Source organism: Coturnix japonica, unplaced genomic scaffold (genome assembly GCF_054131305.1).
Source record: "Coturnix japonica strain WE unplaced genomic scaffold, WE-NBRP24 Scf048, whole genome shotgun sequence".
Lineage (NCBI taxonomy): Eukaryota > Metazoa > Chordata > Aves > Galliformes > Phasianidae > Coturnix > Coturnix japonica.
Genome location: NW_028188951.1, coordinates 2,318,071 through 2,460,356, shown reverse-complemented (window position 1 = coordinate 2,460,356; position 142,286 = coordinate 2,318,071). Strand labels below are relative to the sequence as shown.

The window sequence follows — 142,286 nt, the reverse complement described above, 5'->3', positions numbered from 1 at the left end:
CAGCTCTTTGTTCTTCAGGCAGGATGGGCCTTTGGGTTCCTCATGCTGCACACCTTTATGTTGCCCCTCCCCAGATGGCACATCCCTACTTGAATAGCCCGGCATTAATGACGGGGTTCTGCTCTGGCGTTATTTACATCTTCATCAACTCGAAAACAAAAATCACCAACAGAATGTACAGAAAACTACGATTTCATATTTTACAACTCATGAAAACATAAATAATGGAAGTAGAAAAGACAAGGTTTGAACACAACAGACCACCCTACCGTACCGGTAACTTGCTTTACCTGCTGTGTAGCTGTGAGTTCTGTCTGCATTGCAGCAGTCCCACACACTGCTATTTCCATCTGCCTGTTACCTGGGTCAGAATAACAAGACAAAGCGTTTTACTCTCAGCCCTCCCCTGTTTATAACAGACCAAACCTTTTTCCCAATGGGTTTAAAACTCAGCAGTAAGCTTTGCTGTATTGGAGGCCTGTCAACTACCTCTATTTCAGTTAAGTTTACTGAACAAGGCTTGTTTTCCATTCATTAATTTCAGAAGAAAATGAAGCAGTCGTTCCCATCAGTCGGGCAGTCACAAAGCTGCACACCTTCCCACACATCAGCAGCGTTCTGAACAAGCAGGCAGTGTGGAACTTCTGAAATCAAATGCTTTCTACCTCATTATCTTTAAATGACCTGCTGCATGAGCACATACAGAAGTTATGAAGCCGTCATGCCAGCTATTCTGTCCAGAATAGGATCAAGCTACGCAAAGCCAAAACAGAACCAAAAAAGACAAGATGAAAGATCTGCAGCATCAGGATTTGAGCACGGGAAAAAGCAGTTATATTTTAAGTTTGCACTAAAGGGAGATTTATGAGCCATGTAAGTGATTAGCAAAGAGATTAATTTGATTTAGTGATGCCAAACTCATTAATTTATTAGACCTAGAATATTTTATGCTTTTTTTTTCGTTTGGATTGGTAGTAAGTTTGCTCCAGACAGAAATGAAGCTTAACGAATGGAAACAGCACTGATTATTAAACTGCATCTCTATAGCTGATCTAAAATCTGACCAAAGTAGCAAACAGACGCATCGTGCCCTTGATCCTGCATGAGATTTAATCTCAAAAACACCCAGGTCCAAGAGGCTGCCTCTCACTTCAGTACAAGTGGCATGTTTAGAATACCTGAATATCATTACATGACTAGGCAGGCAAAGAGTGATAAAGTTCAGCAAACTCAAATCACAGTGCTTTCAGAATACGTAGTCATTAGTAATCTTCAGCGAAGGCATCGCTTCATTCACGTTTTGATCTAAACGATGATATTCTACTGTTCTGGAGCACAGCCCATCCCTCCATCTTCGGCTCTGGACCAATAAGAAGATCTGAAAGAAAAAGAAGCCCATTTACATGGTGGTACAGAGAAGCATTTTGGTTTTGATAGCCAGCTTAACAACTGTATTCACACCACAGCACTACTCAGTTATCCTGGCAGCAATATTACTGCTGCTATAAAATACAGCATGGATAGTCAGACATTTTCACAGCATCCTTGCCATCAAGCCACCCGCTGACAAATTCAGTTGCAGTTTGACCAAACACAGCATTCAGCCCATAATTCCTTCAGGACAGATATCTGTGCAGCATCAGTAGCAGTGCATGCACTGTTTATAATCCTGTGCAGGACCAAGATCACCTTCACGCTGCTTTGCTCAGCTCTCATGTCTGGAACTCAGTCATACACACTACCAGTGTTCAACGTGAACTGATCATCAATGCTATCATTTCATTTTCCAATCTAAAAAGCTTGATTCAAATCATTTTCATTATAAAAATGACAGTAATGATCTGTACGTTAGCGGCACAACTAAGCTAAGTGGTCAAAGATTTCATTTTCCAAAAAGCTCAGCTCCTCCTCCAAAACACTTTGGAAGGCGATACAACTTTGTGTTAAATCCTGAAGTCATTTCTCTCAACCCTTCAAAGCACACTTACCTTCCTCTTATTGTGATAGGTGACATAAACAACAGCTACTAAGAAGGCAACTATAACCAGGTGAAAGAAGAAATGGCTGTCCTCTTCTTCTTCCAGCCCTGAGACAGACACATATTTTATCTTCTCATCCAGCGACTTGATCTCCTCATTGTAATTACTGATGGCGTCAGAGTCATCATCTTCTGGCATTTCCAGGAGGTCTGGGTTGTACCTGGAATTCGATGTCATTTCAAAAGTATCGTAATCATCTCCATCCGAATCCAGGATTTCTTTCTCTATGGGTGGTGAACTATTCAGTGCATCTTTCAAATCTGTCAGAAGATCTTCCTCCTCAATTTTAGTATCCTCAGAGGCATCAACATCCACCTGAGGTGCAGGACTAGCAGTCACCACACGAGAAACAGAAGGCATTGAATCCTCTTCAGCTGTGGATGGTTTTCCTATTGTCACAGAACTGATTTTAGCTGTTGTGGGGCTCATCTCATTTTTTGTTGGGGTCACACCCTGCCAGCTGTCTGTCAAATTCTGGGAGCTGCTTAGTGTTTCATTCTCGTTTCCAGAAGAAGTATTTTGAACCACTTCTGTTCTCGCAGCATCTGAGGAAGGGATGAGAAACAGTCAATATTAAGGACAAGGCACTAACTTCAACTATACACAGACATCACTGCAGGGACGGAGAAGAGACAGGAAGGATAGGTTTCATAATGCAAAGCTTATCAAATTTATACACAGAAATACACAATCCTGCTCTTTAGCAACTTCAAGAGAAGCCTTAAGTGAGACAAGAACAATAACCTGAAGTGCTCACTTACTGGATAAGGGTGCCACATTCAGTGTGCTTAATTCTCAGAGCTGAAAAGTCAGAGATGTGTCTTCACTCCCCTGGTAGGTTTGTACTGATCACTTGGTCACCATTTTCCCTACAACCTACAGCTGTTCATCACCAGGAAGATCTGCATCAGGAAGTAACACGCTGCAAACCTGACCTGTTTGCTCTTTTCTATTTATTTCCTTTTGGAATTAAAAAAAAAAAAGTGGCTACTTATAAACTCCCAGATTCAAATCAATGAGGCACCTGAAAAGCGAAGAACACGTTTAGAATTTCAGTAGGCCTCTCAATGGGAGAACCAAGCTTGCCTTGTATTTCTGGCACATCGAACTTTATTTAAATAGAACAAGGAACAAGACTTCCATTAAGTGCTCCCTGCCTCGCCGGGAAGTTACAGATTGTAGAAATGAAGCACTGAGCCAAATGCTTGTGTCAAGTTACTCTCCAATAAAATAGCATTCAGGGGATACTGAACCCTGTCATTCAGGTAACAGATATTTACAGAGGATCAGTTACAACACTTCTTGTTTGTATGGTACCTTTTTCTAGTATGAATTACCCTTTAATCAGCCATAGAACAGAGAAGACTCACTCATCCCACGTGAACCAGACATGATGGTTTCCCTATGCTTAAGCCCCAGATCAGCTGCTCTACCTTTAGAACATTTGGCAGTGCTGAAGAAATGTTTAGTCCAAACCAGAATATCACCATTAACTGTTCAGTTCTCATAGAGCACAAGCTTAAGGAACTCTTATCTACCCCCAGGAATCAAACCAGTTAATTGGACACATGGAGGTAAATGAGGAAAGGCAGCTGCAAGGAAAGTCTCACATTTACAGTTAGCTGGCTTTGAACAGGCAAATCAGTGTTATTAGTTTACTCAATTTAGAACTTCACAGAGACAAGAAAATATACTGGATGCAAATTATTTAGTTGTTGCTATTTGTCTCTCATTCAGAAAAGGAAGGAGAACAGAGACAAATACTCCACTCCAATTTCTGAACCAAGTAATTCTGATGCACATCTCCCTCTCTCTCCAAAAGCTGTTTCCTTCATTAGACTGGGAAATGAAGAGAACAGTTCACAAACATTTCTCATCTCAGTGCTCACTCAGAAGGAAGCAGACAAAGCTTCCTTGTACCTTTCCCATAGGAAGGGCATGTCAGCAACTGCCCAGTAACACCTCCACATCACCAGACTGTGATTCAGAGCCACACAGATACAGTCAGTTAATTCTTTGGAAGGTCGCTTGCATCAAATTAAAATACACAGGCTATTAAGAACCTGATCAGCAAAGCAAGGAACGCCACTTTATTTGCTGCATCTGTTCTGATCACAAACAAGTGAGAATAACTTCCTCTTATTCCTGAAAAACGCTGTCTCTTTAACTGGAGTGGCAGCCTTAGCACTGAAACCAGCACTGATTGATGATACCTACTCAAAACTATTTAGCACTGTAATGGGTGGTTGCATTGCTTGCAGTTACACAACACTGATGACATTAGGCACAGTGTCTGGCCTCCAGAGATGCCTTATCTTCAGAAATAGGTATTAATGTTTAACTGTGGCGACAGACAAACAAGCAAACACTGCTTGTAACAACATCTGACAGGGTTCAAACTCACTTCCAGAGAAATTGACTTTTCAGACAGCAAGGTGACTCCTGGCACTAAAAGCTCTTTGTTTCCTACAGTTTTCTGCTCCCCACCCATCGGGCAGGCAGAGCAGCTGTGGGGACACAGCAGCACTGGGGCAGGACAGGGACCACTTGCAGAGCAGTGCAATTCCATCCTTCAGATGCTCTCCTCACCACCCAAGCAGCAGCCCACCTAAAACAAACAGCAATTCACTGCCTCTGAAACACGTAAAGTTTTGTGGGTTCAACAGACCGAACTAAGCATCAACAGCAGAATAACATTATGAACGCTGCTCCAAAGGTCAAGGCATCAGCCCGAATCATGCAGGTGGGGCAGCGAAGGTTCCATCTCCACGGGTATTTGCTGCTGCCTGATGAAGGTTTCTGGATGCCAACCTGCTGTGAGCTCAGCACAGCCCAGCAGGGCACCGCAGTCACCTCCAAGCTGCAGGGCTGGCAGTGTCACACACAGGCCGTGCTTCTTTACTGCTGCTGTAAGGTGAATTACGGCGTCCTATGGCTGGGAACGTCTCCTGCCCTATTGAGCTCTTTGTATGTGCGGCCCGTTCAGCGTTAATAAATGGCAGGCAGTGCTTTCGGAGCGATGAGGAACAGCGTGGAGAGCAACAGAAGCGGACAGAGCACAGAGCAGAACGTATCACGACACAACGGAGAACACTGAGGAAAGCAAGAAGGGAAGGAGCGCGGGGCGGGCAGTTCGGACGGGACCGGACCGGCTTTTAGGCCGAAACACGATGATAAATAACCAAACCCACAAATGTGCGCCCTCAGTGCCCGCCCCCCCCCGCCGAGCTCACCGCGGGTCTGCACGCCGCGCTCCGCCATGGCCCAGCCGCACAGCAGGAGGACGCACAGCGCGCGACCCGCCGAGCAGCGCACACCGCCGGCGGCCGCCATCTTGCCGGGCGCCATCTTGCCGGGCACTCCCACAGACGTGGCGGCAGCACCGCCCCGGCGCTGGGAGGGCGATGCGCATGCGCAGAAATGAAGGCCTGCTCTCTGGTGTAACCACCGCGCATGCGCTGTGCGGCAAAATGGCGGCGCGCGGGAAGGCGGGAAAGCGGAGAGCCCTGACAGGAATAGGAGTGGCCTTCCCTCAGCTGCGGGATGGCTGCTTGACTTTAATGCCAAAAAGCAAAAGCTTGGAGCCCTGCAGGTCCAAAGAAACACAGCGATGGGCACAGATCATACACAAAGCCAAAGTAAAAAGTGATGTTTCAATGTTTTATTCAAGTTTGGGTTTGGTTGTTTCGTCTCCGGTTTGAGTAGTGTCAGGTACAGCACTTCGGGGTCTATTTCCACACAAAATGGAAGACTCTAAAAATGTACCCATTTAATTGCTAAAAAAAAATAAACAAACAAAATCAAGTGGTAATAAAACAAAAGTCCATTTTCAATTTAGTGACACAATTATGTGATTGCAGGTACAAACACTTCCCTGATTACAGCCCTGTCTTACAAGCCTTCCATTCAGTGCAAGGGAAAGGAACCACAGCACAGGACAAGGAGCATTGGCTGAGTCACATCAAATCCTTCTCGGCAACAGAGTCACACAAACAGACGACCTAAAGCGTTCTGGAGACAGCTGGAGGTGTAAAGGAACCAAACGAGACGAACCATTTGTGAAACACCCATCAGAACATAAAAATTATCCCTTTTTCCAGGCAAGTTTGCACATTCCACAGTGAAATGAGGCCTTCAGAGCATTTTGCATAAGGAATTAACAGTACAACAGTGGTCTGCAACTCTTGACATAACAGTTCTTGTATCACGCTAACATATCCCTTGTGCAGTCAATATGTTAGTATAGGTAATAATACCTTCCCTGTTTGCTATCATGCGGCAGCTGACGGATAAGATGGGCAATAACAACCCAAAACAGGAAAAAAAATAAAAGCCTGGAATCTGGATTTCTTAGAATGCTTTTTGTCTCCATTTCTGAAACATTTTAAAGCTTAGCTGTCTTTAACCAGGACTAGCAGGACTGATACTTAGCATTACTTGCATCCCAGACATACAACATTGAAAGGTACACTATATTCTGAAGGTAGCTATGCTGTATTCTCAAATTAACGATTGTAGAATCTCTCTTTATGCTTCAAATTCCAATCCTAGACCAAGTTTGTGACCACCTGCATTGACATTCTTGCCATCCAACAAAGCTGACAACGTCAGCTTGATACCTGCAGAGAGAAGCAAGAGAGAAGACAGTGATTAACACTTGGAATGAGCCTTATGTTCAGTAACTGCAGTGTCTGCATTGCTGCTGTAATGGACTGAGTGGCTGCATTCATGTCATTTGGCAGCTAGCCATGTAAACGTCTGGACTTTATCAGGCTGTCAGCAAGTATTAAATCTTTCTGAATTCTCAAAGTCAGGATAAAACAAACCAGGTAGATTTTACTTTTTGTCATACATGTCAGTTGAGTTCATTGCCTTTGGCCTACAGATGAATCTAATTTTAGACTCAGGTATGATGAAAATCTGGGACCTTGACTCTTATTCACCCTCTTTAAAACACTGGGATGAAAAGCCCTGAGCCACACCTGATGCAGTAATCAACCTGCATGGTATTGTGGCAGCAGATCTTTTAGACTACATTAAAACCAACTGGGCAGCTGTAAGACTGCCCTCTTCCTGAACCAGCAGGCCTTGGGAACATCACATTTTCATGCAAAGAAACTCAGTGACATGACTTGGTGTTAAGAGAAGAGAACCTAATGGACAGTGGTTGGTGGTCTAGCAATTCTGATCCCAACAGACATCCCAAACTAACAGAGCAGTCTGTGGTGAAGTTCACCACTGGGTTGCCACACAGAACAGCAGTGTTACGAAACCAACCACGTACTGTTGCAAAAAGCCTCTCTGATATTTCAAGACTGAAATACTATTTGTGTATTTCTGGATTTCTTCTGCACAGACTTACCTGGCTTTAAAATCTGAGTGTATCCCAGCCCGATCAGACTGGAGTTGTTCACTTTAGCCTGGATGGAGAAAAACAACACACGTAAATCATCTGTTATCTTCCTTCAGAACCCTACTCACTTGGAAATCATGTATTGCCTTTTAAATGCATAAATAACAGATCACACACACAAAAATAATCTACAGTTCACTGAAACTTAACTGCAGAATCAATATACCTATAGTCCACATCCACAGTCACTGAAACTGTGCTATAGTTGACCATGTTTGTAATTTTTGTCCAAAATATGGACTGGAAATTTCTCCAAGCAGTGCCCAATAAATACAATAAACCATTCTGTATCAGTTTTGAGGGAAATCCAATAACTGTGCTCCCGTGTGGCCAAAAGGGAGACCAGCAGAAGCATGTGCCAATGGAATAGGCAACAGAATTGGCACATAGCAGCGAACTGCCTCCAAAGGACTTTACTCATTGATGTAAAGTTGCTTCACGTTCCTATTACAAGAAACTGGTTATTCAAATGCTTATAAATGTATGGCACTCACAGAAAAAGACGCATCTGGGTCAATCTGATACTTGGCTGCTATTCCAAAGCGAGTGTTGCTGTTACCAGCTGTCCAAGCAAGATTCACAGCAGTTTCCAGTTTATCATTCACCTTCTGGTAAATGGAGCCTCCAAATTCTGTTCCATCATTCCTGGAAGGCACACAGCAGTGCAGGTTTGAACTGTATCCCAAAGCAATTGCCTTTTGCTTTTCTTTTTCTTCAGTTCGATCTCTATTTGCACAACATGCAACCACCCCACCCACCATACGTGGTGTAGGGAGCCTGCTTTGGCAGGGGGGTTGGACTCAATGATCTCTAGAGGTCCCTTCCAACCACTACAATTCTGTGATTCTGTGATTTTAAAAGGCCACTTTTACCTCTTAGGCACAGCGCTGGTTCACAACAGTTGCACAGTGACAGCCTATTTCAAAGCTGAAGCCATAGCAGCAGCTTTTTAAACTGTCAGAGCAATTCTTCCTGAAAAAGGCTACAATACTTTCTTCAGATAAGACTGAAGCTCACACATAACTTCATGTGCTTGGCTCTCAAGAAAAGGAGGAATTAAAAAGGACTGAGGAGAGCTGGTTACACAGGCAGATTTTGTGCAAGGTTCCCATACAGCTCTGTCTTGACCTGCAACATTAGTGAGGGGCGGTCTGAGCTAAGCTCCAAAAGAAAGGAAAACCATATTTAGAACTAGAGATTATCCAGCCCTGCCTCCCTTTAGTGATCATGTATTATTACATTAGGTTAAAGTTATTTTAAATAAGTAAATAAATCGAAGCTCCCTTTAATTCTAGTCATAATAATGACACTTTTCATACATAGATCAAAAACATGACCCCTCTATGGAAATGCAGATATTAAGGCACCATTAAGGAAAGCAACTTGCTCAGGCCCCTGGCTGCCCTGTGAAGCAGGCAGAACAGAAGGTGATGCTTCCAGCCCCACCTAGTTCATTCATCAGGCATGCCACAGCACCCTTTGATACACCAAACTGCCTAGATATAATGACCCTGCACGCCAGTCATGCAAATTCCAAATACAACAGTTTCCTGGATTTTATGTGCTTCAAAGTTGAAACATGCCATAAGCCCCCAGCTAAGCCATTAATAGCGATAATTAACATTGCTGTTCATATCACGCATTTACATTTTTGCCCATCAGTTGTTAGAGTACGAATACTAAACAAGCAAACAAGGCGCCCTCTTGAAGATCATCCATCATCCACTCATAGTAACAATGACCACATAACAGACCCTCAGGGACCCAAGGAACAGCAGCAGGGGCTCAGAGCCCGCTGTAATGCTCTGATGTTATTTCCTGCTGTCGCTTTAATCAGGAGTAATAGTAACGACTGCATTTTATAGCAAAAGCCAATCGTACAATGTTTGGAACTACTACAGCATGACAAAGTTGAAAGCCATTATGCCTGAAGGAATAGCTCGTAACTGCTGAGCAGAGGGGGACCCCTTGTATCGGTCCGATGGAAGTTTCCTGCCCACATTTCTGTGCTTTGGCAGTCCTTCAAACACTGCCTGGGCTATGAAGGTTCATTTGTTCTGTAAAGCAACTTCCTAAACCAGATCTCTGCGAAACAGCGTGAGACAGAACAGAAAGCCTTTGAAGCAGCAGCTCCGGGAAAGCAGAACGGTTGTTCAGCCCTGAAATGGGAACAGCCTGCAACAGCTCTGCTACATGCAAAAATGCAGTTAGCCAACGGAGTGGTAGAGGGTGTGGAGCAGAGATTGCTTCATCTTAATTAAAAACAAAGCAAAAAAAGCCTGTCTTACTGCAGACATGAACTGCTTTTTTTAAGAGGAACAGGAGGCACAAAAATCAAGTTTTCGAGGAATTTAATCCTGGTTTCTCTCTGCACAAACATTTGGAAAACACTAACGTTTGTGTATTGAGATCATTATGAGCTGCAGTACTAAGGCAAACTTTTCAGTCATATCCCTTCCAATCTTGAAGCTAAACCACTCCGTATCTGTCCCACTGGATCCCCTCTGTCTGTTACTGCCATCTGATTAAACTCCTCCTTCTACAGATCAAACCAGCACAGTTAATTCAATTGTTACGTGTGCAAAAGGGAAGCATTGCTTTGACTTCAACATTCACAGACAATATTTTTGAAACCCTCTTGTTTCCTGATTTCACAAAGAGGCTGCAGCAATCGCTGTGTGTCTGACGGATGGACTATGGATGCACCCACACACACGTGGAAAGCTAATGCAACTGTAAAACTCTGCTCGCCATCCCAAGTGAAGAAGCAACATCAGAGCCACCTCCCCCTCTATTCAAGTTTTGAAACTCTGCCCCATCACTGTTTTGGAAGCATCAAAATGCTCTTAAATTCATTTTAATGCCCACCACCCTCCAATACTTACACGTTAGTGTGAAGCTGGAACTCATCAGTCTTATAGCCGACAGCAAAATTGCTCTGGGTTACTCTCGACTTTGCTGTCTCAAAAGTCATTTGGTAACCTGCCAACCAGCCCTCGTAGCCAAGCACCAGGGCTCCACGTATCGAAGGACCGGCGATATCAAAATCCATGTCGCAGCCCAGGTTGATGTGTTCCCTTTTGTATCCTGTCTTAATCTTAGCACTCTTTTTCCTAAAGCAAAGAGAAAGAATCTCACATCCTTGAACTGGCACTCTCAGGTGGCAATTCAATCAAATCAGTTACTTTAACTCTGTGTAACAGATTTTGAAGACAAAGTATCCGTGTTTGCAGAGTCAAATGATACATCGCCTTCTTAAATTCCAGAGTTGTGAGACTTTCATTCACCTACAAAGAAGTGCACGCAATCACATGCAGTGCGGTGCTTTTCTAAGCCCTTCTGAGCTGCATCCTGCTGAGCAACAGCACAGTGTGCCAGATTTGAAGTGACAAAAGCCAATCCTCACCACAGTCTGATTTCTCAGTAGTTTAGGAGTGACAAGGGAATAACAGAAACCAACAGTTTACAGGTTTGCCAACGACCAAAGCAGTTCACCTTTCGTCCCAGACAAACAGCTTTTAGGCAATCCTGGTTACTGCGTAACTTCATTTACTCTGCCAGACAACAGCAAAACACTTTTTTGCCTCCAGCTTCCCAGGGGAAGGTCTGAGCTGCTAAGGAAGCAGGTGCTGCAGCCCCCTTTCCTCCCTATGATGCATTACAGCACTGCGTGCTTACAGCAGTAACAAAGGCTAATTGCAGAAACAAACTTTCTCAAGTCACTTCCTTCTTTTGCCCTTCCTGACCTCTTGGCCAGGATCATTTACCAAATCATTTACTGAAATCCTACCAGAAAAGTAAGGCTGATAGGAAATTTCTAATCAACTGCCCACTTCAGCCAGCAGAAAGAGTCCCCATGATCTGCAAAACATGCTGTATCAGACCTGCATAGAGATTGCTCTCTATTATTATTATTTCTAACTCAGGAATTTATGACGAGCAGGAGTCCCGGAAATGCCAGCATTAACCTGCCTGCAATTACTGCAGAAGCTGAGAAATGATTATTAACAAAAACTGGAGACTATTCTGCTTGACAAATGCAAAAATATGCGGTTAATTCAGAGTAAAGAATGGGCAGCAAGCAGTTGGCAGCGGGGAACGTGACATTTCAGGCAGGATGAAGCCTCCATTGGGACTAGAAGCACTGCAGCACGCTGCTCTGAGCAGCTCAGAGCGGAGCATTTTGGCTCAGTGGCAACACTGATTGCAAAAAGATAATCAAGAGGGGACAGAAAATAAACCAGCATACAGCCCTACAGCTGCTGCTTAATCCCTCTGGCCCACATAACCGTGACATCCAATCGCAGGGTGCAGCACCACGGCACTGTGCGGCCAGCAGGAACTCAAGATGACAAATTCAGCTTGGGAAAAGAGCCCAATTACTGTGCCGACCTATTAGAGCCACAGCCAACTGGCTTGTGGAGCTTGTTAAGCTTTGCATTACAGCTGATTTGTCTGGCATTTTTATTCAGGCAGGAACGAAGTGCTCATTTTCTGACATGGCCAGAAGTAAAGCAGAAACAAAACATTTCCTTCTGATTCTGGCCATAATTTCCAAGTTAGTGCATTTCAAAGTTCGGTTTAGAGAGCAATTGTTCATTTTAAGAGTGAAGTCAAACAGACACGATTTCATTGTGCATAGGCAGAGCATTAAATGTCTCGATGTCTTTGGACAACAGAAGGAGTAAGGAAGACAGTATTTTGGGAAACTAAAACAGAACCAGAAAAAGCTTTTTTGTGTGCATGTGTGTCTCTCTGAAGCTTACTGACATCTTACCCAGTGTTAGGTGAGAAGGAGGAGTCAAAAGTCAGCTTCAGGCCACGTGCAAGCTGAACAGAAAAGAAATTCACTGGTTGGATTTCTAGTCAGACACTGTCACAAGTGAATCTGGAAGCTGCATGTTTGAAGCCCAGAGTTACCTGGTCTTCAAGAGTGATCTCAGTTCCCAGCGTGTTGTCAGTGTTCCACTTCTCTGTGAACATCAGCCCATATTCCACCCATCGGTATTTGGTTTCCAAGCTCCCACTGACTTTGCTTGTTTCCGAGTTTGCTGAACCTGAGCTTGTAAATTCCTGAAGAGGAAAAAGAAAATGATATGTATCACTCTGTTGCTTGTACTCATGTGATGACTGATCTTCATAGAATTATTATTTGTTGTAATTTGGGACAATAAGATCTGCATCTTTCTCAAAGGTGCTCAGAAGAACACACAGCACATCCCTGCAGAGCCTGCTCCAAATCCTGCGCAGAGCTGCACCATAAAGGCATGGCAGCCTGCAGGGCTATAGTATAACTGAAAGCTGATATGGGGAGATCAAGGAAGACACACTTCTATTTTTAAAAAGGAATACAGGGCAGACATAGGAACACTGCCGTGTTTGGGATTTCAGTCCCTGCCCACACTTACCAGTCCATTCTCAGATTTTGTTTTCAAATCTAGTTTTATTAACCCAAAACCTAGAAGATGAAAGAAAACATGAATTATATATAGGTTAATTTGAAAAGCACGCCTGATTTACTCCTCAAAGCTCCTTTCTAAATCTGCTGCCAACTATTAAAACAAAATAAAACATAACAAAAAGCACAACACGGGTGCTGAATCCCAAGTTGTAAAGCAGCAGCTTACACAGCTCACACTGCCTTCAGACAGCACTGCCTGCAGTGATCCTGCTGCCCTGCCACAGCACCAGGAGCAGCCTAGGTAAGAATGCCTTCATTCATAGTGAGCAGCAGCTTTTTCCCTAGGAAATTACTGACATCAATAGTCCTATTCACGATGGATGGAAGCAGCCAAAATACAACACTCTGTTTGCTTTCAAAGCAGACAACAGACCTACGGGGAACACGAAGATCTTTGTGCCAGCAAGAATAAGTCACCTCCCTTTGCAGGCAGCCATGGCAATGTGAAGGTAGGATATGGGAACCCTTGGATTCTAATGGAAATTAGTGGAATATTTATCAGAGAAAAGTAACAAAATCGTAACAGTTTCAAGAATCAGAGAAAGGTGAAACTTAATTTGGCTTTATTTACCATATCCTTTGGTGAACACATCTCTGGCAGACTTGCCCAGATCAGCATAAGCAGGTGGAACAGCCATTTTCTGGGGGGGAAGGAAAAAAAGAGGGCACAGTTACTATGTTCAGAAAGCTGTTTATTTAATTTGATTAAGCAAAAAGCAATTAAACCAAATTCCTCAGTTTCAGATGGTTTTATTTTCTATCTAAACCCATCAATTAAGTACAGGCTGAAGAAAGCAGCTACAGCAAATGCTGAGGTTTGAGTTTGTCCTTTTGCTATGTGATAAACACGCATTTACCACTGAGGATGAGAAACACTAAACACTACAGAACAAATACATTAAAAAGAACCCCCAAAACCCACATAAGTTGCCCATGCCTTTCCAAAGGGTTACCAGCTGTGCCCTTATCACTAGAACCACATGAATGAATAACTTTTTAATCAACTTCTAGGAAACATTTCTCCCATTTCTTGCAACCGATCTATGCATTCTGATGCAAGGAATTAGAACCCCAAGGTCATCTGCTCAGCGAATGTAACCAGCACAGACATCCAGCAGCTGCAGCTCCCACCCGTCCCTAACTGACAGCAGCAAATGGCTAACATTGATGTTAGCAAACTCAACAAACGGGCATCCTTCACCTTCCATTTTCTTTGACTCCAGAATTGCTGTGAACAGATACAATTTCTCTTTAGCCATTGACCTGGAGGTGCTTTTCTAGGGAAAAAACAAACTTGTTGAGAAGAACGAGGACTGAATGGATGCTACACGTGATCCTGAGAGGAACAAACCATCCAAACCCATATTCATTTGTTCTAGGGATGCAAAGTGAAGTGATAAGATGTCCACCTCCTGCCTTTTTATGCAAGACTTCATTTTATAAATGTGAAGATGAACCACACATGTAGAGCTGGCTCTCACTGCAGCACAGCTCCAGCCAACCTAAGCAGCAAGCTCTTCCCTTCAGCCACAAGCAGAGCAGCCGGCTGTGAGCACCAGGGACGCAGCCTTGCCACAGCCTGCAGCCTCTTTGGGCAGGTACCACCCCACGAGCTGCAGATAGGCATTCCTTTGGGCAGCTGCTTGGCCCAACAAGCCGTTGCCTGTTGAAGCAGGATATTGCTATTGCATAAGCGAGGAATCCCTATCCTGGAGGGAACAAACTGGATCTGGTGGCTGAATCAAAGCCAACGATGTTCACAGAACGCACTGAAAGCAAAGTGCACGCTGCAGTGCAGCTTCAGCTGGGGACATTACCTGCGTGGAATCACAGAATCATTAAGGTTGGAAAGGACTTCCAAGGTGACTGAGTCCAACCCCACCCCACTGTGTCCCCCAGTGCCACATCCCCACAGCTCTGGAACACCACCAGGGTTGGGGACTCCCACCTCCCAACCCCCAGCCAGCTGTGCCACTGCATCACTGATCTTTGGATCACATCAGGCCTAAATGTCTCCATTTCTTACAGAATTGTGAATGCTGGGATTTAAAGTTTGCAAGCACTGCTCTCTACAGGACAAACCATCTCAACAGCGGATCAGGTGTGATTCTGGAAACACAAAACCATCCTTTAGAAATCCACCAATGAACAAACCAAGTACTTAAAAACATCTCTGAGGAGATCCTCTGCTCCTCAACTGAGGTCCCCAAGAGCACAGCACCACGAGCTGGAGATCACAGCCTGGGGCAGAGCTCAGTGGAATTAATAGGGCCCCCAGCACAGGATATGGAGGGATGGGTCACTAAGGCTGAGGAATGCATCTTCCCAGCCAGAGCAGCCCGGTCTCAGGAGAACCCTCTGATGGGTATTTCCATTTAGCATCATCAAAAATTCAGAATGCTACAATCTCTCCATTGGACAATCAGACCACACTGCTCCTCCAGCTGCACATTGGCATCTATCAGACATATTTTACCAGCAGCCCCTTTGAGTCACTCCATAAAAATCAAACTATTTCCTCGAAAATTGGAAGCCTTGTGAGTTTGGGTTGGGCTGAGCAGAGCGTTTGTATTTGCCAGGTGGACAGGCCAGGTCAGGCTGCAGCACAGACAGGGCTGCCACGGGACAGCAGGAGATGCTGAGATCTCCACTTAGGCAATTACTATAATTAAGGGACAATACTGGAAGCCAAATCCCTGTTGTAAGGCAAATCAGGTAAAACACACAGAACAAGGTGCTTGCAATTGCGAGTGTGGGAAAGGTGATGAAATATGCACGTGCTGGTTAACTCTGCTGTTGTCATCATCAGCAAGAAGAAAAATAATTATTTCTGTTTGCATGGGCTAATCAAAGCCTCTTGTTTAACAGATGGAAAACAAAACTGATTACATCCTGTGTGAGTGCAGGTTGGAAGACAAGCATGCTTAGCGGGGATTCAAACTCTTAAAGGATCAAGGCATGGCCGTGGCCAAGTGCCCTTGCTTTTCACCAGTAGGATCTCAGCACATTAACTCAGATTAGGGTAGGAGTGAAATGAAATCATTGCTCTCATCCTTCTCCAATTGTGCAAGCATCTCAGAGTGACCACATATACCAGCTCCAGCACAAAGCAGACCAGGGAGGTCACGTACTACATGTTTAAGTAGTAAAATATTTCCATGTTCTTGAATGGGTAACACTGCCATGCGAGTCGTGACTGAGGCACCCACAGCCCCAGCCAAGATTTCTCTGAACACAAGGCAGCCCAGCAGAAGGCACTGAAATATTTCCCAGTGTCACAGATGGCAGTTTCACTCTGCAGGGTGGGTCTGGGGATGAAAGCAAACTTGGCCCCAGCAGACAGCAAAAGCCATCAGGGAGTCCTTTGTAAATGTGAGTCTGTCTCTGTGATGGGTTACTCTCTTACTTGATGCTTCCCTACACAGACTGATCAACTACATGACACTTAAACGAGGGGAGGAGCTCTCAAAAAAAATTAAGAATATAACCAATGGATGATTAAGCTTCCAACAGGACAATGGGAGTCTATCAGATTTGAGGTTAAGAAAACAAAAAGGCTGGATTTAATGTTACTCTAGTCACATTTTTCCTAATAAACTTGAACCTGCGCAGCATTCCTTGACTGATACCCACAGGTCTAAATGCTTCTGCTCCCTGTGCCCGTGAGGATGAGCACTACAGCTCTGGTGCACAGCAGATGCCAAGGGACGCATCTCTATGATACATGGGCTGGGAGGAACCGCATCAGGCTGTGACACCAACCAATGCTGGTATCACCACGTGAGGATCTTCCGCCTCAAGACCAAAAAAAACCTGATACACTTCCTATTCAGCTCCTTTATGGAAAGAAAAACTATTCCTTGGTATGAAGTAGCTCTTAAGCACATTTCTGGGCTCGCAGATATGCAGCCATTTATTTCCCCTTGTGGTTTATCTGCAATAGCCCACAGCGCTCAATGTGTGGGCACAGCCCCCTGCCCTGCCAGGTGCTGCACTCACTGCTGTGCCCAGCACTGCCTGTGCAGTTTGGTTTTCCCCACTCACATCTCAAGGCCATTTGAGCCCTGGTGGCAGCGTGCTCAGAGTCCCAGTTCTGCAGAGACGTGAAAATAAATGAAGCCACAAATCACCAGGTAGTGCCATGGGGTCACACACCACGTCAGGCACAGATATGAGCTTTAGGAGATGCCTGAAGTTTGTAAATGCTCTGCATTATGGAACAGAGCACACGATAAGATTCTCTGCCCCAACGTGTGCTGTGCCATCACACATCCACAGAGCTGCATGGCTCAAGATTTACAGCCCTGCAGTCTGCAGTTTCATTCATGCAGGTAATAGTGAAAATGTGCAGCGTCCTTGTGATGATCTACAGCACCTGCAGGACCACAGCCTTCCCACTGCAGCTCTGCTTTCAAACTACATGCACCATAGAGCAGATTTCATCTTTAAGGATGGATTGATGCCATGGATCTGTAGCACAACAAACACTGGAGCAGAAGGGAAATAAACAGCTTAAAAGCAAACGTAAATACTGTGATTTAGCCTGAACTAATATTTACAGAATTAAAGAAAGAAAGAGTCTGCTCTTAATTGCACGGGTATAAATTATGAGCAGTGTTGTACCAAACCCCCTAATTAAGCGATCACACATAAATATCAATTTAACAGAGCTGGGGATGCCGCAGCCTGTTGTAGCTGCTGTTTGCATTAGAAGTGCAAGGAGGAAGAAGTGCACATGCCGTGCATTGAATTAAGAAATGACAGTAACTCTCGGCTCCTTCCAGCCGCCTGCAGACCAGGAAAGGAGCAGCGCTGCTGTCACTCCCAGCAGTTCAGGGCTCTCCGTGCACCCAAGGGGGCTCAGCTCAAACGTGCTCAGGGACACATCCCTTGTGCCCGGCCCCTCTGCAGCAATGCCTCACATCCACCAATAGGGGTGACTCATTGAAACAACACCTCCCCTCCCAGCACGTTTTGACACCTTGCTCCTCCAGCACCAAAGAAGAGCAATATGGGTTCTCTCTCCCTGCAGCACACATAGGTGAGGAGCTCCCTGACTGCATCCCATGGGGACATCACTCCTGCTGCCAGGGCAACCCCATTAATGCCCCACATCCCCATTGATGCCCCACATGTCATCACAGTCCCAAACAGGCTGGAATAAAGGGTGCAGGCTGTGGATATGTGTATGCCTTCCACAGAGCATTCTGGGTGTGGGGATTATAGTAGGTTGCCTTCATAAGGCCTTTTTGGAAGGAACTCTGAGCAGATCACACTGATTAAATTCCCTGAGGCAGACGAATCACAGAATCATTAAAGTTGAAAAGATCATCCAAGACCATTAAATCCAACCCCAGCCCCACTGCGCCCATTGATGTGTCCCCAGGTGCCACGTCCCCACATTCTGGAGCAGCTCTGCGGATGGCGACCCCCGCTCCCTGCGCAGCCCATGCCTGTCCATCACCGATGGAAATCGCTCCTGATATCCAACCCGAACCCTCGAGCATCCCCTGCACTGAGCAGAAACCTCCAAGTGCTCCTGACCCCCATCACAGCGCGGTGTCAGCATCGCCACGAACATTCCCCACAATATTCCGCGGCGTGCACGGCTCGGGCAGGATGAGTCAGCTCTGCTTCGCGTTCTGACGTTTTTCTCTCTTTTTCCTTTTTTTTAAACCAAACCCCCCATGTCGGACGGTCTCCATCACCCTCCAGCAGCTGTTGTACCCAGCGAGGCTGTGACGATGCACAATGGAGGCAGCTCCCACCGCAGCCGCCCAGAGCTCCCAGTGCAAACCCGACTCGTGCACGTTTCCAGACGGCCATTTCCCCCCACCGCGAGAACTGAACTTGAAGAATAAACGCAAGTGAAACCAACCAGCGAAGGGCCGCGGCTCGGCCGCTCTGAGCTTCCGAGGTGACCCGAGGCCACCGCGCTGCCCCCCCGCGTCCCCACGCAGCCGGAGCGGGGCAGTGCAGGTGCCGGGCGCGGCCGCCGACCTTCGCTCGGCGCAGGGGCAGCGCAGCGCCGGGAGCCCCGCGGCTCACACCGCCCCCAGCCGCGGCTCCCGACCCGGGGGGCTCCGTCACGCCCGGCCTCAGCTGTCACGGCCCCGGCGCCGCGCCGTGATTTCGTAACCGGGTGCCGAACATTACGTAAGAAAACAGTTATTCCCGATGTGACGCGGCTCGGAGGGCAAAAAGAACAACTGCCACGAGCCGCCGCCAGCTGCCACCCGGCGCCGGCCGCCCCCCCCCGCACCACGGTGACCCGGCGCTCCGGACCCCCCTGGCCCTACCTGGCCCCGCCGCGGCGGCAGCACCGCGCTGCGCTCCCGCTCCCGGCGCCGCCTCGGGCTCCTGCGGCCCCCCCGGTCCCCGTCCCTGTTCCGGCCCCGGCCCGGCGCCTCCCCGGGCTCTGCGGTGGCGGCTGCGTGACGGCGGGCGGGGACGGCAGGGAGGGGACAGACGGCGGGGGCGGGAAGGGGCGGGCTCTGCCGCCGCACCGGGTGCCGGGAGCCCTCCCCGGGACTCAGCGGCACCGAACGGCCCCGGTTAGATCAGGGCTCAGCACCCCTAAAGCACCTGCGTGGCGCGGCGCTCAGCCCCGGCTGGAAGCTGCGTTGGGTTGGAATTGCCGTTCCCGCAGGTGGCCGGGCGGGCTGTGAGTCAGCAGGCGGCGAATAGCGCGGGGCACGGCCCGGCCGCGGGGCGTGGAGATGCTCCGGTGAACGAGGGCGTTGGGCACCTTTAGAACTGCCTCTTGGAGACGTGAATCAGCCTCAGCTGCGGCTGTGTCCAACCCCACGTCCTCCCCGTGACACAGCGCAGCACAACACCGCTGTCGGAAAGCAGCAGGTGCCGGTGCCGGTGCCGGGCTGCGCACGGGCTGAGATAGGAACCGTCATCTCCGCCCTGCAGGGAGCTCCGAGCGTCCCCCGGAGATAAGCGGCACCAACCCGCCCGGAGAACTGCTGGTCCTGATACCGCCCCTATAGCCGCGGCGTGTGGGGAGGGGGGTTGGCAGGAAAGTCGTTGCAAAGAGTCCACATCCCACCCATGCCAAGTTTTTATATGATTACTTTTAATAACGATTCCTTGCCTGTCTTTTCTCCTTCGCATACCAGGAGCAGACAGCGAGTGGCAGAACTCTTGCTTGGCTCACCCCATTGCTTTCCCAGCAGCACTGCCCCAGAAGTTTGCACAGCTGTGGGTCACAGGGAGATCAGAGTCATCTGCTGGAAAACAAACCCGGAGCACTCAGCACTCAGAAGGGCACCAGCATAAACCAGGGCCCTTAACACAGCCCCAGAGCCGGGCCACGAGCCCAGAGGTGGCTCAGCTCAGCCCATGTCTTGGTCCTGCACTAGGGCTCGGGAGTCACTTCTGCAGTTCACTTCATCCCATTTTTGGGGGTGGATGAGCGTTTCCTATCAGATCAGAGCAGATCTAGTTTCCAGCTGATGGAAAGCTCCCATGTCTGCATTGGAGCAGAACCATAAAGGCCATAAGCAGGCTGTAAAAGAGCAGGTGTGGGAACATGAAGTGCTTGGCAAGGAGCACGTTTCTTGTCTGCAGTCAGGGAGCATAACGAAAAGAAAGAAGAGCACAAGAAGAAGAGCCGAGATCCTCTGCAGAGATACAGCCTATTCCCTCCATCTTTTCCTAACTAACTCACGGGGTTTTTATATCCCAGAGGACTCCTCAGTGAGGGCACGGGTAGGACCGGAGGTGTCTGCGTGATGCGGCAGCGGGTGAAGGAGCTGCAAAGCGGAGCCGCTCCGGGAAGGACCGTTTGCTCCGCTTTCCATAACGCGTATCTGCCATAAGATGGCAGCAGAGCCCTGGGATGGAGCTGGCAGCGGTGACAGCTGCTCTGCAGGGCTCTATTTTCCATACGCTCTATGAGCCGAAAATTGTGCTGGTGATAATCGGGGATTACACCGCGTGTCCCCAAGGGGAAAATCTCTGCTCGTGACGCCACTCGATAGGAAAGAGATTCCTTCAGCAGAATGAGAGCACGCAGATATTTTGGGCACCTCTAGACATCAGACCCCTCTCAAACTTTGCCTGCCTGCTGTTTGGATAATGCTATGTCTTAATTTCATTATCTGAGTGGAAATGGAATAACAGAGAACACAGAAAGATGGATTCATTCCACAAGTAATGAGACCCCAAATAATTCACACACAAGGTCCATCCAAACATTCCTCACCGCTGGAAACTTTGGCTCTTGAGCACCCAGAGAGGTTTGTGCTTGGTGGAAAAATCAAACCTGTTCCTCTCTTTGTTACATAAATCCATCAGCAGGGTTATTTCTCAGCTCAGTGCCGTATCACCAGCGCTGTGTGGCTGTGACCCTGCATTGGGTGCAGTTTCATGCTGTGGGAACAGGGAATAAATGTGAGTCAGGCACAAAGCCATGGGATCAGCACCTTCTGGTGGTGTTCAGCTCTGTGTCTGTTTGGAGCAGTGGTGGTGCTGCTCAGGGCATGGTATAGGCAGCCCTTCTGTGTGTTAAAGTGTGCTCCTTCCCATTCAGTTCTGTCACAACCCAGGGGCAGGAAGCAGTGCTTTCATTCATCATTTTTACGTGGTTTAACCTATGCAAAGTTGTGTGGTTTTTTCTTCTATTTCCAGTAAGAATGATCTGCCTAAAATGGAATTATGAGGGGAAAACACTGCCCAGATGCCCCGTGTTGTGAGTTTTACATCAACAGCTTTGGGCTGATTCAAATACAGCTCCATCCCTATCTCCAAAGGAAGTAAGAAAAGAAGAACACCAGAAAATTAAAGGGGACCACAATAACAGCAAACTCCCCCCGGCTTCTTTTGATCTCAGATAACAGCAGCAGGATGTCCTGACAGCCACGGTGATTTCTGAATCTACACAACCACCTTGTCTTGGAAGCAATGATTTGGTATGTAAGATAAGTGATAAAAACCTGCCAATGTTCCTTGTAGGCTATTTAAATTCAAAGAGCTGCTGTAAAAGGAAGCATTGGTATTAATTTGGCAGATAAGGCTTCCACTTGTGGTCACAGAGCTGCAAACCAATGTGATTAATACAAAGCAGTCTAGCACTTCAGGGTTCCTCTGTACAGTTAAGAACAAAATGCATGAGTGCAAACCTACATGTGGCTGAGCTTTGGGTCTGCATCCTCAGCCCTAAACACAGCTGCATTTCAGTAGCCAATAAAATAGGATGCATCCAACCTGCAGGTCTTTTCCTGTTCTTTGGACAGAAGTGAGTACATAACACAGGACATCCCATGTCTCTGGTGCTGCTCACAATACAATTCTGTTGTTGCCAGATAACTCTGGATACAGTCAGCTCTGGAGATGGTAGAAACTACTATTGGAGAGCAGAGCGAGTTCACCTCCTTAGTGCTAACAAATAACGTTCATTAAGAGGTTGCACATCCCAGAGTAGATAGATACACCCACACAGAAAGGTGTACACAGATGGTTCTTGCACTGTCATTTTACACACAGCTTTCCCATCCTTCACCTCCTTCCCAGGCAGTCTGACAGGGAAGCAATGCACCCACAGGGGACCTTGTGGGAAGGAGCTGGAACAGATGTGGTTGGGGGTGGCAGCGATGGGTTGGTGCTTAGACTTGATGACCTTTTCCAACCTTAATGATCTTATGGGGCCATCAAGCAGCTCTCAAGCTCATTCCACCACTCCCCAATCACGCTGCTCAGACAGCCCCAAATATTCAGGCTGGTCAGCTAACCCCATAGCTGGATGGCAAGAATAGCACAAACATAACATCAGAAACTTGAGAGGAAGGATGACATGGTCAGGAGGCAGCAAGAAAAAAAATACTTTCCTCAGCCCTTTGAGCAAGGCCTGGCATCAGATTAAAGTCACACTTTGAGCGCACTTGTAATTGCACTCCTGGGTGGAAACTGAGAACTGCATTAGCACAAGACAAGTGTGCAGCTGAAGGCAGGGGACTGCTCCATGGAAAAGTGTTTTGTTGTTTTTTCCTGGAAGATGGAGGAAGGTGACTGAGCTGGAAGAGCTGCACCACAGCTGCTCCCAGATCCCCAGAATGGAGCTCTGTGGTTGTTACAGTCCACACCTCCCAGCCCATGTGTTGGGGTATAGGAGATATATATATATATATATATATATATATATATATATATATATATATGGGGGAAAAAAGGAAAAAGAGGATTTATTCCTAAAGGAATATTTCCTACAGCTGGTGGCGAGCAGTGCTATGACCTTCCAGTCACATCTGCCACCCTGCTGAGCCTGGCAGGGCTGAGCAGGGGCTGACCGGAGCCAAGAATAATTAAAACTCTTTAGTTCTGTGTTTACATAAAAACAGAGGACTGATCCTCCTTGGGATTCAGTTTCCTGTTTGCATCCAGCCTGGCCTAAGTCCAGCAAGAAGGACAGTAATAACAGCTTGCTGTAAAGATGTGCATGTTCTTGTCTGGAAGAAATGCAACTCTTTGATCTACTCCACCTTGGACAAGGGAAAGGCAATTTTCCACCTAGCTCTGAGAAACAGCAGTTGTGGTGTGGAAATGCAGCTCCATTACTCTGAGAGGTTCAGTACAGTCCCAGCTCTTACTGGGGGTGTGTCTTTGAGGGGTTTGCCACTGCAGATCTATAATACAATGGCCTGGGAGGCTCCTGAAAGGCCTGAACCTGTCAGAACTGCAGCAGGAATGGGAACAGAAGCCCAGAGAGCAAACTCCAACTGCTGACAAACACACAGCACTGTGCAACAGGAATTCGTGCAATAAACACCAACAGAACAAGGCAGAGGTCAACCAGAACCACAGACTTGAGGCTCCCAGGACAGAGCACAGCAGCATGGCACTTCCCAGGGCAGTATGGATGTTTTGTGCATTCCCTGCCCTCAGAAATAGATTTAGAAGGATGTAACGTGGGGAAGAAACCTCTCGTGCCTGGTTTGCCCTGAGCCAGGACAAGAGCAGCTCACATGTGCCATCTAGTGATGCTGACGCTACATGGAGTGCGGTTTCTCTCAGCAGGATCAGAAATGCTCAGGGAAGTTTGTGGACAAAGGCAGACAGAGAGCAAACTTCAGCCCTCAGAGCACCCCGTCCCACAGTGCTTTATGGTACACAGCATGTGCTTAAATCTTACATGTCCATGGGTGCATATGTCTGGCTTAACTGGAAACTAAACAGTAAGGGAAGGACCAAGACTGAAATCAGAGAATAACACACATAACACACAGTGTTTAAAAGTACATCAAAGATGTGCTGGGACCATTATCCAAAGGCAGAGCATACATGCACACACACCAAAGCCCTGGGGCTGGCAGGACTTACCAGGCCATGAGAGCAGCCTCAGACATTTGGGGCTGGGTGTTAGAGGGATGTGAACCCGCTCTGTCAGTCACACACAGGCACTGGGCTCCAGCAGCCCCCAGAATTCATTCTATCTGTGTCACAGCAAATCTCAGTTCCAACAAGTCCAACGTGGGACAACCACACCTCACACAGGATTGTTACAGCTCACCACTCACAGTAAGAAATACTCTCCCAGAGCACAGAGAAGAGCAAATAGACAATTCCCCCCCCCAAAGCCCTTCTTTCCAGGCACCTTGCCCCTCTCTGCGTTACCAGTCCCATACCCCAAAAGTTTCACTTATCACCGCTGAGTCAATTTCCAGTTCTAGGAGACTGACTACCTTTTCCTATCAGAAGTGGGATGCTCCATGGAGATCTGCACAACCCAAGGGGGACAAACCCAGACCAAACTGCTCCTCCACTCTCCTCTAAGGGCAGCTGTAGACAGATGGTCATTCCCATCCAATTAAGCCCCAAAACCATCCATCTCTGTGCTATGTTCCAGCGGCCCAAAGGGTGTGGGTTGTCAGCAACACAACCCAACTTCTCTCCCAGCTGCAGTTTGCTGGGTCCTTCCCTGGGAGCTAGAAGATGCCTCCAGATTTTTCCCAAACTGTTTAATCTCCCGCTCTCTCACTAAGATGAATGGTTCGACTCACTTTCAACCCTCAAATGATTGCCCTTTTCCCTGAAACAGCTACAGATTTTATCTCTCATTTCCCTATCCACCTACTCTCACATTTAAGATTACCCCTGAAAGCCCTGAATTCTTCTTGCTTGCTTTTCATGGCCTGCAGCTTCTCTTTTAACATTAAGAGCACTGTTCCTGGCAAGACATTAAGGTGCTCCTCAGGTGCCAGCCTGAAAGCCATAACTGCGCCATTTGCATTCATGTTTTGATAGTCCCTCCATCCCTGCTGCTGGGGAGTCTCCCTCAGTGAGAAATCTGGTTGTGCCCATTCTCTTGGTCCCAATCTTTCCTCTTTCCATCAGAGATTGCTCCAGCTGAGAAAGGCACCCAGCACAGCAGCAGGGACAGCGTCTGGCTCAGCCTCTGGCTCTTATACTCCACATCACAGCTCACAGAGGGCACAGCCAGACCTTCACTGGAGCACACCATGGGATGACATGAGCACGACACCCAGAAATCATGATGACCAGCTGATATTGTTATGACAGCAGTCTTTCTTAGGTCTTATACTGCTTTAATTCAGTTTCAAGGCTTTGGGAAGAAGATTTGGGCCTGGAACTATGAAGTACAGGAAGATAAGCCACAAAAACATGCAGAGCTCTCAGCAGTTCTGGGCGGTGCCACACATCCTGACCACCAACAGCTTCCCATGCTCTGGACTAGAATTGTCACTTTGCTCTCAGGTTTCCTACATCCCTTGGGGAAGTCCATTCCCGTAGCTCTCCTTCAGCAAGGTCTCATCAAATGGAAACACAAATAAAGAAACTGATTTATTCTCATTTAAGGACCAACAAGTTCTGCACTGGCAGCTGCCCACATGTGCTTGGTATCCCTGTACCTGCTCTGAGCTTAACCACATAACCCAGAGATGACAAGTTAGAAATTCCCCAAAGGGCAAAGCCTACAACCTCAGCTCTCAAAGCCCTGGATGGCATTTACCAGTCTAGAGACCACTCCTTGTTTGAGCCTGCAATGTGCATGAGAATTAGGGAGAACAAAGACTGAATTTACTTCATTTTTTCCCCAATATTACTGTGCAAAAGGCATCTTCTGAGACTAGCCCTGGAGATGAGCACAGCAGCAGCCTTCCTGCAACATTCACAGGCTCTTGCAGATATCTGCAGCAGCAGTCCCACCATGACCATGTGTGGTACACATACGTTACAGCTGAACCCTAAACAGAAATGGGCTGCAAACTTTCCCAGGGCAGATCACACACAAAGCGTTAACATTCGGTTCCACTTTGAAGCCAGGTTTGACCTAGTTTAGTTCTTCTTCTCTCTCTCTGTTAGTTCCTTTGGCTCACTTGAGCTCTTCTGGAGGAGTTCAGAAATTGGGAGGTGTTGGTCCCATCCCATCTGCCCCTCCATCCAGCTCAAAGCATCAAGCTGCACCTCTGCCAGCCTTCCTCCCAGCCCTGACTCTTCACACCTCTGCCCACACTCAACCAGCACGCAGCAAGCTAAGCAAGAAGCTGAAGGGCTGGCAAGAGCCACCCAAAAATGCCCCAAAAGCTCCATAAGCCATGCACCCAGTAGAGTACTGCAGCAAAAGTGCAGAGCTGCTCTGCACAGCACTTCTCCGAGCCAAGTAGGTCACAAGAAGGTCAGCACAAGGTTTTCCCCTTCTCAAAAGCAGAATCATCTGCTTGTGGAATAGCTGCAATGGAAGACGTTGCAGCAAAATACCATATGGCAGCCTCATGCAAAAAATCTCATTTGCAAGCATTTTCGGAAAGAGTCATATTGAAGGAAAGAGGTTAAAAGCTTTCAGATTTATAGGAAAAAGGGTATTTTTGTTTTCTTCAAAACATTAAGGTCAGATTAAACAATGTGATTTGTTCTAATGATGGCTGATCAGTGTGCTCCTTCATACAAGTCCACAACGTCTGTACAGTTCCCTTACCCACACCAAGGCCCTCCAGCCCCAAGCACAGCTGCTGCACTGCTGAAGATTGCAGTTGTCCAAACAGTTTAACATTAACAGTTCTTTGCCCAGCTTCTCAGAAAACTGATGTGGGGGCAGATTTTGCCCAGCCTTCCAAACTTCCCTTGATCATATAGACTCACAAATAACCCCAGTGTCTCTGAAATCAAATCAGTCTGAAATCCTGCTCAATCATTGTACAAGAATGGCACCAAAAGCCATTACTCCAGCTCCTTGATGGCCTCAGCTATAATAAAAAGAACACAAAGCAATGCCACAAGAACAGCAGAGGTGCTCATAGCTACATCTGACACTGGCACAGAGACCTTGTGGTTCATTGAGCACATGCCCAGCACCTTCCTGAAGCACCTGACTGTCACCTCTACCCTTTTGCTTCTGTATATTCATATTCATTACTTGAAGGAGAACTCTGTTTTTCTGAGCCTAAGAGGAATACAGTCTGTGATGATAGAGAAGCTTCACAAATCATGCTTTCAGACCAGTACATCTCCAAACACACTTTAGTTGTGTTCCTTCCCCCTTCAAGCCAGCTCACTTGAAGGGTTGTTGGAGTCCTTTTATAATACAGCAGCCAGACTGGAGACCTTAAAAGAAACATCAATGCCACATGCTCTGCACAGGGCATTGGAGGCAATGAGCAACCAGGTACACTGAGTGCTGTCTCCTGTGGTCACCTACCACAGCCTGTGTTACCAGCTGGACAACAGGAAAATGCAGCATCACCATTTCAAAACCCATTCCCACGTGCACCTTGAGCAACCTTGTGCAATCTCTAAAAATCAAGAGTCTGTTGGTGTGAGCATTGTGGTCACCCCAGTGGTGTTTACTCCGTTACAAGTAAGTGCTTTGCATTAATGGTGTCTATGGCCTCAAAAGTCCACATGCATTTTAGAAGCATTTGGACTAATTAGCAAAATCCACATAAGAAAGCTCAAGTTCCTGCCACCCCTCCCATTTCATTAAGAAGATCAAGAGGTTAAAGAACAGCTTTTCAAAGGTGACCAGCACCCAACTGCCTCCTGGCCCTGAGCAGCAATGCGAGCTGCATGTCCTGGCTGTGCCAGAGCCAGGATCATCTCCCAGGAGCTCTGCTGCAGACAGAGGTTCTGCTCCTACAGACACAGGCCTGCACCTTTGGCAACAGCCCTGTTTGCTGGTACATGAAGGTGACATTAGAAAGGAGCAAGCCATGGCCACAGAGTCAAAGAAAATGAGATCTGATCTTTGAATACATAGTATACATATCCATATACATATGAATATACATATACAGTATAGGTGTCCTGCTTCACACCAGCATTCACCCATGCACTCATACCTATCCCATCAACTGACTACAAAGGAAAGTTAAGGCTTTGTCAGTAGCACAGTGACATCTCTGGATTCTGAAGAGAACATGTACAGCTCTGTATTCCAGCAGACAGAACCAGAAGCCTGGATTTAGCCAAGCAAAAACTCCATGAGCATTTTCATGTGAGTCTGGACATGCTAATTCCACACAAACACCAAGGATATGTTACGTTAGCATGGTAATCTCCTTCCCAGAATAGTTAACACTCAAGCTCTTGGAGATTGGAACAACACTGCCCTGTATTTCCTGAAGAAATACACAAAAGGGTCATCCTACTGTAACATTTTAATTCTTGATTTCAAGAGGGATGCATTTGGAAATACAAACTCCTACAGAACTTGTCTTAAAAGAATCTTCTTAAAAGAATGTGGTAACTTTGGGATCTGTGGTCCAGTGAGACAGAGGAGTTCTCCTGTGTCTGAGTCACCTCAACAGCTCCTGGGAGCTCCCACAGGCACTGGTATAGGACCAGCCTCCAATGGGCTCTTCCAGGAATCCCAACACTCACAGTGATTGTATCTGCCGTGGTCAGACTTTGAGCCTCATCTGTGTGCTCCTGAGAGCCTGTAAGCACAGCTGAACACCAGATAAAACATAAGAGGGGACATTAACATCATTTAGGTCTTTGCCATTGAAGATACTCTTTTGTGGGCATCCCTAAAACCTCGATTTAGCTAATCGTTAATAAGACCTACGTACATTCCCTGATACTTGTTCTTCGCTTGCTTTCTCACTGCCAATAATTATCGTGGCTTGCCTGTCTCCCAGTAAAACCTTCCTTACTTTCCTAATTAAAATTCCTTTGCGGCCATCATCTAAGAACTCATAATCCAAAAAACTCAAGCCATTGCACAAACCAGATCCAACTCATACCTAATATAAGCCCATTGCAATAGAGTCGACAGCTACACCCAAAACCAACGAACCAGAGCCTGGAAGGAGCACCTGAGCTGCTCAGCCTTCCTTTGTGCTACTGTGGGATTGCTCTCTACCAAATCTCCCCAAGATCCCGAGCAATGTAGTTTGCAAGAAACCAATGAATGCCCTTAAGACCTCATTGCCAAGGGCACAGCTAGATAGCTCAGCTGCATTTGCTTCTCCCTACATCTCCACATGCTGCACTAATGAACGTTGGCCTCCTGATGTTGGAGCCCTTCAGCACCACAAGCCGTGACCACCTTAAGCACTGCTCAGCCAAGCTTGCCTCATTTTGCTGGTTTAACCTTTCTTCTCCAACACCCCAAATAGTTTTTGCCCTTCTCACAATTCTTAATTAGCTGAAGAAAAACCCCAAACCCCAGTGATGCCCAAACCTGAACACAGCCACTGATGAGAAATATGTAAGATCATGTGGTGGTGGGTAATACCATGAAAATGCCCATTTGTCTGGATAACTGAGATTCATTCCAAAATCACGCCTAACAAGGAAACTCCAACACACCACCCTAATACCAATTATTAGCTTCAAAGGCAGCAGAACAGACTAATGCCGTAGACAGATAATATCATACATCCCTATATTAAAGCAAGCACAAATGATTTAATTTCACTTCACCTGGAAAGTTCTGGCTCTCCCATTTATTGCACTGGTCCTGGTGTGTCATGAGAATGGCATCAGCCGTGCTGACCCAGCCCTGCCCGTGTCCCAGCTGTCACCACTCCTGCCCACAGCCATGGGCCACGCTGGTGGCACCATGCCTTGGCCAACAAGAGCCACAGCATGCCCTGATACCGCCACTGGTTACACAGAGGTCAAAATAAGACTGAGGGAAGAGTTAATAATTCACTTTGGATATTAAACTTTTTTTCTTTTCCAAAGACACCCAGATTACAATGAGGTGTATATCAGGTCAGTATTGCTACAATGGGTATCAAAGAAACTGGAGGACACTTGAGCCATGCTCATGTATCTTCTGACCCAATCCAGTTTTAACAGGACACTTTATATTTCAGCATAGCTGAGCTTCAGCAGCTCACAGGAAGCTTTAACTTGCTTATTTCATGGAACAACGTGTTGCAACACACACTGAGGGCGCAGGGCATGGCAGTCAGGCTATGCTGACTAATGAATGGAGAGAATCCCATTGACCTGGGCAGTGTCCAAGCTGAAACTGGTGGTTGTGCAAGCTTGTGTGTTAGCCTGTCTTATTTCAAGAATTACCTTGTATCTGCTCTTGCCAGCATCTGAAGGCACGCTCTTCTCACAGCTGCTTCTCTGGTGTCGCTAGGTCTTCCCATTCTGTCAATAAAAGCCCAGTGAATGTCCCCAGCCCTGCTCCAGGCCACCATCCTACAGCGGGATGTACAAGACAATGAGGAATAGAAAAACCATGCTGCAGCACTACACCACATGGACTGATTGGAAACACAAGGAAGGGCTCAGTGCAGTTAAAAGAGACCATCTGAATAATGTGTATTTACCTTTAATTGCCAAGAATAAATTCCACAAATGTTTTTACGTGCCTCTTCCAAGGTTTCCTGTTGGAGCTCTTTACAAAGGGGCTGTAGGTCCTTCAGCACAACCTCATGCATCTGGCTTCATTCACTAAACAGTTTGTTTCCTCGTATGGTTAAAAGACAAAAACAGTTGATGTGCCTGCACAGAACAAGAGCGGTGCCAGCCACAGTCAGAGCTACCACAGCCTGAAGCTGGGTCCAGAGCTAACAAAATAACCCACGATATTTTCTCTGTTCTCAGAGGGGGAGAGAATTCATTGCTCTGTGCAGCAGTGGCCACTGCAGAGCCTCCAGCATGTCAGATCTGAGAGAAAAAAAATCATGGGCAGCTCCATAGGGTGCAGGCAGGAATACTGGCTCCATGAAGTCAGGCATCAGCCATTCAGCTCCCCACTGCCAGAACAGCAGGTGTAAGAAATCCTCATACCATAAGGATGTAATAGAGCTACAAAAACACAAGAAGGCTTTGTATGAAGTGCTGCAGAAACATGGAGACTTACTTGAATTTTTTTCCACTGTATCCTATAGCATTCTGTAGCAGAACTGAATAATCTCTGTACAAATGTTGGCTATAAAGCCAGCAGAAACCTCTGTCATTACATTCTACAGTTCTCTCCAGTGCATGCCTTGGACAAAAAATAAATAAATAAATAAATATAGTCTGCAGCTTTACTGAAGAGTAGGGGCTTGGTTGGCACGGAATTCCCATCTCCAGGCTTTGGGAGCTATGGGATGGAGGCTTTCCTTTCACATGGCAATACAGCAATACACAGCCCTCAGTTCCCCAAAGCAAAGCCACTGCTGAACTCATAGTACAACTGGGAATGAAGTAGAAGGAGCCCCAGAAACAAGGATTCACCACATGATCGTCTGTGAGAAATTACCAGCTCAGGTCTGATCAAAACCTTTCAGCTGCTTGACCCCATGCCCCAGCTGGAGGCAGGCCATGGCAGAACGCACCTCTCAGTGCATCTTTTAACAGCAAAACTCAACATATGAGCTCCATTACAAGGCTTTGTCTTCACAGATTCTTGTTTTCACATCATAAGTTTCTGCCAATTATTTTTAAAACAGAAAATGAGCACAATTAGGGGAATGAGAACAGAGGAACCCAAAAACTAACAAATACGAGTCCGGCCTGCGCTGTCAGAACTTGCATTAATGGGTTTGTGTCCATTAGCCCATGTACAAGTCCCAACCCAGCACCTCATGCTCCAGTGTTCAGAGATGTACCATGGCACTGTGCAACCATGTCAGCCGAAACCCAGCCAAAACCCCAAACTTCCTTTCTTAAAGGATGTAAAAACAGATCCTGCAGAACACCTGCATTAAAGATTTTAACACTTTGCTTTTCTCATGGGGATGGTGACATTTCAGATGTTGTTCCTCCCCTCCATAGACTGGGAAGAATCAGAAACCTGGGAGCAAGTATCAGAGTAGGTGTCCAATTAATCCTTTGGACAAAGTCAGCAGAAAAGGTAAGTGGATTTTCCCAGGACCATATTATGTGAGGCATGAAGGATTAATGCATGGAGACATCAAAGCCCGGTGTGTTGTACAGAGACATTAACTGAAGGTTTGCTATGTGTGCCATGAGGTGCACACCAGGTTCCTGTGGTTAGTGGAGACCTCATGACCTCTTGCACGAGTTGACCATGGCATCCTGGTCAAACACCAATACCTTAATTACATTTTGACTTCTGGTGTTGTCTGCTGGGTGAGCTCCCAGGGCAGGGTGCCTCACTGGTGGGCAGCTCCAGATGCCAAGGAGTTGCTGCTTGGGTATTTAAGGCAACCTCTGGGTACATATAAGAGCACATATACTGCAGATTCCTACTGCTTCGAGAGTGTGATTTCTCCTTCCATGTCACAATGCTCAATGGAACTATAAATAAACTGGCCTCCAATTGCTGACTCTTAGTCCAGCAGGAGCTCACAATTGGCGACACCCTGAATGTAGATGCACTGAATGCAGCCTTTTTCCCTTTCTAAATAAGGCCAATAAAGGGAAAATGAAAGGTCAGAAACAATCACAATTAGAAATAATAATAAGAGGACAGGTTCCATCTCCCTACCATGGGCACCTATCCCGTACACCATACACAGGATACAACAAAATTAATTGCAGCTGAGTTCTCATAGCTTAATTCAAACGTTGACTCAAAGTCATGTAACTCTTCCAGTAGTTTGTATCAAATTATCATGGAAGAAGCTACCAGGTGTCCTAAGGAACGTATCTGTTTACCATCTCACTATGATTCATTAGCTCCAAGCTCCAGCCAGGATTAATAATAACAATAATAATAATAAAAAGTTCACTTAATTGGTCTAAAAGCAGTTATTTTCATTTTCTGTGAGGGTTATGCTCTTGTTTTTTCAGATGTGGTTACCTTCATTTTTCTTAGAACAGTTCCTTGTTTGCTTTCCCTCCCCTGCTCACAGGACTTGAGAGGTACATGGATAGAGGAAGGTATCTTTAAAGTTAAAAATAGGAAACTGAAAAACCACACACAACTCTCAGTGAGACGTTATCTGGGGCTGCAAGTCCACATCAGCCCTTTGACCACACCATGTGGGGACTTTGCTCTCCCCAGCGAGGTGATCTCATGTTCCTCCTGCTGCTGCACAGAGAGACGTTGGCAGCAGGGGTAAGTTACAACACAAAGCCCACCTGCTTCTCCGTGTTTTAATTTTAATGCTTTAGAGGTCTCTCCTAAGCCAAACTACACACCCAGGGCTGGTACAGAGCAGGAGCTGGTGCTGCAGCCCATACTAACCATGCTCAAGAGCCAGTCTTGCCTTTTCCTCTCTCTGCTTCTAGGATCCTAACCTCACTTTGGCATTCCTTGAGGAAACAGGTGGTGTAGCATCTCACTCAGTGGGACATTCAGATCCATGCTGAAGGGGTGAGGCTGCACCTGGCAGCAGAGCTGACAGCCATATTCCATGTGATGTGGGGCCACCAGTGGGACTCACAATCAAAGAAAACTCAACCCAAAGCTGCACATAGGGAAGAAACACCTAGAAGTTACACTGTTATGCAAAGCAAGCGAGATCTAAAGTGCTGAAAAACAGATCTGAGAAACCCACAATACTAGGAAGAGCACTGTGAGCCTTGCCCTGCTCAGGGTCACTCCTCAGCCTTGGAGAAAGGAAATTGCTGCTGTAATTTAAGGTGCATTGACTGCATTTCTGCATGGAAACAGCTCCTGCAAAACTGAGCACATGGCAGTGCCACCCTCCAGATCTGTTCATACATCAGCCACCCCAGGAGGCCATCAGAAGCCCCTAGGGCTGCCATAGACATGGCAAGGGGATGGAAACCCAGCCCACAGCCACAGCATTTGTTCCCTTCAAGCTTTTGAGCAATATGAACGTACCCTGTGGGGTTACTGCCAGAGATCCTTAGGGTGGATCACTCATTGCATGGCCTGAAACAGTGTGAGAGCACAAAAGTCACCTATGAGAGGTCTCTGCAATCAAACACCTGAAAACAACACTTCAGACAGAACCCCACACAGTCTCAGGACCCCCCACCACAAACCCCTTACCAGAGGGGCCTTCCTCCTGCAGCTACATCCTAGCAGGGCCACAGGGAAACATGGATTGATAAGGCTGCACCCACCCATGCCAGCTTTTAACGTGCTAATTGGTAAAAGCTGGTACTAATACCTGGGAGAAATGAATGATGATGGGGGAGAGCTCAGTGAGGCTGCTGTACCTGTGAGCCAGGAGCAGAGTGCCACTAGATGGTGACAGTGCCCACAGAAATAGAGCTACCAGGGGAGAGTCCCATCTCCAGTACCAGGACACAGTGAGTTGGAAAGGATCTTCAGGCAATGAGTGGTCAGAGAGAGAGCGGGCCGAGCCATAGAATGGCTTTGGGTTGGGAAGGACCTCGAAGACCATCCAGTTTTATTCATCATCTAAATAATGCACGAGAGAAAAATGTAACTTCCTCAATCAAATAGTAGCAGAGGAGAAACTTTATCTCAGTGTTTAATCATCTTTGTCATCTCTAACCAAATGCCAGTGGATAAACAGAAGGGCTTGGTTTATCTGGTTGTCTCCTTATTGGTGTTCTCTTATCCAAACACAGCTACAGCAAGAGGAGACTGACCTGAAAGGAAAGGACAGGACCCAGATTCTTACAGAGTGCACATCTGTGTTATGATGTGCTGCCAGCCCTGTGCCTGCTCCCAGCTCCCTGCTGTGCAACACAGAGCACAACCAGAGCCATCACTGTAATCACCACGGTGCAGACAGCAAAAGCACCGCTTCCCTCCTGTCACACACTCAGCTCCTTCAGCCAGAAGAAATGTCCTCATGACTCCAAAATAAAAAATACGTAGAAGCAAAAGGATTTCTCCTCCTTCACAATGGATCTCAGGTGCTTCTTCAAACACTGCTGCCCAGATGTGGCCTTCTGCTTTTCCAGGCTCATAGAGCAGCTGGCACACAAATGCACACATGCTTATCACAGAATCATAGAATGGCCTGGGTTGAAAAGGCCCACAATGCTCATCAACTCCAACCCCCTGCTGTGTGCAGGGTCACCAACCAGCAGCCCAGGCTGCCCAGAGCCACATCCAGCCTGGCCTTGAATGCCTGCAGGGATGGGGCATCCACAGCCTCCTTGGGCAACCTGTTCCAGTGCATCACGACTCTGAGTTATGTCACTGCAAAGCAATGTATTCCCATTGCAAATCCCCTCTGCTTGAAGGTGGGACAACGATTACTCATTTCTAAGCAAAGCCTTGTCTCTTTGCTTGAAAATAACTCATTTCAGAATGGAGAAAAAAAAAAAAATCAGTGAATTTTTTCACAAAAAAAAAAAAAAAAGAAAAAGAAATTTCAAGTTTCGGTTTTACGGTAAGTGCGAAAATCCTCCGTTCTGACAGTTTTCACTTTTATTATATATTGCATTTATCTGCACACTCCCTCCTTCCCCAGGACAGCAGGACCCCATCAGCCTGCATGGCCACAGGGCCTCATGGGGGGGATCTCTGCTGTCATTTTCTGTATTGGTTCCCATTTGGTCTCAGCCAGTGCTGCCCTGCAGGGCTGTGGGGTGGGAGCTGGGGGCAGTGCAGTGGGTGTGGGTCACAGCCTCTGGATTCCTGGGCAGAGCTCTGTGAATTGCCCCCGATCTCACTACAGTTCTGAGAACATCTCCTCACTTGTGGCAGCACCTGAGCTGGTGGCGTTCCCTCTAGAAAAGCAGCTTAAAAAAACATGATGGGAAAACATGGTACCAATTTACACATGGGTAAACTGAGGCAGGATGGGCAGCACCACAAGACACAAGGTGATGGAGGGGTCTGTGCAGAGCTACGAGATCACTGGCTAGACAAGAGGGCTCAGATGCACACACGGGTGGCACAGTGCAGGGGGTGGCCCTGTGCTGAGCTCTGCGGGGAGGCACTGAGCACACACAGGTGGGCTGGAGCTGGGGCTGGGGTCAGGGTTGAGGTGCTGCAGCCCCAGCACCGCACTGCAGGGATTCACACGGTGCCATCACTGCGGGGCTCTGTGTGGAGGAGCGTGGGGTGGAATTCCCCTTTCCCAGCTAATCAGCTCCATTACTCGTGTTGCAGCGGACTCCAAAATTCCCTTTGTTAGCTGTGCAATAAACTTTGTCCCTGCACTGACTGCGTGCATCTCTATTTAGGAGAAAAGTGCTTTGCAGAGTGGCCCACGTCTGCCTGCAGTAACGGGAGCCTCGGTTATGGTAACCCTTGCTCCTGAGATGACAATTATTTTTCCAGACATATGAAAACCAAAATCATTTGAATGTTGCATCATATAAGCAACCTGGTTCTCAGGCATGGACTCATCGATTCCATCCCGAAACAGATGTGCAGAGGATGATGACGAAGCAAAAGCAAGGGACCACCAAACAAATGCTTTCTGCAAGCAGGGGACTGATCCAGGCTCCATTACAATTGCCCTCCCCATCCCAGCAGTGATTTCCACACCTCCCCAACTTTCTGGCATGCACATGGAAAGATGTGGCTATAAAACATGAGCAAAAATGTCAGGCTAATTAAAGGGCTTCTATCTGGTTAAAACCATATCTCTTTTGAAAAACAGACATTTCCTTGCCCATATGTCCTGAACAGCACCTGAAGTTACTGCAGCAAAAAGGAGTTGTACAAAGCAGATTTGCATGACACTGTTTATTGCCTCCTGTGCATTTTTGCATGTCTCCCAGCACAGTCTCGCTGCTCCTACCTTTCTCCACCAGCACTTTCTAATCAATGGTGTTTGCAGACACTCACCTGCCAGTGCCAGACAGCACTCCCTGCCACCCTACAAAGCACAGGGTTGGGTGCACAGTTCCTGGAGCACATGCCCAATATTGGGGCACAGGGATGAGGTGCCAGCTCCCAGCTTGCAAATGTCACCACCACTCCTCAAGCAAAGCAGCAAAACTATGAGCTGTGTGCTGCAGTACAGGCAGCGAGGAACCCACAGGTGGGGTGTATGGCTTTGAAGGAAGGAGACTTATGAAAGGGTGTAAGGGCGCTGTAGTCCCTGGGGTGCAATGTAAATCCTGGCTTTCCAGGCAAACTCCCTGCTCCAGAACTGGAGTGACTTTATTCAGGCATAAATGCTCTGCTTTAAATAGCATGGCAGTGCTTATCTTTCCATCTCAGCTATTAAGGAGCTCTTTGTGCTTCAGCAGACTGCCACTGGCCTGAGCGCTGCTGCTGTGGCACATGACTGCTGTGTTTGGTTTTAGCCAAAACAGGATTACTCGCAGCAGCTGGAGATGCTCATTTTCCTTCAGCAAAACCCTTGCAGACTGCAGCCGTCCTGACTGGGGCTGCACAGAAATGTGTGGGAGCAAAAGAAGAAGGCAGGACTGGTTTTGCCCCATCCTGGCATAAGAGGCTGAGGTTATAGCCTTGAAGATACTGCATGGAGAAGCTTTGCATCCTCCCTAAAGCACATCCCAATGTGTCTGGTCCAGCAAAGCTGTCGGTGATTTGCCACTTGTGCATCTCCCTTCTCCCCCAGCATATCCCCTTTTGTTACCCCAAGTCTGAAGGCTCTGCAGCTGCTTGTGCAGAGTCTGGAGAACACCTGGTTAACACAAGCAGCCACTCTGCCTTCTGTGCTGTAAAACACTGCAGGTAGCCAAACGAGAGGATATTGGCATACTGAGAAGTTCTCCACTTCAAACAGATCCCATCCATCCCAGGTTGACAGAGCCCAGAATATTGTCATCTGACACCAAGGCTGAAGTCAGGCTGTACCCCAGCAATTTAAATCTGCAAGGATGTCAGAAAAAATACAAAACATAGCCTAGAAGTGCATGGTTTGGAATGGAACTCCTGAGCTTTGCACACAGTGGTGGAGCTCAAAGCCTGGATATGCACCCATTGGACATCCCAGGGGCCAGCAAGCTCCCAGCTCACACAGGTGTGGTCTTACATTCCCCATCATTTTGCTCAAGCTGTTAAAAGCCCTCCATAAATCCAAAAGCATCTTTTCATCTCAACTGCTATGGATGCTGGAGCTCCTCGTTCACACGCTGATCTCCACCAAGGTGAACCCATTCACGTCCTATGAGTTATGGGATGGTCAGCTCTAATGTTTGTAACAGAATCCATGAAAAAGCAAAGCAGTAATTCTGCTGTCTCCCTGCTGTAGCAGTAATCTGCCATGCAATTGCTAGGAAGCTTTCACAGCTATGAAAACACATGCTACTCTGTGCAGGCTGAAAATAGCAATCCCTACAATTACCCGTTAAGGCTCAGTTTGCCCTAAAACACCACTTGACTGTAATTACTTATATTTACCTAATTGCAACTTATCACACCCTGAATAAGAGGGATTGGCAGCACTTTCATGAAGATGCCTCGGAACACAGCATTGCACCCACAGCCCTTTGGGAATCGAGCACCAGGAGTTAATCCCATATAAGCACGGCTGGTTCCCATGGCCAGGCTGCCTGCTGCCCTGCCACGTCACGTCACCCCACATCACATCACCCTGCAGTGAGGGACCCAACTGCAGCTGCAGGGCTCACATCGCTGCACTGGGTCAGTGCCAGCCCCTCAGACTGCAGTCCTTTAGTACAGTTCCATAGGATAACATGGGGCATCAGTGCTTGTGAATGCTTTGTGCAGAAGGAGGCAAGTAGCTGAGAACCTGGAAGTGCTTTACTACTCATTTCTGCTACAAACTGCTGATTTGAGCTGCAAGTACTGACTGATTCAGCAGGACCTTGCAGTATATACTTGGTTTTAGCTGTGTACCCCAGGGGATGTGTCTGGATGCTTTTCTGAATCAGGCTTATAAATCACCAGCTTATATCCGTACTTAGTTTTTCCTTGAGGTTTCATAGACTATTGAGAGTTAGAAAGGAAATTAGAAAGATTTCTTATGATGAATGCAAATAATTCCTTTCTTCTTGCCACCTGTCTGCAGGCTGAGATGCACTGAGGGGCTGAACCAGAGCACCATTACAGCAAGCAGCATCCCCAAGTTACACTAACAACACAACAGTACCATTTTCCAGGAGTCTTTGTAACACTGGGTTTTCATTGAAGTGCTTGGCTCTGAAAGAGCTACTGGAAAAACTGCAGGAGAATCAGCTGCTGGATTTTTATCTGGGCAGAAACCCTGCAGGAATAGAGGTGTGACATGGTCAGGGGGCACAGTGGGGGTGGGTCGGGGCTGGATTTGGGGATCATTCCCAACTTTCACATTTTTATGATTCTATGACAGAAATAAAGAGTAGATGAAGCCCAGTGCTGGGCTGGCCCGTGGGGTTCAGAGGCAGCTCTGTCCCAGTGCTGCTCATTGCATGGGTCTGTAGCATCATTTCAGCAAGTACCACTCACTGCATTAACACCAGTCATAATATTACGCAACTGTTTGTTGTTGTTATGAAAAAAAAATAGACAACAATAATATTTAGCTATATGGACATTTTGCTGTAACAAGGCATTGCCAGATGTTCTGCCCCTTGATTATGCATGCCACAAAAGCATGTTTTATAATCACATAAAACAAAGTGAGATGAAAGCCATGGAAACGTCTGTGTGTTCTTTCCCCAGTGCAGATGCTTTTGAGATGGCTTTTGCATCTGTCAGGCATAAATCAAATGGGAAAAATGATCCTCAGGAGCAGTGCATCTCTTGATTGAGTCGGTGGTTGTGTCACTGGCATTAGTTCACGTCAATGATTATTTTTGTTATATACTCCCTACACTCATGTGGAGGTTAAGTTCAATGTTAGTAAAACATTTCAGTGGAAACGGAGCGTGCCGAGAGTTTCAGATTGAACCGCATTTATTGATTAGAGTTAAGAGATAAATAATGGGCCCTGCTGAGGGGGAACTTATGTTAACTATCATCCCTAATTTCCATTCCCAACAGTGCCAAAATACACAAGTGGCTGTGGCCAAATCTCAGGCTGCTGGGGGTCACATCAGTTAATTAATAGCATTCCAAGATACTCAGATGAAACCTTCATTAGTAGATAAGAATATTTTCACGTGACCCTGCTGGGACCCAGGCAGCAGGATATCATACCAGTGACTAACACTGCAGCAATAAAAGGTGTTACTGCATAAGCACAAAACACTGCAATGCCGAAAGAAAGAGCACCCACTTTTTCTGACCTTTCCAAGCACATTGCGGCTGTGTGCCACCTATATCCTGTATGAATGAATCCCTTTCTTGTGTGATCGCTCAAAGCCAGTGTGTCCGTTTCTATAGAAGCACCCACAGGATCACCGAAAACCACATATTCAGCTCTTGTTAATGTCACCAATGACGTACCAGGGCAAGTACTTGTTTGTCCCGAAGAAATACAGGACTTCCACCACTCGGTGCGAGCGCTGCTGCAGAAAAGAAGTTGTTGACATGAGAGGAAAAACCAGGTTTCCTGTTTGAACTCTGACAGGTACTGGAAGATATGAGTAACATCAAATCTTGGTCTGCTCTAAAGGCAGTCTGTGGTCAGGGGGTTCTCACATTTGTTTGTGTGGAACAGCTTTGAATTGTTTGCAGATACTGCGCAGAAGAAACTCGGAGATGCTTATCGCCGCGCGGGGCCTGTTATGAGATGTGTGCGTTTGTGAACGGGTTAGGGGAGATCAAAACGGCTCCAGATGATATGCCTCACATGCTGTAAATGTGGTAGATGATCCCGAGATACCTCCGAAAATATCACATGTTGCAACGTTGTCGAGTACAGGCGGCAGCTGCCCCTGTTTCCATCTCACAGCACGGGGCAGGCGAGAGGAGTTTGGGGGATTTTTTCCAGATCATTCGTATTTGTGTGTGTGTGCCTGGAGGCTCAGATGAAAACTTTCCCTCCTTACGATTCTCACTAACGGAATGGCTCAAACAGATCAATCTGAAAGCAGTGAGGTGTGGGAGGTGACGGCTCTGAACACCAGGCTTTGTTCTTGCTGCCCTGTGCTGGTGGCCACAGCCCAGGGAGCTGCTTTCATCCCATTCTGCCCATGGTGTCCGTGCTCACTGCAGGAGTGGGAATGGATGGCCTTCACAGGACCCTTCCAACTCTAAGGATTCTATGATCCTATGATCCCGCACCAGCGGGGCAGCACCCATCCCCTCACCCTGCAAGGAGCAGATCCCAAACATTTGCACACACAAAACTAACCCTCGGTTTTCTTTAACACAAGCCATCTTTTCCAGAAATTCTGCTAAGACAAGACCTTACCCAAACTCTGCCAAATCGGAGTAATATCTGGAGATATAGCTGGGTTTGTAGATTCCTCTTACAACTTAGAGCTGTTGTGGCTCATTAACAAAACTCTCCTCCAAAGCACTGGCCCTTCAGTCATAGAATCACAGGATGGTTTGGGATGGAAGAAACCTTTAAGACCATCCAGTTCCATCCTTCTAGACCAGGTTGCTCACAGCCCCATGCAATTACCCTGTGCCATCACCTCTCTCACAGCTCAAACTGAAAAACCTGAAATGCTCTCCCTGAGACCAATTCTGCTCACGCAAGTGATGCCCAGACGTGGCACTCCAGAAGGGCATCACCACCATGACCTTTCCCATGGAAACACCACACCAAGGCACTGTCAGATCAGCTGGGCTGCATCCCACTCAGCACTCTACAAACTGGTTCCTGCTCACTTCTGTTCGCTCCCCAACATTTTGTCAAGATTTCTTGTTCTTTTTTTTCCAATAGTTTGAGTGCTCACAGAAAGCAAACAGTCCTTTTGAGCACAGCCGTGGAAACAAAGTGAAAAGTGAAACCATTCAATCAAGAAAAAGAGCAATTCCCACCAACAGGGCCAGCCGCTGCCACCCAGTAACTGGGCTTTCAGATCTGGGCTACTCACAAATTAACTCCGACTGCAAAAGACTATCTTGAGCCACTCCTCAGGCACCTGATGCTCAGCCCCTCGCAGAGCACCCAGCTGAAGAATAATGGGACAAGAACCATCCCTTGCAACACTGGGTGCTGGGTCTGTCCTCATTTCTGAAAGAGCTGGAAGCCTTTTAGGTAGAGTCACCATTTTCTGCATTCGTTTTTATAAACTTAGTGAAGATTTGTGGTACCCCACAAAGCCGATCAATTTTGCCAGCAGGATTGCAACAGCTCTGGTGCAGATGGCACTGAAACGCAACATTAACTAAATGTTCCCAACAGTCTGATCCTGAAACACCCCCAAAATCGCTGGGACTTGAGTGGGTGTTTTCTTACTGCCTGTGCTTAATGGTGCACCTGAACGGGGCTCTGACCACAAACAGAAGCAGGAGGGATCTTCCTTCCACTGCCACAGCATTTATTTGAGAATACCAAGATTCAGCCATTAACTTTTTCAGGTAGTAGTCCGTGCTAACACCATTAGAAACAGATATAAAATAGCGCTGACAAAATGAACCGTAAGAAAACCCGGTAGATTCATAACTAGAAATAGTGGGGAATTTGTTCAGCACAAGACACAGCAGTTTGGAAACGGGAACGCTACAGCACCATAAAGCCACCGGTGTGGAGGGTTTTCCTTTACCTGAATACTAATTTGTGGACAATTTTTGAATAACTTTCAAAGTGAAACTGTTTAAAACAACACATTACGGGCCTTTATTCCTTTGAGTCTACAAGCACCGATGCAAACTATTCCATTCCAAGTGCTCCCCACTGATTCACTCTCGTTTTAGCAAATAATAAGACCAGGTGTGTTTACACTCCTTGGCTATTAATATTCAAATCCTACATTTGGGAAAAGAATCAAATTTAACCAAGAGATAAGAAAGCCAGATTAAGTCAATTATTAAATATGATTTGTGCTCATTATGTTCATTAGGTATGATTTCACCCAGGAATTTTCCCCTTTTATTTAACTCTTCATGCTTAAGTGCTGGTACCAAATGTTTTGATGCTTATTTGAATAAAAAATTACAAGGAATATCTCCCTCTTAGACTTATTCAAATCTCCCTTTTCAACTTTCAGCTTGTTTTACACGTTGGATTTTGAGACGGTTAATAAGATACAATGCATGCTCTGAGCAAAACCTTCATTTCATACAGCCGGGCTGCAGGCAGCAAACACCCAGCACAGAACCCAAAATGCCACCAAACTGCTCCTAAATCCCAGTGGGTGCCACGCATCACTCGTGACCCCAACACTGCCCCATTACCCAACTTTATCTCATCAGAAAAGGGCAAGCAGAAGTCAAGAATTAAAACGTGGTGGTTTACAAGGAAAAAATAAAAATAATATTAAAAGCTTTTTCTTTTTTTAAACCAAGCAACAGATTTTCAAAGTGTGTAAATTCTCTCTTTTCTCTCTCTCTTTTTTTTATTCTATACTTTCAGAATACCTAACCACAAGCATTTGAGCAAACTAGAGAAAAGAAACTGTTGGTAATTTTCTGTAAGTTTCAAAAGGCAGCAGGATATATACGCCGCTTTATGTTTCTATGTATAGAGACCTACTGGCAAACGTACAGTGGAACAAAGATAGACATCTAGATAGATTCGTACCTGCCGTTCATGTGCCTATATGGACATAGATGCTTAATTAGATAAGTAAACAATGGAAACTTTTAAAATTGGTAGCATTGTACTAAACTCTGAATGTATCTCTTACCTCTTTAGCACAAAGGTTTGAATGCCCTCCATGGGTGCCAGCTGGATGCACACCCAGCTCCTCACCTGGGCACATGGGGTGATTTGGCCAGATCTGGAACACAACTAAATACCTAAATGTGAAATAGATATCTGTGACTGAATATTTCAATCAGCACATGGAACTTCTTAGCAGCAAAATGAGTTCTGAATCGTCAAACCAGGTGGTTGTAACACAGAAGAGCTTGAGCAGAGCTAAGGCAAGAAAGAAGGGAGATTCAGACTGGATGTAAGACAAGTGGCTTATGCTAAGAGTGGTGAGGCACTGACACAGGCTGTCCGGAGAGATCCAAGGTCAGGCTGGAGCACCTGAAGGAGCTGTGGGTGTCTCTGCTCATTACAAGGAGTGGGACCAGGTGGCACGGAAGGGTCCATTCCAACCCAAACCATTCTATGATCCTGTGGTTATATTTCATTTTCATTCCATTCAAGGCTATTGCAACTCAAACCCAACTTCAGGCTGCAGGACCTGAGATCCCATGAGATCCCTGCCCAGTTTCTCAGCACTGTTGAAAGAGCCATTGAGCTGTCTATGGAAATCAATCACTCCCAGCAAACCGAAAAGCAATTTGCTTATTTTTATTAAGCTTTCTTTTCCCCTTTGCTGGCAAAGCTTAAAGGAAGCAAAGATATAAAACAGAAATATTTAAGAGAACATTCATTAATTCATAATAACTACAACATTGTGTGTTTCAAATCCCTGTCTCTCTGGGAATCGTGTGTTGAATATTCATTCCGATAGTCACACGGTACCAAAGAGGATACATTTCTTTGCAACCAAACTTTAAAAATTAATGAAGGGAAATAAATCCAATGAAACCCAGATGATGACTCTGACTAACTCTGATTTTCTGAAAGAAATCTGATGACTTAAAGAGCTTTCTCCTTCTCTCATGGTCCATAGAGTTTGGTTTTAACTGTGATTGATGGCTCCTTGGTCTTTGTAACAGATGATGAAAAACACAACCTTGGGTCTTTGTAACAGATGATAAAAAGCACAAGTTGGGTAAGCTGACAAGTAAACCTGACTGTAAAAGAAGAATGGGAAGCAGACATCAACAGGCTGAAGGCTTTTCCCAGCCTTCTCAGTGCTTTTTGGAAACCTGAATGAGTCTCCAAGTGCAGGACCAAATCTGCCATACAGCCAGGCACACAAGTAACTGGATTAGGTCCTCGAATAATACGTGCCATTGCACTTTATCTTCAGCTAAATGAACATTCTGCATTTGCCAGAAGTTGACACTCAGATGTGAGTCCAGCTTAGGGTCCCCTATTTATGTGTCTCTTCAAAATTAATGTGAGCTATGAAGGCTGCACAGACTTTGTGGCAATCCCTTGCTTTATTTCCAGGCTGCAGGGATAATACTAAGCAAAAAGCAACAAAAGGGATTAATAACATTCCTTGCTCTCTCTAAGCAAAAGGTTACGTTTCATTTGCAGAAGGCACTTTTAGGTTGACTATTTTCTTATTCCTATCAAACTTCTTGGTAATTTTCACTTTCAAGGTCTGTACCCTGTCAATATTTTACTCTTGACCTCAGAGACTGCTCACAACACTACGATGAGTTTTTGGATTCCTATTGATGCCTTTTCAGGAGTCTCTCTAGCAATCACTTCCTTCCTAATTCTCACCATTGGTTTTTCCAGCCTGTTGCACAGCTGGCAAACACCAAAGCACCCTATGAAATCCAGCACTGGAAATCACCATGGAATTTTACATCCAAATTTCAACACTAACTCTTTGGCAGCTGGGAATCCACACTAAAAGCAATAATTCTGTTCTTGCGACACAACAGAAGCATACAAGTGGTTGTTGGTACTGCTATTTTTAGGCAGAACAAAACTTACACTTCCCCAGACTGAAACAGGCAGAGATGAAGGAGAATTTTCTGCAGAGAGTGAGTACCGACAGGCCTCTATGCGTGCAGGCTTTAAGTGCTTCTCGTTGGGACAATCCCAGTTGTTCTAAAATCCACATCACCATCACACATCAGGTGGTACAACTCCTCCTTCCCTCAGCTTTCAGGCTGTGATTCAGATCCTAGCCATGTTTTTTCCACCAGCTCTCTGCACTTACCTTGACCTTCTGCTCCCAGTCCTGGCCCTCACCTGGCCTTGACCACTGGACCAAGAACCCAAACCTAAATCACACCTTACACAGAAGCTGCCATTTACAGTGCAGGATTTCCCAGACAATATTGTGCAAATGCATATATGTATTATAAAAAAACAAAACAAAAAACCCTGCTCTGAATGCAAACTTTCCCAAACCCTTTGATGACGGCAATAGAAAGTGGGATTGCAAGTGCTGATGTGGTGCTGCTTACTTGCATTTCTCATTACTGTAACGAGCAGTCAGGCTACAGGCACTAGAAACCGAACAGCTGCTACGGTCTAATTCTCCTCTGATTGCTATGCTGCTAAAATGTTAAAGTACAGACAGATTCTGCCCTCAGACTTTCATATAAACACACATACATATACAGCCCCACAAAAGGTACTCAGTAGCATCGCTTCTAATAGCAATTAACAGGATGAGACATGAGGCATAAAATTGTCTGCTTGGGGAAAACACAGGGGAGCCGCAACAAACCACAGCACCTTTATTTCCATGGGTGCAAAATGCAGCTGTACAGAGGAGAACAGGAAAGAATCCACACGGCACTGAGTCCCAAAGGTACAGCCAGGACAAGTCCAGCTTGGCCAGCACACTGACAGGAGAAGGTTAATTCTCAGAACACAACCCTGAGCACACAGCAGCATGTACCACCTGGGGCATCAGAAAGCCTGAAGTTCACTTGGTTTAATTTGTCTACATTTGCTGTATTTTTGTTATATACTGCCGCTCTGTTCCACCTCCTCTCTCTCTCAGGTTCTATATTATCATTACTTAACCGGAAAGAGCTTTCTCTACACATTTCAAGTGGCCTTTGGAAGGGTGCCTTTCCATAGCCCTTGAAGTTACTACAGAAATACATTTTTCTCTCCTATCTCAACAATCTTTTTGCTTCAACAAGACGTTTATTTTTTCTCTCCTCGCTCTGCTTTTTTAGCAGCCCTCCGCATGGCCACGAGCTGCCAGTCAGAGACTTTCCATCAACCTGAATGAGCTTCAGCTCACGCTTCGGGTTCAAAAGTTTTCTGCCCCTTCTCATCTTCAGATCCCTTTACCACAATGCTTCCTACCCACACAGGAGCTCGTTTGTATGAACTGGAAATCTCATGAGACAGCGGCTCTCAGGCTATTTCCAGTTCCCAAAGAAGGCAGTGCTTGTGCCCTCAGAGGGCTGTAGTAACTCCCAACTCTGGCAAGAAATATAATTGTTCAGGCACAAAAGCATCCCATTTCATCAGGTTTAAGTAGAACAGCTGGAGCTGTTTGGCCACTTTTAGCTCTATACGTTTCATAAGGTTTGAGCAAATCTTCAGCATAGGTGCCAAAGCAGATACCCGTTCCCAGTAACACCCAGAGGGCAAGCACCTGCAACTCACTATCAAGTGGACACATCAAGAGCAGGTCTACAGGAAACTAAGATTCAATTTTGTTCAATGCTTTCCCTAAAATCAAGGATGATCAGACAGAAAGGACATCTTTAGTTTTGCAGATTATAAGATTGTGGAATTCCCTGCCAGTATATTGAAGGGCAAGACCAAAGTTCAACATGATCTTCACAACAGAAATAACAACAGATGTAGATCAACATGGGCAAGTGACAAGTAGTACAAAAAAAAGGAGTGAGCACCAGCAGACACCACCAGATGCACCTGGTGAAAAGATGGTAGTGAACAATGCTCAGGTGATGCAATGGAGGAAGACAGAGTTCAACCTTGGCAGGAGAGAATCAAAAAACCAAACTATATGGAAACTCTCAGGAGACAGGGATGCCCTGGAACAGGCTGCATGGAGGAGATGCGAGTTTCCATCATGGGAAGTCTATAAGAGCAGATTTCAAGGTTTCTCACTAGAACGACAGACGACGTTTTTCCTGCAGTGGTTCAGGGGATGGGCCAGCAGACCTGAGAAATCCTTCCCTTGCTCATTACATAGCTGGCTATGGTTAGGTTTTCTGGGAAGATCAAAGCCAACACTTAACCAAGTGCAATGCAACTGCAAAACTACGGATGTTGTTATGATACAGCTTTCTGGATTTTTAAACCCACAACAACAGTTAGTGGCCAACCTTGCCCGGAAGCTCCACTGAGATGATGCAATTCCACTCTGCTGACAGAAGCCTTTGGTGGGAATGGGGAAGAGTCCACTTTGCTTGTTTTTCACTCCCAGAGCTACAGATTCACCCAGGAATTTGCTTAGTTTGAGTGAGAAAGATGGAGCTCCAATGACACAAAGGGATTTCCATGGCACATTCGATCTCATGAGTTCTGCTTTATTATTTTCTAAGAAAACAAACAAACAAAAAGGATCTAAGACATCTGTCAGTGCCACGTCAGCCTACTTCCAATCCTGCCCCCATCTGATTGTCCTTTACCCCATCCCACCACCTCCAGAGCTGAGATTTGTTGAGAAGAACACTCAGGTTTTGTCCATGAAAGGAGACAGAAACCCTCCCTCCCACATGACATTCATTCCATGTCATTAGAGGGAAGATCACAGCTGAGATAAGCTGTTATACAAACAGTGAAGGAAATGAAGACAATAAGCAGCAAAAGGATGAGTAACAAATGCCAAACAGGCACAGGACAGCATTTAGGTGAAGCAAAGTTTCTGCCTTTCACATACATCCTTCCCTTATTCTGCTCAAAACAGGGCAAGGCAAAGGTACACAATCAGCAGAACTCCAGCCAGGAGCAAGGCATTGTAATCCCAAACCCTGGGTCACATCCTCACTTTCTGGCATTCATTTACCCAAAGGAGGATCTGCCCACACACCTCAGTCACCTTCTGCCTCATTGTTCTCAAAGGGCTGCTGTGTGCACGAGGTTCGTTCAAGTTTTGCTCCCTTAGCTCTCTTGATATTTACTTACACAATTATTTCATGCAGACTTATTGTTCAAGCCTTTTCTTTTGTTCTTGTAAAGATTAACTTCTTAGAAACGAGCTCGGTCGGCAGAGCATTTTGAAACGTAATTCTCTGGTGGTGGTGGTCTATTTTCAGCAGTGACATGCTTGGTGGTCATCGTGCTTTACTGCTAGCACTTAGTGGTTTGAAAAGTTGTTTTCTGTTCTTTGTATTAACATATTTCGTTTACTATAAAAAGACTCCTAAACATATATTTCTCCAGCCTTCCTTGCCCATTACAGAAAGAAACCCAAATGTTATATCAGAGACTAAGCCAAAGTCAAGTCTCAAAAAGCCCTTACCCAAAAACTTTGCTTGCAGACTCTCTAACCATTTATTTTCCGGATGAGCTTAAAAGCCCTTAAAACAACTCAGGCACAGCCACCACACCCCATCAAACACACACTGTGTTTCCTTATTGTTAACACAACAGCAAGAATCCCAGCACATATGAGACACGCACAGTGAAAGCAACAACCGTGGTCTGCGCTCAGCACACAACATTGATGGAAAATAAACAGTCATATAAAAAGCAAGCTGCATGACTTTGAGCTGTGTCTCAGCAACTGCTTCCACTGCAGAAGGGCCGTGCGAGCACAGCTTTCAGAAGAGGATATTTAAGTGATTAGGAAAAACTATCTGTCTTCAGCCATCAATGCTTTACTCTGGGCCAATATTTACCAGCAAACAGTCTGTGACGTGTCGTGCTCCTGTCCGTGGGGCAGAGCCAAGACAATGGGCTCAGCAGGGTCTGCGCACAAACACAGCTCTGTGGGCTGCATCCATGGGCAGCAGGGCACTGTGTGCAGCTCAGGCATCATCAAAAAATGGTACTGACAAATGGGAAGGTGTTCAGAGCAGAGCTAGCAAAATAATGAAGAGCTGGGGGGAACAGATGGCAGAGGGGAGATTAGGGAATTGCATATATAGGTCTTTGACCAAGGGAAATCGTTTGGGATATCTGACAGGTATAAGACCAGAGAAGAGGAAAGTGCTCAGGTTGGGATGGATAACAGGGAGCAATTAGAGGCAGCTGAATGAAAAGAAAGTCAGACTCAATACAGGGAAAGAAAATAAGGAAAGAAAATCAGAATAGAAGATAGTTTGGGGTAGAAGGGTCATATGCAGAAACTCCTTCATAGGAGAATTCAAAGACAAGCATGATAAAGTCCTAATAAATATTTGGCAAAGGACTCAACCTTTGTGAAGTGAGAACACTGAGTGACCCACTAATGCTTTGCCAGCTCCAGGATCTAGTGCTCTGTTTACACCTGACCACCTGCAGGATGCGATGCAGTAAAGTCAAACACATTCACTTTTAAGGCAGCGTTTCCTCAAGGTCTCTGTACGGCCAACTTCAGGCAGCTCCACGAGCTCCAGGACATCTGACCACTACTGCCACAGCAGCAGCAGCCCAGCACATGTAGCAGCACTACTACAAATAGCAGCCAGAGAGCAGAGGGAGCTGCCACGTGCTCTCTTCTCCCCAGAAGAGTGAAGCTCTGGAACAATACACATCACTGGGCTGTTCTCCTATGACACAAACAACACAGTGCCCTCATACTGACATTTACTTCAAGAAACACCAGGAGAGCTTCCAAAGCAACCACTAGACAATGAGAAAACATAAGGAGCTTCTGCAACAGCCAACTCTTCTTTCTGATCCCAGAGGCTTCCAGCTCAGAATCCTCTGTTCAAGCACAGAACTGCAAGACATCACGGGGTTAAAACCAAACCTTGCATCAAGATTAAATACATCTGTTATGAAAACTGGCTGTGTTTTGCATACATGATTCAATAACGAGTCTTAGTGGGATAATTGCTTTGCCCAGTTTATTAACCAGAATTTTCTTTACTTTTTTTTTTTTTTCCTCATTACTCTTTAGAATAATGTTTAAGGTAAACAACTCATAATTGTGTAAGAAATGCATTAAGTGGAATGCTCCATCCCAAACGTTCATTCCCGGATATTATGTACTATTACCAAAAGTCAGCGTAGGAAATGAATATATCAAAGAAGCTGAAGCACACAGTGCATGCATGCATGCAAAACATACAAAGCCCACTGAAACATTAGCTATTGAATATCAGGACGGAATATCAAGGGGCAAATGAGACTCGTACGAGGCCGGAAGGCGCTGAAGGTGTGGGCAGAGAGAAGCGGGCGGGATGCGCGGGGGTTGCGCCCGAAGCGCTGCGGGGAGAGGCCGCCTCCGGCCGCCAGAGGGCGCTGCAGCGCAGCCCTCACCGGAATCGTATTTAGATCTATGAAACGATGGATTTAGATCTACGAAATGATTTAGATCATTCGGAAATGAAACGCAGGTTGGAGGAGAGCAAAGCAGAGCGCTTTAGGACGATGCTTAAGACGAACTTCAGCGCTCTCGTGCCCAGGTGAGACATCGGATTGTTAGAATATGGATTTGAGAAACTAAGAAACCCTGATCAAAGAAGGAATACAACACAAAGATGGGCTGATGTAGACTTTAAATTCCAACATCCAAACTAGCAAAGCTCCACATTGCCATCCATTTACAAGTGACTGCATTAGTCCATAGCAGAGCCCCTCTATTTGGACCAGAGCATCTCAATCCAGCTCTGAACGAAGCCACGTGGCACCAGCAGTTATTGTTTTACCTGGGCTCAGCTCAGAATTGTTAGAGCACACTTAGATCAAGTGCTGGCTGTACTCCCCCTCACCTCTGAATTCTGCTGTAAAAGAGGACAGGGACAAACCGTCCTGAACCACATCCTCATGCTGGGAGCAAGGTGCCAACCTGCCCAAAGCCCAATCCATCACCACATCGCTGCAGAGCCCTGCCAGCCTCAGCCCTTCACACAGACAGAGCTTTGCCTACTCAGCATGCCCTGCCAGGGCAGCAGCATGAAATAACCACTTCAAGTCCCAGTATTGCAACAGTTCACATTCTTAAGCAACTGTCACCTGACACTAGAGACTCCTGGAGCTGAATGATGCCTTTCCCATCACACTGATGGCACAGAAGGTGTCCAGCAGGGCTTTTGAGAGGCCACATCCCAGCAGGGTTTTGTTAAGGATAATGAGCTGGGTGCCCACAAAGGATGAGGCAGATAACTGGGAATGCCACAGCTGAAGCTGAGAGTGACCACAGGTCAGCATTGCAAGCTGCCGACAGAAAACACATTGTTTTCTGCTATGTGGACAAACTGGTTGGACTCTTTACCACATATAATCATTATTACTTATGCTCGACAGACATCGGAGTTTTGTCTTTAAATGAATTTATGGGGGGGTTGGGGGGGGAATAAATCACAAAAGCTGAATAATCCCTTTAATTATATGCTTAAAAATCCTGAATGGAAGAAATTAGGAGACACAAAGGAATCAACGTAAACTAATTATTCCTTGTTTTGCAGTTAACTTATTTCTATGGTAACCATTATGGCCTTCGAAGAAATTAAATGATCTTTTAAATCGGTCCATCAGGAAAGCCACAAAAGTAAGATCTTTCAAACAAGTCTAGAGATGATGAAGGAGAACAGCAGTTTTCCCAGCTGTTGATCATTAGAGCTTTGAAACTGGATTTTCATTAAAACCACCGAGGAGATTCTCTCTGGTTGCTCGGCGGGAGGTTGGTGGCTGTGTGCATGGGTGCACACATGGAAGAAAGGAGGGATGACTTCTGTACAGTGTGCCAGCAAAGCAAGGTGAACAGAAGGCGAGCAGGTGCGGCTTTGTTGGGTTTCTGAGAAGAGTTGCACTTTCTGCTCACATACTTATTGAGTTTCCCAGTGCAAGTTCAGGTAGATCATGTAGTGTTCCAGCTCTGCCTCTCTATTACATGGGCAAAAAGAGATCTACCATTCTGGTAGGTCAACTACACATGCAAAGTGCTGCTGTACTCAGTAAATACCAAGTTTACACATTTTTCTCTTGAATTGTATGAAATTAATCAAAACCATGCACTTAAAACCTAAACCAGGCTGTCATCGGCTTTGCATTATTAAAGTTTAGCTCAAGGGGTGCATTGCCAGCAGAATAATTCAACCAGAATGGGCCGCAAAGCAAGCAGATTTGGGCTCAGTGGGAGGTTTGCCTCTCCAGGCTGTGCAGAGCTTGTTAGCCAAGCAGACAGTTCATGCAAACACGCCTCACTCCTCTTTTGTCTGCACCACCAAAACCAGCGTCTTCCCCTATCACATCTGTGGCCATGCTGGCAGCTACAGATAAAGAGATGAACCAAATAGCCTCATATGGAGGGATCATCGGTGTTCAGTTAGGAGGAAAGTCCCTGCCGCTGAAGGGTTTAAACCCTTTCATAGAATTTTTCTCCTCCCCATGGGCTCTGCATGGCACTTTTGCTGCCATTCTCCTGTGCCCACCCTCCTTTAGCATCATGAACAAAACAGGAACTTCACTGCGAAACACTGAATTGAATGCTGCACACACTTGCTTTGTCCCTGTGCAGGCAATGAGTTGTCAGAAGCAGCAGAAATACCCCACCAGCCAAGTGTCAGCAGGGACACAAAGGCACTGCAACCTGACATAGGGCTTCTCCATAACATAACATAACATCTTTAGCTTCACTCAGATACGTTTTGCCACAGCTTTGAAAGGACAAAGACATATCACAAACCCCAGACACTGTCCAGCAACAGATTCATTCCTGCCTTCAGTTAACATAAGGTGATAAATATTCTTAATAACAGCAAGAATCACTCTTGCCAAGACAATCCGTTGTCTTCAGAGAATAGGTTCCTATGTTCCTTAGGATCTCATTTTAGAAGCCTCAAGAAGGGACTATGTAAACTGTTAAGCCAGAAAGAAATGCAAACCCAATACAGATTATTTAAAGCACATGGTTGGTGAAGAGACTCCTCAAGTGAGTCGTGGGCTTTCAGATCTGCAGAACAAAGTGAAGCACAAGAGCCCCCTGAGCCTGGCTGGGCTGCTGCTAAGAGGAAAAGCTTTCCCAGGAACTTGACAAGAAGACAGCAAACTTGTGGGAATGGCCAACATGGGGATTCAAACCCTGTCAAGATATGGGAAAGGTAACAGGGATAAGCACGGAGCCATGTGGGGAACTCAGCTGATGGGGAAGCTTGCTCTCATTTGACACAAGGCACAGCTCCAGTTGCTTTTCTAGTCAGTTTTCTCCAAAAGGTAAAGCAGCTTTTTGCACACCAAAATATATTCCTAACATCAAGTCCATTCACATCATATTTTTCTTTCTCATTATTCCAGTAAAAAAAAAAAATATATATATATATATATCAAAAGCCATGCAGCATTTGCATCACACTTCTAACAGACAAAAGAGCAGAAACATCTTCAAGACTTTTTTAGCTCTTGATTCTACAGAGCACTCCAGCAGCTTAATTTACTGCACATGAGTAGTATGCAGTGCCAGTGGGACCACATAGATGACTAAAAGAATAAATGCAATTGTCTCCATAGATCAATGCCGTAATTTATTCCTCCCTGAGTATCAGATGGGTCCTTACTGCCTCTTTGATAAACTCACGCAGCGCAAAACCTTGTGATCCAAGCTATAAAGCCACATACACTACTGGAAATCTCTCAGATACATATAAACATTGCAAACTGATTGTTTTGTTTCTACTGCATTTCTCTTTCTGTTTGCTTGTTCCAGAAGTCTGTACATAACAGAGCTCCTAAGAGCAGCCCCTCACCTCTTCCAACAATTCCCTGACTAATTCCACATTAGAAAACATTGATCAGGGTCAGATCCCTTCAGCTGGGATACGTTTTCAAGACTCTGGAAATACAACTTAAGGCCCTTAAATGATACGAGAATTTTGCAGAGCAGCAACATGGCACCAAAATCAGCTGGAAGATGATGCTTCGAATACAGGTTCTTCTCAACTCTGAGGACCCTCAGACTCTAAAGATCAGCTTCCTTCAGAGGCAGGTTTAGTGGCCTCACTGCAGTGACACTACAGGAAAAATAAATGAGTATGTGTTGTTTGCTGAAGGCGAAGGCATGTTTTGCACACATGATGTCACTCTTGCAACTCAGGAGGAACTAATTGCTTGGCTTGTTGTAGTCTCATACTCGTTGGGCTCACTTGCAAATTATAGTCGTCTGGAGAGCTACAGCATGTCATCAGCACACAGCTATGTTGTCTGAAGCGTAATTAATATCTGCCTTTCTTTTCAAGTTCCTTATTTACCCTCTTTCCCCCATGACAAATATGTTAATGACCTCTCCAAAACCCACAGGTTGTCATTTTCAAAGAGCCCCTGTCTTTCTGCCTTGAGCTGAACACTTGAGACTAAATCACGGTGAGCTTGTTCCTGCCCCCATTAAAGCTGCTGAGGGTTTTTCAGTGACTTCAGCGTAAGCAAACTCTCACAGGCTCTAATGGGAGCAGGACCACAGACCTATTTTACTTTGCACCTTCAGCCAGAGGTTAAAAAACAAAAAACAAAACCAAAAAACAACACACCAAACAAACAACAGGGATTGTCCTACAAGTCTGCAGGATTTGGGGTTGAATCAGATGCCCAGGGCAATGCCTGGATCTCAGACCATCCAGCCCCATGGGTTGCCAAGCTTTGTTGGAGCACAGGGCCTGAAACGCTATCCCTTTTGCCTTTGGTTTTGGCCAGTTTTGAGGATGAGTTTTAAAACCTCATTTCAATTTTTGAGAAAAAAATATTACCTGCTTAACTGATTCTAAGTACTTTCCTGCAAAGGGTAAAATATTTCCCGGATCTGAATATAGCTGCATGTGAAAACAAGCATAGGCAGTGCATCTACAGCAATAACTGTACTGGTAGCCCAGATCATTACTGTGGAACATCTTCATACCAATTTATAAAGTACTGCTTGCACTCATACAAGGACTTGAACAATCCTCACTGCATGACTCTTACATACATGTATATATAGATCGGTATCTTTACAAATGAGTCAGATTTAAAAATAATAAATGTATTTACACTAAAAACAGAAATAGGATCTCCTATATTTAACTACCCACATCTGTATTCTACTTTTCCTTTTTTATTTAAAAAAAAAAATAAAAATCCCCTGATTAAATCATCTGCCAAACATCAGAGATCTCCATACAACAGAGAAATACTATTTCCACCACTACAGAGCTGTTAGCTTCATATGTGAATAAAGCATTTCCCTTGCCAAGACTGAAATGCATGGCAAGTCCCCACACCATGTTTATCAAGTTGTCACGTCTCTACCCCAGTGGTGAGCAAGGAATCCTTACCATACCACTAATGTGAAGGTACTTGCAGGTAAAAACATATCTTATATGTTATACCTTTCTTTTTTTGCACATGGTGTTGTAAACGAGGTTCAAGCTTATGTTTCTAAATTGTTCTCTTCTTCCACCTCCATGCAGTCTCCTTCTCCCTTAGCTTCTAAGCTTGCTTTCTACCTGGCCATATCCTGATCCCACAATTAGCTGATATGTGGCACACCTCTTGTTGATGTGATGATAGTCCCAGGAGGGTCTGCTCATACAAACCACTGCTTGTATCTGCTACTGTTGGCCTCAGAAGCATTGCAGACACACCAAGTACAATGTCTTGAGGATGAAAATTATTTTTGAGGGGCAGTGTTAAGATCTGTGTACCACTGCAGCCTCAGCTACACAAAGATAAACTTTGCCTTCATTGAGCACCTTTCCTCAGTCAGAAGCATCAGACCATCCTATAAGTTTTCCAAAGCGTGGGCAAGGCCAAGAGATACAGAGCAGGGGAAGGACCATAAAACATGACAGCTCTGCCACCTCAGCCAGAGTCAGATTGCAATAATTTAGGAAGCTTGTGGCCTGACAGAGATACAGAGAATTATCCATCCCAGCTTGATTTCTTTTTTTTCAAATGACTTGATTCCTGCTTCATCATGGTTTAAATGTGTTTCTTCAGTGTTCTTCTAAATGGTTCCTGCATTTTTCTTTTATTAAGGAAACCATTTGCATTTAAAAGCATTCATAGTTCTATGAAGTTTGCTAGACTTTGTAGCAAGTTAAGTGGATTTTAGAGCTCCTTTCTTTTCTAGCAACAGCAGAGCAAGGTTATGATTTGATTCCTGGGTTCTTGTCTTCTTTCTGCAGTATCATCACCGAGAAATGATGTTTGACACCTCTGTGCCTCAGCTTGCCTAGCTCATAAATGGGCCCAGGAACACCTCTGTCACGTGGTGTTAGAAGGTTGAGTTAATTGCTGCTTATAAATCACACTGCAAAGAGAAATATATATATATATGCAAAGTAGCGTTGATGACGTAATAGAATTGCATTGCTTTTAGATGTAATTAAATTGTTAGGAAATTCATATTTCTTTTATCACTTTGCTACCCATTAGCATCAAATATTACTTCCAGAATACCCAAAACCTAGGTACAATATCTGCGACTTGAGAAGTTGCTAACCAAGACACTCACCAGGGAAGATACTGGAACAGGAACATTTTTCTCTCTCCTTCTCCCATTGAAGTGGAGTGATTTTTGCATTCATTTTAAATGTTGTAGGACCTGAATATATTCCCCATTCCTAGTCTGCTTTGAAAAGCAACACTGCCACTTTGTAAGACAAATCCTACATTTAATAGCTCAGTTATAAACAAATGCTTCTCCTCCCTCCATTTAACTAGCACACTGGGCTGCTGAAGGATTTAAAACAAGGCACCTTCACTTTGTGAAGTGTTTTGAGATCTGCCAAGTACAAAGTAGCACTAAGATTACCATTTTCACTTTGATTTTTTTCCTCTATGAACCACTTGCTATCATCTACAGCTGCTTTGTGGACTAGGCGCAGATAAGGGGTTTAGGCATGAATACCATACATTTCAGGATATCAGACACACAAACGTAGCTTGCAGTAGCAGAAATAGGGTCAAGCTATGAAGTTTGGATTAGACAAGAAAGTTCCTATTTAAGACCGCAATGATTTTCAAAGCCTTACTCTTTTCTTTCTGCCCACTGGAAAGATGAAGGAACGCCACAAAGTTTTGGTACACGTCCAGAATTCAACAGTACACAGTGAAAAATCTCTTTACTTGGTTTTTATCTGAATTTCAGCTCTTAGGTGAAACTGAAGTGGTCATTCTCTGTGCTTCTATGCTGCACCAAGGAGGCATGAAGATACACAAGAGAGGGAAGAAAGCAAAAAGGACTCACCAATGGAGGTGCCTATGGTGGTGCATCTTTGTTTCCTACACATTTCTCCTGCTGTTCCAGTGAGCTGAATGCTCTCTTTGCTCCAAGCAGACAGCATGCACAGCCACCAGCAGACATCAGAACCCCTGCCGAGCAGTTCAGTTTAGATATGACTTCCAACCACACAACAGTGACAAAATCCCTGAGAGTTACTTGTTTGTGGAATCATCTCATTGCTCTCCATTCCCAGGACAGCTTACCTGTCCTACCACTAAAACAGGCAGGTGAAGATGTTAGCACTGGTTCTTTCAAGGCCTGGGTGTGCTTGGCAAGGGAAACCTGAGGTTTGCTATGAGGAGGTCTTTTACTTAAATCTTACATGTGGGAAAATAATGATTTTTGAAGTGACTAATGAGGTAGAAATATCTCACCTGCTTCACAGAATGAAGCTGCTGCCTCAGGGATTGCACTTTGGTGCTAAATTTCATCTCAGCAGAAAAAGCTAAGCGAGAGTTTCTTCACATTTTAGCTGCCTCCTGGCACCCTACGAACAAATAAAATGACAAAATTAGATTGTATTCATCTCATACTTGGAATTAAGACAAAATGTGGGTACCCTGGATGGCCTAAATTCTGAACTGGATTTGAAGTCATGGTTTTTCCAAGGGGCTGGACTCTGGGCATAGCCACCTCTGTGCTGAAGAATGTCAGCAGGGAGGCAGGTAACATAAATCATACATGACTACAGGATCTCTCACATAGGGGCAGAACACTGAAACTGTAATTGCTCTTGCAGTGAATAGCTGATGAATGAAAACAATTAGTCACTTCATTTAACCTGTTGTTAGCTCTACCAACACAAGTTTACAGAAGTCACCGGACTGCAGGCAGACAATAAAATGAAGGTATTTGATTAGAAAAAAAAGAAAAATAAATCACAAAATTAAAAAGAAAACAAAAAACTTCAAAACAAGCATGTGAAGACATCCCCTTCTCCTCAGGCAGGACGGAGGGCATGGCTGTCCTGTGCCCCCACCCAGCCCATAGGCGCAGATGGTGCTCAGCAGGCAGCGCGCTCCCAGCCAGGCAGCAGCTGGTCCACAACACACAGCATCACAGCACCAGAAACACCTTGTCTGTCTGTGTTTAGCCTGCTTGGCCTGGGAAGCCTGGAGAAACTGGGCTATCATCACCATAGAGCTGGTTTTGTCTCAATTTCCTCCCGCCTGCCGGCCATCTTGTCTTTGGGCCCAGCACTGTGGGCCCGGGGCTGGAAGGGAAGGACAGCCATTTTGTTGCCCTCAGCCCCACACACAGCACTGCAAGGCAGTGGCCACGCTCACCACAGAGCAAACACCACACGAAGTAGGAAAGGACTGCAGCTGTAGAATCATTAATGCTGGAAAGACTGATAAGATCATTGCATCCAACTGTCAGCCCATGCCTGTGACCACTCTAGACCACGTACAGATCAACCGCAACCAGTGTGACAGGAGGAAGAGTGTTTCATAACGGATATTCCCATTTTAATGGACAAGGTGATCCTAATGTCATCTCAAGATGGTCAGATCTGTGTAATCATCACCTACATTGCCCTGGATGCTCTAATGTCCTTCCCTTTCATCTCTATATTTAGACTTTGAAAGCCGCTGTGGTCACATTTCCCTGGACTGACTGACTCGTCTAGCAGATTACAAATGAGACTGATTAAAAACAGATTAATGCCAATAACATGAGAACAAAAGGGGAAAACTGAGACTAAAGTTTAGCCTCCCATCAGTTCACAAGTCAGAATTTCATTGCACTTCAGATGCTACCCCATGTGAACAAAGAACTAATGCACAGAACCCATACACACTCACATTGAGCACAGAAAATTTTGTTATTAAAAATAATAATAATAATCCAGTTTTGCTGTACTTTTTTTCCCAGTTATCAGTAGTGTAAGAAAAGCTTAGAAACAGACTGAGCATCATTTGGCAAGCAAATTCTGTCTAAGCTCTGCTTCCCCAGTATATGAAATGGAGGTTCTTGTGTACTTTCACAGTTTCTCATACAAAGAAGTCTTTGTTGGGTCCTGAACAAGACTAATTTACAGCTAAAAGCAACCAGTGACTCTTCACTTCAATTGGACCATCTCAGATACCACCAATACCTTCTTTAAGGATGGTTCAGATTATTTCATCCTCTATCTAAATAACATGCACTGCTCAAGGAAGTACACGTGCACAGCCAGGAGCATAAGCTGTGCACTACTTCCCCATGCCATAAGCTTAGTAGCAGAAAGAAGCCTTTTTAAGGTTCTTCAGTTTAAGAGAATCCTTCTTAATCTCCAGTCGACTTGGTTCTCCAGGAAGTTGTGCTGAATCTCCTCAGCAGTGTTTTAATTGGCACTGTGAGAGCATGCTGTCATCACTCCCCTTCATTTACTAGCTTATCTCTCCGAAGTCACAACACTTACTTCTCTAATTATTTTATTTGGCAGCCTGGAAATAAAGGCAATTGCATTGCTCATCATTAACTCATGAAGAAGGACAGAGGACCAAATAATTAGGAAAAGAGATAAAACAGACCAGTAGGTCCCAGTAATACTCAATGGGAATCTCTAGAGGAAACATGTGGTTGTCCATGAAATATTACTGGAACCTTTAAAAGCCATTTTCTTTCAGACCAATACTCCAGTACTACAAAAGGGGTATGGTAATGCTGGGCCTGCTATGTTCCCAAACGAGATGTTAAACAAATGTCTTTGCCACATGTGGTCATTAAAGATTTCATGTCAAGATGAAAGGTGTTAACCTTGGAAACCTGGCCAGACTCCAACAGGAGTAATTACATTCTGCCTCCCTCAGCAGTTCTCTGTGGAGTTTCAGCTGGACATTTCAGATCTGAAACCGTTAGGCAGCCTTGCTGTGAGTGGCTTAAGTATTTTGTGTAGTTACAGCAGCAACTCTAGTCTACATCAAGTACTCATACTATGGAGCGGCAAACCTTAGAGCAGCAACAAATCACATCATGGAAAAACTATTTCAGTCTCTGTGTATTGCTGCAGCCCTTTTACATGTGAGTAGTCCTAGGAATGCAGAGAAACCTAGTGTGCAGTTAACTGTTGTGGGATGATCTTCAAAAGGGGGAAATTAAAAAGAAAAGGGGGTGGTATTTTCACTCACACTGACAGCCTTGGAAGAAGCTCACTGATCCAGGCTGGAGCTGGTGTTACAGTGCAGATAAATGCTAAATTTGCATTCTCTAACTATTCCTCATAGAAGCAGTCCCACCTTTATCTCTTATGGGAATTTTGAAGTCTTTAACACCATTACCAAACATAAGCATTATACTCATAGCCTGGCCATTGGATACTACCTGCACATTGAGTGCTGTCGCACTGAGACCTGCTCTGCAAGAAGAGCACTTACAGCACCAGACAGTCTTCTAAAGGAGGCTTCCCTGCAGGCAGTATCTGCACTGCTGGGCAGATGCTCCCTGCAGTACACCCTGCAATCTTCATCCTTAGGCATACACCCTTACCCTGCACTGCCACTGTTAGAGGAGATCTGCATGCAAACCCTTCCCCCATGTGCTATGGTTTCCTTTGTGTGAAAGCCAGGACATGCATGGGGACAGGAGCCAAGCAGCATGCCCAGATGGGGCACAGCACAATGGGCAGTAATGACCCACAGCTGTGGTACTGCCACCTGCATCCATAGGTCAAGCAGCAAGCAGCACTCAGAGCATTGTGCACGTTCCCCGGCTACTGACAAGATCATTATTATGACCATCCTCACCTTCACCAAGTGCATCTTTCCCTTCCAAAAGGAAATCATACTTCATTTACTGCAGAAACAAATCCTGCAAGCCCCAGACAGAACAACATTGGTGCCATTCAAATCTTGATTCACAAGGTTGGTGACGTTCCAGTGACTTCAACTGCAAACTCAGACAGCATAGAAAGACACTGTACAGTCCATTGACTTCCATATCAATATGAGATGAGAAGTCCTTATTTATGTTTAAAAAGAAAAAAGTCACGAGCCCACCAGATCTCATACCATTTGCCATGATATCCTGAATGCACACAGTTCAGAAAACTTAATAACCCTACACAATAAGCAGAGCCACTGAAAGGCTCTTTTCAATAATACATTTCTGAAGCTGCAGAGAACACCACGGATCCTTTTCAGGAGTTTTCCCAGTGCTCAACGTGCAATTTATCAAATTCCCTTCAAGCATTCATCACACCCATGCAAATGATTTATGCTTCCCTACAGAAAAATTTGTGTTTGATCACAATGACAACTTACTGCTGCTACTCCATATCAAGCACATAATGGAGTTTCAGACCTCAGAGCAACGCTTAAATCACACTAAGGAAGCCTATTGAGATGAATATCCACTCCTGCAGCCTTTATGCCTCGTGAACTCAGCAAGATTTACTCGTCAGCAAGGTCTGCAGGACCAAGACCAGGCTTTTGAGAAATGAGTTGTTAATCCCAGAAAGGATTATCACATTGGAATATAGGCAAATGCTTATCTCAAGATTATTGTTACAAGAACGGCACTTTGATTATAAACTGCAGTTTTAACATTTAGGAGTCACCTGTCCTGCAAACACAGAGGCACTCATTTGTCTATGAAATCCCTGGGAAACCACAAACAGGTTTTAGGATCTGCTGATCTGTGTAAGTAGTCTGACAGAATGGTTTCAGCAAATAAAAGAAATGCAAAATACTGAAACATACCTAGAGGACACAGTCTTCTGTCTGAGCGAGATTGCAGGCTGAGACCCAGGGAGCAGCTTATTTGGGGTGGAACTGCTTGTCCCAGTCAATCCATGGAGAAAACCAACATCACACAAGCCATGCGTTTAGCAGGCAGCATTTGACAGCAAGGAACAAGCTGCAGCACAGAAGATCTCTGTGTATTTTAAGTCTTCATCCCAAACTTACTTTTCATACAACTCATCTGCAAGCTGTAATTTACTAAACCCATCTGTTGCTCCTACAGCTTACATTCTGGAAACGCTGCATTTCAAGGGTCTGCTTGTTAGAGAAGGTCAAAGAGGAAAGCAGGCCCTCTCGTTTTAAGGGACTTGAAAGAAAAGGAAAGGAAATTTATATTTAGAAATAGGAATGATTAACTGGGGGAAATATATTACAGTATTAAAAAAGTGACATGGAATAGTTCCTACTTCCAATGAGGCTGACTGCACTTCAAGAAAAATATTTATATACAAATATAATAAGCTGAGGAATGCTAACCTATACTGAGATGAAAGCATCTCTAACATAACTCACATTTAGACTATAAAATGAATAATCATATTTTTATGTGTTTTTTGTGTGTTTCTTTTTTTTTTTTTTTTTCCCTTGTCCTTCTAAAATCTCCACTTCTTCTCTGGTCACCAAAGTTCTACCCACTCCTGTTTGGTACCACAGTACCTCACATGGCTGCATTCCTCCCACTGCTCCAAAGTCTTCAGAAACAAATCATCTGCTGCTCCTGCACTGTCCCAGGGTCCACACGCAGCACAAGCAGACAACAAACAGATGCATGAGTCAGACCAGAACCCCCAGGACGCATCTGCAGTCCTACAAGCACACTCAACTTGCTCTAGCTGGGGGAAGCTCATATGCCACAAGGAATGCAATCACCACAAGTGGGAACAGTAAGCACTGAGCCTCCTGCCCAAATACTCTGCAGCTGATGCCATCATTGCACAGGTGTTAGCATCCATATTACAGGAGAGTCACAGCCTGCTGCAGTCATTCTTCAGGACTGTGGGGGGGGACCACAGTCATAGCATTGCATTTGCTCCATCCAAAACAGTTACAGTGGGAAGACAAGGTCAGTACAGCTGCATTTTGACCAAGATGAGGAGATCTATATGAGCACAAAAATTTCCCAGGACCTCTACCATCAATCTAAAAGCCTTCTGAGCTTGAGTATGCTAACATTGCTCCAGAACCCCAGCTCAGTCCTGACTAAGAAGATCCCATGTCACCTCCTGAGTCATCCTACCATCCCTTGCAGCATGGGTTTCCTTGGAGTCCCCTTTGTAAGCCCTGCTGAAGCCTGGCCCTGTTTTGCCTGTCAGATTTACCACGATGAGAGTCAGGAGCGTCATGATGTAATCAGCTGCATGGTGAGTTTGCTTTCTTAGGGGCTCTCCCTCCAACTGCAGCCCTACCAAAAGGCCTTTGTCTGAGGAGCAGAGCAAGGAGCACAAAAGCGTTTGCATTTACTTATGGAAGAGCTACTCCAGCAACTCCTCTCAACTCCCTGAAGTCAGCCTCAGTACAGTTATTTGGCCTGAGTTCATCGGAGCTAAATGGTCTGACTTGGTTCAAATGCATTGCACAAGCAAATGATAAAACTGGGGGTTGGGGGGAATGACTAGTGATGACACATGTACTTAACACTGCATGTCTCCTCTTTCCAGATTAGGAGGAGCTGGCAAGCTTCAGTCTGTACACATGCCAGCAGCGGATGTCGGCACATATACAACACTTTTCAGAACAACATACTGTTGAAACATGTAGTTCAACTCAAAGGCACCCCTTCTGTTCTGTGAGCCCAAAACAACTCTGAGGATTGTCTTGCTTAATATGGCAGGATTTGTAGCATGGCTTTTAATGCTGCTTTAATCTGGTTGCTTTACAGCCCCTTCAGAAGTGCAGAGATGGAGGTAGCAGCGGCCATGCTGTACTTGCACAAAACCCTCACATACATTTGGATGAGGGGAAGCGATGGAGCTGTTGGCAAGAGAGAAATGACAGGGATAAGTGGGATGGTTTACATGGTGCGGGGCTACAAGCCTGCCCTTAGCATCCACCTTTCCTTCAGTCTTCTTTCATTTTTCAGTTTGAAGTACAGAGATGTACAGGGTTGGCAGGCTTCCCTGGCTTTCTGACAGTGTGTCTCAGGAGTCATTAGCACTGATTTGAAATAAATGAAAATAAATAAATAAATAAATAAATAAATAAATAAAAATGTCCTCCAAGTTGTAAACGAAGTGATCAGCTTTCATTAACAGCACAATTCAGAGCTGTGAATGTGCTCAGTTCTTTCTTCCTCTCAATAATTTAGGTGAGAACATTCATAAATCCAGGATTTCCTATCTAGTCCCATGTTCTTTCCCCTGCTTCACTTTTGCCATGGGTCTGGAATGGTGCTGGGAGAAGTGGCCATAAGTGGTCTGTGTGCCCCAAATGACATGGGTGGCTCTTAGACCACTGGAACCATTTTCCTTTGGTTTCTGATCTGGCCAGCCTATCTCACCACCCTCATCCTGACAATTTCCTTTTAGTCTCACATCCTACCAGCTGGTTCCATTTCTTTCTCCCTTTCTTTCTGCATAACGCAGGCTCTGGAAAGGGGGTGATCAAACTGCAGAGGGCCAGGGTGGGATTCCTGCTGTGTGACTCAAATGGACGTTTGTGTGAGGCAGGAGACTGCCAAGGCCTCCAGCTCTGTTCTGCAGGAGTTTGATGTGCTAATGTGGGGAACACAGAAAGAGCTGCAGCCAAGGTTGCCGTAATCATCCTAAATCCTTTCCCCTTTTCCCAGCAGCACCAGTTGCTGCTGGTACCTCTTTCTCAGTGAAGCAGCCCACACTTTGGGTCTCGCTCCTCTCACTGCTCTCTTGAGCACTCAGAGACAGCACTTCTCTTTTCAGATGTCCCAGATCCTGACTACTCAAGCCAAACTAGCAGGCTGCTCTGCCACTCAGTTCATTGCTACAACCCAGCTTGTTGTTAGTGACAATCCATGGTTAGGCCCATCTAGCCCATGATTCTGGTTAGTGCCTTCAGAACAGCAGGGCTGTCTTCTATCAACAGGCCCACTGAGATAGAAGTGGGCTGAGGAATGTCTATACATGGAATTACTCTGCCCCTTCTTCAGTGGAAGGTGTACAAGGAGGGAAGGAATAGTTGATTGGAGGCTGCCTCTGGATGAGAGCCTCTGAATGAACATCAGCTGCAGCTGGGATGGCATCCCCAACCAGCGCCAGAGCCCAAAGGACAATATTTGGATTTCTCCTGTACTTTGTTCCACCCCGTGTACAAACAGGAATCCCAGGACAAAGGGTACCTCACGTGGCTTGTCACAAGCCAGCAATGTACAGCGTGGAGTGACTGCCATGGGTTTGGAAGGACTGTATTGGAATGTAAAGGACGATGTCAGAGGGAAGAAAAGGAAAGCAGCACTTTCCATTGGTGAAAATAAAGCTTTATAGCCCTGAAAATCAACGTGCTTTTCCCTATGGTTTACAGGAAAGCGGTTGTGGAAGCAGTGAGCATGATTCTGCAAATCCATCCTCATGGATCCTTTTAATTTAGACAGATGACTCATTGGAGCTGGGGCTGCTTGGATGGTTGTGTGACCACAGGATGCAGCCCTGGAAAAGTGTTTTTGTAAACAAATAAACATGCTCCTTCCTGTGTGAAACTCAAATCTTTCAGCATTGGGCAAGTGCCTGAGAACCAAGCAGTGAAAGTAATAAGGAATATTAAGCACGATGCCAGCTGGTTGATCCAGATCTAAAGCATGAGGTGAACAAAACAGAGTGAAAAGCAGGTGAGTCTTCAAAGTCCTTAAAGAATCTGAACTGTCACTTCTATCAGGAGCAAAAAAAAAGACTTTTTAAGTGAAAACTGACCAAAGAGACCATCTGACATCCTGACAGTATTGAAGCAGGACATTTTCTAACAGGGAAAAACAGAAACTGCACTAGTGAGATTTGACAATGTCCTGTGCCATGTTGTGCTTTGCATGCAGGGAGGTATCCAAAGATCACAGTCTCCAAGCTGGATTTCAGAGGCTGGCATTTTACTTCCAATAAAGCCTTTTACATGCAATAAAGCCTTTTTAGAAAGCTGACCCTCTTTCACTCAGAGTTCCTGGAGATGCAGGATGCTGCAGGGTCTCCGCTGTTGGCCTTCCAAGGGTGAAAAGGGGATCTGCAGTCCCAACAGCAGGAAATGCTTCCAGAAAAGCATGTGCACGCTGGAAACTGACCTAAATATCACGACATCAAGAGGTCAATGTTTTGTTGGTATTTTTAAAACAATCTTTTGGCAGCTGGCAGTGAAAGGTGATCAGATCAAGGCACGAAGTCAAACAAGTACTTAGGATAGTTCAGGATTAAGATGGGCAGAATAAAACAAGCAGGAAAATGTGTGAATGATTGCCTTTCTCCTTTTTCTATCACACACCTACAAGTGGAGGGGCTCCAGATTGGAGCCCTGCGGCACCCAGCACTGTGACAAGGGGTGGCAAAGTGAAAGGAAGGCAGCACGGCTTTGTGCTGTCTTTGCTGGGTTGAGATGTTTCAGTTGAAAACGATAAATCTATTTTACCCATTAGAGCTTGTCTAGACTAAGGAAATATTCCTGCTATGACTATGCCGAAGTAATTATACCAGTGTAAACCCCTTTGGGCAAAACAGAGCTTTTAGTGGCCTGATTTACGCTGGTCACTTGCCAGGATGAGTTCAGCTGGTAGCAGCCCGTCCTCCAGGAGCTCCCTGCTGGAGCACACACGGGAGCTTTTCCATCTCATCAGAAGATCCACTGTGCCAATCTATCAATCAGGCTGTCCTTATGGGGCACCCGTGCATGTGTTTCTCCGGAAGAATGGTAAATATTTAGAAGGTTCCTCAGTTAGTGCTGAACTGATTAATTAGCTATGAAAAACACGCTGATAAATCTGTTCTTGAATAAAGCATTGTTTGAAGCGTGTAGACATATACCAGGGAAATGTATCGGCTCTGCATGCAATGAGATAGGAAGGCAGGTGGGGATGTTCAGCCTGCCAGTGGTAGATGTGGTCCTTGCACTAAATAGGCAGGTAGGAGAGGATGAAGTGTCCAGAGAGAGTGATCCAAACTGCTCCCATTAAACAAATGAAAAACTGAGAAAGCAAATAAACTACATTAAATAAATTGGAGTGCTTGCATCTGAAACCCTTTTTAAGGAGCAGAGGGTGAAACCCCACTCTAAGAGGAGCCAGCAGCACTATCTATGCTGGCTTTGGAGGAGGCTTCACTCAACATAATGCACATGGTGAAGCCACACAATGCTGCTCTGTACGTTGGTAAGTGCAGGACAGGGAACAGACGGACTGACAGACGGATGGACTTGGCCATAGGTGAGTGCAGATCATGATCTTCTGTAGGTGTCACAAGTATCCGTAGGTGTCACAATTAAAATGTATCTAAAAAGTTGTTACACACCTCCAGTTCTGCACACTTACAGGGAAGACAGAAGCTCTACTAGCGAGAACAAATATACACCCTTACTTTAAATGTCTCCTTATTAAAAAAGCAAAGTGTGTGTGTCTGAGGCACGGAGGTGACATCAGAACAGTTCCTCAGTTCACAGATGGCTGCACCTTTCAGAAAAAAAAAAAATATTAAAATAGGAACCTTAGATTGATTTAATCACCCATACAAGCGAAAAAACGTAATGAAGATACTTAGTGCCAAATTGGTTTCTTGGGACCTTTTCCATGTAAATAATACAACTCAAACCTTGAAGTTCATTGCAGATAGGATCTGACAAGTGAGCCAGGCTTTCTGTTTTCCTTTGATCCAGCTCCAGAAATATTTTATCCAAGGTAAAGTTGGTTTTAAGTGTTTTCCATTTCAATTTTGGATATTCATCGTATAGGAAACTCGCTTAGAACACTTAAAACACCGTCTGGCTGCGCTGCCTCACCCAACCCGGAGGTTCCCTTGCATTTGCTCCCAGCACAGAAGGAGCTCCCGATGCAGCGCGGGACCACTGGCAGCTCACAGCGCTATGATAATGGGACAGTGGTGTGGACACTAAAGCTGTAGATTCCCAATGCCACATCAGCCTGACTCGGGTGTATCTCATCCCATTCCACTGCTTAATAGTGCTGTTGGAAACACTGTGGTGGGCAGCCCTTGATTCTGGATTGATGCCCCCAATTCCCTGCTCTGCCTGGGTGATGTCTGCGGCTTCTCATGGAAGAAAGCCCCATGCATTGGGCATATGCTGATTTTTAGTGTTTAGCTTTTATTTTCACTTTAGTTATACCCCCAGGAGGACGATTCCACGCTTCAGAAAACTGCATGCATTAAAAAATAAAAATAAAACTCATAAAAAGTTGTTCTAAGATTTCCATGGCTGTCTGTCTAAACAGGGATCCGGGCACCTTGCTGGAGGCATCCCGCCTGGAAAATGCAGCTCCTGTGAATAATGGCAAGTCCTCCGTATTCCCTTCCTTCCCCAAATTGGCACGTAGCATATTGAGGATGAACTGGGCCCCTTTTCTCTTTTCCCTCCAACGTGTGGTGTAAGGTTAATGAAAATAAGACGGATCTTTTATTTTGGGTCTTAAATGTAACATTATTAAACGTGCCCACCAGAAATGTAGGATAAAATATTTGCTCTGCTTGAAGATTATGTGATATTTGTATTCTGAGCTTCACCACAGTGGGTTTCTTTAAATAGAAGCTATACTTTACTCCTAAATTGCTTAAGGCAAAGGAAGCAGAGATGATGTTTTTATGAATGTTTAAATGCAAATGGAACCGAGAGTGAATGCTATGCTAGCTAACATCAAAGGCTCACCAAAGTCTCTGCATTAATGAGGCTCTTTGTTTCCTGGATCACAGATTACAACAGGTTTCCAACTCATTGCCAAGGCTTTATCTCCGTTTGGGAGGGCTGTAAATCTCAGACGAGTTTTGTTTTTTTTTTTTCTTTTTTTCACATGCAAAACAAGAGGATCATCTGAAAAGGGGGGAAAAAAATAGAAAAAAAATCATAATAATTAAAAAATCTGAAAGCAGCAAATATTTCATTCAAATCATTGCTGCTCCAAGTGGCTGCAGCGCGTTACATTGCTTTTAGTGATGTTTAAAGGATGGGAATCCACAGATGGAGTTTTCCTATGGGGTGGGAGAGCAGAGATTCACGCTGTGCCCCCCCCATCCCATCTCCTTCAGCCCCCGAAATAAGAGCAGTGCACAAGAGCAGCAATTAGCAGAAAGGCGGATTTTGCTTCATTTAAATACATTCAGCACTTCTCAAAGTGGCTCCGACTAGTTCTTCTCCTCCCCAAAAAGTAATGAGATTATATCCATAGTAATAATACCCTAATTAACAAGAAAAATAGGGACCGAGATTTTTAGCTTCCTATTCAAGGGCTGAATGCGACAATATGTAGTATATTGGGTCATAAAAAACAATTTACATGGCGTCATTACAGTCTGTAGAAAAGTCTCCAGGTCCCAGGGCTATCTTATGCAATCTTAATTAAGGAAAATAAATATCGGGCTGTTTTTTCAAGCTACCGGAGACATGCACAGGACCTGTCGTACCATCACAGGAGATGGGGAGTTTCCTTTTCCATGGGAACTGCTTCAGAAACAAATCTGACGCCGACACAGAAGTGTCTGCTACCTTCACGTTGGCTGCAAAGATGTTCATTTCGGGTTTCCCGACCCATTGGGGCCACTCAGGGATGAGCATTTTTTGCAGCCCAATGTTGCAACCGGGGCTGGGGGCTGCATGGGTAGTGCATGGCAGGGGGGGGGTGTGCACCCACATGTGCACCGCCTGCTTGGAAATGCCAATGCTGCGTGTGCACACGTGTGTGTGCCTTCAGATGTGTGCAAAGACTTCTGCCCTCCGATCTGCGCAGGAACATTTGTGTGCAGCTGTGAGTGCACAGTGCTGTGTGTGCTCGTGTGGGGCTGTGTGTGCTGCTGTGTGCGGCTGTGCCTTGGTTGGTGCTGGTGTGTGCAGTGGTGTGTGCGGCTGTGCAAGCGCTGGCGTGTGTCAGGAGTGTGCAGTGGGTGCTGATGGTCAGCCAGGAGTTGGATGCAGTGATCCCTGTGGGGCTCTTCTAACTCAGGAAATTCCATGAGTGTGTGTATTGGTGTGTGTGGGGTACACACATCTATAGTGCGAGCAGTGCAGGAGGAGTGTGCTGGTGCATGTGTGCATAGGAGAGTGCACACAGAGCTAGGTGTGTGTGCACAGGTGCATGTGCAGCTGCATGTGCAGAACTGTGAATGCGGATGTGTGTGCAGGAGTGTGTGCACACTAGCACCTCCGTACACACAGTTTGCTGTGCTGTACCATGCTACACCATGCCATACCACGCTGTGTTATATCATGCTGTGCCATAGCATGCTGTGCCAGAGCTGGGTACAAAGCTGTGTGTGCAGATGAGCGTGTGAGCAGGTAAGTGTATAGTCACAAGTGTGTGTGCATAAATATGTGAGCAGAGCTAAGCAGAAGTGCACAGACGTGCACACAGGTGTGTGTGCAAATGAACTCACATGGCTTCACTGTGCCCCTAGCCATGCCAGATGGTGCCATGCAATGCTGTGCTGTGCCGTGTCATGCCCATGCTACCCTGCAGTGCTGTGCTGTACCATGCAATGCCATGCCATGCTGTACCATACCATGCAATGCCATGCCATGCTGTACCATACCATGCAATGCAACATCAGGCTGTACCATGCAATGCCATGCTGTGTTGTACCATGCCATACAATGCAATGCCATGCTGTGTTGTACCATACCATGCCATACAATGCAATGCCATGCTGTGTTGTACCATGCCATACAATGCAATGCCATGCTCTACCATGTGATGCAATGCCATGCTTTGCCATGCAGTGTTATGCAGTGCTGTACTGCCATGCCATGCAATGCTGCACTGTGCTGTACCATGCCATGCCATGCAATGCTGTGCCATACCATGCAACACAATGCTGTACCATTCCAAGTAACACAATGCTGTGCTGTACCATGCAATGCCACACCGTGCTGTAACATGTCATGGAATGCCACAGTGTGCCATACCATGCAATGCAATGCCGTGCTGTACCATGCAATGCAATGCCGTGCTGTACCATGCAATGCAATGCCGTGCCGTACCATGCAATGCCACATCATGTTGTACAATGCAATGCCACACCATGCTGTAACATGCCACGCCATGCAATGCTGTGCCGTGATATGCCATATGACACCACGCTGTACCATGTCACGCAATGCAGTGCCGCAGCAGCTCCCCGCATTCCCCCCCATCTGCCCCTTTAAGGCGAACTCCCCGCTCCGGCCGCGCTCTCGGGGTGCTCGCTCCGCCGTGTGCGTGTGCGCGCCCGCCCCCGGCCCCTCCCCGGCGCTGCCAATCACCCGGCGGCCGCTTTGATGTCGGCAGCCCTTGGCCGCCCCGCCGCCGCTCTCGCACACAGGCACCGGGCGCTCCGTGCCTCTGGCTGCCGCCGGCGCCCGCTGCTCCCACAGAAACTTTGCGGGGCTCGGGCCGGGGGGCGGCACCGGGTGGGGGGGGGGCACAGAGAGCGGCATCCCGAGACAACTGCCCGGCTGCAGCACGCAGAGCCCCCCGCCAGCTGCCGGGGAGGGAGGAAGGGAGGAAAAGATTGAAGAAAGGACGTTTTTTATATTAGTATTTTGTTTTTTTGTTTTTTGTTTTTCTTTTTTTAGGGAGAGTCGGAAGGGAATTTAGGAGGAGGGGGGATTTCTTAGAGAAAAAAAAAAAAAGAAAAAAAAAAAGTTAGTTAGAATTTATAGAGGGGGGAAAAAAAGTTTAGAAAGGCAAATTTGGAGGGAGCGAAGTGTTATTTTTTTCCGAAGGCAAAATAATTGAGGGGGAGCAGGAGGATCGGCCGGCAGCAGGAGGGCTGCGGGGAGAACAATACTGAACAATACTGCGGGGAGTTGTGCGCGGCGCGGCACGGAGCGACATGCCGCAACTGGGCAGCGGCGGAGGGGACGACCTGGGGGCCACGGACGAGATGCTGGCCTTCAAAGACGAGGGCGAGCAGGAGGAGAAGATCCCCGAGAACGCCTTTACCGAGCGCGATCTGGCCGACCTCAAGTCCTCGCTGGTCAACGAGTCCGAGGGCAGCGGCAGCCCCGCAGCCGCCGCGGATCCCGAGGTGAGCCCGGCCGCCCCGCGCAGCCCCCGGACCGCGAGCCTTCTCCAGCTCCCAATTCTCACCCCGTCACCCCCCGCTCTGCCCTCCTCTCTCCTCTCCTCCCCTCCAGGCCGTCCGCCGCGTGCAGGATCCGCAGAGGGTGTATCAGGAGAAGCTCCCGGACCACATGGAAGATGGTTAGTGGCGCCGAGCTTCGGGGCTGTCCTCCTCTCCCTCCCTGTCCCCGACTCCCCGCCCCGGCACCGACCCCCTCCTGCCCCGGAGCCGGGGCTCCCCCTGGACCCTCACACCGTTACGATACGCCCCTCTGGGATCACAGAGCCAAAAGGTTCCCAAATACAACATTGCTTCTTCCGTCCCCCCGGCAGCAGAGCAGCCACCTGTCGTAAGGCAGATCGTAATGGGGAACTCTGATTTTAGCAGGTATGAAGCACCAGGACCCAGGGATGTATAAAGGATCCGCATATTCTGGCTACCCCTTCCTCATGCTCTCAGACCCCTACCTGCCAAACGGATCTATGTCACCTCTGGTGAGTGCATCCTCTCCTTACTGAGACCTTTGGTGGCCTCTCACTGCCCAGCTGTGTTGCAGGTACCATGTAGGCACCTACGTGTGCCTTTTTTTCTGACAAATGGTGTCTAAGAGGCCCAGTGCTGTTCCGTGTGAAGGGGGAGTGATGCTCGGCAGCAAGAGCTGCTTCTCCCCGAATCACTGGGGGAGCTTCTTCACAGCCCCCATTCTCTAGGTTGCCTTTATGCTGCCGACAGCCAGATCCTAAGTTCCAATATGGAAATGCCCCTTCCATTATCTGGGTCTGGAGTTGGTGTTGGTGTCCAGAGCTGTGTGTCGTGGCTCAGCTTCAGTTTGGTGTGTCTGCTGATGAGATGGCCAGCCTGGGGCCTGCTGCTGGTTGGGGCTGTGCTGTGGGTGATGACCCGGGATGAGGATCTTAATGCTGTGAAATGGCGATGGAGGTTTTGTGCAGCTGGACGGCTCTTCCAGTCTTCCCATAAAGTTTTTTCCCTCTCGTGTCAAATCACTTTTAGCATCTCTGTATCATTTAATGCTTACAGTGAGTTTTGCTATATGAATATCTGAACTAACCACTTCTGTACAAGAGCTGTCTTTGCCCATTGCCATTCACATCAGAACCTGAGAATTTCCCAGCAATGCAGCACATGGAGGCTGTGCTCGTGTCATTTCGGGGGTGCCAGCATTGCCGCGTTCGTTCCAGGTGTTATTCCATCTTTACAGTAGGCTGTTGTGAACAGAACATCATTCGGTGTCTTTTAATCTTTAAGCTATGAAGGAATAAGGCTTAAAAGAATGTAGAATGCCCTCCTCAATGTAAGCACTTGGTTTGCTGAGAGGGGTAGGGGTTTCAAACTGGTGTTATGAGAAATGGATGGATCGTGGCATAGGAAACAATGCTGGAGTTGAAGTGTGGTAAAATACGGCTCGTGGCAATCAGTGCCGTGTCCTCCCACCCCAACCTGCTGGTCAGGCAGGAGGAGATGGGTCCTTCCAGCAGCTGTACCCCTGCATTGCTGTGCTGACACAGGAGGGGCAGCTCCTGCTGAGGTCAGGGGCAGTTTGGGGGATCTCTACATCTCAGAGTCGCCTTCAGCTTGCAGCAAGACACGGCCTGGCTGCTCTCAGAACAAGCAGCTCTTCTGTTGTTTCCCACCTTGTGTCTCTTCTGGGAACCAGGTTTCCCCTTCACCCCTCTGAAACACTGAGCTGCTCTGCTGAGGAACTGGAATTGATGAGATGAAATTTGCGTCACTGAAATGCATTTAGTTTGTTCTCTGGTGTAGAATCAGTTCAAGTTTGAAGTTGCATTAATCGATTCATTGTAGCGGGATGTTTCTTTTAATCTTAAACCCTTACTAGACGGGCAACAAAGTGCAATAGCCTATTTATTAGCAATTAAGCTGAAAAGTAGATTGTGGTTTGTGAGTTGCTTTTCCCCTTGAGAGTGTAGAAAACAAACCCGGGAGGTTATTGTTGGAGCAACAGATGGATGTGAATAGGCTGCACAGAACTCATGGAGGAGAAAACTGAGCAGCAGAAAGGGAATGAATCCCTGAGAGGCACCGGAATCACCTACAGCCTTAGTGAGCCTTGGTTGGGTCTGCTGGGATCCTTGCTTAAAATCCAGTTCAGTGTTTTGTGCTAAAAATGTGTTACCAGAGATTATCGGGAGAAATCTTCCCCTTTCTCAGGGCTGGTCATTCCTTTGGATTTTGGTGTTGGCACAGTAATTCTTCCCGTATATATTTCCGAGCTGTTTTTTCTTGTGTTTATGTTGATGGTGTGCATCTTATCATCGCTGTACGGTGTATTGCTCTCATATGTATTGCTGCTGTGTGCATTGTGAGCTGTGATCCGGCGGCCGCTTCAGTAATTGAGGAGGTCAGATCTGCGACCAGAGATCTCAGATATTAACCCTCCACAGAAGTGTGTTTAATTAATGCTTGAGTGTGAGTTGGAGGGAAGGTTGTGTGAGTGGATGGGATTATTGATTGCAGTCATGCGTGCATTTGATGGTTGGTATTTTTGGTTTATGGGGCTTCCTGGAAACAGTTGTTTGCAGTTAGGATTAATTTCGGAGTCCTCAAAAACAAAACATGAAGAACGAGCACCCAGGTGTGTGCTTTTGCACGGTACCGAGGTTTTGCACTTAGCTACTTGACAAACACCATGTAGAAGGGCCCTGCCCAGCAAAGCCCCGTTATTGCTGCAGTGTTGGTGGTGCTGTGAGTGATGCTGGAGCCGGCCCAGAGCTGCCGGCATTGCTGTAGTGCTGCTGGCTTTTCTGCAGTTGTAGTTGCTTGGTAGCATCAGTTTGGTTTTGTTTTGCTCAAGGTGGCCCTGCCCTGGTGATGCTCACCCAGGCATCCTGCCGGGCTCCCTCCATCTCCACAACCCAAACTGTAACTTCTATCAAAACAAACCCACTGGTGTTATTTACACGTGCTGCTGTCGTTCCTGAGCGATGCGCTGAACGTGTCTGGGTACCTGACATCAGCAGCAGCACGGAGCCAGCTGATGTGCTGGGGCCCCCACCTAGCGCAGGATGTGGCCAGAGCCAGCCTGCAGCAGCATCCAGCTCGGCAGGCAGCGGGCTGCCAACATAGGCTGCTTTTTAGGGCAGCTCAGCCAGATGGGCACCATTCTGAGCATGCACAGGTATCCATCCATGGCTGCAGAGATGGCAAAGAGAGAAGGGAGGGAGGTGGGGACAGAGCAGCAAGAGCTTGCGTTCCCAGTGTTCTGGGAGCATAGATAGCCATTGGCTGCTCTGGGTCAGGAGCATCTCGGCACAGGCTGTGCACACATCTGAAATCTCGACGTTTTTCAAGGCACCAGGAGAACCATTTCTCGCTCGGCTCTCAGCTGTCACATGTGTGTGGCACGAGTCTGCTTTCGCTCTCCTGACACATGAAAAAGTTCAGCCTTTCCCAGAGCAGAATACATGGGATTTTCAGGCTAGAAATCTGCAAGAAACTTCCAAAGAATATGAACGCATTGAGGAACTGCTTTTCTAAATGAAATACAAAATCATAAAGCTATATCCTTTTTTAAATAGTACAAATGACTTTAAATCAAATTAAGGTACATCCTTAGTAAGAACACCAGCCTTTTAGGTGGTTACAAACATTAGAGGTCAGACATGGTCAAACATGTTAACTCTTTGATCAGATTAAAATATTTTTCTTGCTACAGTTGTATAATTGAGTTGAGACCCGAGGGGGTTTTCTGAGCATTGTTACATCTTGTACCATGTGGTAGTTAAATGTTAGAAGGAGCACTTGTAAGTTCCTTCTGTGCAGGGGTTTGTGAAGCAGAGGCTGCACAGCTCCATCCCATGCCCAGCGGTTGGGTTGTGCTCTGTGCACTGCCTTGGTTGTGGGGGGGTCTGTCCTCCCACCTTCACTGCATCCCTTTTGTGTTCAGGCACCATTGAGGTGTGGGCTGGCGGGATGTAAATGTTCTGTGTAGGAAGCTGAGGCGCTGGGCTACGTCCTATTCTTGTTGGAGAAACACAGGGCCAAGAGCCTCTATTTCTTTGGAAAATCATTTTCTTTGCTGTTAAGCTCTAACTTGACTCTCGTAGGAGCAAAAGGGTGGCGGTACCTTCTAAATCTCTGCACACTCACAGCCCCCACGTGAAACAGCAGGCCTAGGAAGTAACACAGATGTTCCTGAGGTCTGCCCAGCTCCTCTAGTTTGGTTCCCATTCAGTGGGTTTGAAATGTCCCCTTGGGCAGAGCAAGATCAAAGCGCAGCTACTGCTGGCCCGGGGCCACAGGTCCCAAATGTGTATCATGAGGTCAAAAAGCACAGAGCTGAAAGTCTCCCTCGGTGGTTAGAAGGAGTGGATTGGTCCCAGGGGCAAAGCTTTAATGCTGCCCTATGCTGGACGGGAGCTGAAGGAGCATGAGCTGAACTCTGGGACTGGCTGCTGCTGCAGCCCCTTCGCCAGGTCTGCTCCGTCCTTTGGAGGGAGGCTGTTGTCCTCTTAGCATTTCACGTAACAAGTCTGCAGCTCAGCTGCTTCCTTATAGAGATCTTTCCATCCCGGCTTGCACTGTCAGAGTAGTGGTTTAATGTTCTTTTTTCCTACATGATGTTCTAATTCTGTTGGAACCAGGGGCAAAGGTCCCCGACTGGGGTTTGTCCCTGTGAGGGGCTGATACATCCCTCTCCAGGTGTGGTGCCCAGTTGGCAGAGGCTGGCAGCTGCAGCTCTGTGCAGTACCAGCAGTGCCTGCTGCACTACAAGAGCAACACCAACGCCAGGCAGCTCCCTGGTAGCAGGGCTTGTGCTATGGGACCTCCCCATGGCAGTGCCCCATCCCCATGAATGGTTATATTCCTGGCAGGAAGCGTTAGGAGTGCAGCAGCTGATGATGGATGGGTCTTTTAGCAGACAGACGCATGAATAAATAAAAAAGCAAATCCACTTTTTCCAGCTCTTCTACCCAGCTTCAGACTGGATAATGGTGAAAATAATATTTGATGTTAAAGCGTGCTGTTGGATAGGTGGATGTACCGAGGTGCAGGGCTTCCGAGGTCATTTATTGCATGTCTGATTCAGTGTTGGTTCCCCCCAAGGAAAATTCTTGCGTTAATTTCTGAGTTCATATCACACCCTCAATTTTGAAGCAGAACTTCCCTTTGAAATAAATTAGAGAGCTCTGCTTAAGAAGCAGCGACATGATACAGCGCAGCGTGTGTGTGGTCTAATATAACCTTATTTTTAAAGTTGTTTGGAACGAAAAAGAGAGAGAGAAAAAATGTCACAGGGAAACAAAAGCGAGTTTTATGTAAATCCTTGCTTGTGAATAACTGTGCATGTGATTTAGACGGCCCAACACTATCTGCTCTCCCCCTGGCATTCCTTCACAGGAGCTGAGCTGGCTGCTGGTGGGGAGTTGCTCCAGCACTATGTACTCTGAGGGCACTGTTCCTGCGAGCTCCCAGCTGTTGCAGTTCACAAGATGTTCTTAGCTCAACTGGTTGAGAATGAGGAGAGAACAGCAAAAGGCAGCGTAAAGCCGAGCTCCCAAAGCTCATCCATGTTAATGATTAATGGTTTTGAAACTTTAACTGGGAAGAACAAAGTGGTTTGGGGGTTAGTGGCACACGGCGTGTCCGAGATGAAAGCAGAGCCTTTCAGCCTGCTATCCCGAGCTGTAATGGGGAGAACGGGGAGGGAAGTGGCAGCTCTGGGAGGCAGAGGATGTGTCACAGCATCTCACAGGCAGCTTTCTGCGATAAGTCTGCAGGCACCGCTCCGTTCCTGTGTTTGGGTGGAAACTCTGACAAATCCGTGCGTTTGGGTTTGCCTGCATTTGCTGTTCCAAGGTTCCCATCTGAGTAACCACACGGGCACTTCTGTGGCTGGGTGAGATGTAGCGAGGTCTGTAGGGATGATTCGGGCTGCTCTCACAGATCATCTGTGAAGGGTCAGATCCCAATCTCAGCTCATATCTCTTGTATCCGCGATGTGATCTGCAGGCTCAGCAGTTTACATGGTAGAGGTGGTGTGAGTTGCACACCTAAGATTGCAGCCTGCTCCGGACGGTGTTTGTGTGCGTGCCATGGCAGTCAGCAGCAGATCACAGTCGAACAGTGAGAAACATCAACAGTTCTGAGGGAACATCTTTGCTTTGACATTAATTTCACACCCGTACCGCCTTGTCTGCCCTTCGGCTGTGAGTGATACAGAGAGAGCGAATTTAGTGTTCATTTCGGATGGTTTGGCCTTTGACCCTCCTCGCTAATTCACCACAGGGAAGGTAAAGAGGGAGGACCTGGCTCAGCATGGCCCCTGTTGTGGGGAGGCTGTGCTGCACAGGGCAGGCCTGGGGAGCAGCAGTCCAGCACGTGCTGCTGTTCAGCTGCTAAAATCCCCACTCCATGTGTGTGTTGGGAATTCCTGATGCAAACCCTCAAGGACCATCTCCTGTCTGAGGAGGGATCACCTCGCTGCCCAGCATAGATCTCTCCCATCCCAGCCCTCCCATGCTTTGCATAATCCTGTAATGCACATCATGCATCTCCTTCCAGTTGCTGCTGCTTTTCCTCATTTTCCCATGCCTTTCCCACTCCAGCTCAGTGCTGCCTGTGCCGGCAGATAGCTAGCATCAGCATCTCTCCCAGCCTGATGCATCTGTGCTCTTACCTCATTCACCCACAGTGGGTGGAGGGCACAGAAATAGGAGAGCAGGCTCACGCCGCTTCCTGGACTCTCTGCAGAGCCGCTGCAGCAGGGAAAGCTCCTCAGCCTGACAAAATCCCATAGTGCTGCCAAGCTGGAAGCTGTCAGTACCCCCACATGGGCTCTTTTATGTGCTGTTCTTCCAAAGATCTCTTTAAAAATACACACTACATGATACTTGCTCATTAATCTCTGTGTCTGGAGGCAGGAGCAAAGGTTTGGTAGGACTAGGTGACTCAGAGGGTTGGTTACAGGAGACAGAGCTGCTTGTTTCCCAGTTCCCAGTTTTAATCCTGCTGATTCGGGGACAGCCTCACACCCATCCTGGCTGTCCTGCAACCTGGGTAAGGCTCTGGCCGGCCCCAGGGCAGCTCATGGTGTGGATGAGGAGACAGCCTTGGCCCAGCCTGGCCACACTGAGCCCTCTGTTCATGTAAGCCGTGGGCCTCGTCCTTGCCTTGGGGTTGCCACTTCAGCACATGCTTCTGGCTCAAACCCACCTGCTTGGCTTCTCAGAGGAAGTGATTGCAACACCACATGCCTCTTTGTCTTGATTACAGCAGGATCTTTTTCTTGGTCACCTTCAAATGATCTTGGAAAACAGCTCTCTCCTGCATGATGACATAACGCTGCTCCGTCCCCTGGCTCTTTTTGCTAATATTTGCTCTTGAATGATTATAAATCAAGACCCTCCCCAAAGTTGTGAAGGCCCATTCTGCCTCCGCCAAGTAACGTCAAGGCTGAGATAAGGAAAGTGAGGAAAACCATCTGACAGAGCAGTACCTGCCTGGAGCATCCCATGGCTCTGGGCAAAATGCACTGCCATGGTTCCTGCTCCATCCTGTCCCCTGTGCTGCGAACCACAGCTCAGCTGCAGCTAGAGAAATCTGCTGCATTGTATTTCGTGGGGTCCCAGATTAGTATTTAGTTAAACAAAACAATAAGCGCCATAATGCTATGGGAAGTTTTCAAAACCAAAGTAAAGCTGGATGCTGGAATGTAGGGCACTTTTTCCCTGTGGTTGTCAGAGCTTTACATTCGATTAAATGATAGCAAAAAAAAAAGAAGTCTCAACAGTGTCTCCTTTGTTCCACTGAGAGTTTGGAGCTGTAACATACAAAGTACATGTCTGTCTTAAAGAGCTACATAGTAATCTGGACTGACCTAGAAAGACTTTTCTTTTTAAAGTAATTCCACTTCTGTGCTATATGTTGAATTTGTTTTCTGCTGTCGTTTGCTCTGAGGAGCGATATCCTGGGCTTTAAACCGGGGTTCTCCTCTGCTGGGACTGACATGAGGGGAAAACGCCAAGGCCTGGGGTCATCAGGTGGGCCTGGGATGATGATGAGCCTGTCTCAGCACAGGGGGGAGTTATAAACACGCTTATGGAATAGTTGTTCAGGTGACAGTCTTCCCAGTAAAGAGCTTAGAAAGGATCAGGAATGTGGGATGGGTGAAGAGATGACTCAATAGGGAAAAATAGACCTTCTTTGCTAATAGACCCTTGTAAATCTTCCATGTGAAAGGTGCAGGTCCGAGCATGGCCAGGCTGGTGGTCTGCTTCCCTGGTACACATTGCTGTGCTGTGGGAGCTGGGACAAAGCAAGGAGTATTCTTCATCTGAAAGTTATGCTTTGTGTGACTTTGCCCTTCAAGAAGAAAAGCCCGTTCTAGCGTGGGAGGCGGCACGCAGCCCCTGACACCAGCATAACCCAGGCTGAGGGCTGCCCTTTGAGCTCTGACTTCCTGCTGTATCTCACACAGCGTGGCAGTGCAAGCTTTGAAATCCGACCGTGTGGGGTGATGGGGGCTGTGGGCATCCAGGTGACTCTCGTGGGAGCACTTTGTGCCACGCTCGTGTTTCCATCTGGTGTCAGACGGCCCATGCAGTCATGTAGGAGAAATGAAAATACACATATTCACCTTAAATCCAAAACAGGAGCAGTCGTACAAAATAAGAAACGAAAAGAGAAAAATGACCCTGAACCTTTCTGTTTAACTTTCTCTGATACAAAGCAATTTCTCCAGGACTGTGCACCATATGAAACACATTATAAATGCTCTTGTAAAATCCACATCGTTACACCACATGAAAGGCTGGCTCCTAAAAATAGCCGCTTGGAGAGGATGCAGGCTAGTAGCAATTTCGGTGATCGTGAAATAGTTGTGTTGACATCTCAATGCACGCACACCCACAGAAAGCTTTGACTTTTGAATATTCTTAGCAACATTTGTGCTTTGTGGAATTTTCCCCGTGCTGGTCCCATGAATAGCTCCTTACCCAGCAGTGTTCCTTTTTGATCGTATCCATAAGTTTCTAAACCTCACTATATTGAGAAAATTGCTCGATGATTTTTCCTTTGGCATGAAGGTCTTTCCTTGCTGTCAGTTTGGCAGCGGTTGATGCTGTCAGTTGGATTTTCCCAATCTTGTCAGTGGGATATTTTCTTTTTCCTCCAATAGACACACGTATCCTGATGTTCGGTAGGCTGTCAAAGCGTAAACCTGGAGCATCAGATGATAACACGAGGCACAGCACATCTGCCCGGCCTTTGCATCTGCTGTAGTATTCAAAAGAAAATAAATGAGATCTGCAGTAATTATGCAGTAATATATCCACAACAAAAATTTCTTCCTCATCCCAGCAATCAGAATTTGGCTTTGGTTTTGAAGAATGGAAAGGTACAGCCTGCTGCCTTTGGTGTGTTTGCAGCAAAGCCCTGGCTGGTGCACACTGCCATAGCTCTGGGATAGACAACAGAGCTTTGCCAGCTGATATCACTCAAAATCTTTTTGAAGAGCTCTTCAGATTTTATTTTATTGCTGCCGTGTTTTGGTTTTGGCCTGTTATTTGTTTGAAATCATTACTATAGGGGTAGCTTTCCGAAAACTGGTGGAGTCTTCAGTGCTGATCTCTGTTTGCATTCTTCTTTTGTAAGCAGGGATGGGGATGCCGGAGCCACGCGTCTGCAGACATCCAAGTGTTTGAAGGTTGGGGTTTGGGTCTGTCCAAGGTTTGAAGTGCGGAGCTCCTCTAAGGCTGACTGGAAACAGTTTGCTTCAGAATCAGTTTGCTTTTGCAATTGGAGTAAACTCTTTGGTGATCTTGAGTGAAATAACAGGGTGTTAAAGAAAATTACGTTGCTCCAAAAATAGCTGGCATGAAAATCATTAAGGCTGAAGCCTCGTATAAATCAGATGTAGCTGTGATTCTAATGGGGCAGAATAAAAACTCTTCAAGAAATGCAGCTCAAAGTGCTTCATTGTGAGGGCTGCAGTCCTACTACGGTTTGGTTTAATGTAGAGTGCAACTCTTGTTCCCTGTCTGGCCCTGGAGTCCTTTTCCAATGGCAGCCTTCCCTTGAGGTTTTTAATCCATCTGTTGAATTCTTGCAGGCTGTTAGTTGTAACTTGAAAGGTTCAAATGCTGTACAAAATGTGTTTGCTGTTGCTTAGCTCCCTGAAACAGATGGATGTGGGAACACCTCTATGAGACAATGATTTTAGTTCTTCCAGACATCACGGAATAAATGCATTCGATTCTAAATACAATCAGCATCTTTCCAACTAAATACTAAAAAATGTTGACCCACACATTGGCATAAATGCTCGGAATAATGCAACAGATACATTTGGAAAGAGCCCCCAGAAGTTTTGAACACTTCTACCTTAAAGTTAACGTCATGCCTGGGTCCTAAGTGTGTTTTCTGTAACTGATTGGATGGCTGAAACCAGGGTTACATCTGACAGGTTTCCTGGCATTCTGATGGAGTCCGGGCTTTTCCTGCTGGGAGCAGAATGCAGTTAAAACAATAGATGTGCACTGCTAGGATGGAGCTCTGAGGTTCTTAGCAGCGTTGTACAGAAACATTGTGAAGATTTTATTTCTTCACTCCAATGTGCAGCAAGTTACCTGCTATCATCAGTGCCAGACGTTTGGTGATTGGCATTAACAGAAAATGGTATATGACTACATACAGATACTTAAGCTCTGCAAAAATAATGCTTTTTCAGACTGTAATCTGTTACTGCTACTGATACGGTATGTGGATCTGGTTGGAAATGCATGCCGAGGGATGAGGCAAGCTGCAGTGCTGGAAGAGTGAGGCTGTGAGAGATGAGCACTCACTTCCAAAAGTGTATTTCTTTGTAAATGTGTGTCTCTCCCACTGCTGCTGCCGTGGGTGGGAGCTGCTCCTCTGCCTGTGCCCCGCAATTTGTTTGATACGGAGCCCAGCGATCCTGTTACCAGAGAGCACCAGGTGCCACGTCAATAGCCGACTAAACAGACATTAGTAACGCCAGTTGTTTGTGTGTTAACACAGGATGTGCTCAAAATCAGGTAAGAAGCGAGGCATGCTACCAAGTTTTACAGCGGAGGAACAGGATAGTCTTGTACCTGCGTGTAGGGATGCAATGGAGGAAGCAGAGTTTTATCCCAGCTTCTGCTCTGGGTCCCCCAGCAGCTCGACTGTCTGGGACACAGTTTCCCTCAGGAGTGTTTTGAAGCGTTCTCATTTCATGTGCAAGTGAGCTGTGCAGAGCACTGCAGGCAGAGCCACATCCATACAGGATAATTGTCCCCAAATCCTGCGCAGGCAGCTGCAATGGGAGGTGTATGAAAAGTGATCAGAGAAAGACTGGCTAGAAGAAAGTGAGCCGTGCTGCTTGTGAGCCCATTAGCTTTCAGGTATTAAACACACTGTGATTTCGTGATCTATTAGCAAGCCGCAGGTGGCCCTGGAAGCACAGCTCCTTCAAGGCGATCGGCGAATTCTCACGCTTTCAAAACACATCATTTTTTCAGCCTAAATGGTATTTTCATGGATGACGTTTGTTGGGTGGGAGCAGGGGTTGGGCCGTCCAGTGTGTTGTCCCAAACACACACACTGCACAGATCCCTGCTGTGAAACCCAGGACAAAATGTCATTCCTATTTACCTGCTCGTAACGCACTGATGAGTACAGCCTCCAGGATTGCACCACATACTTTTTGGACACATGTACCAAAGCCCTGGATGCATAATTCACATTCCTTGTCATGAGGAATGAGTCTATTTATCTTGGAACCCTTTTGACTTCAACCGTAATCTCTAGGAAATCATTTGTTAGCAGTTGTTAGCTGCCAGTTTGTCAGTGAATGGCTGGAGGCGAAGTCAGAAGCGAATGAAATCTTTTGCAGGCAGATGCCACATGTGGCACGGGGAGGTTTGTAACCAAAAGCATTAGAGGAGGCCGGCGGATGATTTCAGCCCAGCTTGTAGGAACAGGGGATGGAGAACATAGGCACGACTGTGCAGCCAGCTGCTGGGTGCACGGTGAGCAGGAGAGCTTGCAGCTCCTATGCTGGGCTGCTCCTTCCCGAGGCCAAAGGCTGCCAGGTGCTGTGCTGTGGGGTGATGGGGGGCGGGCAGCCGAGCTCCTGCCCGTCTCTCCAATGTTATTGCTTCTAAATAAAAGTCTAGCAGCGAGTTTCAGTCAGGTAATGAGGGTTATCTGATTTCTCTTTAATCCGAGGAGCATCACGGGGTGTTGCAGATGGAATGATAACCTCAAATTGCTGTTTATCTTGAGCTCGGTGCTGCGTGGAGGGAAGTGGCACAAATGGGTGAAAATTCACAGGAAAAGGAGCTGAGAATGCTCTCCTCAGCCTGCGCCAGATCCCTCCTTCTTGCAGGAGGAGTGAGCGAGAAATAACTGCCCCGAGTAGAAACTCTCCCATGAAGCCGCAAAATCCAGCTGAAATAAATACCACTTCCCTGCAGCATTATCTCCCACTCTGTGCTGTCTGCCCACAGAGGATGGTAGGGTGTATGAACTGGCAGGGGATTAATGGCTGCGTGGTTCATAAAAAACGTTGCTGCCAGAAGGACGTGGGACCCAGACAGAAGCAAAGAGGGGCTGGTTCTCTCTGCAGATGCCCCCAAGTGCTATTTGTCTGAGAGCAGATTTTCCCACAGATCTCTGGCCTTCATATTATTTGAAGAACCCCCTCTGCAGCTGCAATCCTTCCCTCCCCCGAGGGAAAAACAGGGTGGTAACTTTGTGAACTGAATGGTGTGGAGGTTTAGGAGTGCTGCCATGGGAGGGGAAGATTTGGCTCATTAGCGTGGAACATTATGTTGCCAGGAACAGAGTTTTGGGGCAGAACTAATAACATGGAAGCAGATGCAGTCAGCTTTTATTAAACTGGTTTGTAGATGACTTTAAATAGGCAGCAGTTGTACATGGGTCTCTCCTTGGGCAAGGAGGAGCAGCAGACCCCAGCAGCAGCTTCTGGAATCTAGATTCTGGTTCACAGGTGCAGAGCAGCCAACCCAATCTTTGCACATCAGGAAAGAAATTATCTCAAATGTACTTAAAAACAGCATCAACAACAGAAGTTTGTGGTTCTGTTGCATTTTTAAAGTTCTTAAAGTCCACGTATCTCACTTGGAACGAGGAAAAGCTGTAGAGCCATCAAGATTATGGTCTGAAGGAACCAACGATATCTCTTCTTCTCTTTTATCATCGTTTATTGTCTCTGTCACAGACTACTGAATTTCACCTGCCCACCCCAATGGCTGGATTTACCATCAGCTGTTTGGCAGTGCGTTGCAGGTAGGGATGGATAAATCCATCTCCAAGCCCAGTTTTGGAGAGCTTCTCCCTTGAATCACCCTTTCTGTAGCACTAATTACATCCAGAACACTTATCTGCATCGGAGATGATCAGTTGCCATTTCCTGACACATGGCATTCCATGACCACCAGTAATGATGGGCTAAGCTCACTCTGTAATTGCTTTACACAAGTACACAGGCTGCAGCCATAATCAGCCAAACACAAATTGCCCTTCTCCACTGGCTCCCAGTGCCGAGCCATTGATACCTCCAGGATGTCTCCACAAAGATGGTCCATCCCTCTGCCATCTATGAATATTGCTCTGCATCCTTGCGATGTACTTCTGTTCTGCAGTCTGGACTTCCATGAGCCTATCAGTCAGGAGCAGCCAGCCCCTTCAATGCAGCGAGCCTGCAAATCTCTTCTGATGTGTCCACTGAGTTCCTGATATCCCCTCAGATCATTCGCTGCCACCTCCTTCCACACTGGCTCGAGCCATCATTTCATAGAGCAGAGAGCACCTCCAGAAATTGTGGAGTCAACCGTAGAATCATTAAGGTTGGAAAAGACCGCTGAGGTCAGCTATTCCAACCATCAGATCCTTTCTTTGTGCATGTGAAAGCATCCATCCGTTTGCTCCTTGCATCCTCGTCATCCCAGTCTGGCTGAAATAGGCTCGAAGAATCCCATTTGAATGCTGCACTCCATCCTACCTTTGTTGTGCAATGCTTTTTTCTCAGGCAGTTTCTAATCTACAGATTTTCTGGGATCTGTGCATAGCATGAAGGGAAGTCTCCTCATCACCTCAGGTTCTGTCTTTCAGTATCAAGTGTTTAAGACATAATTCTAGGCGTCCGGGGCTTGCTTTCTCTTTGTGTCTCCTTTGCTGTTGCTTTCATTTACTAACATGTTGAACTTCAAAGTCTATTCTTTCTCCTTCCTAATTTTTATGGAAAAAAATGGTCTGAACCCCATTTGCATTTCCTCCCTCAGGATACTGGCAATCCTTAATCCTATATATTAAAGAATCTCAGTTTTCCCAGCAGCCTTTTATTCCGGGACTACTCTGCCACACTTCTCTCCTTGAAATTCTCTCCTGTGGTTCCAAATTGCTCGTCATGGTGCCCCTGACCACTGTCACGTTCTGTTCTTAGCTAATTGCATGGATGTTTGATCACTTTTGCGTCCTTTTCCTCCCCTTCCCAGCCTGTCCTTTTGCAGCTGGTTGGTGTGGGTTCTGCTCTTGCAGCATCACATGCACACTTGCACTCAGTTGCAGTGTCTGTTGCAGGGCTGGGGGCACTGAGACCCGCTGCTCACCAAGGACTGATGAGGATCGCTATTTCTAGAGCCAAGAAACAGCAGGATGACATCGGGGTGGTGAATAACCAGGTGTAAATGTATTACACGTGGTGCTCACTTCACACTTACAGGCTCCATTCTCTAGTTGCAGACCAGGCGAAGGCTCTTGGCAGTACCAGGAGCCAAATGGCAGCGGGGGCTCCAGGCTTCCCCATCTCTTGTCCTTCTTGCTGCTTCCATGAGCATGCACCAGGACAGCTCTGATGGCAGTGGGAGCTGTGGGAAGCAAAGCTCAGTGCCGGCCGGGCCGGCCGGATCCAGGGGCTGAGATCACGCAAAGCCAGGCTTCTCTCCTATAAGTCATTCTCAGCTATGTGCGCGGGTAATTAGCATGTGCATAAACACTTTGTAATCTTGTGATCATGGCTTGCAGATTAGCTCTTTTGCCAGCTTTGCGATTTCTTTGCCAGTTTTAGTTTTAATTGCAAATCCATTACTGCCAGCTCCCTTGCATATTGTAGCAATAGGCAAATTAAAACACTTGGACACAGTTGGGCGGGTTTCAGTTAAGAAATTAATTGTTACTGCCAACCAGGGCTTTTTAATGTGAGGGTGGCATTCGAGCTTGTTTTTGAGGGCATAATCTCCAAGACTTTCTTTTTTCCCTTTTCCTCCCCCCCACCCAGACTGCGTGGCCCTGTCGAGCAGCTCTGCAGATGGCACGAAGCAAATGCTCGCCTCTTTGATCTCCTAGTCAAGAAAGTTGGAAGTCGTTCTGAATTTATGAGAATCCTGTCTGAAATAAATCTGTCTGCGCGCAGGGCCACGCCGAGCTGCAGGCAGGGCTCACCTGCACCGCGCAGGATGCGTCCCGCAGGAGCGGGCTGATGGCGTAACGATAAAGAGAAAACATTATGTGTGTTGTTGAACATGAAGAAGTCTAGACAATCTACAATTTACCAGTCAGGGTAATTGGCTAAAGGCTTAATCCGCCCTGATAATCCAGTAATGGCACTGCTGGCAGGACACTGATGGAAATGTCGCTCCGCAGCGCTGGCTGCTGCTGCCTCCTGCGATCGCAGCCGTTCCTGGTTCCCGTTGGGCTGATGGGGTGTTTGCAGTTTTTCAAACTTTTCCTTTTTGGCTTTCTCCAGAACTTCTCCTGCTCCCTTGGTGCCGTTTTGTGCCGTTTGTTGTTGAGCAAGCACCCCTTGCTCCCAGCTCTTGCTCCTGACGGACAGCTCTTCACATGGCTCTTTCCAGCCTGCACCCTAAGTGCAAACAGCCCCTGGGTTGGGGTGTGCTGTGTGTCACCTCCAGACCTGGGGCACTCACTGGGGTTCAGCAACAACTGAAGGGAAGGATGGATGGGCGAAACCCCCTCCTGGATGGTTGTCCAGCCATTGGAGCTCCCACCCCCATGTGTTGCCTTCATGGCCTGTTGCTGTATTAGAGCATAGCTCAGTTCTGAAGGCAGACTATAAGAATGTCACCTATCCTATTGCTGTTATATTTTTCCCTTTCACCCATTCCCTCCATTTGCCTTAAAAAACTGTGATGTACTCAGCTCCTTCTGTATCCTTCCCAGAGATGTAGGTGTGCAGTGCAGTATCTGCACAGCACTAAGCCTACACGAACACTGCCAGGTGCTGGGCTGGGAGAATGCCCATCATTTATAAAGCAATCATACTTGCTCACTGGACAGCCACTTGCTTGCACCTGATTGCTGCCCTTTCTCTGTGCTCCATGCCCATGCGGTGCCCTGAGTGCTGGCTGTAAACCCCACTGCCTTCAGTGCCTTTGCAGATGTGTAATGGGTTGGAACTCAGCAAACAGCTCCTGCGATGGCAGTGGAGGGGCAGCTCAGGGCTGGCACTGCTGCTTGGGGCGGGCTCCAGCTGCCAGCAGGGGCTTTAAAAACCATAGATAATAACATATAGGAACTCCCTTTGGTCACTGTCTGCCTGAAATCAAACCGACACCATTTTTAGAGCAGCTTTTTTTTATTTATTTTTTTAACATTGTTTCTTCTGTTTTTTTCTTTTTTCTTTTTTTTTTTTTTTTTTCTGCTCAGAAAACAATGGAAGAAGTACAGTTCCGCTGCAAACAAAACCTGAACATGCTCTTAGCTCACATGCAGAATATCAAAGGGTGCTTATTCAGTACACATTACCACCCTTCCGCTTTACAGCAAACACCTCTTCACAGCTAAGAGGCTTTGGGCAGGCTGTGCATTCTGCAGGACGTCCCCCTGCAGTTCCCCGCAGCTCGGGCTGACAAATCCCACTTTAATTGTTGGTGATCTCTATCAGAACAGACACCGGGGTTGAGTTCAGGGGGAACAAACACGAACCTACAGTAAGATCAAAGCGGCGGCGAGGTGCGCATGTGCTAATAATAATAGCTTATGAAAGCTCATATTTTCCTTCAACAACATCCTGTCATTTGTGTATTGGCTTTGAAAAGGGGTAATATATATATATATATATATATAAAAATTCAGTGTAATTTACTTCAGCAAAAAAAATAATGAGATGAAGCTGATAGTCGCTGTGCGGTTTGCTGCGAGGGTTGCGCGTGAACCGCGTCCCCGTGTGCATGTGTGAGCCGGGTGTGCAGGGCTGAGCGCCCAGTGCTGCCGTTATCTGATGCCTGCATGCAGACTGTGACAGGGTGATGCTGAATGGAGGGTGAGGTAAACAGTCGCCAGGCTGGTAACCGCATCCACACCTGGTGCACCTCGATGAATGTCTGTAAACAGTTTGCATGGAGGGAGGTTACCACGAGGCCGGGGATGTCTAACGGCTGCTGTGAGCGGGGTGGGCTCGGGAGGGTGGGGAGGGTTTGGGGGGGATTCAGAGCGGCATCTCGCTGGGGTGGAGGAGCCAGCAGGGCTGCGGCCAGGAGATGTGGGGAAGCAGGGATGCAGGGGCGCACACGGTGTGGTCAGTGTGACTGGGGCATTTTGGGGCTGCTCAGCCACACGCTGGGTCCGGCAGCTGTGATTTCCCCTTGGCAGGACATGACCTACTTGGGGAGCGCTGCTCAGCCCACAGAGCCAGGCATGGCGCTGACCGTTTCCTCTGCCCTCTTCACATGTTCTCTATTACCTTTAAGCCTGGGGCAGGGGGTTGAAGCCCCCAGCATCCGAGCAGAGTAACCGTGATGCTGAAAACCTGCAGAGGAGGGCTGTGCCCAAGGAATGCTGTGTGCTGGGTAGGGCACAGTGACTGTTTTGAGCTGCACGCTGTGGTTGTTGACATTCAGCTGTGCCTGTAGTTCTGTGTGCAAGCAGGAAAGGGTTTGGGGTTTTTGTGATGCAGAGGAGGGCTGACTGTAAAAGGTGACAGTGGCTGAAGATGGGCTGGGTGAGGAAGGAGAGGGCTGTTAAGAAAGAACACCAGGGGGAAGAGGACAAACAGGAGTGGATGCGTGGTCCCAAACTTTCTGGTCTCTCTGCAGAGGTGCTGCCCATTCACTGGGCACGGTGTGACTGCAGCCACACACCAACGCTGACATGAGCAGCTGCAGTGCCAGGGAGATGCTTTGCAAGGCTGTGCAACTGAGCTCGAGTCTATCCAAACTCTGCAGCGCTGAGTAGCAGCAAACAGGGACTCGTTAAGAAAGTGGAGCAAATAATGACGATCCGTCTGTTTAATGCAGCTGAAAGGCATACTTCAAAGATAGTGTTATCCTAAAAAAGCCCGAGTATGGAGGGGAGAATACTTGATCGCTACTTCCAAGTTTTGAGGGTAGTTGTAAGTAGGTCAGCAAACGGTAATATTTAAATTAACTCCTCTTCCTGGCAACTAGATGGGAATGTAGGTCTGGAAATGTGGAGATGTAGATTTCTTCCCAGCACTGCCACTCTGACAAGTCACTTCATCTCCTTGTGCCTAAGGGAAGAATACACCTTTGGGCTCTGCCCAGTAATCATCATCCAAATGCTTCCCCACCTATCTAAAGGGGTTTAGAATATGTGATTGAAAAGTGCAAAGTATTATTAACGTTGAATTAATGTCTGCCATTACAATATGTAATGGAGTATTTCTGCACACACCCCATTTCCTCCTGCTTGAATGTTTTGTCAGACGAGTCCAAGTGTTTACCAGCTTTATAGACGCCCTAAAAGGGAGCATGAGCTGTGGCTGTGGTAGTGAGTGGGGCTGTGGGGCTGGAATGGACAACTGGGAGCCAGCATAGGGAGCCAGCATAGGGGAGCGTTTTGGGAGCCAGCAGTAGAGCAGGGTCGGGTCGGGGGTGGGGGGCTGCCCCATGGCCAGCTTCCTTTTCTCATGCAAAGCCCACTGTGATGTGCTCACTGCACTGTGCTGAAGGTGCATGAGGGCTGGGCAGACTATGAGTTCTCCATCCTTCTCCCACTGCCGCATCCCCACACACACCCCCAACAGCAACTGGCACCTTTACCTCCCCAAGTGCATTGGCCTCTTCATGCACACTGCAGCTCTCCTGGCACTCTGCTGCCTTTAAGGACCCAAGCCCAGAGCTCTCCAGGCAGCACATCTCCATCCCAGCCCTTTGCTCTCCTACTCAGACCAAGCTCTCCCCAGCCCTCACCCTCTGCAGCTTGGCCCAGCAGAGCCGGTCAGTCCCGCACTGTGCTGCCTTCTCATTGCTGCATGCTGCCTTCTGAACTACCTGGGCACACCATGTAGGTTACTGTCTAGACTGCCTCGCTCTAACAAAGTGTATTCACTAACATCATGCACTATTAGAGCTCACTCAAAGTAACAAACAAAGTACATTTCTTTCTTTGCTCCTTAATTGTTTGTTCATTAGCTTGCTTGCTGATTCATAAAATATGAAAACCTCCAATAGGGTATCTAGTCACTAGTGCAAATTAGCTAGTTTCTAATGTACATAAATAAATTATAAGCCCACATTTACAGTTTGTCTTTAATAGAAGCACTGCATAGAAGTGCTTTATCTTATCAGTAACAAATTGCGTCTGCTGCTATGCACATGAAATCACAAGTAAAGGCAAAAGCTGGGAGTGCTGAATCCTACACCCTCAAAGCATGTTAGTGGCACAAATGATTTCTTTTCTGCTGGGTAATCTGTTTTCTTTAGCTTTAAAACAGGAGTATAGTTTATAGTACATTCATAGGAGGGGTGGGATTTGAACATCAGGGCATGGTCTGTGTTCTGACAGCAGCTTTTGGTACAAGCTGTGGCTTACACCACACAATCTGCCTACAGAAGGCACTTTGGCACTGAGCGGCCGAAGTCCCATGGCAAGAGGCTGGTGTTCCACACAGAACAACCTACAGGTTAGATATTAAAAACTCAGATCTTGTCAGATTTGTTCGGCCAATAACGATTTCTGGTGGAGATCGACTGCTCAGATGTCTTTTGTTCCCCAGTTGATGGTTACAGCCTTTTCCACAGGCATCGTTCCCAAAGCCTTCACTGTGTGTAAGGCTCAGACCTGAGAGTGCTCACGTAGGGAAATGATTTCCCATGTGTGGATGGCTTTGTTGAGATCAGCCTGACAATCTGTGCATAACATTATTTGGATGCATTTGTAAGTGTTGGGCTTATGCATACAAGATCAAGGACTTAGTAAATGTTTTTTGTCTTGATACATAAAAGCTTTGTTGGTTGGATATTGAGGTCTCTGCTGCCTAAGCCCTGTTCGGTTTCAATGGCAACTACTGATATGCCTGTCTTGAGCACACCTAGGTATGTAAAAATATAGGACAAACTGAAGGATATTCCCACAGGTCAGCTCGCTGTGGGCTGCAACATTTAACATGGTATCTGGACTCAAAACATGTATTTAGTACAGGATGAAGTGTACACTTCTTTATCAGCCCCTTTCAGTGCAATTGATTCAACAGAGATTAGGATAATGCGGGGTGCGTATCTTCGGTTATTTTACCTCATTGCTATACCATGACTTTAACTGACTTTACCTCAAAGCCAGCCAAACTTCCTTTTCTCTGCTAAATTTGCTCACGAAGGCTGCTCCTGCTGCCATGGCCAGCACCTCCTCCTCATATAGATGCAGCAAAACCTGAACCATGAGGGATAACTGCCGTGGTGCATCTGAGCTGGCACCAGGCATGGCCCACGGGGGGCATTTCACCAGCAGGCAGGGAAGCAAAGCTAAATCCACATCCTGAAGCCATTTTAGGACCTCCACGGTATCCAAGGGGGTAATTTTACTTGGATGTTTTGAATTTGAAAATCTGAGTGCATGATTCATGTGGTCTGGGAGCTGGCAGTGCTCGAGTCGTGCTCTCCAGCTTCCCCAGGAGCCTGCAATCTGCTCGGGCTCTAAATGCAGACCAATTATGCCACCGAGATGGGGGAAAGCTACTTTAGAAAGTCGGAGGCTTTGGCCTCCCAGCGTGACTCTGCCCACGTTTCCAATAGTTGGGTTTTCTCTTGTTTGACCAGTCGCTGGTTTCTGTCTTTTTTTGGAATTCTGCTTCAATGAAGATAGAGTTACCTCTAATCTATTAACCCACAAGTCCAAAATCTTTTGTCAAAGAAAGCAAACCCCAGAATTGGTAACATCTCATGTCCTACCATCAGAGCTGACCAACCAGTACATGGTGCTGCTCAGGGCTGGGCAAAGGCTCCAAAGGGCGTCATTCAGAAATTCACTTTCATCTAATTCTGCTTGGATTTCTTTGTTTAATTGTTCAAATCATCTACTGTGCTCGAGTCCTTAGATTTTTTGGTTTCCCTGTGGGTAATGCCATCCATCTCTTTGCATGTGACCAAATGAGGTGAAAGAAAATGAATTATGCTTATTTCTGTGCTTTAGGTGCTTGTTTAAGTGTACTGTCCTATGCAAAACAAGGAGTATGGTTCTTTAATGTTTTCTTTAGATCCCAACTCTAATCCAGGTTCCCCAGCTCCACCTGAGCTATGCATGAACATGATTTTCCTCTCTGTACAGATCTTCTGCATTGGTAAATGTAGAGGTTATTACAGAAGGTATGGGAAGCTCTAGATGAACAGTGTTAGTCTAGGTTGCAGAATAGTTCCTTTTCCCACCCATTCAGTTCTCTCTCTCCCCCTCAGTACAACCATTGCTGTGGTGCTGAGACTTTCTGTTGGTGGTTTTTGTGACCCTTGGCAATTGATTTCAGGGGCCATTGCACAGCTCCTCGATGAACACAACTTCTGTTCGCAGCAGGTCCTGTCTGCTCCAGGACCACAACTGGGAGGCAACATATTTTACTGCAGATACCAAAAGTTTTAAAGTCCTCAAGCAAGCTTGCATTTAAAAGGAAGAGTTGCCAAATTCAATGTACGTAATTGACATATAATTTGAAATAATAGCTTCGCAGGAGTGACTGTGTAGATCTGACCTATATATTCCTTAGAATTGTGAGTGTGTGGAGGAAGGAGAGAGCTTGACCCAGCTTGACATTCACATCTCAGAGGAAGGTTGCATGACTAACCATTAAAAAAAAAGCAGCCATTTAATTTCAATCTTAGAATTGCATCATGAAATCTCAAGCTGAGAACCAGGGAACCCAGTATGGGCTTTTTTGTGTATGTGCCATTTACTTATGCTCATCTGCCTGAATGAAGAAAAAGAAGTAGATTACTTTATTTTGGAAAGCAGCAGTAAATGCTCTCCTGAAGCCTAAGAGGGCTTCACTTACACCTTCAGTTCACGTTGTTGCCAGGTGGTGGTGATCCTGCTCATTCAAAATACTTCTACAGAAAATTATCCCAGTCCCACAAACCACTCCATATTATCCCACTGATATTCCGCAGGCAGGGAGACTTCTAAGGTTTTAGAGACTGGAACGAAGGCAAGTGCCTTTCTTGTCCTCCGGTCTTCCTAAAAGTCTGGTGATGCAGGATTTCCCCAGCCTTCAGTGGGAGATACAGGTGAGGGGGCAGTTTGAGTCTCTGCTTCTTGCCTCTTCCTGGATTAGAGAGCTGTTCCCCCATAGCATCACCTGGGGCTGAGCTCCATCCTCCCCAGCTCCTCCACTTTCCCATTCCTGCTGCCACTGCAGCAGGTCGGTGACTCAATGACTTGTGGATGGAGGATGCAGCTTGTAGGGGTGCTTTCAAAACTGGGAATGAAGCCAGTGTCACCAGCAGCCCCAGCACTACATCAGCACTTGAGGTCAGTGCTGAAGGGCAGCACTGCTCTGTGGTCCCACTGTGTCCGTGGCATTGCCCTGTTTCCTACAGCTGCCCAGGTGCCCCTTCATCAGCTTTATGGGAAGGGTGGTTTTATGTCAGCTGTTTTAGTCTCTGTCTCCTTGTGGAGCTTCATGAGTTCCACATGCAGCTGTAGGGTTCACCAGTGTAATTGTATGACACAATGAGCTATTTGGGGTGACTCACCTGGCACTGTGCTCTGCCCCGTGCTGTGTTTGGTTAAGACATAACACGTTCCACGAGCACCAGATCAGGAGGGAGGAGAACAGGAGCAAAATGCTGCTACCGTGATGTGTTTTGTAAAACTGATTGCTGTGCATGCTGAGCTGCTAGAGATCAGTCCTTGTTCTCCTGCTCCCATCAGCAAGCAGTACCCAGAGCTCTGGGTTTTCCCTGGCAAAGTATGTGGGTGCAAGCAGATGGAAGTGCAGCAGGGCAAGCTGTGCTGGGGCCAGCTGTGGTTCTGGAGCTCCCAGCAGCTGTTGGGTCACCCAACCCACGGCCAGAGCTCAGAGCATTTTGCTTTGCAGCCTAACAAACCGTTTTGGCAACAACGTGAACAGATACATACGTGAGGTTTCTTGCCATGCTCCTGTTCCAAGCCTGCGCTCCTGGCGCTGCGTGTGAGTAACGCCTGACTCGCGGGGATGATGCTCATTACTCATGGGGAGGTGTTTGCATCCCATCCCTGAGCACCAGGTGCTGCCGATGCTGGGAGATGGAATTCTGATTATTTGACCCTGTTTTTCACGTTGTTTGTCATGATAAACCAAGACTGCTGTATCGCATAGAGCAAATCAGCCATAAAGTCAAGTCCTCCACCTTCTGCCTTCACTGCTCTTTGTAAAAAGGAGGTAACAAGTGACGTGTGATAGCCACAGACTCTCTTTTACATGAGAATTACATTACCTACAAAGAATGTAGGCAAGCCAGCTTCAGTGGTGCAACTTGCTGAAGAAAAGATGGATAGCCAGCACTAATAGGAGGATCTGGGTATTCACAAATGGATTAATCTTCTTTTCTCTCAGTCAAATGTTTCTCTTTAAAGCACCTGCTAAGAAAGGAGTGAGATAATGAGGTGTCTGGATAGTAGGAAGCATTTTTAGAGCTCTGCTTTTGCTTTCTGTTCTTCAGTTCTTGTGCAGAGCGAAAGAAAGGCTCCCATGGCATGGGGACACAAGAGTGGTGTAGAATGAGGATCCAGGCCCTGAAATACCCACCCTGAAAGGCCTCGTGCTGCAGGCTGGCTGGAAAACAAGGATAAACGAAGCGGAGAGTCTGTACTTAGGGACAGAGCAGAAGAAATGAACGTGTGGTCCCAGAGGGCAACCATTCCCAGTTCTGTATGCAGGATGGTGCCACATCTTGGGGAGGAAGGGAAGGATGGGCCACCGCTGCTGCTCCAAGTGCAGCCCAGAGCAGCCCCAGACAGACCAGAAAGACAGCGTGGCATGGAAATCAAAACACGGCTCCTGTTTGGCTAATGGTGCACAGGATGCAGTGGGGCCAGCGTGAGGTTTTGTGCTTGTGGTCAAGAATTTAACTTTCCTTTTTCTGAACGCGCTCTAACGTAAGACACTTTGGGGGTGAGGGTTTCAAATGAAACAGGATTCTGTGTATGCAGAAGTTGCTTGTTTGCAAATACAGTGATGTGAATTTAAACCCCTTGTGGTTTACCATGGAAAATACAGAGTTGGTGTTTTTCACCCCAACTATGCTACACACACACTGCAGGCAGAGGACCGCACAGCCCGTGCAGGGGAGAATGTGAAACTAAAATTAACTTCCCCTGTGTGTGCATGGACAGATGCAGATAAACGCACACCCAAGAGCTCCGTCAGGGTGATTTCCTTATGCCATTTCTGTCTGTGAAGCCGCTGTGTTGGTGGGGAGAAGGCTGTGGCCCCCAAGTTGTGCCTGGGATGCACCCTGTGGGCACATGGTGCTGAGCCCCAGCTGGGGAGCTGGGTTTGTAGGGCAAGAGTCAATGGGATGGGAGCAATGCTCTGGGGAGGTTACCTTGTCCTTCGCAAAGGGTGCTTGGATGTGTCTATTACTGTGCATTAATGGGATGGGTGCGAGAATTGCCTTAAACATACAGAACTGCTTTTACTTTTGATTCCTCCCTCAGTGTTGAGGATTACAGTCTGTAACACAACATGTGTGGGTTTCACAGGTCAGTCAGTCTGCCCTGAAGGAAATGGATTTCACATGCAGTTTCTCATTCTCATGTACTCTGCATTCTTCATCGGTGCTGAGACCCTCAGTGATCCGAATGCAGAGCATCAGCTGCTCTTGGAGAACCAGGACACGATTGTTTCCACCAGGCAGCAATTTTGGGACGATTTTCCTTGAATGTACAATTTAGTAGAAATGGGAAATTGGTTTTTGAGTTAGGATAAGGCACGTGTTTGGTTTAAGGTATGTGTGGTAGAGACCTTAAGGCAGAATGAGCATGGCTATGTCTGGGGTCAGCTGGGGACTCCTGGGACTCTCAGTGACCCCAGTTTTCAAAGGAGTCATGGGTTCACTCAACACAAGCTTTCAGTTTTGGTGCAGTTTGCCCTCTGGGACAGCACCATTTACCATCACCTGTCTCAGGAGAAAATGAGCTCGGAGAGCTCCATGTCCTCTCCCCGTTTTTTTGCTTATGAGCCTCTGCTGAACCTTCCCGTGACACAGATTCATCCTGAGTTTACCTGGATTACAACCCCAACACCTACTCCAGTCCCAAAACCACCCCTCTCTTGTTGTCATATATTAACCTTAACCAAAGCTCTCATCCAAACCATAAAAGCCTGAGCTGTGTTCAAGCTGCCTGCAACAAGATCTGGAGTCCCTGGGGTGCTGGGTTTGGGATGAGCTGTGGCTGGGGCTCCTGGAGGGGCACACAGCCAGAATTAGGGCTGGAGCAAGTTGTGAGATGGCAAACAGAGGTGGCCAAGAGCAAGGAATGCATTCAGCAGGGCCTGAAGGATATGTGCTGTTATATTTGATATATGGAAAAATATTGGTTGGGTGTGGGGTTCTCCAAATATAGGGTTTAATTCAAGCTGGTGTTTCACCACGAGGCGGGACAGAAGGCAAAGTGCTGTGGTCACTGGGGAAGCTTTCCCAAGCAGTGGGTCCTGCCCTCATTGCCTGGGCTGCCGTCATGGGCATAAAGCAACAACTGGTACCGGAGCTGCGTGGTCTGACAAAAGTCTTCCTTGGAAAAAACAGGCTTCAGGGAAGCGTATCTGATGTCATCACCATGAGATGACTGAGCTAGAACAGTTTCCTTAATTAACCCTCTGTAAATGAGGTGCTTTGATGGGTTGCAGCTCAGCAGTGGAGCAGGGATCTATTTCGGAGGAAATTCTTCTGGATTCCAGCAGAGGTAAAAATGTTTTGAGCGAGGAGGTACAGTATCCAATAATAGCTCTAAAGATCACAGGTAACTCTTTGATCTCTTCTGTATCATGACTCCGCATTGCTTTTGAAAGATAGCTGAGTCTTTGGAGCAGAAGGCAGCTTTTTCCTCCCCTGCTTTCAGTGCAGGCAGCCGGCAGGTGTTGGGAGCACAGGAGGTGACCTCTCCTTCTTTGCAGCTTGGTGACAAACACTGCAGAAATCTGGCTATGACAGCTACTCCTGTTTTACATATAAAAAGGAGCTTTGGGATTTATGTAATCAGCAGTTCAAAACCTATCAGAAGAACACGAGCAGCTCCAGGCTGTTTGCATGCAGCCGAACACAAAGTGACGTAAGGCACAGCCCACCCACACCTCCGTGTCCCCATGTCACGGCCCCTCAGCAAAGCTCCACAGGGAAGCACTGCTCTGCCTTTCCAGAGCCATGCATGCAGGGCAGCAGCCATCCCTACACATCTGGATGGCAGAGCATCCTCCCAGCCCAGTGTCACATAACATCCTCCCATCCCTGCAGTGCCCACAGAGCCCTGTCCCATTGCACAGAGCAGCACTCATATCTTCTCCCATCCATCCCCATTCAGGCTCCCAAAGGTGCTCCTTCTTTTCATTGTGTTTCATGAAGCACCGTGTACACCTACTTTCAGCTATAAATAAAAAATAATCATGTGCATTTAACACTGATTAAAATTCTTTTTAAATTTATATGCAAACGAGGAGCAGCCACAGGCTGCTGGCAGGGTGCCCATAGGGCCCTTTGTTCTGGAGAGATTGTACAGCACAGATGAGCAGATAAATTCATCTTCAGTGCCATCGTCTTGTCTTCGCTCTACATCTTCTTTATAACTACTGGAAGGTGTAGGTTGAGAAACGCTGGTTTGATTAGCTGGGCTTGTGGTTGGTCCCTTTTCATGCCAAAATCATTTAAGTGTTCCAGACATGGCATACACCCATGGAATCTACAAATATATCTCTCCCCAGTGCGTCATAATTCCTAGGGTAGTAAGTGATGAATCATCAGGATCTAATGTGAAGATAAGCTAATTAGCATTAATCAGAGCTCCTGCCCGAGGTGGGAAAATGCTAGGTGAGCAGTCTGTTGGCTGCCATTTGTGTTGTTTAATTCTTTTATTTCTATTTCTTTCCATTTTACAAATAGGCCCCTTCAGAGCTCCTGAGCTCACTGACATGTTCCTTTAGTGCCCTGCAAAATGTGGAACCCCACTGGTGGCCCCAAGCCCCCCGCCCGATCCCACCCATCATCCCACTCCTTGCCATGGGCTGGAAGTCCACAGGCTGCTCCTGGTCACCTTGGGACTCAGGCTGCCTCTGTGTTGAATTTACAAATGCTGTAGTATTGTTTTCCTTCTAGTGCCATCCCTCCTGGCACAGCTCCCATGCAGCAGAGTGCACGCACCCCTGGGTGCTGCCTGGTGCTGGGTGCCATAACCCGGTTGTGCTGCAGGATCACATGGAAAACAGCGTGAGCAAGCACCGCCCTGCATGGCCAGGCTGAAGGATTGTTTATGACAGATTCCTTTACGTCTGCATCGTGCATCTGCAGTGTACCTCCAGAGTCTGAGAGGAATTGGCTTTGCTTGCCCAGCTCCTGCTGTCTGTGCCCTGCACATGTTGGGTTTGGGAGCAGGAATTCTATGCTGAGCTCAGGCTTGGCCATTAGCATAAAGCTAATTAGCTGCCAGTGAGACCTGAGTCCTAAAAGGAAATGCTGTGAAGATGTTTTGGCAGCTGGCAGCCACCAACAGGCTCAGTGTGTTTCGGGAGGTGAAGCCCAATGCAGGGACAGCAGCATGGCTGCAGGGCTCCTTGTGCCATAGGGATGCACCACAGCTGTGCCCACAGTGAGAAAAAGGCAAAGTGTGTTCTGCTCTGTGAGATGGGGGTCCAGCACAGCCCTGGCTGGTCACTGTGTGCGTGCAGCCGTTGGCCATCGCCCTTTGCCACCCATGCACAGAGTGGAGGTTCTTATTCCCTGCTACTGGAGTTGGCTTTCCCTGTCCTGAATCTGCTGCCATCCCATAATTACACAGCCTCTTCCATTGCGGTGAAACCCGCCCCTTCCTTTTGGAACATGGGCTGTCTGCAGGCAGCACCAGCTCTGCTCAGCTCCTCCCGAGCACATCGCTCCTGTTCACATCAGCTCTGTTCCACGGCTCAGCACCGGGCTGAAAGCAAACCCCAACCACAGCTTATCGGGCTTACAGCAGGGGGCAAGCACCAGAGAAGGTTTGCAGCCACTGACAGATGTCATTGCATTTAGCCCTGGGACGCTGTGTGACAGCACTGCAGGGATCCAGAGAGCACCCATGGGAAAGGAGAGCAGCACATCAGTCCTGTGGGTCTGATGGCTGGGCAGCTCTGCCATCACTGGGAGCTGGTTACAGTAGATAGAGTAGATAAGTAGATAGCAGGGATTAAATCCCAGACTACAATTTGTTTTCGGCTGAATAATTATGATTCATTAATGCCAAACACAAATTATAGTAATTCAGAATATTAATACTTTATTTTTATATATAGAAAAGGTGGGTTGTGTCCAATAGATCTGACCCCTACGTCCAGGCTGCCCTCCTTGGTTTTGCTCTACATCCCTAGCCTGGCAATGGCAGCAGTGCATATTTTGGTACAGATATTGCTTTAATGCCTAAAATTTATGTATAGTGGCTGTATATTTAGAAATAGTTGGGTTTTTTAATACAAAACATGTAACGTTGGCCTTCATTCTATACAAAATGCCCTGCTTTGAGCTGTATTTACAGTGTGCTTTGTGAGCATCACAGCAGCAGTGAGCCTGCTCAGATGCAGGAGATAACAGGGCTCCACCCCGGCAGGCACCTTCCAGTTAAACACTGTCATGTTAAATCCTTGGGCTGAACTCAGCCCAGTGCAAATGTGGGAAGGTTGCACGGAGGCATTGAGATGGATGTAGAGATAAGACAGCACCAAGCACTGCTCTCATGGGACGCCCCAGGTGATGTGCTGCAGTGGGACGTGTCCTGCACCCCAACAGCTGTGCCAACATCTGTAAGGGTCCAGCATCAAATGGGCTCCTGCCATGAGTGAGAGCCTGAAGCACTGCAGCATGTGGCAGACGTGGTGGTCATGCTGGTGTTGTCTGCTGGCTCAGGAGCTGTGCTCTGCTCCATCTAGAGGCTGCGCTTCTGCTCCACACCTCGCTGTGAATCTAGAGCACCAAATTAAAAGTGCTGTGAGTTTATGTGCATTTATGCACAGGATGCTGCAGATCAAATACCTGCAGACTGCCAGGCTGCCAGCATAGGGTGTTCTCCCTATTTCCCCTATAAACCTGAAGGAATGTGTGCCAGTGCTGGAGAAAGTCATTGAATTGTAGAATGGATTGGGTTGGAAGGGTCCGTAATGATCACAGAACCAGATTCACAGCGTGGTTGGGCTGGAAGGTGCCCATGGCTGCAGGCACCTCTGGGGCTGGGGCAGAACAGCTCAGAGCAGCAGTGCCAGCCCCTCACCATGTCCTCCTAATATCCAATTTAAATCCTGCCTCTGCACTCAGAAGCACGTGTCCCTCAGAGAAACAGAGCAGTGGAAAGTCTCTGGTTGACTCTGACAAGGATTGCTGTAGAGAAGTGTCCTGTATGCTTCAATATCTTGTTGCTGTTGTGCTGAAGCCCTGCATTCAGTGCTCCCAGCTGCTGGCTTCCCCGGGGCTTTGTGTCACCCAGCACTGCGGCTGAGGTCTGCTCTGTGCTGGGATGCTCACAGGTTCAGTGTTAGGGGAAGAGTGTGCTTTACAAACTGCTTCCTCTGTGTAGCAGCTCAGTGAGAACCAAAAAGAAAAGTGTGAAAACATGTAATCCTCTGTAATCCGTATGGTTTTTACTCATTGTGTTCTCAGCAGCTCAGATGATGGCTGTGAGATAGACGGCTTTATTTCTGAATTGCAGACTTTACATGGAAAAATGTCAATCCCGAAACAATTGGAACAGTGCTTTAATTGGATACAGCATTGGTTGTGAGGAGATACTATTGCAGGGCTGGGTTGGATGGGGCAGGGTCCTTTGAGAGGACACTGCTGTGCAGGTCCCTGTCCTGGGAGCAGCAGCAGTTTTTCATTTCCAGCCTGGGACACACACAGACATCCTGCCAGGACCTGGCTCGCTCCTGCACTCCTATATTGCACTCTGGCTGTGCGGAGGCAGCGTGCACAGAGGTGTGGCGGCTGTGTTTTGTAGTGTAATTGATGCTCTGCGTAACCTCGGTTTCATCATTCAGCAAATGCTGCTGTCAATTATCGTAATGAGGCAGAGGACGTTGCGAGGGAGTGAAACACGAGGGCTGTGCTGCAGAACAGCTGCGGTTGGGCAGCTGTGTGAGTCAGGGGCTGGCTGGGAAGGGTCTGTGCCAGGAGCTCGTGCCTCTTGGCAGCAGCAGGCACAGAACAGGACCCAAACCATCGTGCCTGGGCAAAACTGCATCCCACCGAGAGCTGTGGTTTCCATAAGTTGCATTTTTTTATGAAAATGGATAACGTTGCATAAAATTCCTGCTCCCAAAGCAGGCAGATCCCATAGTGAGATCTGCAGCGTTAATCTGTGTCCTCATGTCTCATGGGTCTGCACCCATCGCTTTTCGGAAGCAGCCAGAGCCCAAACTCAAAGCAAAACCAAGTTGAAAGAGCAAAGTTTCATCCATTATTTTTCTCATCAAAACCATGTGAAATTGTGACTTTCTCATTTTATCTGCGTGAAGCCTTTGATCACTGCTGCCTCGTGAGCATCTGATCACTGGCTGGGAGCTCAACCCAGTGCTGGGCACACTCTCTGTGGTCTCTGGTTTCCAAGTGACGGTGGTATCTGTCCCAGTGTTATCCCAGGCTGTCATTCACATCAAGCTGTGGCCAAACACTTCCTGGGGGTGTTGGGAGAAGCAGGCTGAGTTGCTCCCCTACCTGCAGCAGCATTCCTTTGTGTTTTATTATGTAGCACAGCACGAGGAAGAGCTGTGGTTTGCTGTGTTTCATTGCTGGTTTGAGTGGCAGCTCCCTTTGATGGCATCACCTTGTGCTGTATGTAGCCACAGCACCAGAAATAGAGCACGAGACCTCCAGCAGGGTCTGAAGTCCAAAGTCTGCTTTCCACCCTGGAGTCCCAAAGATGGAAATAATCACATGAGCATCCACTCACGTTGTAAAATCTGATGCAATGGTCTGCGCATCTCAATACCTGAAAAACAGGCTGTGACAAAAGCCGAGAGCTGAGCTGGGCTGCACGCGGCTCCGTTCCACCCGTGGCAATCTGTGCCATCGCACAGCACAGAACAGCATTGAGGCGTGGGGCGGAGGTGTCCTCGTGTGTCCCTGCTCCGTATTGCAGGGCTGTGCTGAAACTGAGCCCGTGGGGCCACGTGCCCCTTCATCCCACCACCTTGGCCAGGCAGCCTGGGGGATGAGCTGCTCCCTGGGCTCCGTTTTGTTGGAGGTAACAGTTAAGGAACTTCCAGAAGTCAAGTGGCAAGACGAGATTAATTAGGAGTCCTGTCTAATCCTAATTACAGTGATATTTGCTTCCCACGATAGGAGGCATTCATTACCATATGGATAAGTTTGTTTCTTCTCTCTGTCTGCTTCCCTCCCCACAGCAAAAAAAGGTTAAATAATATTTAATACATCTTTACAGTAATTAAAAAAAAAAATCACTTCTTTTTAATCTCATATAAACATGAGATGGGCAGAGAAGAAACCCATTCAATTCCCTATTAATTCTCCCCGCTGCCTAATCATATGCAAATCCACCAAGCCCAGGTTTTAGTGCGGCTGTGCACATGAAGAGATCAGAGAAGGGCCCAGACGGGGCAGTGGGCTGTGCTGTGGGTCGGGGGCTCTCCAGAACCCGGCTGGAAGATAAATGCCACATTGGAATTAAAGTGTTTATTTTGCCCTGCGCTGTAACACTTGCTGGCTGTCAGAGGGAGAAGGGGCATTAAGCGTTATGGAACTAATTCCTCCTGTCAAGAACAGGGGGATTTCTCCCAGCCAGACATGCAGCATCATCCCGGATTAGTGGCTGTAGCATTCTTTGTCAACATGTCACCCTCAAGAGCGAGCAGTGAGCAGCACTGCTATTGCTATATGGCTGTGGGCATCCCTGGGAGCTCCCTTTGGCTCCAGGGAGGATTATTTCCCTCTGCTTCATGGAGAAGAAGGGAAATAAGCGTTAGTGCAGATCTGCAGACCTGGCCTGGGGCAGCCGCCCTATGTGGGGTCCTTCATCCCATCCAAGGAGTTCTTGTCCCCCTCCAAAAAATCCACTTGGGTTCAGCAGCAGCAATGTGAGCATGAGGACAGCAGCCGCTCCTAAGCCTGCCCATCCTGCATTTACCATCCCTATAAGTATCAAAGGATTTCACCGTAGCAGTGATACGTGTAGCAGAGAGAGATGATAACTTTTACAAATGATCATCCTCGCTTACACCATGTTATCTGCTAATGAGCCATTGTACACACGTGGGCACAGCCATGTCAGTCCCACAGTGTCTGCCCTGTGAGTGCGTGGCTGTGGCAGCCACATGCAGTGGGAGCCATCAGTGTGTGTAAGCATTGCCATGGGTGCTGCTGCAGCTGATGTTCCCTGCAGCACAGCTGCTGAGTTGGGGACTCGCTGTCAGACAGCACGAGGGACTTTGGAGTTGCTGTGATCAGTGACTGCCCCAGCACCAGGCTTTGAGAATGGAAGGGAACTGGAAGAAAATGTAGTTCAGCCCAGCATAGCATGGCATGGTGTGGTACAGCTCAACATAGCGTGATATCATGTATTACATATGGCATCACACAGCACAGAGAATCATAGAATGGCCGGGGTTGAAAAGGCCCACGATAATCACCCAGTTCCAACCTCCTGCTATGTGCAGGGTCGCCAACCAGCAGCCCAGGCTGCCCATTTAACATATGGCATTGCATAACATAGCACAGCATAACATATAACATAGCATAGTGTTATATATAAACACATAGTATAGCATAACAAAGCCTAACATGTATTAATATAGCATAACGGCATGACATATAGCATAGCATAACATGGAACAACAACATACAACATGACATAGGCTCTAACATAGCATATAGCATAACATAACACATAGCATAACATAACGTATAGCATAACATAACATATAGCATAACATAACGTATAGCATAACATAACATATAGCATAACATAACGTATAGCATAACATAACATATAGCATAACATAACATATAGCATAACATAACATAACATATAGCATAACACAATACAGCAGTGCATAACACAGTAGCAACACACCATTGCCCAGCAGCACAGCACCCAGCACAAGGACGCAGGGTGTGGGTGCTGCGGTGACACCGGCACGGCCACTCTCAGTGCAGAGGGGCAGGTTTCACCCCTCTGATCTTGGGGGAATTGAAACGTCTTCAGTCACATCCGAGTTTTGTGTGTGAGTTTCTGTGTGTTTTCTGTTCTTAATTCCCCTCTTTCAAGTAAATGTTTTTGTTTTCACCTTTAAGGGGAAAGGAAGCACAAAGCCATGTAGCTGCAGCCCTGCGGGAGAGCCCAGGGGATGGCAGCGGGCAGCTGCTGCATGGCTGGCACTTTGGGGCCATGGGGTTCCTGTGGTCCGGCCCCACCTTGGGCACTGCTGTAGGACATGGATGCATTTGGGTCCAGGTTTTGCCAATGGTTTGTCACGGACACTTGTGCTGCGCTCTCCTCCCTCACCCCCCCTTGGACATTTTCCTGATTAATTCTGGGTATTGGTGCGACTGCTCGCCTTCAAGAAGCTAAAGGAGGTCAGATGGTATCAGCACGGGGGTCACGGCCGTGCCTTCACCTCTGCAGCCATGGTGGGTTACTGATAACACTGGCCCTGCAGCACCCGGCCCCATTCGCAGAACTGCATTGCGGAGAGCAGCGGAATGGAGCCCCGTGGGGACATGTCCCAGGGCTGGAGGGGGGTGGGGAGCCAATGGCAGGGACAGACCCAGGGTTTGGTGCTGGGCTGCAGCCAGCTGTGCTGCCCCTGCAGTCGTCCCATGCAGCTGAATGCTGGGGGCTGTCAGGGCAGCCAGCAGGGGTAGGGAGCAGGGATGGCATCCTCAGGCTGTGATGCCACACATTCATTTTTTGGAGGATTTCTGTGGTTTGGGGCATAATCACCTCCACGTTTGCCCTCTGTCACCCCAAGAGCACTTTTAATTTTATTTTTCCATGCCTTTATTTTTTTCATGAAGAACCACCTACATCTTTCTCTTAGAAGATAAATACTTGAGAAGTGAAACGGCTCTTCCTGTGCCCGTAAACGGTGTAAAGCTCAGCCATTTCCCCACAGAGCTGAACTTAAAAACAATAACCCTTGCTACTTACAGCCAGCAGCAGCAGTGGGACCCTGTGCTGAGCATCTGCAGCTCCTCTGGGGATCGTGAGGCTCTCATGCCAACAGAGCACCAGGCCAGGTCCCAGATCTGCAACCAGCAAGTCATCGGGGCTTCAGAAATTGTTGAAGTTATTTCCCTGTCCTTCTCCACAGAGCTCCTTTGTTGCTATCTGCATGCAGAAGTAATGGCTCTGAAGGAATCCAATGTGTACTTCCCTCCGTAGGCAACACAGGATGAGGAATAACTGCATGCATCAGTATAGGCTGAGGCTGCTGGAGGAGGACCTGGATGTCCTGGTGGCCAGTGACTGACCAGCAGTTCACCAGTCGTTGACCAGTATTTGACCTACAGTTGACCAGTGATCGACCAACAATTGACCATGAGCCAACAGTGTGCCCTTGTGGCCAAGAAGGCCAATGGTGCCCTGGGATGTGTGGCACACAGTGTGGCCAGCAGGAGAGGGAGGGTCTCCTTCCCTCTGCTCTGCCCTGAGTGAGGGGCTCCCCAGCTGCAGGCAGATGGGGAACTGCTGGAGAGAGCCCAGAGACTCTCAAGTGGGGGCTGGACTGGGGGATCTGCAGAGCTCCCTTCCTGCCCCTGTGGTTCTGTGACTGTGATGCTGTGTGCGCCATGAGATGGGGACGGGGTTGGGGCAGTCCCCACGGGTGCCCGTCCCCATGGGGCGACGTGGCCCTGCTGACACCAAAGCTGCCGGGGTGAGGACAGTGCTGACGTGGGTGGCTTTAACTTTCCCTTCTTCCTTTCTGCAGCGGCAGTGGTGAGGCAATGTGACTGCAGCAAAAGTGAGAAAGGAGAAAATAAAAACAGCGCTGCGAGGAGAAATGAGCAGATGCTGCTGGCCCCAGCGCTTGCAGAACAGGGTCTTGTTGCCTCTGTCTCTGTGGCACAGTGACTAATTCTGCAGAGAAAAGGAATTAATTCCTCATTGAATCAGCAGCAGCAAACTCCGTAGGTTTTGTTTTGCATAGCTGACACTAGACTCATCTCTCTCTCTGAGAAGTGACGTTGAAGCCAACACTCAGGGCTGACTCCTGGCTGCAGCCCGCAGCGCTGCTCCCCTCATTGCTTTGCTGAGAGCTGTTCCTTGGTGCTGGGGATGCCCAGACCCCAATGCACCCCAAGCACCAGTCCCTGGCCAGGCCCCAGAATGTGCAGCTTTGTCATTTCTCTCTTTATTGGGGCCAGCTGTGTGGGACTGTTTGAAGGTGCTGTGAGTGATCTGGCCCCGCTGTGGCTCCGCTCCACTCCGGTGCTGCAAACCACAGCGCTCCGGGTGCTGCACTGCAGGGTCGGGTCCTGCACAGCCCTGGGTGCTGCCAGCCAGGTGAACTGGGTGCCCCTGTGGGGGGTCATGGGGCTGCCCCCTCCCATAGCTCCCAAAGCGTATGGGGTCCCCAATATGGACAGGGTCCCCTGTGCACATGGGGTTACCTGTGTGCATAGGGCACCTTGTGTATATGCGGTCCCTGTGTGCGTGCTGTACCCAGTGTTCACGGGATCCTCTCCATGCATTGGATCACTTAAGAGCACATCTTCCCCAGTGCACATGGGGCCCACAGTGTCTCCCTTGTGTTTCAGGTCCCCTTTGTGTAAGGACCCCCCATGCCTGTGAGGGGTCATTCCTAGGAAGGATGCTTTGTGCCTGTGTGCAACAGAGCTGATCAAGATGGGCCTTGTGAGATGAGCTCCTGTGTTTGGTTTGTGTGGTCGGCTCTTCTTTAACACGCTCACTCCAAGAGCTGTCTGCTCTTTTCTCTCTTTCTGTTTTAACAAACAAATGGTGGGAAGGGGCAGCCCTGTGCAATGCGGGGCCAGACTGAGACCTGGCTGCTCAGTGGGCAACCACCAAAGTCCATCCATAGCTCTTCATTCCTCAGGTACCACATGGTGGGGGGTCAGCATAGTTGTGCTGCTTTGGTTTAGTGCTGATTTGTTTTCTACACAAAACTTAATACAAAATCTTGCCCGGGGCCAGCCCTGAGGCAGCACTGGCTGGATGCTGGGATGCTTAGAGCTGTAGCAAGGTGTGCTTTGCCCAGCATCACCAAAAATTCACTTCTTCTTAAAAAAAAAACATTTTCTTCTCCTAAATTAACCCAAGCAGAAAACCATGTGTATTTTTTCTAACATTTTCACAGCTAAAACCTATATTTTTTGTATTATAGTCCATGAAAATTCTTAGTATTGGCCATTTCACACTAATTCTGGGTTTTAATCATAGGACCATGGAATCATATCTTGGTTTGGGTTGGAAGAGCCCTCTAAAGGCCACCTGGTCCCTCTTCCTGCAATGAGCAATGAGCACCCACAGCTCAGAGCCCCCCAGTGTGACCTGGGCTGTCTGCAGGGATGGGGACCTGTTCCTCGCTGCCCTTAGTGTAACAAACACCTTCCTTATATCCAATCCAAATCTCCCTCCCCTAGTCTGAAACCATTTCCCATTTGATCTCTGCTGCATTTTTCTGGCATCGGCTCCAAACTTTGAACTCTTGCAAGGCAGCAAAGTGCTCGTTCCTGTGCGCTGTGCTGAAATATCTCCATCTGAAACAATGAGTCAAAATACCTGCTGCCGTGAGGTGCTTTCTGAGAACTTCTGGTTACAACGAATCACCATTTGTCCAACAAAAAAGCCACATTTTATTAAAAAATAAAAAAAAAAAGATGAATCCTGAATAGTTCTGCTCAGCCAGAAATGAGTCCCTCCATTCACATCGAGCCTCCATCACTTCCAGATTTCAGCATGTAAGCAGTGAGGTCTCCTCATTTTGCCTTGCCAGCAATTAGTCCCTCAACAATTAGCATGGCTGCATTGTCTCCTTGCTCATCAGATGCTGAAGCCACTTTTCTGCTGCAGAGTGGGAGCTGCCTCCTCATGGCCCTTCCTCTTTTGCACTCAGTGAGTCCCACCTGGGCAATGGGCAGCAGCTCCATGCCTGCACAGTGCTGGGTATGTGGGGAGCTGGGACACCTCAGGGGCCTGCTGGTACCTTGGGTACCTGGTGGTACCACAGTGACCTGGTGGCAGCGCAGGACCAAGTGGCTTGTGCTGGGAGGGGGCACAGTCACTGCTGTATCCCAGCACATGCAGTCAACATGCACCTGGTTCACATCACTCTTAAATACCTCCAACCCATTGCAGGGTTCCTCCCTGGAGCCAGCAGGGCTGCACGCTGCTCTGTCTGAGCAAAATCGTGACCCAGTGAAAGGCAGCGGTGAATCAACCCAGGGGTCTGAGATGAGCTGTCAGAAAGCAGCAGTGGTGCTCTGGAGATGCCCCAGTAGGACAGGAGCTGAGCTGAGCAGCTGCCAGCCCTGCTCTCTAGATAGGTTAGTGCATGAGTGTGTGCATGATACGTGCATGGATTTGCACACAAGTGTGTGCATATGTGTATGTATAGGTGTGAGCATGGATTTGTGCACTGATAAGTGCATAGATGTGTGCACAGGTGTGTGTGCATGTGTGTGAACACTGCTCACAGCTATGCAGCCCTTCAGGCTGGGTCCGTGCTCTGCCATGCAGTGGTACCACATTGTGCAGCAGGGGCTGCTGCCCCCCCAGCCCTGTCCTGCTAACAGGAGCAGCTGCAAAGGCCTGAGCACAGTTTTCAGAGTGAATGTGCAGGATGTGAAAGTCCAGCTTCAGACCAAAGCAGCACATGGGACTGTGTGTGTGTGTGTGTGTGTGGGCAGCAGAAAACTGGAGCAATGCGTTGGGTGACATGCAGTTAGCATTCATCCGGGGATAAATGATACTGGAGATGAATTAGAAAATAACAATTCTAGATTTTGGCAGCCTTGTGTTATTTGGGCTGATCTGCAATCGCCATCAGCTGTTGCTTCTGCTTAATCTGGGGCTTCTCTTGCAGGATGTGCCCATTAAGCAGAGAAGGGCGGTGGCTGTGCTGGGGTTGCTGCAGTCCTCCTTCCAGCAGCACAGCCCTGAGCCCCCTCTTTCCTCCCTTCTCTTTGCAGTCCAACAAAGTTCCTGTCGTGCAGCCGTCCCATGGAGTGCACCCACTCACGCCGCTCATCCCCTACAGCAACGACCACTTCAGCCATGGCTCCCACTCGCCCCATCTGCCCGCTGACATCAGCCAGAAGCAAGGTAACCCATATTGCTCTTATCATACCATATCTTCAGTGGAGATCACAGCACTGCGCACCGCTTGGGGTACGGCTTGTGGGGCTCCAACCAGGGCTGACATCACAGCAGGACGGCCACAGTGGCCGCACGAGCCGAAAGCTGGAGCGGAGCCCGCAGGGCGATGTGAGAGAGTCAACCAGAAAATGGAAAGTTGTCTTTCCTTTGACTCATACCCAAACTGCTGTCAGGTTGTCATTTAGAGAAAATGAATGCTTGAAACAGGAAATATTTTGACTAAATAGGATCGGTGTCTGAGCGCTGGGTGGACCTGTGTGTGCGTGTCCGGCACGCGCCAACCCCCCAAAGTACAGCATGGATAGGTCAAACCTGAGCCTTGCACAGGGGAGCTCACCCCTGACCACCTCTCCCTGTGGGCTGCAGGCTGAGAGTGAAATCAAACCTTCCTGTCAGTGCAGCAGAATCCCTGCACATCTGTTAGAGTCACTCAGATGTTTGCAGAGAGCTGCTCTGGGTTTCAGGTGGCAGCGAGCACATTCACAGTGCTGGGTCAGTGTATCCAGGAGGGATGTGGGACTCATCAGAGCCCACAGAGCTGCTGGGTCCGACACCCGAGCATCATAAACTCAGCAGGGAAGCATGAAGAGTTACCAGATCTATTAGCAGTTTGCTCAGCAAATCGCCAATTTCAGCAGCTGGAAGGGAAGCGTGCAGATTTCCAGGTTAGCGGAGGCAGAGATCCCTCAGGTGCGAGAGGTGCAGAGGTTTGGGCTTCGTTCCTCTCTGGGCTGTGTCTTAACCAAGTGTAGATGTGGGTAAATTCTCACACTAAGTCACATTTTCCCTTTGGTTCAGTTATGTATCAAGTTCAGTTAGCACCTACTGAGATATCTGGAATCCAGTGATGTCATTCCCAAATACTTGTTTATCATTAATCCTGCAAATATCCCAGATCTCTGGGTCTGTGCTCTGCTGCAGCTCCTCACCCATGCAGTAAATGCAGGCGGTGCCCAGGCAGCTGTTGGGCAGCCCCAGCACAGGGTTTCAGCTGCTCCAGGCTGGAGAGCTGAGACATGGAGCTGGCCCTAGAGCAGGGCAGAGAGCACCAAGACTGCAGAAGAATTTACCTGTGAACTATCCCTGCTTCTCCTGGGCTGGGTGAGCAAGTGCTGATGCTGCTGGAGCATTCCCCAGTGGAGAATCCCTAATGGAGCATCCCCCCCTGGTTGCTTTCAGGCTCCCAGTGCTGACAGATGGGCCAGGACTGTAGGGACAGCATTGCATTTCCATGTGCATCCCCCACTGCTCAGCAGTGCCCACAGAGGAGAAGATGGGGCTGGGAGGGTTCATTTCAGTGCTGGCTCCATCTCACCTCCTCCTCCCTTCTCCCAGCAGTGCATCGGCCTTCCCAGACCTCCGATATCCCCGGCTTCTACCCGCTCCCCCCAGCTGGGGTCGGCCAGATCACGCCCTCCATGGGATGGTGAGTGCAGGGATGCGCGGGGTCAGCTCTGAGACCCCCCTGTATCCCCTCCATGTACTGAGCGATGGGGAGGGGGCTTCACTCCATGTGGGATGGGGGGCTGCGGTGTCGCAGAACAGCTGTGAGGTTGTGCTGTGGCTCTGCCTGCAACTGGGATGGTGCTGCCTCTGCCTGCATGAGGAGGTGGGCAGAGAGCGGGCAGCCTCTATGCAGCTGGTGATGGAGGGTGCCATGGAGACACCAGGCTGGATGTTAGGAACAGTTTCTTCTTTGGTGATACGGTGGGGTAGGGTCGGACTTTGGGATCTGAGGGATCTTTTCCAACCTGAATGATCCTGTGATTCTGGAGACGTCCAGGTGTGAAAGCACGTTACCAAACATGAAAACACAAAGTGAAATATTAATTTTTTATTTTTCTTTTTGGTTGGTTTATGAATTTCATATTCCAGTTATTTAACCACAAGGAAACAGAGGCTGAGGCTTCTGATACAGAGTTCGGCTTCAAAGAGATGGCATTTTGCTTTCTGTGCTAAACGTGCTCCTCTTGGGCGATGACTTAATGCCTCGTATGATGTGATTCATCCTCAGGAGGAACAGGCACTGCTGTGAGTGTGCTGCATGTGGCCGGGGCGAGGCAGGAGCCCATGTCCCTGTGCAGGGCTGGGTGCTGAGGACATGGCAGCTGCAACAGGAGCCGCTCACTGGCAGCACACGTTGTGCTGGTGGCAGCTGATAGGGACAGGGAGCAGCATCAAAGTGTGCTGTCTGGAAGGGCTTTTCCCCTTGCTCTTGCCTGCCCCAAATTCATGAAAAGAGCCCCAAAGCACTCAGAGCCAGGGCTGAGATGGGGATAGCAGGGAAGTGCACACGGCCAGTGGCTTCTGCCATGCCCTTTGCCCCCAGTGGGGACAAGAGCCTGGTGACAGCCACTGCACCCCATACATCGCATTTTCCAAGCACTGCTCCCACCACTGGGGCATCCTGTGCTGTGGGTTCAGCTCTGCAGAGCAGAAACCCTGCAAAGCCCCGTACAGTGCATCAGGGCCATGATTACAACACACCCCATGATACCAGGAGGCTTCGGGTTCTTTGGGCTGGAAGGAGCTGGTGCCATTCGTAGGGCAGTGCTGCATGTCACAGCAGAGCAGCACCGGTGTGGCTGCATTAAGGGTTCAGTGCTTTGGGGTTTGGCCATCCCGTCTCACCCTCCCCAGGTGTCTGGGTTTCCACTTGTGGTTTTGGGCTGGGAGCATCTCCTGGCAGCCCGACAGAGCACAGTGAGGTGTGTTGGAGCTATCTCCATATGAAAACGTGGGGGCTTTCCCTTGCTGAGAGCAACCAGGAACTTCCTTCAGGTTTATTTGACTATCTTCAAAACAATTCCCAGCTCCAGCTCTGGTGCGTGCCCGGTTCCCACTAGAAACAACTTTAAAAGAAGCACAGCACCCGGCTTTGGGCTTGTTTGCAAACAGAGGCGAACTTCAGGGGGCAGTGCAGGGTGGCGGAGCTGCGTCCCCCCAGGGCCAGGCAGGGAGGTGCTGAGCAGCCTTCAGCTCTTTGGCCAAACAATCCTTCCTTATTTTTTAAGCAGTTTATTCTGTGCAATAGCAGTATCTCTAATCTCTTCTGCCCACCTTTGTATTCAGCACTGCAACAGGACACAAGATAGTTTCTCAAAGTGGGGGTGGAGGGGAGTCAGGTGTGGATCCAACCCCTACAGGGAGCTCTCTGAGCAGACCCCAAACCCCACAGTGCCCAGAGCAGCACAGAGCAGGGGCACCGAGCCCCCTCTTGGACCCCACTGCTCCAGGCCCCGCTAGGAAAGGGGATCTTTAGGAAACAGCCACGCAGCTGTGGATACTTGATAGACTCTTTCTTCCCGATCCCAGGCAGAGCCAGTCTGTCTATCCGCTCCCGTCATGTGGATTTAGACAGCCGTATTCGTCAGCGCTTTCTGCTGGGGCTTCTTTCTCCAGGTGAGTATGTGGGGCCGGGAGCGGCTCTGCGCCCGCAGCTTGCAGTGTGTGCGGGAGCAGCTTGCAGCCCAGCCAGTCAGGGCAGTGCCCGGATGGCCCCGGGAGCAGCGAGCGGCCAGGGAGGATGCTCAGCGACTGGGTTGTCATCAGCACAGGTCAAAAAAGCAAAGCCAGAGAGCCTGCCTTCAGCTCAGCACTGAAAACAGGGGTGAAACCCATCGCTCCTCATCTCTGACCATGGTGTTGTATGCACCGCCGAGTTTTGCTTTGCAAAGAGCAGCGCATTTTCCTTGGTTTCAGCCTTAAAAGCAGGACAAGCAGTGGGCAGCTGCTGGCGTCACATCTAAACAAGTCTGAGGTCTGCAGCTGATACACAGCAGCCCATGCCTGCCCCATGCTGCCCTGTGCCCGCTCCAGCCCCATGCAGGATTGGGGGCTGCTTTGTGCTCCTGCAGCATCGCCAGCCCCAAGCAGTGAGCTCAATCCTGCACCATCTGCATCTCTGCTGCTCTGTTCTCCGTAGTTTGTCTGCTTTGTGGTTACAGGTCCCCCAGCCCCACTGATGTCCCAGGGAGCAGAATGCATCCCATAGCTGGGAGCCTCAGAGCCTGGTACCTCAGGGTGTGCTGATGGGCAGGGCAGTGGCGTGTCCCTGCTCCGGCTGCTCCCACACCAGCTTTGCTTCTGCTTCATGTTGTCCTGAAGTCAGCAAAGGGTTCCCACAGGAAAACTATGCAAGCCCTCTATCCACACAAACCTCTATCTGTGCAGCAGGGCAGGATGGTGCTGCCAGCCCACCTCGCTCTTGGGGCATCACTTTTTTTAGCCCCGATGGCGCAGGGCAGGGATGTGCTGTCGGTTCCCTTTGGGGCCCTGCAGCCCCCAGGTGTGGCACAGGGGTTCCCGCTCACATGGGGCTGGGTTTTCCAGCGCTGCTGCAGACAGGCAGTACACCTGGCCAGATAAGGATCAGACTGTGCTGGTGGATTAAATTAAACAGCTTTTCTTTCTGTGCCAGCATATCTAACGAGCAGTTCACCTCCCATGGGCAATTCTGCCCTCTTGAGCTGCAGTCAGAGCGTGGCAGGCCTGGCAGAGCCGGCGGCTCTGGCTTTACCCTCAGCAGCTCGAGGGAGCTAATGAGGCCTGAAAGGCAGCGAGACCTCTGATGATCTCATCCTGTGTTGGTGGAGAGCATTGCTCAGGCAAGGTGCACCTCCTAGAGTTGCAGTTAGTTCATGTTCAGACTTATGCTTTTTTCTGTGGGGTGGTCCTAATCTCTCAAATCCAAATGTTGGGTTGAGTTTGTTGTTTCTTCCTACAGCACTAATAAGATATTGCAGCAACAGAGATCTGAGTGTCTGAAACACAGGTTGAAAGCACTGGGGAGCGGCACGGCAGCATTGCTGGGAACAGCAAAGTGATGCCAAAGCCCCACTCCCATCCTGTGCAGCCCCCCTGGGTCCGTTCTGCCCTTGTTCTGCTTTCTGTGCCCTCTGCTTGCCGTCTGCTTCTGCTGCTCCGGAGAGCCACCAAGGGACGGCCCCCAGCGCCCCGCTGCCCCATTGAGTGCTGCTCACCCCATCTCCATTGCAGGTTCACTCACCCGCTGATGCTGGGCTCCGGCATGCACACCACTGGCATCCCACACCCCGCCATCGTGCCCCACTCAGGCAAGCAGGAGATGGAGCACTATGACCGCAACATGTGAGTTCTGGTCAGGGCTCCTATCTGTGCCATTGCTCTGGTGTCACATTGGGTGATGCCCACAGATCATCCAGTGACACTGAGTGGCTCTGGCACTGACTGCTCCTTTTGTCCTTGCCAAGGAAACCTCAGCCAGAACCAAAGAGAGAGAAGGAAGCCAAGAAGCCCACTATCAAGAAGCCCCTGAATGCTTTCATGTTGTATATGAAAGAGATGAGGGCGAAGGTCATTGCTGAATGCACGCTGAAGGAGAGCGCGGCCATCAACCAGATCCTGGGAAGGAGGGTAAGGGCAGGTGGGGGTCCCCAGGGTTTTGGGACTGGGGACATGAGGGGAGCAGGGGAGAATTTCTCCCATCACTCTAATGGAGATTGGAATTTTGGGGGTGTTGGAGGCATTGCACGTCCTCAGGCTGTGAGCAGCCGGTAGAGAGCCCCAAAAGTGGGAGGGAAATCTTGTATCCCAACAGCAATGTTGTGGCTGCAAGGTGCCCTACAAGACCTGTAGCAGCTCCAGTACAGCATCCCCATCCCTTGTACCTGCTCTGGGATGCTCTCTCTCCCCTCACACCCTGCAGTGCATTGCCCCCATGGCGGGGCAGGCTCAGTGCTGTGTTGTCCCCACAGTGGCACGCGCTGTCCCGGGAGGAGCAGGCCAAGTACTACGAGCTGGCACGCAAGGAACGGCAGCTCCACATGCAGCTCTACCCCGGCTGGTCCGCACGGGACAACTACGTGAGTGATGCTGCCTAAAAATGACCCATGGAGGGAGGGGGAAAAACGGGTGCCAGTTATCCCTGGTAATCCTGTTTCGGTGGGGATGGTTTGTATAGAAATATGTGTATAGAAATATTGTGTTATTGGTTTGAACATCCCTTTGGCTGCTCCACGTGGCTCATCTGTGGTACGAATGTTGTAACTCTGCAGCTGCCACTGTTGTTTAGTGACCAAGGAAACAGAACCAGAAAAAAAGAGAACTTTTAAGTGATTTGAATGATGTTTGGAAAGCTCCGTCTGTTGACAGGAGCATAATAATTGTGGAAAATAAGATTTAAAAATGCAAAATAGGAAAAGAGAAGCTGCTTTGCATGAGATGAGTGCTGAGCTCAGCCTGGCAGGGGCTCGGTCCAACTCTGGGACCTCTCATAGGGCTGCATCCATAGGGCAGCAATACTGTGCCCCAGCCCTGGGCTCCCTGTGCTGCCCTGCAGGGTGATGGTCACAGAGCCACCACCTGCCCTGCTGGGACATTGATCCCACAGGGCCACCACAGCTGAGCAAACCAAGCACACCGTGTTCAAAGTATTCAAATGCAGCTGTAGTAAGTGCAGACAGCAGCGCTGCTTGCTCTGCCAGTTTGCAGGCTGGCCCCGGCTCCTTGGAGAGGCTGATTCCCAAGTAAGGGTGTTGCTAAGAAAATTAAAAATCCATGTTCAAAAGGGAAGAAAAAGGAAAGCTCCTGCAGCAGAGAGGGACAGCAGATCAACGTGCATGCTCTGCCCATTGCTCTGTGCCACATCCCACCTAAATGTGCAGGGCTGGAGCGCTGAGAAGTCAGCATGAAGAGAATTCATTCCCTCTTTGCTATGTTAATAGTAGAATAGCAAGGCAATAAGTGAGCTTCCAGTGCTGCAGAAGCATGGGATGCAGCTTTTTCTAGTGGCTTTCTCAACTGTTTTGATCTCGCATGCAGAGAGCCCTGCCTAACGAGATCGTTAGAGACCTGGGGCAGGGTGCAGAGGGCTGTTGAATATCTGCCTGTCGCTGGGCTGTGCTGCTCCATCCAGGTTCCAGTGGTTCCCTCGCAGCCACAGTCTCGGAGCTGTGCTTGGAGCCCTCCTTCAAGCACTGTTCAAAAAGCCCAAAATCAACCAAAACATCCTCAAATAGCCAGAAATCATCATAATGTCCTTACACAGGCGTAATAATTAGCAATAAGTAAATTGCTGGGAGCTCGGCTTCCACGTGCAGCTTTGCAGGGTGAGAGCTGTCTGAGACCCAGGATGTCAATGGAGAATCTGGGGCAGCACCCAGGAGTGCTCCTCTATGGGCATCCCTAGAGGGCAGCAGCAGCGCTGTGAGCCGGGCATCATTGTCCTTCAAGCCAAGTATGTCCTGCATGGAAATCCCATCCCTCCTGCTTCTCTCCTCTTGCAGGAGTTCCTCTTTCCCAGCCAGCACACATCCAGGCTCAGAGCACAGCAGCTCTCCCTCCAGTTGTGAGCAGCTCCAGGTCTCATGGTCGCTGCAGGAGCTGCTGTTCTATCTGGAGCCCCAGCGAGGAGGAGGAGGAGGAGGAATGTAGGTCACCTCTGCTGCACGTGACTCGGCTATTAGGCAGGAAATACAGTTGCTCCCACACTGAAGAAAGAGCTCACCGCAGCGCAGAGCTTTCCACCTTCACTCAAACCACAAGAAGTCATACAAAAAGACAGAGGGCAGAGGAGCCCCGTGAGCCGCGCTCCCCACAGCGGCCAGATTTGCTCCAGCCTCTGGGTGCCCTCCTCCCTGAGGTCGACAGGGAGGAAATCTGGGCCTAGCGCTCTTTTGCTGTTGGGGGGGTGAAGAAAATGTGAGATCTGTGCTGTGTTGTGTAAGCAGAACCTCCTGTAGTGCTTCGAATGGAGCAGGAGAGCCGGGTGATGTTCAAACCAATGTCCTGCAAGGAGGAGCCAGTGTGGAACTGCATTCAGTGCAGCTCTGTCTTGCAGCTCTTTAGTCATGCTGCATTGTGAATGGGGGGGCTGAGCTGGGGGAGGAAAGCTGAGAATGCAGTGGGGTGATGGCAGAGATGTGGCTCCATCTCTGAGCTCCTGCAGATGTGTAGACATGAGCCCTACTGCCGGCAGTGCTGGATGTGGGGGCACTCACCCTGCTGGTGGCTTTGGGATTTCCCTGGGTACATTCCCCAGAGCTCAGAGCAGCTCTGCCCCGTCCATCCCCAGCACTGGGAGCACGGGCTGATGGGCTTTTCCTTGGCTTTCCTAGGGGAAAAAGAAGAGGCGGACACGGGAAAAGCAGCAGGACTCCAACTCAGGTAAATGCTGCAGTGCTGAGCCGTGCAGCCCTCGGTGGGCACTTTTGTGTGGGACGGGTGATCCCACGCAGTTGTTTTCCACGCTTTGCCATATTTTCTTTCATTCTCCCGATCTTAACCAATGATCTGTGCATTTCGTGAGACAGAAAATCAGCATTTCTGTCAGTTTTTCACAGATCAGCTTGAATTAGAACACGAGTAGCTTGTGGAAACTGAAACGATGAGATACTGTTGAGTGCTGATCTGCATGTGTACATTACTGCTGTTATGCAGAGCATCCAGGTGAGCGCCCATCAGCACACACTGCTGCTGCGGGCAGGAAGGTGCCCTTGTCCAGTGCTGCCATAGGGCTGGCGGAGCAGGCAGCAGCTCTGTCACCTGGCAGCTCTCCCAGCCTTTAGGAACGTGGAGGTGTCACAAAAGCTGTGAATTTCCTGGCAGTGTCCTGCAGCCCAGCTGGGTGCTGCTTCCCAACCCCCCCCATCCCCCAGCACTGCAATCACTGATGTGTTTTTTTTCCCCTAACAATCACTTTTTTTACAGGAGAAATGGTGCCACCACCATTCTGTTGCAGAAACAAAACTCGGGATTGTAGTCTGTTAGTGGTGTGTTAAGCGGCTGAAATGATGTTGCCTCTTTTCTTCCTTCTGCTCCTCCTCCTCTCTGTGCCTCTGCCTTGCCCATTCTGCGCCACGCATGCTTCTGTGTTCAGATCCTGCCTCTCCTAAGAAATGCAGAGCTCGCTTTGGCCTCAACCAACAAACGGACTGGTGCGGCCCGTGCAGGTGTGTATCACATCTCCACCTCGCGGGGTTCTCCTGGGCTGCGGGGCTGGCGCTGCTCTCTGCTCCTCTGCACACCCAGGGATGCTCCTGCAGGGCTCCAGGCTCCCATGCGGGCTGTTGTCCCTGAGCTGCCATGGGCAGTGACTGTGTGATGCCAATCAGCATCCCTGGTGTTAAAAGCTTATTTCCAGGTCTGCCTCTGTGACCGTGGTGTGGGGCTTTCCACCCATTTACAACCCCCCCTTGAGGGCCAGTTGGGAGTTGTGAAGGTCTTTGCTAATTTTCCTGAGGTTTTTCCTATTTACCCTGTAGGTAACCATTTATGTCGAGGTGCACCTTGTTGGTTTGCAGCACCCAGCATGGGGTGGGAAAACCCCAAGCAAGGAGCTGGTTTGCAAATGTTCCACACCTTGGGTTTCCAGGGCATGACCCCAAATGAATGTGCTTATTGCAGCCTGAAATCACTCAGTCCATCCAAATCTGAATCCCGGAGCAGATCCCCACCAGTGTGGGGTCACTGGGTCACTCATGGATGATGTGGGCTCAGTGAGGACGGGTGCCTCCCAGGCCTGGTGGATCACAGAGCCCTGGGCATCAGCAAGGAGGTTTGGCTGAGGAATCCTTAGGCTGAGGTTTCCCCATCCCTGCAAGCAGCCCAAGTCAGGCTGCATGTCTGTGAGCACTGATGGAGCTGTGGGTTTCCCTGCTCACTTTGGGCCTTAAAGGTCCCTTCCAACCCAAGCAATTCCAATTCTGTGACTTCATTTGAACTCTCCTCATTCAGCTTCAGCTCTAACTCTCTGCATTGCTTCCAGTTAACGCGGCCTGCTGAGTCTGTAGACCTTAGCATGCTTTTTTGTTTAACTTTTGCCTCTCAAACTACTCAGACACACCTTTCCCACAATTGCCTGTACTAACGCACTGCTGCCAGTTCCAGGGCTTCTGTCCTCCCTGCAGTGGTCGCAAACTGTAGAGAGCAGCTCCCATCTGAGCTTCCCACACCACAGGACAACAGTAACTGGTGACAGATGGGTGCTGCTGGCTGGAGGCTTCACCTTTAGGCCAGGACGAAATGCTGCAGGGCGCTGTAGTTCCTAAGGGACAGGGATACGTCCTTTTAGCCGTAGCGGAGCCATGCAAGCTTTAGTATCAAATCTGCTGCTTCTCCATCATTTTAAATCACATTGAGTCAATGAATCATCAACTGATTGATAGGTTTCTGCCATCCCACATGGAGGTGATGGAGGTTCTGTCCTGCAGCTACTCCTGGTCTGTCATTAGGATGTGCAGCTCATCCTGGGGCTCGGCTGCTCTGGGAGCCCACAGCCCACGTAGTGTTCCATGTTCCTTTCAGCTGCACTGCCGTGTTTAGTGCCGCGTTAATTGGGTCACCCCAGCTGACGATGCCACTGACAGCAGTACTGCCATTCCTCTTGTCCGCAGCCAGTGCAAAGCGGTGTTTAATACTGGGCTACTTAGTGCATATTCCATCACTGTGCAGTTCATTAGTCAGATCAAAGTGCTGTGTGCCTGATCAGCGTGTTCTCCATGGGATGTTTCCTCAGTCGGTGCAGAAGGAAGGTTGTTCTTTTTGCCTGCTGTCACCTTTATCGGTGCGTGGAGCAGGGAATTGCTCCCTCACCGCTGTTCGGTGACATCCGCGGTGCTCTGTGTGTCGGAGCTGCCCTGAGCTGCTGCGGTAGTAGCGCTCAGTACAGTCGGTGCTGCCGTGCTTTGCTGTAGGAGCAGCTCACAGTCGCTGCGCACTCGGTGCCGCCCCGCACAGCAGCAGCGGCCGCAGCCCATCGGGTGACGCTGCCGGCCCGGAGCTCCGCTGCTGCTGCCGCTGTACGGGCGCCCCCTGGCGGTCGCTGCCGGTCTCCCCCCGCCCCGCGTCTGCTCGGCGTTCCGTGACTAAATTCACCCTTCATTTACAGATAACTCTCTTCACTGTTCGTAGGAGGAAAAAGAAGTGCATTCGGTACTTACAAGGAGAAGGACGCTGTGCCAGCCCAGTTTCTTCCGATGGAAGTGCTATAGACTCCCCTCCCTCCCCCCCGGACGCACTCCAACGCGTACCCTCCGCTTTCCCTTCAGACAAGCTCGCAGCCCCCGCAGACTCCACGCACAGCGCACACACCGACCCCGGCCCCGTCTCCGCTCCCGTCGCAGCTGCCGCCCGCTCCTCCACACCGAGCTCCGGCTGCTCCCCCGTTCCCGCAGATCCCTCTTCCACGGGCACGTAGCGGTCCCGCATCCAGCCGCTGGCTGAGAGCCGGCACCGCGCTGCCCCGCTCACAAGGACCAGAGAAGCGGCCCGTATCACTGCCCAGTTAAGCAACAGAGCGACCGGAGGGTGCTGGGTTCCTTGGGGGGAGGGTGGTGGTTAAAGATAGCAAAGTGATTCTTATAAAGGTTTTAAAAACAACCAACCAAACACAAAACTGGCCGAAATTGGAAGTGCTGATGAGTAAATGAGCCTTTTGTCCCCGCCCTGTGCTGCTTTTTGGTTTGTCTGGGGTTTTTCTTGTTATGCATTACCTATGAGCGTGGCAGCCAGCACAGCTCCCAGCTTGCAGTAGGTGGTAGTTGCTCTCGATCTAACACTGCCTTCAACATTCCGCCTTCCGAGCCGCTTTATCTGTTCTCCTCCTGTAGCTGTTATGGCACAGAGCTGGAAAGCTGGACTAGGAGCCTTATGTTAAAGCCCTCGTGTCTGAAACTGAACTGTAGCCATGTTCACTGTCTGGAATGACTGGATGAGAGAGGAATATTTAAACAAACGAGATGTGTGCTTTAAACCTCCTGTTGGAGAACAGGAAGGTGCTGTTTACAGGTGATGGTCTGTGTGCAGGGTGGAGGATTTGCCCCCATGTCAGCAGGGTCTGCCCGCTGCCTTTTGGTTGCTGCGGATCCACACAGCCAGACCTGCATGCGATGGGCTGGGAGCCTCAAACTGCTTCCCCTTAACTCAGCACAGCCCGAGGCCAGGCTGCGGGATGGAGCTGAGCCCCACGCACTCAGGCCCTGCCCTCACTCTGCTCACAGGCCGTTCTCACCCTCTGCAAGAGCAGAAACGTTTCTTGCTGATTTGGTGCCTGACTTTTTGAAGAGCTTATCCAGGCTTTTTCTAACATCTCCCTCACCACGATGCCACACGTGAAGCCATTCCCTCCAGCCTGAGAATCACGACCATGTTCTGGTATCTCACACTGAGCTGTGGGCAGATCCTGGTCTCCACAGGCTGATGTAAATGCTGACTTACCAAACACCCCATATCCCCATGTTTACACTCTGGGCACACAGACCGCACTCTGGTTTGGTGTGAATCTTTTCCTGCTCCAAAGAGATGGATTTTAGGCTGCTGAAAAACCAGCAAACTGAGGGAGGAGGGCTCTATTTTTTGTACTTTACAGCCAGGTTTTAGAGCAGTGCCTACGAATCACGTGGTCACATTATTGTAGAGCCGCGAGGGACTGAAAATGCCCTTTATAATGTACAAAAATATTTTTCTATTGGTTTTTTTTTTTCTTAAAACAAAAAGTCACTTTTTTTTTCCCCCATTGGACTCCACTTTTAAACAAGTTCATGCATCAGACTGGACATCACCGAACAAGACAAGACCTCTCACTGCTCTGCAGCATCTCTGGGCTCATTCCCCCATTTAGGTACTTCTGCTTACATAGATCTTTAACTCGTTGTAGCTTAGAGGACCCACCCAAACCTGTTACTTTATTCCCCTTCTGTGTAAATGTAACTTCAGAAGCACTGATCGAAAGCCACGTGCACAGACTTAGAGCTGTTCCAGCCCTTAAGAAGCAGCGTTACCTGGAGCGCCCACCAGCTGCACGCGCTGCACTCACAGCTCACAGTGCAGCCCTTGCTCACACACCACACACTCATCTTTAAGTTATTTCAGCAGGCTCACACAGCAGCACGGCCCAGCACTGAGCACAGCAGCTCAGCCATGCCCAGACCTGACACAGACTCTTCTGACTGCACATTACATATGTAAACCTTAAAAAAAAGCTTAGTCTTGGCTCACAGTTCTTCACTCTGAGCCTCTGATGGAAGGTGCTGCCCAAGGGACAACTGCTGTAAAAGCCACAGCTGACAGATGGGCCACACTGCACCCGTTATTGGGCAGAACAGGGTGTAAAGCTGGGATAACGCAGTACCTGCCTGGTATTCCAGGGCTGGATGAAATGTAACTCGGCAGCAAAGATGGGTATAGAGAAATACCAGACATCTCTGAGTAACAGCAGAGGAAATGTAAGGGAAAGTCCTGACCAGTATTAAACTACATGTTGTGACTGAGGACCAGGTAGCACTAACAGCCCTCATTCATTTCAGAGCTCGTTAGGACTTCATCTATTTCAATGCTACTCGCAGCCCCTCCATGGAACCCACACTGCCTGCCTTGGTCAGGGTGTGCTGATAGGGAACAGGCCCATCTGTTACAGCCTCCTCTCATCACTGCTGCTCAGTTCCTGCACAGCCTCCCTGGTGAGACCTGCCTTCCCTTCCATGGGAGCCCTCCCACATGCATTCACTGCACATTAGTGGGCATTCCCACAGTCACACGCAGGTACACAACGTGCTCCTCAACATCTCACACCAACACAGCACCGTCTCAGCCTCTGCTGTTCCCCAATTGCTCTTATGGCACAGCTGAGAAAACCTCAATCTTACCCCAAAACAACTAAGAGACCTCAGAGCTGCCCATTGCTGAGACAACACAGCAGCTGACCAGCTTCATACACACACCCCATGGTTAACAGTGCCAAAACACAGTTACATTAGCAGTGCCAAAGGAACCTTCAGAAACGCTCTATGAAGTGTCACCACTTTGTGCTCGTGTGCTTTCTTAATGGAAGGAAAACATCGCCCTGAAGGTTTTAATCACAGAAAAAAATTGGTTTTTCCAGTTGTTACAACAATCTCAGCTTCTCTCCACTGACACGTCTGAGTTCCTAAAGCAGTTTGAATGTAGAAGTCATGGAAATACCACTTCATTAAACCAAGTGAAACCACTGTCTGTATGTAGCAGGGATCAATGTTTTGCAGCTGTCCTTTCATTTGTCCAATGATTATCCATCATTTGTTGTAATTTTTTTTTACTTCACCGAGTTTGTATTTTTTTGGCTTTTATGTTCAAAAATATGTTTATAGCTTTATAAATAAAGTAATTGCCAGGCTGGCTGTTCAGAATAGGCCACTGGAAACGATAATCCTATCACAGTGTGCATTACTTGCTTCTTAGAGCTGAAGAAATGTTCTTGTACCTTTATGTTTAGGCATTTTAGCACAACTTCCAGTAGCCTTCAGCAGGTGAGGCTGAACCTGTAAGCCATAAAGAAGGAACAATACCTCCTTCCACATCAACTGATCACTACTGATGAGTTCCTACCCCCTCCCCCCAAGTGCCCCCATTTCATCACTTCAGCCAAGAGCAGCACCCCCTGCTTAGGCCACGACTTGAGAAAGAAGTGTGTATGCGGCACCGTACCAGTCAGTAACATCAGGTTCAGCACTGGGAGCCTGGGCAGTGTCCTCATTTCAGGGCTGCCTGCTGATACAGGAGACAGCAGCAGGTTCAAGCAGAAGAAAACCCATGCAGCAGCTGCACTGTACCCACAGCAGCCTCCTGCAGAAGGTCCCTCTACAGCTTGTACCATCAGAGACTAAAACAGGTGTTTTCCTGCACTGCCAGGCACATCAGGCAGAGAACTGGGGCTAAGCCTGAGCCAGCACTACAGGGGAATCCAACCAGAGAAAGCAAGTTGTACGGATGCCTAATGATGAACGAGGCTCCTAACATCAATGTTTGTCACAGCTCTGTAATGCCCTGAGCACAGAGTCGGCCCTTTCACACACTGTTCCATGCTGCCACAGCACCATCAGTTCTGGGCAAACTCCTCATCCCAGCAGCCAACTGGCACCATCCTGGAGCAGAATCCAACACCATTTACTTCACCATTCCAGGATTTGACCACAAAGGGTTATTTCTTAGGCAAGCTGTTTTCAGAATTAGCAATTCCTGCCACGAGTGCTTTATGCAAACAGTAGAAGCAAGGCTACAAGAAGGACAAACTAAACTGCCTCTGTCTCTTCCTCATCTTACAGAACAGGGAGGCACCAAAGAGGCAGCAGCTGCTGCTGACCAACACCCCAAGGAAGCATTTGCAGGCTTCTACCACTGAGCACAACTACAGCTCCTTTAGAACTGGCACTTCAAGGATGAAACCAGCGTATCCTGAGCGCTGACTTCATGCACAGAGATGGATTTGTTGCTTATAAGAATCCAGGGTAAGCTGAACACTGAACCACAAGCGCAGATACCAGCAGCTTTTCACTTGTGGTACTGTAACAGAGTTGTGCTGTTTACAATACAGGATGCTTGGCAGGCCTTGAACGTCCCAGTGTTTAACACTGGAGCATTTTATGCCCACTGACAATGCTATAGCAGCACAAAGCCGGGCCCAGCAGCCTTATGAATTAGCATATGTGACCAGCAGCTGCCTCCAAAGCACGGATCTGAGCACTGCTTTACAGCAAGTTATGAATGCTTTCATTAATGGTTACATCAAAGCAAGATTACCTCAAAGCTGATAAGCCATCAAAAAAAAACCCATCTGGATTTAGGTTCAGATTCAACATGAGGAGCCACTGGCTGGCGCTGACCAGCAGTTTGCATTCTCATCATTTAAAACAGAACAATTTCATTTCAGTTCACCACTCCCTCAGTTCTGTTACTGTTTCTCACACACTCATAAGTGACAGGTTTAGTTTCAAACATTTAGAACCGTCTGTAAATACAAGATGAAAAGCCCTTTATTAATTCAGAAGTGAAACACTGATATTTAAAGTGAGATAAGTATGTTTATTAAGGTTCATTCTACTCTAAGATTTATACAGAGAATGGAATGCAATACAAGCTAAGAGCACACCTCAGATCTACCACAAAACCACCACCCCCCTACTCCCTATAAGGGAACTGTAAAAAAATTAAAATAAAGATCAGGAAACCAGTTACTGTTTAACTAACTGCAAGTGGCTTTGTCCAAAGAAGTCAAGCTCAATATTGCATTAGCTTTGTATGCAATAAGAAGTCTCTACAAGCGGAAGTATCACATACATAGGCAAAAAGATCTCCCATGGATACACGAAAACCAGGTTTTCAAGAGCTACATCACAAGGGTAGTTTAAAATTGCCTAAAAACCAGCCACTAATGGCATGCACAGGTCAGTAATCTGAACTTTGGTAATGTCAGTTATTTTTGGTCAAACCTGGATTCCACTTTCAGCAAGAAAAAGGATAAAAACACACCTGTCCTGTGCAGAAAGCAACGCACATCCCATCTCTACCAGCTGGAGGCAGGACTTCAAGACACAGCAGAAGCATGCCAAGATTCATGCCAAGATTGCTGTCAGAAGCTCACTTGATGACCTAGATAACATCTTGCACTACTCACTGGCCTATCAGACAGGACCAACGGGACAAGGAAGAGGGCAGATCTTTTCTTTTTCTTTAAAATTGTACAGCTTTAAGTAACACCAATTTTCCAAAAAGCTTTTGTAAGAAAACCAACAATTTTCCTAAGCTTTACGTAGCTCCCCGAGACACGTTTAATGTTCCTTTCTGAAGCCATCAATACCCTGTAAATCACTGTTTGTTCTTCCTGAGGAAGAAAGCGAAGGTGGTTTTATTTACAACGGTGGAGTCAACGCTTAAGATCGTAACTGGACTTGGAACAGTTAAAAAAAAGTATAATGAAGATGACAACCTGAAGTGCTACTTCCCATACAGAATCCACACTTGGTTCAGTTTTATTCATTGCAGAGTAAAGTAAAAAGACACCCCATCACACTAATAAAAACGCAGATTGAAATTTATACTCAAAAAAAAAAAACCCACTACACATGCAAAGGGAACAATATCCTGCTAACGTAACTTCATTTGCTGCTGCGTTTGTCTAATATTAACAATTATGAACAGAGCAGTGCAACTAGTATTTGGAACAATCCTTACAGTGTTCGAGTATCAGGCACGGCGCTTCACTTCTCTTCACACCACTGGTTCTCCTTACGTACCTGGAAGAACAAAGCAGCTGTGATGTGCTGCAGAGCTTCAGAAGCTCAAGCGAAACGTAAACTCCCATAAGCATTTGGTGTTTACTTACTGTAGAAAGGCATAACATTATGAAATTATGAAGCATCACACGTTAATGCAGCTGAAAAACAGCTAAATTATTAATTTAATAAAGTCCAAATCAAGTACCTGTGCTTCTTCCTCTTCAGTGAAGTCATTCTTAATATTGAATGTCTTGCGAATTTCTTCTGGAGTTTTCCCCTTGATCATGTTGGCAACTGTCTTGCATGTGACATCAAGCAAACCTTTGATGTCCAAGTAATTTGCAGCCTGTAAAACAGTTTCCAAATTTAAAGCTTCCAGATCAACTTCCTGCCTCTGCAGATGTACAACTGAAGTTCTGCTCCCAGCACTGCAGATGCTATAACCACAAAGAGCCAAATCACTGCAAAGCTTCCAGCTGGAACCCTGAATTAACTGTCTACAGTTTCCTTGTCAAACAGGGGCTGTTTCCACCACGAAAGCCCCATCTCCTTTTACACAAGGATTTGGAACCTTGCACAGCTGAGACCTTGGACACCTCAGTGCTGTCATCCAGCTCAGACAGGAGCTGCCGGGTTGAAGAATCACATCAGAAACTAATCCAGCTTTTTTTAAATCCCCATTTCTGCAGAGCTCTAAAACACCACCACAAGTAACAAGCTGTCACAGACCCAACAGCCATGAAAGAGAAACAGACGGCTGTAGGGACACAACTACGGACAAGTATGGGAACTGATAGATAAGCAGGCATAAATTAGTGCCTAGCTTTATGTTAACGAGCATCCACCACTCACCAGTTTCAGCCAGCAGCCACTGTTGGAACTGCTGCCCTCCCCATATTCTCTGCATTAAGAAGTTACTAGAATAAGAAGCATTGAGCCTTATTTTTAAAGCACACAAACAGAGGTCACTGTGCAGGCACAGCCTTCGTGCTTCCACAAATACTTACCAGGATGAGTTCAAACAATGTTCCTTGGTCTACTTTCAGAAATTCTTGATCCCACACAGGGATGTCATCCGTTCTTTTCTCCTTGTTCTCATCATCCTCGGGAGGAGGTGGATCATCTTTGTGATGGGTGCACCACTGAATCACCTAATTACAGTTTTGATAACAAACTTTTACCCAGGTGACTTTCTCATTAGGCCCCAACTCTCACATAACTTTATTTTAGGAGCACTGTACTTCTCAATCTGGATTGATATTAGAATCACATGTTCATGTTTCATCATCTTATATTTGCCTCTTAGAAGAGCCAATCCCCAGACCTGTAACCCAGTAGTCATCCCAAAGCTCAGCTGAGACAGCAGCCAGTCAATGAAATACTCAGGATTCTAAAAAGGAGCCCCTAGCAGCCCCACGTTAACAATGAATCCTGTGCTGACACACACAGAAGTAACATAAACCTCATTTTGAGGAGCTGGAACTGTTTGAAGAATTACTCTTAGTAAGCAGGATACAACGCAGGGGAAGGGTATAGAGAAGTACTTAATAGCTACCAACAGGACACGGTCACCACACTGCGAAGTTCAGGTTTCCAAGGTAGAACTGCTTTACTGCTTTGGGGCTTTTTTAATAAACAAAAGCCCATCTCATCAATAAGACAATTAAAAGTGCGTGCTTTGAGTAGAATGCTGCTCCATTCTGCCACCACAAAGGATCTCCAAAGTCTGAAGCTATTAACATACACTTTCTCTAGGAAATAATTTCTAGCCCCGTGCTTACCCCAACACAGAGCAGCTTTTATTTTGGCCCAAAGTTCTCTATTTCAGAGTAAAAAAAAAATCTCTAGATGCAGCAACATTTTTCACTTTCTTATTTGTCCCAACAATAATCAAACTATTTATAAGCTATCAGACTACTTATATCAGACTATTTATAAGCTTAAAACACCTAAAAGACACTGTTCATACTTGGTGTTAACTGCTACACAGGCAGAGCATATGTACAAAATGCTCACTGACACATCAAACCACTGCCTGCCCTTTAACCTTTCTCCTTACATTTTGCGCTCATGAAGAGGCACCTCAGCTGACAAAACCCAGCCACAATCAGTGCTTTAAACCATGAGATGCTTGGGAGCACAATGTCCAGCAGCAGCCTCACGCCTTAGGAACCCTGCCCAGCCTCCAGCTGCCATTCCAGAAGGTCACTGCTGTAAGTCTTCAGCCACGAGCTGTGACTCCTCCCAGTTCTCAGATAAGCTGCTCGTGCACCTCACGATGGTGCTATACTTGTAGCAAATAGGAAGTATTTTTAATAGCAATATTTAACTCCAGCATTAATTTCATATCTCATTACTGAGACACAACACAACCACTTCTCAGTACCTTACCTTTTTTAAAATAGCTGCATTGACGTTTGGAAGAGGAACAGGGTCATCATCGCCTTCATCGTCCATCCCCAAGTCTACAAACAGAAAGATGACTCGGCAATCAGCAGCCTCAAGCTTTGTTCTCCAGACTGGGCTGCTTTATTAATTCTCCACTATTCCAACAATACCAAGGCTGAACAAATAGCAAATGATCTGAGCTAAGGCAGAAACTGTGGGTTCCACTAACTGTAAGCTAAACAGCTGAATAATGCTGCCTCCAAAGAGCTGCTGACATTCTTTGAGCATGAGCAGTCTATTAAGTCAGTTACTTATCACAGCAGAACGTGATAGTTTCGGGTTCTGGGAATACAAAATGTTTAAGACATTATGAATGTTTGCCATTTTCAATCCACAGGTTAAGCCAAACTGTTCCAAATCAGATCTCCCATTCTTTTAATAGAAAAGAATTTAGACCTAATGCGGTGAGTACAGACAATATTTTGTCTTGCACAGGAGCAGTAAATACTGAAGCTGTTGTATTTAGGCAAGTTAACTACTGTCATTAGCAGGATATCAATATTATTTTTTGTTTACAATATCTGATTTCATAGATTCTGAAACCAAAATGCTGTCATTACAGGGTACTGCATATGTTACCAATTACTGGGAGCTCCAAATGCATGCTTGGAACATACTAACAGATCATGGTGTAAGACATCCCCAAGGGGTCTATCCAAAGCTGCTGGCACAGGGAAGTAACTTGAGAAACACCCCATCATCAGTCAGCTCTGCTCAGCTCATCCCCAGCCCTCCAAAACTGGACTTTCATCTGTTATCAGAAAATCAATGCTGCCTTGGTGGTTTCATGACGCCTGATGCAACCTCACTTTTTAGCTCCTCCCCTTCATTCACATCAAACAGACAAAGCAGCGTGTATTAACTGATGGTGCTTAAACATGCATACAGCAGAACATCTTTCCTCTGTGCTGGTCAGCAGACTGGATCTCGGTCAGATTACTGAGGCCAGCTGATGGTGCCCAGCTTACAATACCTTCAGCACAGGCAACTTCCATCAATACCTGTGTGTGTCACTGAACGCTGCCAGTGAACAGCCTGTGTGTGAGCAGATGGAGAGGAACTACAACCCCACTGTATTCCCACTGATTGCTGTGTCTCCTGCTCATGTTGCTCACAATGTTTGAAAGCATCTTATTATCAAAACTAAAGTGGTCCAATGGTTGGTGTATTTCAACTCTATTTCTGTTATTGTTCTTACGTAGGAGGAGTCACAACCAAAGATACACAGCCAAGGACTTCATTTTAACCACATCTACAAGAAGGTATTTTCTAAATTAACTTGTGAATATGCCCAAAAACTGGAAAGAAAGCAGTAACCAATGAGGATTTGCAGCAGACAGATTAGACACAGTTTGCTCTGTATCTCAGCCATCTGGCAGCTCCCCTCCCCCACCACGAGTTCCTTTGTTTCAAATTCATGTCAGCAAGAGATCAGAACCAACTATTTACCAAATAATTTACTGTGTAAATCCACAATACACATCTCCCTTCGACCCTCCATTCACTGCTTCAGTTGATGTCCTCCTTCTCAATTTAAGAAAAGACAGTTACAGAGCAACAACCATTTGCACAATTAAAAGGAAAGCTCCACATACAATATAAACCAGAAGCGTCTATTAAAACTTCACCTAACTCTGACAGAACTGAAGCAAGCTGCAGGCAAAGCAGTGGGGGATTTATACCCTGCCAGCCTGTTGGGAACTGCTTTAAGAAGAGGACTGCAGTTCAGGGTTTGAGAGAAAACATTTACCCCAAACCACGTTCAAGCTGCACAGCAATTGCTCCAGCTGCTGTGACATGAGACAGCAATCAGCCCTTTGCAGCTTGGTAGCAGCTTGTCCCCCTTGTCACAAACCCTGCCCAGGAGCACTGCTGCATGCACTGCTGCCTCAGCTGCATTCTTACCTTCCAGCATAGTCTTTATGGTCACAGACTGCTTTGCAATTTCAACATCAACTTCGAAAATCTCTCCATCTGAACTTTGCAGCTTAATTGAAGGCATCTGTAAGAGAAGGACAGTTATTTTCACACAACATTCATCAGACTTTACAAGTTGAGCTGATTCAGAGACGCAGGCTGCCTTCACTATTTACACTGCTTCTCAACAGCCCTGCGTCACTTACAACACACTTCAATTTGCTGCTTGAATCAACAGTGTTAAGTTCATTAATCCTCATGTTTAAGAAGGACTGATACAAATACACCTACCAACCATTTAAAACAGAAGGTTTTTTCCTATTTTTTCCCTTAAGTTGAAAGCAAAACAAACAAAAGCACTCTTTACTAATGCACTCATTTGTTTTCACGTGCAGCACAACACCAAAGCCATCTGTCTCTTGAAACAACCCTTCAACAACAATTCCAGAACACTGCCCGTCTTCCAACTCAACCACTGCTCATTTCAACCCAGGGCAAATCCCCAAAGCAGCTTCCAAATGATAACGCCTGGAGCAGAACAGCAAAACAGAAGGCAGGAGGAACCTCCAGATGTGCTGCAGCCAACTCCCCCCTGCCCCATATAGAATCAAACACAGCAAACTACCCAGGACCAAACCTTCCTTCAGAAAGAGCTTTGCATTCTGAGGAGCCTGAGAAAGCAACACAGCACTACAGGAACCCTATCAGCACGTAACACTGCTCACAGAGAGTAGGAAGTTACATCAGCACCTCGTTACCATTAGGAAAGAGTAAGATGACTCAGTATTTTTTACTAAGTTTTTTTCAAACACTGATAAGGCCGACGGTGCAAACAGCACTTTGAAAATTCCACTACTAAATAGCATTTCTGGAACAACTTCTTCTCATACTCTTAACTCAGAGCCAGAAGAAACATACTCCATACAGCAGCTACCAGGTGACAGTCTGTGTCTGAAGCTGAGCTTTAGGTCTGCAGAGACACTGAAATGAAGGGACCCGAAAGACACAACAAACCTGGCTGCAAAAATGCATTAATCAGTTCTAACAGCCGTGGGATGCACTCCTTTACCATTCAAAGCATTGCTCTGCAGCAGACCAGTGCAACACCCAGATTCTTCCACGAGACAACAGCTGGAAAATACCTACAGCACATAACTATCAATGCAGCCTGCGAGTTGGTTTAGAGCAAAACCCCAGAAACAATGAATTTCAGATTCACTTCCATCCCTTTCCAGACATTCTTCCCCAGCCAAGTTCACCACCTAAGTGTGCTGACTCCTTGCAGCAGTACCTCAAATACCAAGAGTGAATCAGCTGCACCACTTGCAGCAGACATACATTACCCTTTTTCAAGTGCTTTCTATAGCTCCTCAGTATGGCTGAGCCTGACAGCGCTGCAACAAATCGAGGTCAATGAAGGCCAGCCAGAGTATGTTATTAAGCAGCTCACAGCAGCCCCAAGTCCTCATTGCTTTAATTTCCATTTGGCAGAGCAAGCAGCTAGTTAATGTTCACACAGCAATGTAACCCTATATGACAGTGCTGCTTCTAATTAGGATTGGAGTTTTAGAAGGACACGGTCATGGCCGTTCCGAGGATATACACATGTATATAAACACCCACAAAGACCAAGTGAGAATTAAAGCACAATCCCACATTGTAGCTTAAACACGTTCAGAACGGGAAGGGGGGGGGAAGGAATATCGAGACATACATTTTGCATTTAACACATGTGTTGTTGCAGCACTGGGCTGCAGGCACTCAGCACAGCCCCAGCTCCATCCGGCAGCTCCCAACCCCCTGCCTGTGCCTGGCATTACATAACGCCGCTCAGCACAGCCGGGGATGCTGCCTGAGCCAGCACGGCAGGAATAGCTGCATCACCCACACCTGCTGTACCACGGCCTGTACCTGCTCGGTACGAGCCTTAATCAGCCGCAATCAAATCAGCTTAGACATCATCAGAGATAAAGCAGTGTGTTGTGTATACAGATATCGCCGCTTGTTATATTTTAGTCCATTTTTGCTGCAATACAGCTCTGCACACTGACAGGCCGCAGGGAACAGCACCACTGTGACTAAACAGCCCCGAATAAACACAGCTGGGGGGGGGAGGAGTGTTCGCTCCGCGGCCCGGCCCACATACAGCGGCCCCTGGGCACCCCTCGGTCCTACCCCGGGCCTTGGCCCGCCAGGTGAGCGGGCAGGAGCTCGGGGCGGAGCCCCGCCTCGTTTACAGCTGCTTCCCCCGCAGCCGCCCCGCTCGGCCCCGCAGCACTGAAGGATCCGGGCCCGGTGCCGCTCCCCGCCCCGATCCCCTCCTCAGGCGCCCGCAGCCTCACGGCCGCCCGCCCCCAGCCCGGCCCTTGGCCCCGCGGCCCAGTCCCACAGCTCAGCCCAACGGGGGCCGCCTCAGGAGCCGCTTCCCGCTCGGTCTCACCGCCTCCCGCCCGCAGCGGCCTCACCGTGAGGTGCAGGCGGCGTCCGGCTGCTGGCGAGACCCGGTAACGGCAGCGCTCGGGGCTGGACTGCGGCGGCTTTATGGGGGGAGGGGAAAAGGACCCGCCTCTCGCTGCCTCGCAACCGCCGGGCTGCCCGCAGAGCGCCTGAACGGAGCGCTCCGCTTCTCTGTGTCAAACCGCTCCGAGAGCGACTGTGGTGCTACAAGCTCCTTACCGTAACCGCTGGGATAAGGGAGGATGGACGCGGGGCGGCAGCGCGGCGGGGCGGCCCGATGGAAGCGCTCGGTTCTATGGCGGCAGTGACGCGGCCGCACGGCACAGCGCACAGTGCGCGGGGAGCGGAGCGGGGAGCAACGGCTGCGGCGCCACCACACGGCGGGGAATGAGAGCGGGGCTGCGGGGTGCGATGGGCCGGTGTCTGTGTGCAACGTCAGGACGGCGAGTGCGGGATTCTGAGCGGTTATTTACCCACACACAGCACAGAGTTATCACAGTTATTTCGCTGAGAATCGCTGTTGTTGATTTTAGCAAAGCAGCGCGTCTCCACACCGCGATAGGCGATAGCAGCGCCTGCAGAGCACATACAGCTGGGGTCAGCGCTTCCCTTCTCCTCAGGGATTAAGTATTTTGTGCCCTAAATGTGTTTCTGAGGACTCCACAGCACTGCTGGAGGTGGTGTCTGTCCTAAGAGCCGCGTTTCCCAGCAGCTCGTTAATTACTGCTTGAAAGTGACCAACCAACACATTAAAGCCTCAGAAACTGATGTAGAAAGGAGTTAATCCTGCTCAAATCATCTTCCAGTCTCAGCTCCTGTGCCTGGGACGCTCATCTCCACGGAGCCCCTCACAGCAGGTGAGTGCACAGCTGGAGGTGGCAGGTGCTGCTCACACACAGCACAGCACAGCACCACTGACGTGCTCCTCAGGGATCCTGCTGGTAGGAACCAGGTCATTGTTGTCTGCACTTTGTTAGGACTTCATTATCCTGTGTGTATAATACAGATTTGCATATATATATAATACAGGGCATTTGCACACATACATACCCCAGATGTGCCTCAACATATTTACCTCTTTCCTCTGAAATCCCTTCATCTCACGGCTTCCCTGTAAAGAATGGCTTTCACCGCATGATAAGAAACAGCACTGCCTTTATTTTCTTTGTATAATACTCCTTGACTTAGAGGATCAGGTGGTGACATAAAGCTGCCTACAGAAAACATCTGCAAGTCCAAAATGCCTTGTCCTGATGCTGCCCACGATGAAGGTTTCTGATCAGTGAGCACAAATCCCCTCAGCCTGCAAATCAAAGGTTTGCTTTCCACAAATGGCATATTAATAAAACCTAGAAACAGGCAGAAGGCAAAGTTCTGTGCCTGAACAGTTGTTGAATTAGAAGTCTGGGAAAGTTAAAGCAACAAAACCACGGAGCTGTAAGAAGTGGCAGACAGCTGTCACAGATTGGCTGGAATCACGTGAAGGCGCCTCCCACTGTGCCCTACATACCGTGTGGGGAATCTCTCAAAGCTGTTCTGAATGCTTTCTGCTGTCATTGTCATGACTAAAGCCACTGCTGGTGATAGCCAAAGTCCTGCCAGTCAGTCAGTGTGAGCAGCACAGAAGGTTCATCCTTCACCAAAGCTGCAAAGCAAAGAACAAGTTAAACAAAAAGAGACCAATCTCTTGTTATGTGCACAGCTAATCACTCCAATGCAAATAACCCTAAACCTAAGCATTACCATCTTGAGTAGTAAAGGTAATTGTACGAGGTATCAGTCACAGATAAATTACAATTAAGGACCTTTTACCACTGAGAATTCAGAAGAAGAGGGAAGCTTAATGCTATAGCAAATATATGAAATGATTGGAGCAACTAAGATCAACATAAGCTTAATTTAACGCTTATCAGATCCAGAAGAGCTCTGACCTACATTCTTGCAGCATCACTGGGCTGTGGGCAGAAGCCAGCTGAGCAGATGCGCAGCCATAGGGGGAAGGGAGCTCTGACACTGAACATGGCGTTAGCAGCAGAGAGCAGCCCCCTGGGCACAGCACTGCATTAATCCAGACCTTGGACTATGTTTGTAGCTATTCCTCTTGGCTGTTCAGCTAAAAATTTTCTCTTATCTGTGCCCTCTTCCCACCCCTCAGCCCCCACCCACCCCCAAAAAAACCCAAAAACCCAAAACTAACCAGTTTCCACTCCACTTTTATAGACAGAAATGTTCTTTGTTAGTGATGGTTGTGATTTAGAGATTATGGAGATAACACGATGTTAAAAGATGAGTATTTTTTTTAATACAAGTGTTACACAGGATTATCAAAGCCCAGGCTTTGATAGCAGGCTTGAAAGACCTCAGCTCTGCTCCACCAATAACAGGCAGGGAATCATCACAGGACTTGGTCTGCATTTGCTGAGCAAAGGGAAGGTGAGCCTGCAAGGGCTGAACTCCAGGAGACCACAGCTGCTGTGGCAGAGCCTGGTGTCACTGCTGGGAAACCTGGACGAGAAGCTGCTCTGTGTGCACAGGCAGACTCACAAATGTGGTCTTCTTTTTTCTTCAAGGAAAGCAGAAGGTAGGGAACTTATTTTTTGTCTGATACAGATGCTGGAAAAATACTGCTGGGCTCCTTGTGCCAATGTTATTTAAAGCAGCCTTGCAACAATGCAGCAGAAAAGAAAGAAAATTCTTGTCTGCACCAAATTCCAGAAAAATTGTGTCTCCTTCACAAACTGTGTAACAGGAGCATCTTCAGGGTGCTGCTTTCTGTGCAAGTTGTGTCCCTGCCAGGCAAGGCAGTGGGTGGACACTGAGGAAGGCAGAGTCTGCAGATCAGATGATGTAACAGCAGTAGGCTGATAAAACTCAACCAAATTATCTCAGGCAACATCAACTGAATTTTTATTTCTTTATCAGCTTTTCTTTCTCCCTCAGATGACACTTATATGCTCTCCTTGCCCAAATATGAGGATCTGAGACAGCATAGAAAAGATGAGGGGAAACTTATTCAAGAGAAGCAAACCTACCTCAAGCATATTCGCTGCATGCTTTTCCCAGCCTCATCTGCGGTCTGCCTCCATCTACGTAAACATGCTGGGTTTTGTACCATTTTTCCCCTAGCACCCACAGAAATCATTTAGAACACTGCAATCCTACAGTCCCAGTTTCTGCATAGGGAAGGAGATGCTGCTGTGTGGCAGCTGCTTCCAGCATGGTTAGCAGGAGGCTGCTTCATTCCACCCCATGGCACAGAAGTGAGGCCATGCTGCACCCACTGGCTTGTGGGGAAACATGGCTGCCAGAGCGAGAACAGAACAAGAACGACTTAGTGTAACTGGCCTTCAGAACAGCTTCAAGCAGTTATTTGTGAGTAGTGAAGACCTTTCAGCACCAACTATGATATTTCAGTAAACTGAGTTGGCTTTACAGGGTTTTTCTTTACTGTGTGGGAGGTGAAGCATGGACACAGTTACCCAGACAGGTGCTGGGGTCTCCGTGGAGACCTCCAAACACAGCAGGACACAGTGCCAGGCAGCAGCTCTGCTGTCCCTGTTGCTGACAGAGGGATCCAGAGGTGCCCTCAGCTCCAGTTCTGTGGCTGCACAATGCTGTTATACAGCCTAACAGCTGTTCAAAGTCCAAAAGGCGGATTGTGGGCTGGTCCTGGTGCCAGGGACAATAAAAAGCAGAGGCTTTAAGGTTTCAAAGATCATGGGAATAAACGTAGAACATTTCACAAGTCAGGTTAACTGAAAACATTTTGAAAGGAGAATGCAGTGGAAAAGTGACAGTGCGGTGAAGTGCTGAGCTGGCTGAGCAAACACTGGATTAACCTCAAGAGCTCAGAATTTTGTATTTGAAAAGGAGAAGCCAGAGCAGGCTCTCAGAGCCAACACATCTCACACACACCCAGGGCAGCACCAGGCAGCGTCTGCTTCCCTGAGGACAAAGGCAGCGAGTGGCAGAGCATGAGCAAAGCTGACTGTAAAGTGGGTCAGGCACAGAATGAGCAGCAGAGGCTCCTTCCCAGCAGCCCTCCTCCAGGGCCTCCCTATTTCTGCAGGACTTACACTGACAGCTACAATAAAGGCGGGTTTTGGCCAAGTCTTACAATCAACCAGCATGGTGCTGGTGGTCTCAAACCGCCTGAGTACAGACAGCAGGAAGGCAGGCCAAAGCCTTTCCATCAAACGTGACATTACTGGTTTAAAATGCGGAGTCCTATTTGACAGCTCAGCACTTTGTATTTAAATGTATCATCCCATCTCAGATAGTTCCTATGTTTTGTTTCATTGTTGTTTTAAAGAGAACAGTTGCACTTAGGCATGATCTGATGAGAAATACAGATACAGAAGTCAATAAGAGGACCACAAACGTTTAGTTTTTATACCATCTCACAGAATGAGATGTTGCAGTGTTGATGGTTCTCATCAACAGCGCCCACCCCAAAGCTGCCACCAGAGATGCTCACCTCAGTTTGTGTCACTCCTCTTCCATCACCCAGGCACCAAAGGTGGCACAATGCAGCCATAGAAAACCAACAGAAATGAGCTGATATCAATTGGGACCACTGGACACACCTGAATTATCTTCAGTTGATGCTGCAAACCAAAACCAAAGTCTTGACATCTTCACAGCACTTTGATGACGAGGTAATGGGACAAACAAATACTGTGGATCTCACGTGCTGCAGCTGAGATGCTGCTTTTAGCACAAGGATGTAGGTTGGGCTGCATCTCAGTCTGGTCTAGTCCTGTAACCTTCCCAGAAGAGATGTTCTGGAGCCTCCCCACAGTTGATCTTTTCCAGTACCACAGTACCATCCTTCACTAAAAGGGATGCTTTTATGTTTTTTGTATGTTGGCAATACATATGTAAGCACTTAAATATTATTAGCAGTCTGTGTTTTATATACTAGAAGCAGTTTCACTTTCAGCTATAAGCAGTAATTGAGATCAGGTGCTGCAGCTCTCAACCCACTTTAAGGAATAACGCTTTTAAGCTACAGCACGGGTTTTAAAGGGCTAAAACATGTTGCACTGCTTAATTTAAAACCTTAAGCGTTGTTTCAGCCTTTTTTTTTTTTTTCCTGTACATAAGCCAAAGAACTCTGGTCCCTTGCTCAAGAGAACACTTTGTCTTTATTCTCATCCAGAAGGAGCACAGCCAAATGAGTTAAAGCACCAGAACCTTAAAAAACCACAGTAAGCTGACTCAGCTGCTTACTCTGCAGGGCTTTCTCAGTGTGTTCACGTGTCCTGAAAGATTTCTGTGTAGTCCAATGTGACTTTTACTTCATCCTTAACCTGTTTCCGAGCTACCTTGTCTGGAACTAGCAGAGAGCTGATACAGTGCAGGCATCGCTGTGTGGCCATAGCTGAGCAGTCAGACTGTGTGTCTGGGCATGAAACCTGCAGCAACGTACAGAGAGCAGCAATTCAGTTGTACAGACTGGAAATGAATAAAACAAATCCTGAATTGCCACAAATTCTCAGCATGTAAGGAAAGCAAGAAGCAATTAAAAAGCGTATGGCTGGTATACAAGCAAGGGATGAGTGGAACCACACCTTGAGTGAACTGAACGTGGTGTTGCTTTATTTGAAATTCCGAGCAGTCATTCGATAATCTGCTGCTTCTTATAGAACAGGATGTTTTTCCAGAACAAACAAGTGCTTCCCACCTTGAGCCCTGTCCTGCTCCACATCACAGCTCCTCCTACAGCAGGAACATGGTGGTACTAGTAAGGAAATGAAGGGGTAAGAAGGGAAGAACACAGGGATGTATTTATTGAACTACGATGAAGATGCAAAAAATAAACTGAGCCCTTCCACGTCTTATTTTTGTGTTGTCCATGAGAAAATGTACAGCTGGCCTTTAGGATTCAGACCGAATATTCAGATCACCAGAGGAAACACTTTGTGCCAGGCCCTTACCATACAATCTTTATCAATGTGACATTCAGCAACTGAAAAAACATCCAGGCCGACCTTTGATAGTAACCAGTCTGCAGCACAATCAGATGAAACGTCAAAGCTTTCATCAGCAATAGGTTCACTCACCACCTCTTCTCCAAGGCAGAAGCATCATCCAGGCAGACAAGGAACAAGGTACCCAGTTCTGTCCATCTTCACCTGCCTGTGCATCAAGAAACCTTAGAGGTATTGTCAGACCTAAGACAGCAGAGCAGCAATACTCAGCTTGTATGCAGCTGTGAGCAGCTGGAAACTATCTGGCTTCAGCCTGAGCCTACAAGCACAAGTGTCCATTTACCTTGGAGAAAACAGGCACCTGTACACAGCAGCTCACATCAACCACCGCAGCTGAGGCAGCAGGGCTCTGCGGGATGCAATGCAGGACAGCTGAGCACCGGGGATGCTAAGGGACAGGCAGCAGGTGGGGGCAGGCAAAGGAGTAAGAGAATGAAGGAATGAAAACCTGCAGATCTGTATGTCCTAAAGCCTTCCATCTTCTCCTTTTGAAAAGGAAATTACCAAAGGCTTTCCTGTGTATGGGTGTGTGTACTGATACTTGGATTCTGACTTAATGATTCCTTAGTTCAAAGAACAGATCTCAACAAATGAGAGTAGTTTACTTCAAGCTGATATACAAACCCAGGCAACAAACATCACTGAATGATAAAAATACAGGACTTTGAGCTACTCCTTAATCACCTTTCCAGGGGATCTACCAGTCTCTGCAGTGCAGAAGGAAAGGTCAGTACTGATCT

The 142,286-nt window shown here is 47.6% G+C and overlaps 4 protein-coding genes and 1 long non-coding RNA gene across 24 annotated transcripts in view; 1 reads left to right on the top strand and 4 right to left on the bottom strand.

The window, feature by feature from the left end:
- Window positions 1-5,399, bottom strand: part of CUNH5orf15 (chromosome unknown C5orf15 homolog) — a 5,565-nt gene extending 166 nt beyond the window's left edge. Inside the window, exons 1-3 of one of the 3 annotated variants that reach the window (XM_015875805.2) lie at window positions 5,273-5,399; window positions 1,989-2,584; window positions 1-1,378 (exon numbers count right to left, since the gene is read on the bottom strand). The exon at window positions 1-1,378 is cut by the window's left edge and continues 166 nt beyond it. In XM_015875805.2, the coding sequence (XP_015731291.1) occupies window positions 1,247-1,378; window positions 1,989-2,584; window positions 5,273-5,387 (843 nt within the window). In that variant the 5' untranslated portion in view covers window positions 5,388-5,399 and the 3' untranslated portion in view covers window positions 1-1,246. Of the gene's footprint in view, window positions 1,379-1,988; window positions 2,585-2,800; window positions 3,220-4,443; window positions 4,648-5,272 lie in introns of those variants that run through there. The other 2 variants (XM_085532136.1, XM_085532135.1) reach the window with 2 other exon arrangements.
- A 286-nt stretch (window positions 5,400-5,685) lies between these two features.
- Window positions 5,686-19,637, bottom strand: VDAC1 (voltage dependent anion channel 1). 4 transcript variants are annotated; one of them, XM_085532132.1, is made up of 9 exons: window positions 19,499-19,637; window positions 13,485-13,554; window positions 12,861-12,910; window positions 12,373-12,525; window positions 12,230-12,282; window positions 10,338-10,565; window positions 7,947-8,097; window positions 7,402-7,459; window positions 5,686-6,658 (listed from the first exon to the last, which is right to left on the bottom strand). In XM_085532132.1, exons 2-9 carry the CDS (start codon window positions 13,549-13,551, stop codon window positions 6,567-6,569), a joined length of 852 nt encoding a protein of 283 aa, XP_085388258.1. In that variant the 5' UTR covers window positions 13,552-13,554; window positions 19,499-19,637; the 3' UTR covers window positions 5,686-6,566. The 4 variants fall into 4 exon arrangements, with proteins under 4 accessions (XP_085388258.1, XP_015731288.1, XP_015731290.1 ...); XM_015875802.3 differs by lacking the exon at window positions 19,499-19,637 and adding an exon at window positions 19,213-19,277; XM_015875804.3 differs by lacking the exon at window positions 19,499-19,637 and adding an exon at window positions 18,792-18,925.
- Window positions 19,638-72,222: 52,585 nt separating this feature from the next.
- On the top strand, window positions 72,223-125,886 carry TCF7 (transcription factor 7). 11 transcript variants are annotated; one of them, XM_015875889.3, is made up of 12 exons: window positions 72,589-72,932; window positions 73,042-73,108; window positions 73,356-73,462; window positions 111,539-111,671; window positions 113,061-113,151; window positions 115,041-115,127; window positions 116,724-116,834; window positions 116,957-117,119; window positions 117,461-117,568; window positions 119,822-119,870; window positions 120,583-120,655; window positions 122,616-123,146. In XM_015875889.3, the coding sequence occupies exons 1-12, from the start codon at window positions 72,738-72,740 to the stop codon at window positions 122,899-122,901; spliced, it is 1,470 nt and encodes a 489-aa protein (XP_015731375.2). In that variant the 5' UTR covers window positions 72,589-72,737; the 3' UTR covers window positions 122,902-123,146. The 11 variants fall into 11 exon arrangements, with proteins under 11 accessions (XP_085388340.1, XP_085388341.1, XP_015731375.2 ...); XM_015875891.3 differs by having other exon boundaries at window positions 73,353-73,462; window positions 113,064-113,151; XM_015875888.2 differs by having other exon boundaries at window positions 73,353-73,462.
- A 1,631-nt stretch (window positions 125,887-127,517) lies between these two features.
- On the bottom strand, window positions 127,518-135,850 carry SKP1 (S-phase kinase associated protein 1). Of its 5 annotated transcripts, none has more exons than XM_015875860.3 (6): window positions 135,773-135,850; window positions 133,085-133,181; window positions 131,123-131,196; window positions 129,739-129,882; window positions 128,937-129,077; window positions 127,518-128,749 (listed from the first exon to the last, which is right to left on the bottom strand). In XM_015875860.3, exons 2-6 carry the CDS (start codon window positions 133,179-133,181, stop codon window positions 128,714-128,716), a joined length of 492 nt encoding a protein of 163 aa, XP_015731346.1. In that variant the 5' UTR covers window positions 135,773-135,850; the 3' UTR covers window positions 127,518-128,713. The 5 variants fall into 5 exon arrangements, with proteins under 5 accessions (XP_015731346.1, XP_085388343.1, XP_015731345.1 ...); XM_085532217.1 differs by lacking the exon at window positions 135,773-135,850 and adding an exon at window positions 135,537-135,626; XM_015875859.2 differs by lacking the exon at window positions 135,773-135,850 and adding an exon at window positions 135,562-135,626.
- An 841-nt stretch (window positions 135,851-136,691) lies between these two features.
- LOC146752281 (uncharacterized) lies at window positions 136,692-140,150 on the bottom strand. The gene is made up of 2 exons (XR_014940734.1): window positions 140,031-140,150; window positions 136,692-137,198 (listed from the first exon to the last, which is right to left on the bottom strand). It is a non-coding gene; the product is annotated as an uncharacterized LOC146752281 (long non-coding RNA).
- Between the last annotated feature and the right edge of the window lie 2,136 nt (window positions 140,151-142,286).

Coding starts and splice junctions, on each gene's coding strand:
- VDAC1 (XM_085532131.1), bottom strand. CDS start 18,739: ATGGCCGTCTGGAAACGTGCACGAGTCGGGTTTGCACTGGGAGCTCTG. Junction 12,526..12,860: donor CAAAATCTGAGAATGGACTG/GTAAGTGTGGGC, acceptor TTTCCTCTTCAG/GAATTTACAAGCTCAGGTTC. Junction 8,098..10,337: donor TTCCAGCTTCACACTAACGT/GTAAGTATTGGA, acceptor TGTGCCTTCCAG/GAATGATGGAACAGAATTTG.
- SKP1 (XM_015875860.3), bottom strand. CDS start 133,181: ATGCCTTCAATTAAGCTGCAAAGTTCAGATGGAGAGATTTTCGAAGTT. Junction 129,078..129,738: donor CATTGTTTGAACTCATCCTG/GTAAGTATTTGT, acceptor ACTGTTTTACAG/GCTGCAAATTACTTGGACAT. Junction 128,750..128,936: donor CTGAAGAGGAAGAAGCACAG/GTACTTGATTTG, acceptor TTGTTCTTCCAG/GTACGTAAGGAGAACCAGTG.
- TCF7 (XM_015875888.2), top strand. CDS start 72,738: ATGCCGCAACTGGGCAGCGGCGGAGGGGACGACCTGGGGGCCACGGAC. Junction 116,835..116,956: donor GAGCACTATGACCGCAACAT/GTGAGTTCTGGT, acceptor GTCCTTGCCAAG/GAAACCTCAGCCAGAACCAA. Junction 119,871..120,582: donor GCAGCAGGACTCCAACTCAG/GTAAATGCTGCA, acceptor TTCTGTGTTCAG/ATCCTGCCTCTCCTAAGAAA.